Raw genomic sequence first — 136,931 nt, forward strand, 5'->3', positions numbered from 1 at the left:
ATCCCTATCACAAAATTAGTGAGATTTCCTTCTAGAGCGAGATCCTCAAGCATTTCTTTAACAAATTGTCTTCCTAGCGATGCTCACGAGATTCAGCCCACATTTCTAGCGAGATTCCCTTCTAGAGCGAGATCCCATCACAAAATTAGCAAGATTTCCTTATAGAGCGAGATCCTCATCACAAAATTAGCTTCACCCACTTATTTTCCTTGTCAAGGGTTGAAGTTTCGACTTATGTATGACAAAACATCAACCTTCGACAACCTAATATACAAAATTAGTGAGATTCTCATCACATATTGTTTCCAAGTTTTTCTTTGTTTGTCGAGTTCTCAACGTTCGACCTTTACATTAGTCGAATCCTCAATCCTCGACATCTAGCCTCGAACTCCCAAAATAACAATATTTTTCTAATAAGTTTCAAAACAATAATATTTCTCTAATAAGTTTTGAAAACAATAATATTAATATTGAAGATCCTTGACGTTGAGGGAGCTTGAATTGTTGTAAATTTGCCCCTAACATTAATACATCAAACATTATCATCGTGTTGACAAAATCATTGCTTTCATTTATCGATGTTATAAACAATTGAATTATCGTCAAAACATCAAATCCTCTTGAATCCTTGTAATCTAATGGGACCACTAAATGTGTGTGCCTCTCCACTAAAAATTACAAAAATAACGTGTTTTTCCTAAATGATCTAAAAAGTACTTGATTTTAATCCTTTTTTAAAATAATAATATTTTTCAATTAGCCTAAGTATTTGTTTCTAAATTCGTTGCATGTGTTTTTTTCTAACAATATAGGTGAGACTCGAAATAAATGAGAATATAAGGACTCGTTTGATAACGTTTTCATTTTTTATATTCCGTTTTCTGTTTTCTGTTTTATATTCTTTGTTTCTTGTTTCCTATTTTTTAAGAACTAATAACATAAATATATTTGGTAACTATTTCTAGAAATAGAAACAAAACATTTTTTGATAATCATTTACTGTTTCTTGTATTCTTTTTTCCTTACATTTTCTTATATTTTATAGTTTAAATATAATTTAATTATGTAAAATAAAAAAATTATATAGCATGTATTAAAATATAAAAAATAATTATAAAGCATAATTTACATTATTAAATATGCACAAGTCTGGTGAAAAATTAACGACGACATAATTGTTTCCATCATTCATATGTTGCTAAAATTTAATTTGCAATATTATTTATCACTTAAGTCATTTATCTTAAATGTTGTCGACTCAAATCCAACTTATCCAACTTATCTAACTTAATTATATTATTATGTAAGTGTCGTGGTTGTAAAATATTAAATTGAACTAAATGTGAATGACTTAGTAAATAAAATCCATAAATTTTAAATTCTACTGGTTTCAAATGTAATAGAAATAAAAAATAATAAAAAATAATATATAAACATATCTATCGCAAATTTTAAAATTCAAAATTCAAAAGGTTTTAAATATTCATATTAAAAATTTTAGATTTTAAAATCAAAGTAATATATAAATTTAAATGTTTAAATTTTTAAAATTTTAAATTAAATTAACATATAAATATAACTAATAATAATAAATATAAATTTTTTTTAAAAAAAAAAGAAATATAGAAATATAGAAAAGAAAGAAACATAAAAAATAAAATAAAAAGAGGTGTTATACTTGGGAATTTGAACCCAAGACAAGAAGCCAAAAAAAAAAAAAGACATGCTTCCTACCAACCAACCAAGGCTAGCTTTTGTAACAAAGAATGAACGAATTTAAATAAAATATAAACTGAAAATGACCTATTTTTTAAAACTTTTATCAAATTTTAGAAACAAAAAATGAAAATGTTAGAAACACATTTGATGATTTTAATGTTTAAGACCTTCATAACGGGAAATTTGTACGGATGACCCAAAAATTGGGCCCAAAAATGTCAAATGATCATTTTTAAAAAAATAATGTCAATTGACCCTCTGCTGACATCATCCCCATACTAAATTACTTAATTTACCCTTACACCGACCTCACGAGGTAAATCTCGCTATTGTCTGATTATACGCTCTCGCTCTCGCTTGAAATTCCCTGGTTGATGTGATTGCTTGTCAGTGTACTGTTGATTTGACAAAATGTCACGACGGAAGCCTCAAATCAAATCAATAATACCTAAACAATACAATGGTGATTTCTTTAAACTCTAAACTCCATTTCAAAGGTGATTACTTCCTTGGTTTTCGACGGTTTTTTGTTGAATGGAGATTTTTCGAACGGAGATTTTCAAGACGAGCTTTCTCAGAAAGGAACATAACAACTTTTTCATAAAGGTGAAACATTATTTTGAGTCTATTTAATTATTTTTGATGTGTTATTTCTGGAAAGGTAGCATTACAAATTTTTTTATTGGGAGAGAGTAAGAAAGAGGAAGAGTAAGAGAGAGAGCGAGAGCGAGATTTTGAGCGAGATTGAAAGAGCGAGATTTTGAGAGAAAGCGAGAGTACACTTCAATTGCTTGTACAGCTTAATGACAAATGTTCTCTTGCTTTGTAGGATGACAGGAAAGTGTTTATTTATTCGATTTGGAGGTGCTTGGGATGAGAATGAAAGTTCGTATATTGGGGGATAGTTGAAAGGAATCGTTGTGCCCCCTACAGTGAATTATGAAGAACTTAAATCTCGCATTTACAAGGCTACAGAAATCAGTTCTTCAGAGTTTGATCTTATCCTGAAAGTTAAATATAATATTGAATTTGAATCCCCTCCACAATGCATAACGGATGATGATGATCTTGACTTCTTTCTTTTGCGAGAAGAGGTCAGTAGACTTCAGATAATTGTAACGTTGAAGTCTAAACATGACGAAAGGGTTGGAATGGGGTTTGGAGATGTGAGTCATGATGATACGGCTGTGGACAGACAATACGAGGAATCATATCAGTTTCGTCGAGAAGATGATGATATTTCATTGTCTACCAACACTGTACCATCAACATTCGATTATATGGATTGTGGTCCTTCAGTGGATGTGGATGTGAATGTGAATGAGCAACCAGCAGGATTGAATGAAATGGATCGTGATCATGGAGATGTGCGTCGTTCTACAGCAGCTTCAGTAGTTCCACCATCAGTGTCTTCAAGTCATAGGATAGAGTTGATTATGCCTGACACCTCTTCATTTGGGACAGAGGACGTTGAAGTTGGTCAACTATTTTTGAGCAAAAAGGACTTGAAAATGAGATTGTCTATTCTGTCCATGAACAGAAATTTTGAATTTAAGGTCAGGAAATCAACCAAATCTCTGTTCACTGTCAAATGCATTGGGGAGACATGTAAGTGGAGCCTTCGTGCAGTCAAAATGGAAGGGTCTGATATATTCAAGATCACAAAGTACTGCAGTTCGCACACATGTTCCATAGGAATTTTGAATCACGACCATAGACAAACAACTGCTACGGTTGTTGGTCAACTCATCAAAGATAAGTTCACGGGCATAGGACGTGTTTATAAACGTTGTCATATCATTGAGGATATGAGGAGAGATTATGGCGTGAACATAAGTTATGATAAATCGTGGCGTACAAGGGAAGCCGCGTATGATCTCACTAGAGGTATTCTAGAATACTCATACTCCATACTACATGCCTATGGAGAAGTGCTAAAAATAGAGAATCTGGGTACAGTCTTTGAGATCGAACTTGAAGATGAGGTGCATTTCAAGTATATGTTTATGGCATTAGGGCCTTGTATTAGAGGTTTTTCAAGCTATCGGCCTTGTATTATTGTTGATGGGTCGCACTTGAAAGGAAAATACAAAGGCACCATGTTGGTTGCGGTTTCTATGGACGGGAACAATCAGTTATACCCACTAGCATATACAATAGTGGACAATGAAACCGAAAGATCATGGAAATGGTTTATGTCAAACTTGAAATGCAGTATCGGAGAACCCGATAATCTGGTGTTTGTGTTTGATCGGATAGTATCTATTGGCAATGCTATTCGTGCATTTTTTTCCACAGCATTTCATGGATTGTGCATATGGCATATAGAACAGAATCTGGTTATAAACTTTAAGGATAGCACGGTTGTTGGGATATTTAGAGATGCAGCAAGGGCATTTCGCATGATAGGGTTCCAGATAAAATGGGACGAACTCCCCAGTTTTAGAGACGGTGCTGTCACGAAATATTTAGAAGACATCAGTCTTCAAAGGTGGGCACAGGTTTACCAAATAGATCGAAGATATGATAACATGACATCCAACAGTGCAGAGTGTTTCAATTCTTAACTAAAGAGTATCGACTGATGCCCATAGTATGCTTGATTGAACATGTTAGAGGAATGTTCCAATCGTGGTTCTACGAACGAAGGAATTACTGGACATCTCGAATGTCATTGCACTCTGACTACTGTGAAACCCAATTGGCAAATGAAGTTGATAAGGGCAGACGATATCGGATGGAGTCTATTGATTGTTATCAGGTACACGTGCGAGATAATCGATTTGACAGTATTGTCAATCTTCACACGAAGGAATGCACGTGTGAGGAATTTGACTCACTTGGTATCCCATGTTCCCATGCAATTGTTGTTGCTAAGGAAAGAAATATACCCATCCACGGCTTTTGCAATCAATTTTATACAGTGGACTATCTAATGACTGTGTATGCGGAGCCTATAAATCCACTTGGCCACATATATGAATGGAAGATACCTTCTGGATACGTAGAAAAGATTATCTTTCCTCCGAAGTTTGTGCCACAAGCTGGGCGACGGAGAGTGAGAAGAATACCATCCAAAGGAGAATTTCGCAGATTAATGAAGTGTGGTCGGTGTGGGAATTATGGACATAACCACCAAAATTGTACTTAACCGCTTACAATCGTGTGACGTGCCGAAAATGCCAAAGACCGAGACACAAACACCCCTCATCCAGTTTAGTTATAAATACCATTGACAATTTTTTCATATGTCATACTTGTAACATACTTCATTGTTTTTTATACTTCATACTTGTAACACTTGATACTTCATACTTTCATCTTGTAAACAGAAAACAATAACAAGCAGGAGTATTTATATAATAGCAATATTTATACTCGCTCAATCTTTATACTCTCTGCATCATCATACTCCTTCAGTCTTCATACTTGTAACAAAAATGGATAACTTCATACTCTCTCAATCTTCATACTGAAAACAAAAAACAATAACTTCATACTCTATCAATCTTCATAGTTGTAACGAAAGTGGATAACAAATACTCTTTCAATCTTCATACGTGTAACAAAAAACAATGACTTCATACTCTCTTAATCCTCATACTTGTAACAAAATGGATAACAAATACTCTCACAATCTCGTTCTCTCTGAACATCTCGCTCTCTCTTAACATCTCGCTCTCTCAATCTTTGAACTTTGAACCTTGAACCATATAATGTTCTAAGCTCAATTATGCATGTTTTGATAAAATTTTGATATTGAACTTTGAACTTTGAACTTACATAAAAAATAAAAGTTCAATTCAATTATATAATAAAAAGAGCAGTAGCTCCATTATACATAAAAAATGCATGTTCTGATAAAATTCTGGTACTGAACTTTGAACTTTGAACTTTGAATTTTGAACTTTCATAAAAAATATATGTTCAATTATACAATGAATGTTTTTACATACATAAAAAATGAACGAATGTTTTTACATACATAAAAAATAAATGAATGTTTTTACAAAAAATAAAAAATACAATGTTCTATACATATAAAAGATATGGAGTGTTTGCCCATAGCTGACACGCTAATTGCATCCTATATTCACTCATCTTCTCCTGAGTGATTACGGATGGATCAGCACTAGTCACTAGGTGTTCCAGAAGTTTTATTGCGAAGATGCCACAATCAAGCGACCCGTGTTGTATGTCGACGTTCTTAGGTCACGAGATTTTCCAACGGGCTATGGATAGGTCCAGCTTCGATCGATCCACGTCACAGCTTTGTCATTGGTGTGTATGACGGAAGTGAATTGAACACGAATATGTGGCCTCTGTTAATGTCCATGGCAAGGACCNATTGGTGTGTATGACGGAAGTGAATTGAACACGAATATGTGGCCTCTGTTAATGTCCATGGCAAGGACCGTCCAGTGGTCACTGATATTCATCGTCGTGTAAACGAAATCCACATCTGCCCATTTGACATTGAATTTACCGGTGACGTAGTCTTTATACGTGTCTTTATCTTCCCAAGCTAGGGCAGCCTCCAGAAGTGACTTATTCTTTATTCGTTTAAATACTCCACCACAAGCATTGAGGTGACTCTGTCAAATAAAATGAGAAGTTAAGTAAAGAAGTAAAGACCAGGAAACTTAACGAAATAAGAAGTTAAGAAACGAAATATCAAAATTTACCATTACACCAATTGGCAAGATGGTGAACTTATGCATGTACATGTCGAGTCGGGTATAAAATTTATTTTTCATAAAATAAAATAAAGTGTTTATGGTCTGTACGAAAAAATAATATGTCAGTAAAAGTACACGATAGCCAACATGTAAAGACGTAAAGACTAGGACACTTACATCGCACTCGACCAACGAATTCGAGGTAATCAATTCCTTAAAGAATTGTTTGTCGAGTGGTTTGAAGAAGTTCTCTTGAACCTCGTTGTTTGTATTATCGTCCGAGATCCAGCCCATTATTTCTATCATGATATTGTGTGGAATGGCATGTGCTATATTATATGTGACGATCGATCTAGATGTTGACGTAGCTACACCTGTGAGAGGATGTTTAGCCACACTTTTCTTCTTTACTTAGGCTGGGGGTGTATATTTATCAACTGATTTTCTCTTACGACTAATTCTTCAAGAATCCTACATAAAAAGATAACAAAACGTTACTCATCAAGAAATATAAAAATATAAACAAAGATTACTGATCAATAAATTACTCACCAATGGAACTCCTTCTGTGGTCGTAACAATCCCAGAAGTGTCTCTGGGATGCCAGACATGTCAGCCTCTGTATGTGGCATGGTGAGTAAGGCAGACATGTCGGGCTTTGTTTGTGGGACGTTGACCTGTATAGGTTCGACGTCAATCGGTGATGTCGTGGTAATGGTGGTATCGGGCTGTACAGGGGGGTTGGGAGTAGATGAAGGGGTGGTATCGGGCTGTAGAGGGGGGATGGGGATGGGAGTGTCAGAGGCAGTCGCAGTCGTATCGGGCTCCCGAGATGGGATGGGTGACATGGTCGTCTTCTCATTCATCGTGGAACCCTTCAATTAGTAAAGTAAAATGGTGAGTTCACGAACACATAAAAGCTAAACACATAAAGAAATAAAATGATGCAAACCTTGCACATAGACTACAACAATGACAGGATGGTCGACAATTGCCCTTTCATGTCAGTCATTTCCTCCATATTGGAGACACGAATATCTAAACTTGATATACGACCATCCAACCTCAATAGTGCGCTGTCAATGAACCGCATGTACGAATAAGTAAACTCGTCTGCATTGGCTCCCTCCCTGCAGCGGGCAGCACACTCAGAACACTCCTCATCCACAGGTCGCTCTGTACCGGAGTCCGCATGAAATACATAAACTTGGTTCAACTCGTCCTCCTCGCGTACGTCCTCTATCATATCATGGAACATATCATCACTACATGTGTATGTCCCTCCTTCCACCCTTCCATATTCAGCATCCTTGTGCTCAAAATGCTTGGGTTCATCCCCTCCCTCCACCCTGACAACCTCATCATTATCATCTCCACGATGATCATCACTGTCACTTTCACTCTCGGGACTACCCCCCTCACTCATCGACCTTGAGCCACTTTTAGAACTATCATCATCCGCACCTAGCTCAAATATAGGTCGTCGTTCCACTGGGGCATCCCGAAACTCCCTTTCAGCATTTGACATCACAGTGCCCTCTTTAACCTTTATCTGCATTAACAACCCAGTAAACTGGTTAGTGTCAATTTAACAACCAGATAAACATGTTATGCATAGAGTAAACGTACATTGTTAGACTCGAATATCTCTCTCTCGAGTACTTTGAAGGACACTGAGTGGGAGCATGACCATCGTAATATGCGGGGCAAAGCCACCTTGCTCCTTCGCTCCGCAATGTTTCCAGCTATCGATGAAGCTAGGATCTCGTACGTCCATATCTAAATAAAATTTAAAATATATTAATAACAATAGTAATGTTAGATCAAACAACATGATTATTATGTTAAACAAATTTACTTGGAACGCTTGTGGAAATCCACGTAAGGAGTACTTCACAACGTAGTTTTTATTTGATTTGACCCTCGTCTTGTATAGACTACTCTGATCATTCAAGGCAGTCTTTAGGGCATCCAATGTCCTCTCTCAAATAATGGTACCCCAATCAAGACTATTATAGTACTCCAAGCTTTGAACGTCATTGAAACGTTTTAGATCGACTGCATTTTTCTGCTTGTTTTTTCCCATCATTGCGACCTCAATATAGTAAACTAGGTTGATCTTCACAGCATCATCATCGTTTTCAAACTCTAAGTCCTTGTATTTTTCTTTGAGTTCACGGAGGTGTAAAGTGTCCTTTGTCACTCGATTACCAAAATACTTGATTGTTCATATGAGGACTGCTGGTTTCGATCAACTCGTGATGAGGATTGCCACAAACCAGTCATTCTTCGAAAAGGTGACAACCTTCCCACAGATAGAGAATGTCATTGAGTCTAATTTTGTCCTCTTCACTTCTATGAGCAACATGTGATAGACAATTGGGCTGTTAAACACCATATCAACGTCAACAAATCGCCCAAAAACTGTTCTCTTGAACATGGCCAACTGCATTGGCGTGAGCTTCTCTTTGACAATCTTGTTTGCATTGGCAATGTGGGCCAAACTAGTTACTTGACCGGGAAATCAGTCAGCTTCGGCTATTCTGAAACGTGTAGCCATCTTAAATCACTCATGCATTTATTAAAAAATTCGATCAATAAACTCCTTCAGAAAAAAAATGTAAAACAACATTTTGTTTAAATCTGCTAGATTCGCTCTCGCTGACATCGCTCTTGCTAGAATGGCTCTCGCTGGTGTCACTCTCTCTGGTGTCGCTCTCCCTTATCTCTCTCACATTCTCTCTTTTTACTTGTCTTCAACCACATAACACATCAAAAATCAGAAAAACAAACAAAAAAACTATAGGTTCACTTATTTCTCCGATGTCGCTCTCTTCGGCGTCGCTCTACCGATTTCACTCTCACTTATCTGGCTCAAAAACTCTTTCTACTCGTCTTTAACCACAGAACACATCCAAAACCAAAAAAACAAACAAAAAAACCATATTGAAAGAAAGATTTATCGATAAGATTCGATTGCAAGCTGGAAGTAGAATCGTTTGCAAGCCGGAAATAGTTTGTTTTCGTTTATGAGCGATATGAAGCCGTTAGCTTTGGAAAATTTGAATGAAGAATAGTTTAGTTTTGGTGGGTTTTCTCAGTAAAAAGGTAAGAAGGCGAAGTAAGGGCAAATTAAGTAATTTGGTATGGCGATGATGTCAGCAGAGGGTCAATTGACATTATTTTTTAAAAAAGGGTCATTTGACATTTTGGGTCCAATTTTTGGGTCATCCGTACAAATTTCTCCTTCATAACATTGAAAATTTATGATCCTATTTGACACTTTTGAAAGTTAAGTGTCATATTGAGATAAATATAAAAGTTAAAGGACTAAACCTGTAATTAAAATAAGTATAATTAATAAAAAAACCTTCAACTTTACAATATTTGCCTTAATTTTTTATACACACTACGAGTATTAAAATAATAATAAAAGGTGTGGCGATAATCTGAAACGATAGAATAATTACTATCTTTGTTTAACATTTCAATGAATTTTTAGTTTTAAAGATAGTTACCAACATTTATAACAATAAAGATTTAAAAGAACATAACAACAAAGTTCATGCCGCCATCATCATCATTATTATTTATCATTTAGTAACAAAGCGTAAAAATTGAAGGATAATACTAAAGTGTATCCATCATTCACGCTAAAAAATAATCAAAATATTTAAAAAATAAAAAAAATTAACATATATCACATTATAACAAAAAATTATAAAAAATAATACCTTTAAGTTTGTAACTTACAAAACTAACATATTTTTTGAAAATTCGTTCAAATAGCTTTTCTCGATCCATCTCGAGCGAGACCAACCACCGAGATTCGACACATCTCAAAGAGATTACCGAGATTCTAGTAATTTATACGATCTTCCTAAATCTTATATATTTTCAAAATTTATCAAAATCTTACGTATTTTTTTAAATCTTTAGCCAAATTTCTAATTTCCAAATCAATTTACCAATAATCCAAATGAATTTTTTAGATAAATCTTAGATGATTGATTTTGATTGGTAAATTTTTGGAAAGATTAATTTTTTTTAAAAAAAGATAAAATATGAAAAATATATAAAATCTCGGTATGAATCTTGGGAAGATTAATAGGTGAATTCTCAGACAGATTAATATCAGAATTTTATATATTTTCCATATCTTACTTTTTTTTTTTTTTTTTTGTAAAATATAATCTTTCCCAAAATTTAAAAATCAAAATGCAATAAAATTTAATTGGTAAATTCATTTGAAAATTTATAAATTCATAAACATGCATAAAATTACATAAGAATTAAATATAATATTCGTTAAAGATAATCGAAGTGGGAGAAAATTTGAATATTTATAAGATTTGGTATAAGGTATGCATACATTATCTAATATTTGAAAAAATTACTAAAATGTCGATGTTTAATCTCTTATCGAGAAAGATCAAAGGGTCAAAATAATCAATAAATTAGAAAAATAAAATTTTTAACTAAATCTCAGTGTCGATCTCATCCGAGATCCACTAAAAAAACTAGTTTAACGACATATTAGTTTTGAAAGATAAAAGAGGATGTTATTTCTGATCATTCGTCGACAATTTGGTAAAATATAGAAAGATAGATACTCCCGAGATAATTTTGAAAATTGAATACGGATAGGAAAGAAAGGAATAGAAAGGAAAGAAGCAGAAAAAAGTGGGGAAGAGGGATGGATAGTCTGTTAAGATTAAAATGACAAGAAAGGGTAAAGCAACGCCATTTTCATTGTCAGTCACGATTTCCGACACGTCGGCAGATGAAAAGAAAAGAAACTGATCCGTACAATACAAGACGTCAGAAATTCGGCCACCGCAATCATGATCATGAAAACCTCTCTCGCTCGGTCTCTTCCTTCCTTCCTTCCAGCGTTATACGCCAAAATGAAAACGCCATAACCAAAAACACAAAACATTAATCAAATTCCAACGTTCTCAAACCCCAAATTTCTTCCTGCTCATTCCCATTCTCTCCCCTTTCCCTTCCCCCCATGGCTGACAAGACCAACGATGCCGACTCCGAGTTCTTTCTCGACCACGATGACTCTGCCGACGACGACTTTGAACGCACCAAAAGCATGGAGGATCGCAGCAACAGCACCTACAGCACCTACAGCGACGCTGACGATGCTCCCAACGGCCTCGGAGGTCGGACCTCCACTTTCACTTCTCAGCAATGGCCACAGAGTTACAGGTGAACTTCGCCGTTTTCGTTTCGGATTTTGTTTCTGTTTTTATTGTATATATATTTTAATCTCTCTCTCTCTCTCTCTCTCTCTCTCTCTCTAAGTTACGATGTTCATAAAATGAATGGCCGTTACTCTGTAAATAAAAGAGCATGCTCTGAAGAGATTGTATGTGAGGACTGTGATTGAGAGTTAAGTGGAGGAAAATTCTTGTATGCATCTATGGAATCAGAATAATGAACTACTTAGGTACCTTAGAGAGTGGATGTTGGCGTAACGCTGTACCAGTATAATCTGTTTGCATTTTGCTTCTTCTTCTTTACCTTTCTTTTGGCTGCGTTTCTCGCGTTTTTCGTTCTCCGGCGGATACTCTGGTTTTTCTCTTCAAGTTGCATTTTCAAACTGTGAGAGAGAAAACGATTTAGTGAGTTGAAGCCAAGGGAAAATTGTATTGACTCTGTTGCTTTTGGCAATCTGAAATCTATCCAGACAGATGTTTGGGTTGGTTGAGTTGTTTATTTGCTTTTGTTCATGTAGAGAAACTTTTTTTTTTTTTTTTTTTTTGAATTCTGGATTGTTTATCATTGATTTGTTTCTGTGGAGTTCAGTTTGAGTGACAGCGAACAGGTGGCTGGCTCCGTGTATTCAATGTTCTGTCTTTTGTTTTCTCTTTGCGAATAATGAATGACTAATGAGAAGAAAAAACTTGTAGAACCGGTTGGTTTGGCTGGTAATAATGGCTAAATTCTGTCATTCGTGATTCTGGAGTTCATTCATGAAGTTTGGTTTGTTCTATATGCTTTTTTGTTCGATGTTCTTAGGTTCTGACATATCCAAGTGGAGTTTGTTAGCAAGTCTAAAATGTCTATTGAGAATCCAGGTAGTATTTACTATTTACTAGTAGAGTTTGCTTTTTGTTAAATGTGATGTAGTCCGAACTCGTCATTTATGGTAGAGGACAAATTATTTAGTAAAAATTTTACTATTTTACTGATTTGAGATATGGAACGTAGAAGTATGTCTCTGGAGTTAGGGAATTGATTCTTAACATGTATTTAAAGTGAAAATTTGTTGAAAATTGGTCATGCATTCGAAATTTTGAGCAGTTGGTTCTTGGTGCTGCTGTTTATCCTGCATTGTTTTTCCTTTGGCAGAGAAGCAACGGACTCTTATACAATCATGGCTTCACCAAATTTTGGAACGTTCCGCGTTCCAAGTATATTGCAAACAAGCTTGCAGAATCTTAGTAGAAGTAGTTTAGAAATGGATGCAAAAGCTCCTTTGTTATCAGTTCATGGTGGCGCTGATCAAAATGAGGATTTTGATAACTTGTCAAGAATTCAATCACTAAGGTCAGAGAGAGCCACATTTTCTAAGCAATTGACTGGTGAATTACCTATTGGTCGTGGGTGCAGCTTCACACAGACCATCTTCAATGGTAGCCTATGTTTTCTGTTGTTCTGTACTTTTTCATGTATAAACTTTCTCTGAAAAATTTTCCTTGCGTGATTTGTTTGTTCTTATGATGAAAGTGCTATTAGTTATGAGAAACAATGCAGCTCAGTGATTTATTAAATTTCTAACAATATGTATATTTATTTTTGGGTCATGTGTCCGCTCTGAGACAGGAATCAATGTATTGGCTGGAGTAGGACTTCTCTCCACACCTTTTACTGTAAAGGAAGCTGGCTGGGCCAGTTTGGGAGTTCTGGTTCTTTTTGCCATTGTGTGTTGTTACACAGCCACACTTATGAGGTACTGTTTCGAGAAGAGAGAGGGAGTCATAACATACCCAGATATAGGAGAAGCAGCCTATGGAAAATTTGGACGTCTTTTTGTCTCTGTGAGTTTACGATCTCATTATGCATGGTTTTCACATATATAATATTGATTTTTGCTTTCAAAGTGTACACCAGTTTCCAGATTTGTACTCTGTTGTTAGTGCATATGAAATGTCAATGTTGGTAATGTGCGTCTGCATTGAACTGGTTGCTTTTTTCTTGCCTGACCACAAACTTCGTGTGTGAGATTTCGTTTAGATTCAGTTTTTTCAACAACAGTCAAGTTCTAGTTACGCAATTATAGATTTCTGCATGCATAATTGGTGATTTCTTCCAGAAGAATTGCTAATATTATGTTTCTGAAACGTTGGTGCAGATCATTTTATATCTGGAATTATATGTAAGTGAATCTCTAATCTATCTTCACCATTATCCTTTCAAAAGAAAGGTACTTCATTTTGCTAAACTCTGATCTTCTCTACACATACAGTGTTACTGTGTTGAATTTATTAACTTGGAAGGAGACAATCTAACCAGTCTATTTCCTGGAGCATCGTTGAGTTTGGGGAGTATTCAGTTGGACTCTATGCATCTTTTCGGAATTTTGACTGCACTGATTGTTTTGCCTACTGTTTGGCTGAGAGATCTCCGTGTGATCTCATACCTGTCAGGTAATGTATCGTATAAGACTAATTTTTCTACTCTATGCTGACCTTGATAATTTGGATATATAGATGAAACCATCTACTTAATGTTGATTTCAGCTGGTGGGGTCATCGCAACCATCTTAATAGGACTCTGCTTAATATTTCTCGGTACATTTGGTGGCATTGGGTTTCACCAAACTGGTGAAGCAGTGAACTGGAAGGGTATTCCTTTTGCAATTGGTGTGTATGGATTTTGTTATTCTGGCCACACCGTGTTTCCAAATATATATCAATCTATGGCAGATAAAACAAATTTCACCAAGGCGCTAATAGTATGGTACATGTCAAGACTTGGGATGCTCTTTACTTGCCATTTAGCTTGATGCTTCTAATTTATTTATTTATTTATTTATTTTTTTTTAATCTTTTGCAGCTTTATTTTGTGTGTGCTACTTTATGGAGGGGTTGCTATCATCGGATTTCTCATGTTTGGCCAAAATACATTATCCCAGATAACTTTGAATATGCCAAAACATGCTTTTAGCTCCAAAGTTGCAGTGTGGACAACAGTAAGTGTTGTCTTGTTCTTTTGTTTCTCAGCTAAACTTTAGGCGTCTTTGGCTTGCAATATTTCTGATCAATCTTAATTCTTTTACAGGTTATCAATCCATTAACCAAATATCCTTTTTAGATAGGGGAATCATTTTGGAAAACTAAGTGGCAAAATATTTTATGTTTGGACCGATGATTGAATTTGCTTCCTTGACATTGCTCAAATATGCACTGTTGATGAATCCATTGGCAAGAAGTATAGAGGAGCTACTACCTTCTAGAATTTCAAATAGCTACATGTGTTTCATTCTTCTAAGAACAGCCCTTGTTGCTTCTTCCGTTTGCGTGGCTTTCCTACTTCCCTTTTTTGGTAACTATGTCTTCTTCAAGTTTTCAGTAATTGGTCTACTATCGTTTTGAAGTTAACTTAATGGAGTGTAATTTAGTAGATGACGATACTATTTCCACTAATGTGATATATGATGGCAACCCTTCCTAAAATCTAACTTTCATCTAGTAACCCAAAATTGTTAGCTCATATGTACTTTCATGCTAGGAGCTCATTGATTAAGCATCTAGCTGTAAAGCCAAAAGTTTGGACTTTTCATGAACGGTTTGTCTGAACATGGCAGATGAATTGAGCGTAATTAGAATTGACATTTTATGTTGTTTGTAGGACTGGTGATGGCTTTGATTGGCTCTCTTCTCAGCATACTTGTGGTAAGTGCATCTGGTTGATTCTTTTTCTTGATGAGATTGTAATCATGTTAACAATGCTCTTTGTTTTAGCTCATAGCTAGTTGTATTGTACCTAATGAATTGTTAATATGTTAGATTTTATATGGTCACCCTATGGGGCTATTAGCTATTAAGTTGGTTAGCTTTGATTAATTGCCAGGAACAATGAGAATTAGCAATTTGCTTGTAGTTTTAAGAAAAAGGGAGTTGGCCATTTCTCAGTTTGTGCAAATTTTGAATTATTAGGGTTTGTTTGTTTGTTTGTTTTTTTTTTTTGTTTTTGTTTTTTTTTTTTAAATTAATAGAAAAGTACACTTATGGTCATGAGGTTTGAGTGAATGCATTTAGTTTTTTGAGTTTAAATAATTAAAAATTTTGAATTTTTTTTTCTATTAAAAAAAACTTGGGTGCTGTTTAGTTGCCCAATAAAAATTTTCCATTTGTCCATTTTTTTTAAAAAAATTGAATAATTTTTAACGAGAATATATGAGAGATTAGGTGCAGCCTAGACCTCAACTAATCCTTGCCTTTCTATTCCCTTTCTATTCTCTCTCCTCCCACCTTCACCTCAACGTTGCTGACCATGGCCAACCGTTGCCTACCACCATTGATCAACCTTGATGCCGCTTCTTTTTTCTTCCTCTACTTCCTTGTCCTTCTGTCTTCTTCTTCTCTTTCTCTGCTTCATCGGCTGTCTTCATTTTTTTGCCCTGTCTAGCTCACGACGGCCTATCCTCAACACTAATATGAAAGAATTTTCTGGCTCTGATCTATCTAGTCCGCTGGCCTTGATTTGAAACATTTTTGTTCCTATTTTTCAATTCAGTTGGTTTTGGTCAATGTTCGTAACTCTGTACAAACTAAACTAATAATTGTGAGAAAAAGATTTTTAAAAAAAAAAGAAAAACAAACAAGAAGAGAGATGACATGGAGAATAAAATGTGAAATGGAGAAGAGAGTGCATAATAAAGAGAAACCGTCATGAAGAAAAATAAGAAAGAAAGAAATAAGGAAAGAGATTGAGAAACAAGAAGAGAGAAGGAATGATGAAGAAATAAGGAGACTGAAAAGAGAAGAAGAAAAAAAGAAAAAAAGAAAGGATTAAAGAAAATAAGAAATCGGGGTTGAATAAATGGAAGGTTATGTTTCCTTATCCCAAAAAATAAATGGAAGATGATGAATAGGATAGGCAAGATGATTTAGGTCTGCATCCATTGTTTTACTTTGACAGATTTTTGTTGGAAAAAATTCTCCAACTTCTATTGTCGGAATAACCAGAAAATAATCGAGAAATTAAAAAAAAAAAAAAAAAGGAAATATTGGAGTTTACTTAGAGAACTCCAAACTCAGAGGAAAATCATTGCTCGTCACAGAGACGTCCACCATTTGAAAAATTGTTATAATCACACGACCCCAATTACAAGACCATTCTCTCAAAGATTTTATACTACTCATACCATTTTCCTACTCTCAAACTAAAGAATACATAAAAGAATTTAACTAGAATTAGCACACCCAAACTTAAAGTGTTTCTAATTAAGACAACTTAAAACCAAAGGTTTTGACTCCTTTTATAGTGTTTGGACTTATGACTTCCTTGAACCTTTCCGATGTGGGACAACTGCATTTCTTATATTAATATTTGTCAAAGCCTAACAATTTTTTCCTTAGCTAATTAACTTCGACTTTTAGTATGCCCCCGAAAGATATACTTGAACAAATTAACTTTGACTTAGCTAATTTTTTTCCATAGCTCTACTTGCCATTTATCTTGATACTTCTAATATGTATTCTTTAAAATGTATCTTATGTACTTGAGCAGTATGTGAAAAGGTTGATGAAAATTATAAATTATGATCTGTTTATATCATTTTCTAAATTCTACTAAGAGTTGGAGACATGACTTGTTCATTGTCTTGCGGATTGGTTTTATTTTGTTTATTACGAGTATTATTATTTTAAAGTACACTTATGGTTTTGTTTTTAAATGTGATATGGTGTTTGATTCAGTCGGTAATAATGCCAGCCGTATGCTATCTAAAAATAATGGGAAGCGAAGCTACAAAGATACGGGTAAGCATAATTTTAACTTGATTATTCCTTATTTATTCTTTTTCAAAGAAATATTTATTCTCTTTTTAATAAATGTTCATCTAATTATTTTATTTTTAGTTTTCTGTTTTTGATATGTATAATTGTTTCTTCTAATTTTCTTATTACGATGGTTTTCACATTTCTTAAAGCTACACTTGAGCTCTTAACCAAATTCATAAATCAAAACCAAGTTTTTAAAAATTTTGATCCTATTTGATAACGATTTCATTTTTTAGATTTTTGCTTTTGAAATTTGTAACTGTTTCCTCCCAGTTTTCTTATTATTTTTTAAATTTTTCTTAAAGAAGCACTTGAATTCCTTTTTAGATTATAGAAACAAAAGTGAGTTTTTTGATTTTTTTTTTCTTTCAAAATTTGGCTTGGCTTGGTTTTGTAGAAACATTAGTAGAGAGGATAACATTATATAGATGAGTGGAACTTTAGAAGTAGAGTGTATAAGCTTTTCAAAATGGTTATCCAATTGAAACATACTTTTATTAATCGCAAAACTTGACTTGAATCTTTTAAAATATTGGTTGAGAGCGGATAGCAAAACAAAGAAAATTTTACATGGTAGTAGAGTTATAAGCTTAATTTTAAAAAATTGAAAACCAAAACAAAGAAATTTATCAAATTGAACTTTAGTCGTTATTATTATTATTATTATTTTTAAAAATATAAATACTATCTACTTTTGCCGTCTTGTTTTTTTGTTTTTTGTTTTTTTCCATCTAAAAGTCCTATTTTCAATAATAGGAAATTAAAATTGAACTGCTTATCAAACAAAGCAGAACTTTTCACAATGATATCCATATAGCCTTGCGTTTTTCCTAACTTTATAAAAAGGAACATTTTCATAGAAGTGTCTTTGATTTTGATTCATTGTGAGGATTCATATTCTGTCAAATATGTTAAATGAGATATCAGTGCTTAACTTTACATTTGTATGCTTTAATCTCCTTTTCCATGAAATCAGATCGCTTCGAGTATCTTCGTCGTTGGACTCGGTTTTGTTAGTGCAATTTTGGGAACATATTCTTCTCTGAAACGGATTGCAGAGAGTTACTGAGACAGATATATGGTCCGAGTAGATATACTATAGGCTTCATCATGTCTGCAGTCCTAGCTATTGGTACTAGCTTCAAAGGCATAAAATTAGGCAGTTTGAACTTCTAAATAATTGTACCATCTGTTATTAATCTCATCATTTCTATGCTTAGTTCTTCTATTGTTTTTTTTTTCTTTTCTTTTTTAATGGTTGATGATGCTGATTTCTTGTTGTTTATGCTTTAGATAGACATTTCCTGACTAACATTTTAATTTAAAAAGCCAAACATACCTTGCTGTGGAAGAAAGTTTGTTAGGAAAGAGAGGAATGGGGAAGTGAGGGTGAGGAATGAAAGAGGAGAGTTTTCAGATATAAAATCCTAAAAATTGGGTGTCTGGTGTTGGGAAAAACCTTCCACATCTTTGTTGAGTAGGTAGAAAAATAATAAAGTATTGAAATTAGAAACACGAAAATTAATATGGAAAAATCCCAAATTGGGGAAAAGATCATGGACGAGAAAAAAATTTACTGTATGAAAAATCGTTACAATCACAAAGAAATTTCAATTGCAAAAGTACTCTCTCAAAGCATTTAAATTATCCACCCATTTTTCTCGTTCTAGATTGAAGTTAGTACACTCAAATTTAAAATATTTCTAATTGAGACAACTTGAAATTAAAGTAATAGGTTTCATTTGTAGTGTTTGGAGGTCATGATTTTCTTAAATCTTTTCGATGTGAAATAACTATACTTCTAATATTTTGTGTAATTAAAGTAATCTAGGTCCAATAATTAAAGTAACCTAGGTCCAAAGGGCTAGGATAGAGCAATGGGTCCAAGGCCAGTTGTGGCTTAATCCCAATTCTAATTGTTAAGTCTAAGCCCAGCAATTAAAAGAGATCATACCTTTTATTTTAAAGGAGATTGGGAGAAGTGAAAAGTTCATATCTTTTATTTTGAAGGAGATTTGGAGAATTGTAGAATTCACACATTTTATTTTGAAGGAGATTGTGAGAATTGAAGTTCTAAAGCTTTGAAGGTCAGATGATAGAAGCTTTGAAGCTCTCAAGTTTTGAAGATCGAAGTTTTGAAGTTTTCCAACTTTAAAGATTGAAAAATTCTGAAACTCTAAAGTTTTTGAAATCGAAGCTTTGAAGAACTTAAGTTCAAAAGATTGAAACTCTAAAGCTAAGTTTTGAAGTTTTTAAGCTCTAAAGACAAACTTTCAAGCTCTCAAGCTTTGAAGACTGAAGTTTTGAAATTATCAAGTTTTGAAGACCAAAACTTTCAAACTCTGAAGATTGAAGTTTTGAAGCTCTCAAGATCTAAAGATCAGAGCTCTAAAGCTTTCAGCCTCTAAAGAGTGAACTTCTCTATCTCAAGCTCTAAAGATTTGAAGAACATTACTTTTCTAGAGCTTTTAAGAACAGACGACTAAATACTCTTAAGAGGAATACTCTTTTGAAGATCTGAAAACTCCAAAAAGACTTGGAAATTCAAAAAGGAAAAACTTCCTTCAACGTTTGAGAGAAAGTATCAAAGGATCATTTATTAAAGATTGTACTTACTATACTGAAATCAATACAAAGTTTATTTCAACAAATTATATTTCTCCAAAAATATTGTCGAATAATATCTATTCCTATAGATTTGTTTTTTACTTGTTTTATTGTTGAAAAAGAGTGAATCACAATAATATTACAAGCTAGTAAAAAAGCTACTATTAGACAAATAGATAGAAGTAAGGAGTAAGAGAGATGCACACATAGACTTGTTAACCTAGTTCAGTGAAATCACACATACGTCGGGGAGGCTTTCCGCCTAGATGAAAAGAAATCCACTAGAATGTAACTTAGTTTTTACAACATACACTTCAACTAATATTACATAAAGTCAGTTTACTCATAATCGAATACTAGCGAGCAAGTTAGGCCCCCTTTAACACTAATACTACTTATGATGAGTCAACAGCTTTAGGCTCCCCCTAAAACTGATGCAACAACGATGACTTCACTCTTTTTCACCTGCTAGTTGAAGGAACGTTCAATCAGCACTCTACCATAACAAAACTACTTGGTCAGCCCAAGCTTCAAAGAACCACAATGCTTCTTACTCTAGCTAAGCACCAACACCAAACACACGATATCCTTATGAATTGCAATCAATCAGTCCACACTAACAAGAATATGGCTTACCCTAAAACCACACCGAAAGCACAGATAAAAGCAAGCTCTGTAAGGCAAGAAATCCACCACCAACAACAAACCAAACAAGGAAAAGATCACACTAGCAAATATATGACCAATAAGGAAAGGATACCTACACCAAGTCAGAGACAAAATATCCAACAATATATATATATATATATATATATTATCAGCCAACCAATACGTAGCAAGCTCCCCCTTTGGCATAAGATTTTCTAGGGGTGTATATGGTCCGGGTTGGAAGAATTTTGTGGACCAACCAAAAAATTCGGACTGGCTAATAATGAACCCTATTAGTTCATTTTTTGAGGGTCAACCCAACCCAACCCAAAATTTTCGGGTTGGGTCGGGTTGGATCACCGGTTCTTTTTGTTTTTTGTTTTTTATTTTTTTAATTTTGACTGTTTTTTCCGTTACTTCTTTAATCCTTTTCTATTGAACAATTTGATTTTTGTGGGTCAATAAACCTTCATATTTAAAAAAGTGAACTAATTCTAAATATATTATATCAAATCAATTAATAAAAAATTAATAATAAAAAACATGTAATCTATGTGAAATGTTAGCATTGACATTAAAATACAACCATCATAAATTCAATATAAACTTCAAAAGAAACTTACTCAAATAATTCAATTCAAATGTTCACACTCTCTACTCAAAGTTCAATAATAATTATTCCAAGTTCAATAAAAAGTCCAAGTTTAATAATAACTATCAGCTTATTACATAAAATTTCAAATCATTCAAATGCATTATGAGCATGAAGAATGACTTGAGTGAGTTTCCTTCTTCATCTTTGGTCTCTTCACTTCTCAATGCCTGAAAAAATTACAAATACATTAAACCAAGAAGATCATTTATAAGTAATAATAATATTTGATCTTATGGTAGTAAAACTTACCACTAAAATCATCATTATGCTCCAAATTCAATTCCTTATTTCAAAACAACAGAAGAGGATGGACTCTCTACAACTAATTACACCTACCTATACAATTAAAAAAAAAAAACAAACATTAGCTTCTCAATTAACTCATAACAATAAACAAACAAATCATGTATAAAGATCAATCATCAATCAATCACACATAAACAGTATATGTACACACTACACAATAAAAATTTAATTAGTTTACTCACGGGGAAGTTTGAAAATGGTGATTCAACAGTGTCTGATTCCGTATCAGTTGTGACGACTTTGAAGAATCTAACTGTTCTCAAGACATTGTGAGATTGAACAAAAATTAATGTATTAATCAATCACGGTTAAATGGAACAATTGATGAATTGAATGGCACAAAAAAACTTGGAACTCTCAAAGTTAAGGGGTATAGATTGATATTTGCCCTTTTTTTTTTCTCCGTTAATGCATAGTCTAGTGTCTACTCCCATTTTTTTTTTTTAAAAAAATTTGGAACTTCCAAAGATAATGCATAGTTTTTATAAGCCTAATTTTTAAGAAAATACATAACTGCTTTATTGAAGAAAATACCAATATGATGAGTTGTTCGTAAAGCTTGGAGCAGTAGGCGAGGCAGAGACCGGATCTGACGAGACGAAGACCAGATCTGATGAGGCGAAGACGTGAGGAAGCGACGAGGGGAGCCGACTAGTGATGGGAGTCGACTGGCAAATCGACGATGGGAATCGACTAGCGAATCGACGATGGAAGCGGCGACTGACTGGCGACGGAAGCGACGATTTGATCGAGAGTCGACTAGCGAGGGAGTGGCGAGGGTTCACTTTCGTTTCTTCGACTTAAACTTTCAAAACTTCGACTTTCGAGTTCGTGAATCGTGCGTGCCTCGTGGACAAAACGATTTCTGTTTTGTTTAATATATATATATATATTTTGGTCGGGTCGATCCTGAAATGAGGTAACTCGAGACCCGACCCGGATTTAATATTTTTTAAATTTTTAACCCAACCCAAAATAAAATCTAACCCAACCCAAACCTGTAGTTTGGGTTGGATAGTCTGGGTTGGTCGGGTTATCGGATTTTTTGAACACCTCTAAGATTTTCTTCTATTGGCAAACCAACCAAACACACTAAGACGAGAGAAACAAAAACACACTATTTTATATAATTAAAAAGATTTCGAGATGCAGCCCAAGCAATAATAACAACCAAAAAGAGAAAAGAACAAGAATAGCCAAAACCAGAATAACCACCAGAACAACCAACCAACCATCAATCATCTCCCCTTTTTGCCAAGAAGAAAATCAATTAGACGGTGGGGGTTGAAAAGATGAAGCGTTATCAGATCGCGAAAACGACACACTTAAAAGGTGAACCAATGCATCAACTTCAGCCTTTCGATCAGTCAGATCACAAATAACAACGCTCAAGGTACGATACTCAAAAGCTAGAATGAAATATGCGAGTTCTAAGCTCAGTAGGAATCAATAGCCCACCTTTCGGAACCTGCAAATCCTCAGGGAGAGGAATGTCAGAACTTTTGGGGGGATGAATGTTATGCACAATGTCAGGGACACGAGTACCCTGAAAAATTTTGTAACTGAGATTAAGAAACTTAGGAGCAGGGCTCAAAGCATCATTGGGACCAAGAATGGCAGGGGACTGAGACAACAAGATACTAGAGAATAAGGGCGATAAATAGATAGGCAACTTGATCGCAAATGAGTCAACATGACGATGAAGTTGTTTATAAGGAAATACCTCAAAATCAAAAGTAGACAAAGTACCAATTTGATACAGAAGACTGGTCGGAGAAGAAGATACTAGACTTATGAGTAAAGGGACACCAATTAACAATGTCAATTCGGAACAGAATAGCATACTTCACACTGAGTGTGGAGGTAGACAATTAACCAAATGAAGGCCATTCAGATCGAGTGCCACCTGTAAGCTCAACAACAAGATCCTCAGTGAAGGGATGAGGCTCATCAAAAGGAGGGAAATCAACATACCCTAGATAAGCATTAATAACACCAGGAGAAATGGTGAAACAAGTGCCTCTGATATGAACCTTCTAATAATCAGAAGAACTAGGATCGTTGAACTTAGAAGGTAGAATGATGATGAACTCCCTCATTAACTGAGAATAAAAGGCATCGAGGTCCACAATAGTTTTGAGAAGCTCAACACGTTGAAGCAAATCCATAATTTTCAAACAGGACTTGGTCTGGTTAGACAAAACATTTTCATTAGCAATACGTTGCTGCATCACATACTTCCACCGCAGAACATTGTCCTCGCTATGAAAGGATATCCCATCAATATGCATAGAAGGAACATTGGGAGTAATTTTATGACGACCAACTCTTTTGCGAGTCTTGTTCTTAATAAAAGCAATGTCTTCTTCATTGCTAAAGACATAAATTTGCATAGAAGGGTCAAAATCAAAGTCAGGGCTCTTCTTCTTAGGGGGAGTTCTTTTGAGTGAGTGCAAAAAGAGGGACCATAATCAACAGGCACATTCAGGGAGGCCCCCTTCTTCAACTTACCCAATTGGGTAATATGAATATTGTCATCAAAGGAAATTGACACAATCCCTTCGGTAGAACTTGAGCCAGAAATAGAATGCCCACCATTAGAATTAACAGAAGTGGAAGAAACCACAACTTGATCACTTGTGCAGAGAGCAGAAGAAACCAGAGAAGACATTGTGGGACTCTGTTCGGAATGAACAACAGAATCCCCCATGTTAAAAATAATGTTAGTAACATCTGGGATACCATCAGGCCTTCTCAGCATCAGCTAGAGAAATCACATAAGAAAAAAAAAAAAAAAAACATTATCATGAGCAACATCATCAGCAAGATCGGTATCAACAACATCAGTAGGGTTAGTCGCATCAGGAGCAATAATAGAATCAACAACAGATTCAGGCTTAATAGTACAAGAAAGAGGAACACCAGAATCAAAATTAAAAGAGTGAGGAATAAAGGGAACTTGTTGCACCCTTTTCAATAGTAGAGGTGCTCAACATATTCTGGACATTAAAGAGCTTATGAGAGGATTAGTTGCATCATCGTCAACATTTTTTACAATAGAGCCATCTCACTAAACCATAGAAAGAAGGTTAATGACAAGGGACTCCAACTGATTAGAATCACTTACATGCAAAGAGGGTTGGACAGCAGGCACATCTTCAGCAGACTCCCTTAAACTCTAGGATGGGATATCAAACCCAGATGAGTCCAAGCAAGATCGTTGAAGGAGGATTCTTCAACAGAAGCATCGAGAATGTCTGCTCTAGCCGACGAAACATCCAAATTGACATACCATCTTTGATTAGCTTTTTGCTTCAATCTTATCATTCTCTTGTCGAAAGTATTAGTTCCACTCCCAGTGTTCACCATGAGAAACAACAACGTTTGAAGAAGAAATATAAGGAGACAGTTGAACTCAACGTGATCAAGGAAATAGGGCAAAAACCAACACCACGATCATTTAAGGATTGAACTGCTAGTGGAGAGGAAAAAAAATTAAATTTAAAAAGTTAACCGCATTAAATGAAATATGGCAAGAATTAATTATGGGCTGGTGAATTTGAATTATGGCCCAAATCTCTTAGCTTACCAACATGGCAATTAATTGCTATAAATCAATTATGCACATCCCAAGAGCTGCATGCAGGGATTCAAATTGACAAGCATCCAATGGTTTGGTGAAGATGTCCACAATTTGTTTATCAGTACTGACATGATCAAGAGAGATAACCTTAGACTTGAAAAGGTCCCTGATGGAGTGGTGTCTGATATCAATGTGCTTAGTCCTGCTATGCTGAATAGGATTTTTGGAAATGTTGATAGCACTCATGTTGTTGCAAAACAAGGTCATGACATCCTGGGCAACATCATTATCACACCCCTCTCGAGCTTACCTCTTTCACCCAGAAGAAGGCTTGTAGACAGTAAATACCACTCTTTTGTGATATTTATTATTTGTCTTGACCTGTTTTTTTGAACTTGATATCCACTAGCTTTTTATAATTCGACAATACTTTTATGAATAACTTATTTTATTACAAATAACTTAATATTTATACATATCCTAGATACAACTTAAACAACTTAAACTCCTAAATTACAGAGACTCATAAACAACAACTTAACCTCTGAAATGTGGCATGCCTTGACCTTAAGCGGCACCCTGAAACTCTTTTCCTTCACTACTCGGGGGAGGCATTTAGAAAACATAAGTTGGGAACCTAGTGAGTGGTACTTTTATAAGAACATAGGTTTTTATTTTGAAAACATTTTTATAAATCGTTTAAATATAAATCAAAATCGGAATATTGAAATATTCAATTAAAGTCCAAACACGGGCATCAACTAATAGAACATATTAAGCAATGGTATGACATGATCATAAATAAATCTCGAACAAGGTCCATGTAAACTACAAGGCCCTAAATTCATTATCACCTGATCATGTGCCATGTCAACATAGAATCTCGTCATAGGCTCAAAACTGAGCCTGCAATCCCTCTGACCATCTTATACGAGAATTCCTTCTACTGGCTCAGCTACTAGATCCAGAGATCTTTTGACTATCCAGTGGGAAATTCCGCCACAGGCTCATAATCTAGACTCACAAATCTTTTTTACCATCTTGTGCGGTCCCCCAGGGTACAACAATCCTTCAGTGTTTTGAAATGCAATCCTTTAAACCACCTTCAAGTATGATTTCTCCAAACCAAACCCAAAGTTTAAACATTTCCTTTTTCAATAGAAAACATGTTGAAATAGTTTATTCATTCTGGTAGAAAACATCCTTTTGAATAAACCATAGATAAAATACATTTATCTAAATCCAGGGTTTTCAGGTAGAATAAAACGTATAAAACAGATAATGCCAAACATATCAAATCATACATATATATAATACCATATATGTATAGAACATTTGAAAATAAACCACTTACAATTCACTGACAAGGATTCCTCTTTCTCCAAGCCTTCCTAGCTTCCTAGTTTTCTCTTAGATCCCCGATTTCTCTCAAGCTCCAACTCGTCCTAAATTTATCCAAGTTTGGCATAGAATTCCAACATTAGGGTTAAAAGTACCCTTAGAATACCTTCTTGGCTCTAAATTTAGCTTACTAACTTTAATGGATGCAAAACTAGACTTCTGGTAACCAACAGAAAAAGTGGGCTATGAGGGGCTGATCGTTTGTCCCATCGTCTGAGAGCTTTGCCAAAAGAGATATAAATTCTGCTAGATTTTCATTAGACTCTTGACTTTGCTTAACGATCCATCATCATTCATTGAAGATTACAAGTCATCATTCATTGAAGATTGCAAGGAAATTTCTTTTTGTTAGGGACAATGGAACTCCAAATATCTCCACAATGGTATGATAATGCCCTTATTTAAGCAGTATGTGACTTTGATTGCATTCCCACCCAACAATCCTCCCCTCGAACAAAGGATCATCAAGTGTTCCTTCCGTGCTAACTCAACCACGAAGTAATCATCCATTCAAATTACATTTGAGCACTCTTCTTGTCTGAAGGCTCAAGCACGAATGGATACTCTGAACATGACTACATCTTGTTCGACCACTGAGGATTTTTACTAATGGGGTATGAATCTTATACCAATTTTTTAGGGACGACAGAACTTCAGATATCTCCACAATGGTATGATATTGTCCACTTTGGGTATAAACCCTCGTGGTTTTGCTTTTGGAACTACCCTAAAAGGCCTCATACCATTGGAGATAGTTGTCCTCCCTTATAAATCCATGATCATCCCTTTATTTAACTAATGTGGGACTTTGATCGCATTCAACACTTTTACCTTTTTTTTTTTCTTGTTTTGTCATCAAAGGTCATTTCAAACACATGTAGAGAATTAAATAGTTCATCAATTTTCATGGTGCTGATATTTTGTACTTCTTCTATAGCAGTAACCTTCATGTTGAATATTTTAGTAAAGATCGTAACACTTTACGAACCAGTTTCTCCTCTGAATTTTTTTTCTTGAAGATCAAAAGATTCATTAACGATATCAAGTAGGTGCACATTAAATTCCAAAACACTTTTACTATCATGTATTTTAAGAGATTTAAATTGGGTTGTCAAGAGCTGCAATCTTGACATTTTCACTTTTGATGTTCCTTCATGGGCCACAACGAGAATCTTCCACGCTTCTTTAGTAGTAACACACGTGTTGATTAACCTGAAAATGTTTTGATCGATACCAATTTTAGATGGCGTTTAAGGCTCGTGAGTTTCCAAGTGAGGCTTGATTTTCTTATTTAGTCCAATCCTTTTCAAGATTTTAATTAACAACCCCATCTCTGTCAATAATTGTAGGATTTGACCAACCAGTAAGAACCCCTTCCAAGACTTACTGTCAAAAGATTTATGGAAGGCAATCATTCGGGCCTTTCAATAGGAGTAGTTTGTCCCATCCAAAATTGGTGGGCATGTAATAGATCTATCTTCCCTGATCGAATCCATTGAGGACTTAATGAGTAAGAAGTCAATCTGCTCTGATACCAATTGGAAAAAAGTGAATCACAATAATACCACAAGCTAGTAAAAAAGCTACTGACAACATTAAAGACAAATAGATAGAAGTAAGAGTAAGAGAGATGCACACAGAGATTTGTTAATCCAGTTCGGTGAAATTACATCTATGTCTGGGAGGCCTTTTGCCTAGGTGAGAATTTGTCCATTGGAATGTAACTTAGTTTTTACAACATACAGTTCAACTAAGATTACATAAAGTCAGTTTACTTATAACTGATATCAGTGAGCAAGTTAGGCTCTCTCTATTACTGATACTGCTTATGATGAGTCTGCGGGTTTAGACTCCCTTTAAAACTGATGCCATAGCAACGATATCACCCCCTTTTCGCCTGCTAGTTGGAGGAATGCTCAATCAACATTCTACCACAACAAAACTACTTGGTCAACCCAAGCTTTAAAGAACCGTAATGCCTCTTACTCTGATAAAGCAGCAGCACCGAATACATGATATCCTTCCGAATTACAATCAATCAGTCCACACTAACAAGAATACAACTTGCCCTAGAACCACACTAAAAGCACAAATATAAGCAAATCTCATAAGGCAAAAAAGCCACCACCGACAACAAACCAAACAAGGAAAAGACCACCCCAACAAATCTTCCACCAATAAGGAAAGAATACCTACACCAAATCAGAGACAAAATATCCAACAAAATAAAAGAAAATATTATCAGTCAGTCGACACGTAACAATTATCATATTTTTATGTGTTACTAAATTGACAATTAAAGAATACAAAGGAACATAAAAAGAAATAGAGAAGATTGACACATTGATTTATGTGGTTCATTAACAATGTGTTAGTTACATTCACGGGGTAGAGAGAGAACAATATTATTAGAAAAAATGTTATAGAAAATATAGTATCGGCCAAATACTGCCTATAGGGTTAGAGAGTTTATATAGTGCACTTCTCTAAAGCCTAAATGGAAAGGAAAAGATTTAAATAATTAAATGTATAAAATACCAATTCTAATTAGGTGTAGGATTCAAGGTATTCCAATAAATCTCCATCTTGACTTGAAATCTCCTAAACTAATTCTGATTAGGATTCAAGGCATTCTAACAAATCTCCACCTTGACTTGAAATCACCTAAACCAATTCGGATTAGAATTCAAGGCATTCCAAAAAATCTCCACCTTGACTTGAAATCTCCTAAACCAATTCAAATTAGAATTCAAGCCATTCCAACAAATCTCCACCTTGACTTGAAATCTCCTAAACCAATTTAGATTAGAATTCAAGGCATTCCAACAAATCTCCACCTTGACTTGAATTCTCTCACAAATAACAGATGTATCAGATGCAACATAAAACACATGGCCAGATGTACTCAGACTTCTCTCTCATGCCCTAAAACAGTATATTTGGACCGGAAACAGAAAATCCATATATGTACCAAATGCAACATAAATATATTGCCAAACATACTCAGGCTTCTCCCTTAAATTCAAGGTGGTAGAATGAAGAACAACTTGAGTTTGCAAAGAAAAACTTCTTAATCAAATTAACAAATCTGGACTGGAAACAAAAAACCATAGATGTACCAACTGCAACATAAGTATGTTGCCAAACGTACTCAGACTTCTCCCTTAAATTCAAGATGGTAGAATGACGAACAACTTAAGTTTGCGAAGAAAAAACTTTCAAATCAAATCAGTAGATCTGGATTGGAAATAGAAAACCACAAATGTATCAGATGCAATATAGATGTACTCAGACTTCTCTCTCATGCCTCAAAACAACAGATTCGGACCAGAAACAGAAAATCCATAGATGTATCAAATGCAACTTAAATATATTGCCAAACATACTTAGACTTCTCCCTCAAACTCAAGGTGACAGAATGACGAACAAATTGAGTTTGCGAAGAAAAAACTTCCAAATCAAATCAATAGATCTGAACTTGACACAAAAAACCCACCGATGTACCAAATGCAACATAAATATATTGCCAAACGTACTCAAACTTCTCCCTCAAACTCAAGATGGTAGAATGACAAACAACTTGAGTTTGAAGAAAAAACCTCTGAATCAAATCGGCAGATCTGGACTGAAAACTGAAAACCACAAATGTACCAAGTGCAACATAAATATATTGCCAAATGTACTCAGACTTCTTCCTCAAACTCAAGGTGGTAGAATGATGAACAACTTGAGTTTGCGACGAAAAAAAATTCAAATCAAATTAGTAGATTTGGATTGGAAATAGAAAAACCACATATGCACCAAATGTAACATAAATACATTATCAAAAGTACTCAGATTTCTCCCTCAAATTCAAGGTGGTATAATGACAAACAACTTGAGTTTGCAAAGAAAAAGAAATCCGAATCAAACAGCAAAATTAGACCAAAAACAGAAAACCCAAAGATTTACTAGATGTAACATAACTACATTGCTAAACATACTTAGACTTCTGCCTCAAATTTAAGGTGGTAGAATGATGAACAACTTAAGTTTGTGAAGGAAAAAACTTCCGAATCAAATCAATAGATCTGAGCTTGAAACAGAAATCCACAAAGGCGGATCAGGCTTAAACAAACCAAAATTCAGCACGATCTTACGGTTGAAACTCTGGCAATTGATAACTTTGTGGAAGTTGTTCCTGAAAAATCAAACTATACTGCAATTTTACAGATTCTGTTCAGTAGCGATTATGGACAAACCCAATGTTCAACATGACGATCCAACCATTCAAAATGAGACACAACGTGTCCTCAATAGGCATGTCAAATTTCAATACGATCCAACGGTTGAAACTTGGGCAGTCAACAACTTTGTGAAAGCTATCTTTAAAAAAATTAAACATCACTGCAGGTTTACAGATTCTGTTCAACAGTGATAACAGAGAACACCAAAGCTCAAAATGACGATCCAATCATCCACAACGAGACACTAATTGTCCTCAATAGGCTAACTAAAATTTAGCATGATCCAATGGTTGAAAATTAAAAAATGGACAACCTTGTGAAAGTCGTTCTTGAAAAATCGAACTACATTGTAGTTTTATAGATTCTGTTCAGCAGTGACTATGAACAAAGTCAGAGTTCAAAACGACGATCTGACCGTTCACAATGAAGCTCTATGGTTCTCAATAGGCTGACCAAATTTCAGCTGATCCAACGGTTGAAAATTTGAAGATCGACAACTTTGTGAAAGTTGTTTTTGAAAAATCGAAGTATACTACAGTTTTACAGATTCTGTTCAGCAATGACTACGGACAAGGTCAGAATGCAAAATGACGATCCAATTGTTCAAAACAAGACCCTAGATGTCCCCAACAGTCTGACAAAGGTTCATCATGATCCAACGGTGGAAGCTTTGAAAAGCAATAACTTTATAGAAGATGTCTCTAAAAAATCGAGTTGCACTGTTCTCCCGTTGAATTTGTCATTTTTATGTTCACGCCATACAGAACAAATGCAGAATTTCGAAAAATCCTAACAAGGCTCTTATACCAGTTTGTTACGAAATCGACAATTAAAGAATACGAAAGAACATAAAAATAAATAGAGAAGATCAGCACACTGATTTACGTGGTTCACTAACAATGTGTTAGCTACGTCAACGGAACAAAGGGAGAACGATATTATTAGAGAAAATTTTATTGAAATACAAAATCTGCTAAATAATGTCTATAGGGTTAGAGAGTTTACATAATGCATTCCTCTATCCTCTAAACCTTAAGTGGAGAAGTAAAAGATTTAAATAATTAAATATACCAAATACCAATTCTAATTAGCTGTAGGATTCAAGACATTCCAACAAATCTCCATCTTGACTTGAAATCTCCTAAACCAATTCGGATTAACATTCAAGGTATTCCAACAATATGTATAAGAAAAATGTATATAATAAATATCGAAAGTATTATGAATATTATAATAATAAATAGATGTTCATGCTTAATGTCCCAAAATCCATATGTCATCTTTCATGTTGTCTATGTGCCTTGTAATTATTCATGCTTGGTGTCCATACAAGTCCACATCCTACTTGCCACTTTACTTATAAATAGTGGCATTTGGTGGATCTTAAAAATACACATATATTTGTGAGAATTTCTCTTCAAATTCCATTAAATTTTTCATTATCCAATTTTATGTTTTTAGTTATTTTATGGTTTTATGGTTTTATTTTAAATTATATTTTATTATTATTATATTATATTTTCTCCATATCCGTGTTCCGGTTGTGCTCCTCAATTTCACAACACGTTATCAGCACGAGCTACTGTTGTTTCCTCCCCCTAAAGGTAGGTCTTAAAGGTATGTCAGTTTTTTCCTCTTCGTTATAATTAATAAATTTAATGTTATTTTGCATATTCGATATCTATTAAATTTCTAACATAAGGACAATATTTTATGATAGTGTTGTCGTGACAAATCTCACAAAATTAAAATTTTTCGCCTTTGATATTAATGACAATAATTATTTGTCATGGGTACTTGATGTCGAAATCCACTTGGATTCTATGAATCTTGGGAGACTATTAAAGAAGGAAATACGACATCCAGTCAGAATAATGCAAAAGTTATGATTTTTACGAGGGATTGAAAATGGAGTATCTTACAATAAAAGATCTCCGTATCTTGTGAAAAAATTTAAAAGAGATGTATGATCATAAAAAAACAATTATTCTTCCTAAAGCTCGTTATGAGTGGATGCACTTGAGGCTACAAGATTTCAAATCAGTAAGTGATTATAACTCCGCATTACTTAAAATCAATTCAAAATTGTTGTTATGCAGAGAGAAAATTACTAATGTCAATATGTTAGAAAAGACATTTTCTAAGTGAAAATAAATTATCAAATGAATCATAGAACTAAGCACAAATAGGATCTAAAAGTGATTATTATTATTATTATGCATAAATGGGATCTAAAAGTGATTATTATTAGTAGTAGTAGTTTAATATAAAGTTGGAATTTGAACTTCTTAAAGGCTTGAATTGGTAACTAAAAGATGTTGGCTTTGTTTATTATTATTATTATTATTATTATTATTATTATTATTATTATTATTATTGAAGTGACAGAGAAGTTGATAAACTAAAAAAGTGTCAACTTTCCATTTTGTCATGTGTTAGAAAAAGTTCATAACTTGCTTTGTTATTGTGATAGAAAAAGATAATGTAAACTAAAAAAGGTTGTTGCTTTTTTTTTTTTTTTTTTTGAGCAATGATAAAGTTATTTAATCTTAATTTTGGTAAAGTAAAATAAATACAAAAATTTAATCTGGTTCCTAGTTTATTAATTTGTATGTTACTTTAATATAAAATACATAATGTATCTATTCACATAACTCATCTATTTATATGGAAGGCCCGTGGATTCTAACTTGCTTGAAAAAAAAAAAAATTGGCGCTCTCTTGGTGGTACTTATTATCTTAAGGGATTGTCCAATTATATTCTGACACATAACAAATAATTTGTTAAGATATTTTACTTAATATTTTTTTCTTTATACATAAGAAAGGGGGATGCATATGATTAGGTAGAGTCGAACTGCCCAACTTGCTTGAAGTCGAGTGGTCTACTCAATATGTGAACCTCCCAAAGTTTCTAATTATTATAACTTAGAAAACTATTTGAAACCTTCATTAGATATCATATTAATATTTTGTAACCATCATCTTCCCTCAATTATAACCCAAATTAAAATAGTCTTACCAACACAAATTATCATAACTCATATTAAATTAAATCCTAAATGGAGAAGAAAAATATTTAAATAATTAAATATATCAAATACCAATTCTAATTAGACGTAGGCAAGGCATTCCAACAAATCTCCATCTTGACTTGAAATCTCCTAAACCAATTCGGATTAAAATTCAGGGCATTCCAACAATATGTATAAGAAAAATGTATACAATAAATATCGAAAGTATTATGAATATAATAAATAGATGTCCATTGCTTAGTGTCCCCAAAACCATGTGTCACTCTTCATGTTGTCCATGTGCCTTATAATTATTCATGCTTGGTGTCCATGTAAGTCTACATCTTACTTGCCACTTTGCCTATAAATAGTGGCATTTGGTGGATCTTAAAAATACACATACATTTGTAAGAATCTCTCTTCAAATTCCATTAAATTTTTCATTATCCAATTTTATGTTTTTATTTTTTTATTTTAAATTATATATTATTATTATTATATTATATTTTCTCCATATGTGTTCTCATTGTGCTCCTCAATTTCACAACATGTATTGTTTTTCCCGCTAAAGGTAGGTCTTAAAGGTATGTCGTTTTTTCCCTCTTCGTTATAATTAATAAATTTAATGTTATTTTGTATATTCTATTAAATTTCTAACATAAGTACAATATTTTATGATAGTGTTGTCATGAAAAATCTCACAAAATTGGAATTTATCATCTTTGATATTAACGACAATAATTATTTATCATGGGTACTTGATGTCGAAATCCACCTAATTCTATGAATCTTGGGGAGACTATTAAAGAAGAAAATACGACATCCAGTCAGGACAAAGCAAAAACTATGATTTTCCTTCACCTCATCTCTACGAGGGATTGAAAATGGAGTATCTTACAATAAAAGATCCCCTATCTCGTGGAAAAATTTAAAAGAGAGATATGGTCGTAAAAAAACAGTTATTCTTCCTAAAACTCATTATGAGTGGATGTACTCGGGGCTACAAAATTTCAAATCAGTAAGTGATTATAACTCTGCATTACTTAAAATCAGTTCAAAATTGTTGTTATGCGGAGAGAAAATTATTGATGTCGATATGTTAGAGAAGACATTTTCTACATTTTATGTCTCGAATATACTCCTACAACAGCAATATCGAGAGAAAGGTTTTAAACAGTATTCTGAATTAATTTCATGTCTTCTCGTGGTCGAACAAAATAACGAGTTATTGATGAAAAATCATGAATCTTGCCCAACCGGAACGACATCATTCCTTGAAGTGAATGTTGTGAATTTTAGTAATAATCGTAGTCGCGGTCGAGGTCGTGACCGTGGCAGAGAAAGAAATAATTATTATTTTTGTATGGTCGTTTTAATCATTCAAATTTCAAAAGAACCACACAAAATGATGATCACAAAGGAAAAGCTCCACAAGATAAGAGTTCAAAAAGTGTTGAAAATAAATGCTTCAGATGCGGAATGACTGGACATTGGTCACGTACCCGTCGTACGTCAAAACACTTAGTCGACATCCCTGAAAGAAAAAGAGAAAAATGTGGAAGCAAATTTTGCATACCAGGATAATGATATATTTGACCCATCCCATATGACAAATTTGGATGTGGCGGACTTCTTTGAATCTTCTAAAAGAAAAATTGGCGCAGTTGATGAAACATCAAGTGTTTCTTTTGATTTTGAGAATATCTAGACTCAATGTTATTGTTTTCTTTTACCTATCTTCATGTTTTTTCAGTATTTTTTGTATAATTTAAGTGTTGTTTTTCTTATTTAATTATTTTCTTTTAATGAAGCAACATGAATCATTTTCATATGTTGGGTGATTAAAAAATGAGTAAAGAAGATTTATGTCTGGCAGACAGTGCAACTACACATATAATACTTACAAATAAAAAATACTCTTCCAAATTGACAATGTTGAAAGCATAAGTAAATACAGTATCAGGTTCTGCAAATTTGATCGAAGATTTTGGAAAAGCAAATATTATTTTGCCTAGAGGAACAAAATTTATAATTGACAATGCATTGTTGTCTAGCCAATCAAAGAGAAATCTTCTAAGTTTTAAAGATATACGTTGCAATGGTTATCATATTGAGATTGATAGTAAGAAGAATGTGGAATATTTATATATTATATCCACCGTCTCAAATGAAAAACTTATATTGGAAGAGTTGTCTGCTTTATCTTCTGGATTGTATTATACTCATATACGAGTAGTTGAAACATATGCAAGAATGAACCTATAGTTCATGAATTCAGACATATTTACAATTTGGCATGACCGATTGGGTCATCTAGGATCTATAATGATGAGGAGAATTATTGAGAATTCAAATTGACATCCATTGAAGAACCAGAAGATTTTTCAATCTAATGAATTATCATGTGATGCTTGCTCTCAAGGAAAATTGATAATTAGATCATCACCAGCTAAAGTGGGGACCGAATCACCTGCATTTTTAGAACGAATTCATGGTAATATATGTGGACTCATTAACCCACCAAGTGGACCATTTAGATATTCTATGATATTAATAGACGCATCCAATAGATGGTTACACATGTGCTTATTATCAAGTTGAAATCTTGCATTTGCAAGATTACTTGCTCAAATAATTAAGTTAAGAGCACAATTTTCTAATTATACAATTAAGACCATTCGTCTTGATAATGCTTGCAATTCACGAGGCTAGTTGTGAATGTGTATGGCTAAGGTCAATGAGTCAGTACATTCGTGAAACATGTGACTTGTCTTCTAAATAAAAATCTTCTAATAATATTATATGAAGATAACACAGCTTGCATAACCCAAATCAAAGGATGATATATTAAAGGAGATAGAACAAAATATATTTTACTGAAGTTTTTCTACACTCATGATCTTGAAGAAAATGACAACATCGTTGTACAAAAAATTTGTTCAAAGAATTACCTGACAGACTTATTTACAAAGGCATTACAACCGCAACTTCTGAAAAATTGGTGCACAATATTGGAATGTGGCTATTTAGAGATCTTAACTGATGTTTTCATAAGAGGAGTAAATATATTGTATTATTTTAGGAGTATGTATTGTATGAAATATCTATTCTTTTTCTTTCACTAGGGTTTTTTTCCCATTAGGTTTTTCCTATTAAGGTTTTGACGAGGTATATTTCATATATATATATATATATATGAGCATCTAAGGGGGAGTATTATGAATATTATAATAATAAATAGATGCTCATTGTTTAGTGTCCCCAAAAACCACATGTTACCCTTCATGTTGTTCACTTGTTTTGTAATTATTCATGCTTTGTGTCTATATAAGTCCACATCCTACTTGTCACTTTGCTTATAAATAGTGGCATTTGGTAGATCTTAAAAATATACCTACAATGGTGAGAATTCCACTTCAAATTCTACTAAAATTTTCATTATCCAATTTTATGTTTTTAGTTATTTTATGATTTTTTAATTTTTAATTATATTTTATTATTATTATATTATATTTTCTCCATATCTATGTTCCGTGTAATCGACATGTTGCTAGCTTCAACTCGGTGGAATAAGAATCATTGATTCCCGGTGTGTTTCCACAAACAATCTCATTCAATATAGTTGTCATCACAATTCACGAAGACTTAAATGATATTTAAAATTTTTTAGAACTAGGAGGACCGAGATGATATTTTAAATTTTTTAGAAAACCGATAAAAAATTTTTTGCTCCCATACCAAAAGATACTCGACCCATACCAAAAGACACTCAACAACCTTGAGGAGAAGGCATTTCTGTGTACACAATTTGAGTACGATTTAATTGATAAGACATTAATTACAATTTGAGTACAATTTAATTAATAAGATATTAATTATTTTCTTAAAATCTATTTTAAAGATTGATTTTTATCTCCACAATTGTTAATTAAGAGAACAGTTTCAACGTTTAGGGTTTAGTCATGATTGTTCGCATGAGATTTTCAAAGTGTGTTTACGTTGAATCATGGGAATGTTGTTCAATCACTCATGTTCGATCCTCTGTTTTCTCCGTTTAACGTATATGCTTGATTTGTGAAAGTGGAGTGGGTGAATATTTTTGAAGTAGAAGTCTTGTAAGCGTACATGTATCTTCAAAAGATTTCTTCAAATATAAAGTGTTTTGATAGTTGTGAGAGTTCTCTCCTAAATTGTGGAGTCTAAAATTTATGAAATCTTCAAATGAGGGAGAACTCCTCTATTTATAGAGTGGCTTCGTGTGTTTGGGCCTGTTGATCCATGAACTTGACATTTGTTAAACTAATTGAATTTTGGGAATGATTAGCCTTTGGATCTAATTAAGTTTATTTTTGGACTCATTTGAACATGAACCCAAATATTAACGCTAGATTGAACTAAATTAGTTAATTTCATCTAACAATCAAGACAAAGACATAGTTCTTTATTAGGACTGTCAATTTTTGTCTTCGATTTTAATTTGGGATAAATGTCGATTTTCAATTTGTCCCAAATTTGATAATTTATAATTTTGTCATTAATTTTAGAAATAATGTGATGATTTTGTTATTGGTCTAAAATTTCCCATTCAAAAAATACAAATGACAAAATAGTCCTTCCAACGAAAAAGACAATACAAACTTCTCCAATTTATTGCTATTGACATTTATTACAATTTTTTGTTCTCTTTTGATATCATGATTATTAGCTTTGTTCCACCTTATCTCCTGTTAGCATTTCCTCTAATATAAATAATAATATATCTTCTTTGTTTTCAATATGTTGGGTGAAATTTTATTTTTCAAAATAAAAGAGAGCTAACCTTTGGTTGAAGAATCCTACATTAGAGAATTTTAAAAAGAAAGTCTCTTTTTTGTACTCCAACCTTGGACTATGAATTTGAGTCCTAAGGGGTATCCATATTTTGGAGGAAGTGAAGAGATAGACCAATGTGGGTTCGGAGAACGTCCAACATGCGTGTCATCGTCTGAGCGAGTGGCCTGACCTGCTTGCACACTTGGGCAAAACGTTAAAAAGAGCGAGCTCCGCGACTCAGCCTATAACGAGCTTTTATTTTGTAGGTTTCCTTCTTTGCAATCCAATTTGTTCGTCGTCTGAGAGTCTTACCGTTCAACACAATATGAAGTAAAATAAAAGTAAAATAAAATGATTAGTATAACTATTAGAAAGATGGGTGATCGAAACTATAACTTTAAGGGATAAAGTGCAAGCTAATTACTCGTGAACTAAGTTCACTTTTAACATCCTTTTCACAATAATTAAGAATTTCATATCATGACCATTTAATTGAAATTAAAATTTATTCAGAAAAATCAAGCTCACATAGTAACACTTTCCTTCTATTACGTAACCTTATAATATCGAAGATATTTTTTAAATACTTTTGTTGGCTTTTGTAACAATTTTATCTCTATAAAATGTAACATCTGAGGACATATTTCGATAGGGGAGCAGCTGTTTAGTTGAAGAACCTCCAATCTAATGAGTTAATAAGTGATTAAACTAATGTTAATAATTCGTAGAGTTTAAATGTGATTTTAAGACGTTTAACAACTCCTATCCCAAACACCCCTAAGTCTTCGACATTAAAAAAAAAAAAAATTGCTATAATTAATAACATAAATAGGTGGATTATTACATCTTTAGGATATTTTTGTTCATATTAATTTTTTTTTTTTCTAATTTTTTGGTAGCTTTCATAGAACACTTTATCTCAAACAAAAATAATATTGTTTCTCATTTTTGGTTTTTCAAGAAAGAATTGTTACATCTTTTTTATGGAGATCGACCAGAGTGGATTGATCATATTTTTCCGAATATCAAAAAATCTATTTACAAAAGAATTGTAGCTTCTTAAATAGGACTTAAAATTAAAATCACCTTGGAGTTAAAGATTTATTTAAAATCACATTTTTTTTTAAAAAAAAAGTCAAGGAGATTTAATTAACTTAATTTCTAGGGCTAATTTGACAATGAAAATTTTCAAATTACAACTCAAAAGAAACTAATATAAACTAATAGATCAAAAATATTTCAAGACATATTTTAACTCTAAAATAACATAATTCTGAAACGTTGTATGGTATTACATCGAATATTTTATGTATTTTATTTTATTTTTTAATTTATATTATTTCAATTTCAATTTTCCTTTAATTTCCAAGATTTGAGAAAATTTATTTGGAAAAGGAATTTGGAACTAAATCTTCTAACCCATTTTACTTACGGGCTAAACTAAAATTTAAAGATGTCAAATAATTTAAAATTTGCAACAAAAGATATTCGAATTTTCTTAACATTATATCGGATGTTTCAGGGAATTAGGTTTTTTTTCTTTTTTTTTTTTTTAGTTGTTCATTTATTTTGAAGGGCAATTGTTTTAAATGACAAATCTGATAAAAATATTTTTAAATATAAAAATTTCACTATACATCAGTGATAGACTGTGATATTTTACTATATTTATAAATAATATAGCTAATTTTCTTATATTTAAAAATAATCTCATTTTTAATTTAAAAATACTTATAAATACAAATAAAATATTGCTAATTAAAGAGTTTCACTAATATGTTCACACGCATGTGCGCACACACAAAAAATCTAGCATTTTTTTTTTTTTTTTTTAAAAAAAAACTTTTTCCTCCTCCCTTTATTTTAGTCTGATTCTGAAAGGTGTGAAAAGTTCACACGAAAGACAACCAAAAATCATATCAATTTTTCTTTTCATTTTTTTGATGTAAAGAAAATATTTCAAATGAAAAAACTATTAGAAATATTTTTAAATATAATAATAAAAAAAATCTTTTCCAATAGATTGAGAAATTTTTTTGCTATTTTGTTATATTTATAAATAAGTTGTCATTTTACTTTATAAGGAAATCATCCTTATTTGAACTTATTTAATATCATGTAAATGAGCTGCACACACAAATATTTTGGACGAAGAAGAAAGAAGGGAAGTTTTGAGAAAGAAGAAGAGGATGCATGCATGAATTTTTGGTTTTTTTAAAAAAAAATTAAATTTTATTTTGTAAATAAAAAATAGGAGGATTTCCAAAAATAGAAAAATAAAGAAACTATTTACACAAAATAGCAAAATTTAATATTCTTTGATAGAGACTGATAAAAGTCTATCAGTGATAGAAACTGATAGAAGTCTATAAGTGATAGTAACCGATAGAAATCTATCCGTATCTATTAGTGTTTTTTTTTGCTATTTCTATAAATAGTTTGACATTTTTTCTATCCATAAAATTTTTTCTAAAAAGTACTTATAGAGGAGAATAATTTTTTTTTTATTTAATGGCAATTAATTAATGCTTTATTTTATTTATTTATTATTATTTTTTTTGGATAGTGGTTTCTCTCATTTATGTTTCTACAATAAAGATTCCTAGAAAAGGATTTAAACTTCAAAAGCATGGTAAATATTTAAAGTATTAAATATTACACAATCATTTTAAATATTATATGAAATATAGATTGATACATTCATTTAATTGTGAGATGATTAAAGAATGGAAGGAAAAAAACAATTTTTAAAAGATAAAGGATCTTACCGTATCAAAGTTGATAAAAAGTCATTGTATGAGATGTACTAAAAAGCAATGGAAGGAAAAAGAACTTCTAAAAAGATAAGTAATATTTGAAAAAGTAATATTTGAGCTAAACTAAAAAATAAAAAAAATAATAATAAAAAGAAAGGAAAAAAAAACTTTTAAGAGACAAGTATCCAAAATGTTTCTTCCTTGATTTTGTATGCTATTAATTAATTAAATATATAAATAAAATACGGTATAAGACAACGGTCTTAGGTCAAAATGAGCGATTTAACATCAAATATGTACCATAAAATTTGATTAGAGATTTGATTTCTCCGATCCACATATGGTTAAAAAAACCCAATTCTTGATATGAAAAACAATCTATCTCAATTAATTTTATGAAAACTATTCAAACTTAAAATGTTGAAAGTTTTTTTATGACAAAAAAAGTGTAGCTACACTTATGATATCATTCTAGAGATTAAGAAGTTATGTTTAAGAAAAAATCAAAGTTTTTATTTAGGAAAAATTACCTTTTTAATATCTGAGTTTTCAAAACAAACTTTTTTAATTCTTAAATTTTTAAAAATAGATTCATTTAGTCCTACGTTTTTTAAATGTACCTTTTTAGTTCTTGAATTTTTAAAAATAGAATTAAAACTCCTACAACATTTTTTATTATTTTAAACAAGAAAATTAAAATTTTAAAAATTACGAGTTCTCTCTACAATTAATTTTTAAACAGATTTAAGTAATTAAAAATTTCATATGATTATAAAGAATGAAAATAAAAAATAGTTCATAGACTTTTTAAACCTATTCTTAAAAGTACATTTTGAAAATTCAAGAACCAAATTCATCGATACTAAAATTGCATTCACACCATTTTCTCCGCACTCAAACGTTTTCAATGTGGAACAAACAATCTATCAATATTTTGTCAAAATCTTACAAAATCCACATTGTGATCATAAAATTTGAAGAATCCATATAGCTCATGTTCATTGTCTTCACTGATAATTATAATTCTCAACTTAGATAACTATAGGGAAAGCGAGGAAGAAACAGATGTAGAAATAGAAACCACTTCCGCCCATTAAAGCGGTACGTGAGCTGGGTTCATACTCCACCATAAAAGCAGACTACTTAGAATGTCACATTCTCTAAACATTTTCAATGTTTCTAGCTTTGTTGAGGGTTGTCCAAGATAAGGCTCGAAGTCCAGAGGCGGTCCCAAGCGCATAGGATACCGAGAGGAGACATACGAGAACACACAACCCAAAAGGGAAAAGTTAATTACTCTGAGGTTTGGGCTGACCAACCAAACTTGTAAATATATACCAATGAAAAAATAATCAAGTTGAGCTCGATCGGACACCCTACAACCTAGAGCATTAAAAACAACCCTGACATCGTAGAGGTTATAGGTAACTAGAGGCGAGTGTCAGAGGAATAGCTTATAAATAACTCCATTCGACGATCTCAAAAAGGAAGAGGAAGTAATCTCCAAATGAGAGCTATAATCTTACTTCTTGTGTACTTACCTGAACTATTAAATTCCCTATACTAACTTAGACATCGGAGTGTGATAGGCTCGACACCAAATCTACGCGAGAACTTCTTATGCAAGTCCGCTTGAAAATCCAAGATCAAACTAGAAAAAGCAAAACGAAAGTCAAGCCTATGAGGAACCCACAACAACATTAAATACGGATGAGATTCGAGCAAAACCAACCCAAGACAAGTGCAATAATAGTTTCCTTTTCTCCTTATTGTTCCAACAAGTTCAAATTAATCATTGAAAAACATAAAAGTTCTAGTAAAAAAAATCATTAAAAACATGCAAAATTTCAACATACGTCCAACTGGCAAAGATTAGGATGAAATGACTTGGAAAGGGGATAAAAAGGCCATCCCAAATAAACGATAATGTTAATGAATAAGAGAAATAAGGATATTGATCCCCATAAACGTACGTAATCCCAAAGAGAGTTGGGAATTCAAGAAAGGCCAGTTGTTGTTGTTGATATATATAATAAATAAGCAGCTACCATCTTTGGCCTTCCTTATACTCTAAAACGCAGCCAACTAATTAATAAAGCTTCAAATAATAATTTCCATGGCTGAGAAGAAAAACAACCGCCCCGATTACTATGACGGCCAAGATTCAGAGCTTTTCTTCGAGCCTCAATACAATGACGGTCAAGAAGATCAAGAAGATGATGTAGAGATGAACAATAAGGGAATGGAAGGTAGTAGTGTTAGTAGTTGCAGCAGTTTCAGCGACGGAGACGACTCCACCGTTGCCGTTGCCGCCGTTAATAGATGTCTCGATCGAGGTTGCAGCTCGGCCTCCGCTTCTCAACAATGGCCACAAAGTTTCAGGTGCGTTTATTTGATGTAAATCTATAATTTTGGAGGAATGAATTTTGATTTTGTTTGATAACTATATATAATTTTTGGATTGGAATGTCTAGGTTTTATGGACTGTAGTATGTTATATTATTATTTTTATTTTAAATATTACATTATTTGATAAACATAGAGAATTTGATAATTTGAAAAGTGCTTCACGTATCTTACAAAGAATTTGATATATCTCCACTTCTCTAACATGAGATCCTCAAGAACTTCTACCAACAAGATTTTTTTTTTGTCGGATACTTTCTTACAAAATTTTTAAAATTTATGTCAAGTTCTAAAAACCGTAAAAAAATAGTCTATAATTTATTTTTGGTATTCAGCTAAAAAAAATCAAATCAAAGAAAAATGTGAAGACTATTGTAAATTAAATTTTAGAGAACAAGTATAATTTTCAAAAATAAAAAATTAAGAAACAGTTTAATAAAGATTATTTTTAGTTTTTTATTTTTAAAAATTATGCATATTTCTTCGCATGTTTCTTTGATTTTCATTTTTTTTTAATCTTCACAACATCTTTCAAACATAAACAAGTTTTCAAAATTTGTTCTAAATTTTGCAAACACTAAAAAAAATTATAAACTTAACTGTCATAAGCAAATTAAAAGTGAAAATAACATAACAAACAAATTTAGTATAGAAGTAATATTCATGAGCAAGTGAAAATAAATTATCAAATGAATTATAGAACTAAGCATAAATGGGATCTAAAAGGGATTATTTTTATTATTATTATTATCATTATGCATAAATGGGATCTAAAAGTGATTATTATTATTATTATTATTATTATTATTATTATTATTATTATTATCATTATGCATAAATGGGATCTAAAAGTNTTATTATTATTATTATTATTATTATTATTATTATTATTATTATTATTATTATTATGCATAAATGGGATCTTAAAGTGATTATTATTATTATTATTAGTTTAATATAAAGTTGAAATTTGAACTTCTTAAAGGCTTGAATTGGTATCTAAAAGAAATGTTAGCTTTGATTATTATTATTATTATTATTATTATTATTGAAGTGATAGAGAAGTTCATAAACTAAAGAAGTGTTAACTTTCCATTTTATCATGTGATAGAAAAAGTTCATAACTTGCTTTGTTATTGTGATAGAAAAAGATAATGTAAACTAAAAAAGTTGTTGCTTTTTTTTTTTTTTTTCCTTTTTTGAGCAATGATAAAGTTATTTAATCTTAATTTTGGTAAAGGAAAATAAATACAAAAATTAAATCTGGTTCCTAGTTTATTAATTTGTGTGTTACTTTAATATAAAATACATAATGTATCAATTCACATAACTCATCTATTCATATGGAAGACCTGTGGATTCTAACTTGCTTGAAAAAAATTTGATGTTCTCTTAGTGGTTCCTATCTTGATGCATCTCAAGAGATTGTCCAATAAAATTCTGACACGTAACAAATAATTTTTTTAAGATATTTTATTTAATATTTTTTCTTCGTGTATAAGAAAGGGGGATGCATATGATTAGGTAGAGTCAAGTTGTCCAACTTACTTGAAGTCGAGTGGTCTACTCAATATGTGAGCCTCCATTATAACGGTTAAAGTTTCTAATTATTATAACTTAGAAAACTATTTGAAAACCTTCGTTATATACAATATTAATATTTTGTAACCATCATCTTCCCTCATTTATAATCCAAATTAAAATAGTCTTACCAACACAAATTATCATAATTCATTAAATTAATCTGCACCTTATATGCATACTATTACACCCCAAACAACCACATTGTATTTAATATAATTCTGCATTTTAAAATTCAAAATTCAAGATCTAGATATATTGGAAACAAAAAATTACTGTTTTCAGAAATTGTATCAAAAACACATTTTAATTTGCTGAACAACCTCAAAACATATAATAGAATTTGAATTATCAACCAAAAATGTCCTAAACTTTCTACAATTTCTTAACAGTTCTTTAAAATTATTTTAAATATGATGTCTAACAAAGAAATTATAAAGACTTGGGATTTGTTTGAATTGATTAGAGAAAAAATGTTTTTATTTAAATTCTTGTGATAAAAATTATTTAAAATACATTTTGAAAATATTTCAAAAACTATTTTGACTAGTTGTCAGACACTTCAATTTTTTCTAAATGTCTTATTTTCAAAATTAGACGTTAATCAAACATACCATAACAGTGTAGGTTTATAATATTTAACTATAAATCACTATCTATTAGTCAAATCAGTTTAACAATAATTTGCTAAGTGCATTTTTTAAATTTAAGGAAAAAAAGTGTATTTTTTTTTTATTTTCTAATATTTACAGGTAGCCACATAAATGGAAACTTTACTCTTAAACACAGTCCCAAGAGATTTTTATACACAATTAAAAATCAATTTGGAAAGTTTGGCAGTATCTTATTTTACCTATTTAATAAAAATTGTTTTTAAATATAGAAAAATGAATTAAAATATTTATGAAATATAATCAAATTTCATAATCTATTTCATACGAGTCTTCAATGTCTATCCGTATCTATCTAGATTCTGAAATTTTATTATATTTTATAAATATTTTCAGCGGTTTATCATTTGAAATAATTTCCATTTTTAAAAAATAAATGAATTATTTTTTAGAAGCACTTTATTATTTTATTTTATTAAAAAAAGGCACTTTTATTTCACTGATCTTTTTGCTGTCTTTAAATTAAATTATTGTACATGAACGTGCCTGAATTTAGATTGAAAAAAGGAAGAACTTTATTTCATCTTTTAGCTGTCTTCAAATTTATATGATAATGGTTTAGAATTAAGATCTTTCAAACTTTTAGTATTATTAAATTGAAAAATTATTTCAAATAGTAAATCGGTTAAAAATATTTATGAGATATTATAAAATTTTAGAACTATCAATGATAGACGTTGATAAACACTGATAGACTTCTATCATTGTCTATCAATGTCATTGATAGACTTCTATTTGTGTCTATCAGCTCTATTAAATTTTAGTTTTTTTATATATATATGGGGAGAGTATCGCTATATCCATCAGAATATCAGTTATATTTGAATTTATTTTTTCTCAAAAGGAAAGAGCTCATTTTATTCACCATATATTTAAAATGACAATCTTATTAGTTTTCAACTTTTAAAAAATGAATCGTTTATTTATTTATTTTTTTTTAAAAAAAGAAAGATACATAGAATTAGGCTACACTTAATCATTGTCTATTGTAGAAATATCTTTAACATCTAACCATATGTTGATATTTCGTGTAGAAACTTTGAATAGATGAACAATATCGTAACGATGGTTTATTTGTTAATTTCTCTGAGTTTAAGGAAAGTAGGATTTAAACTTTTGAACTCTTGGAAAGGTAAATATAATATGGTGACCAATTAAGTTATGCTCGTGTTGATATTGTTGATATTTAGAATGAGGGTTAAACTTATTCCAAATAATGATTGGTGTTTATGTAAAAATTGACAGAGAAGCAAGTGATTCATATGCGATAACGACTTCACCAACATTTGGGATTTTACGGATTCCAAATATCATAAAATCAAGCTTTCATAATGGAATTGAGAGTTTGTTCGAGTCCGATGTCAATGTCAATACCGATACCAATATCGATGCAAAGGCTCCATTATTAAACAATTATTATGGCCATGAGGAACATAATTTGGACTATAATAACTCTTCTTCCCAATCATTGTCTGCTCCTCATGGTTGCACCTTCACACAGACCATTTTTAATGGTAAGATATTAACTCTATTTTATTTTGGGTCCAATTCTTATACGTTTTTAAATTTTTGACTTCGTTGTCTCTCTTTTTTAAAAAATTAAATTTATAAACATTATTTTTATCTATAATTTTTTTCTCTAAATTTTAATTTTAAAATGTTTTCAAAATCCAAAAATCTGAAGAAAAAATTGAGTAATTTTAAAAAACATTTTTCTCCTTTTTACAATTTGGCTACGGATTTAAATGTTTAATTTAGGAAAGAATAATTTTAAAACTAAATAGATAATATTTTTATCTATAATCTCATGTCTTATCTTGACCTCATATATAATACAAGACCAAAAAATACATATGAAAGGAAAAGAATAAAAGAAAGAAAATGCACATGCATATGAATTCATTGTTACGTCTAGTTAGGGATTGAAAAATATATATTATTAGATAAACATGAGATTTCATCTTAAAATCAATTAGCAACGAAAAGAGTAACTATCTATGTTTTAAAGATTGTGAGGTCTCGTTATCATTCCAATATGAGATCCTCCATCATTCCATTATTAGGTCAGATCTTTTTTTCTAAACCATTTGACAATAAAATGAGCAACTCTCTTATGTTTTAAAGATTGCGAGTTCTCTCTGTCTTTTCGATGTGAGATCCGCAACAAAAATCCTAAAAACGTAGGTGTCTTCAATATTCCGAGACGACTAGTGCCCATATATAAAAAACAAATTAAAAGTAAAAGTAATGTGTGATGGTGACAGGAATGAACTTCATGGCTGGGATAGGGCTGTTGTCCACACCTTACACAGTAAAAGAAGGTGGATGGGGAAGCTTGGGAGTGCTGCTTGTTTTTGCCCTTGTTTGCTTTTTCACAGCTATGCTTATGAAATATTGCTTTGAAAAGAGAAGCCAATTCAAAATTAGAACCTTCCCAGATTTGGGTGAAGCTGCCTTTGGAACCTTTGGACGTCTCTTTGTATCGGTGAGTGTCACCTCTTTAAACTTTCGAGTTTGTATCTATTAATTAATCTCTAAATTTTTTTTAAAAATTATAAGTTTAATATATAGGTTCTTAAACTTTTATGCGTATATCTATTTAGCCCTTATAAACACTTTAAAAAGTGTATAATAGGTCTTTAAACGTAACATTCAATTTCATATGTTTAATATATACAAGGTCGTAGAAAATTTTTAATTTTGTGCCGAATAAAATATCTAATATGTTCTTGTCCTATTCGACATATTTTAAAATTTACGGCAAATATTAGACATTAAATTATAAGTTTGTGATTGTACTTAAATTTTATACATATAGAAAGTTTGGAAATGTATTAGGTAGGTACTTTTTTCAAATTCAGGAACATTTTAAGTCACTGATGATGTTCAATAATGTTTATTAATTGTTTGTTTTGTTTTAGTTATGCTAAGATTGTTTTTTGCTTTTGCTAATTAAACATGTTGTCCTTGCAGATCCTTTTATATTTGGAATTATATGTGAGTTTCTCTCTTTTCTGATTTTCTTATGCCTCACTTAGTCACCTTTCATTTTTAAGTGCGGGTGTGTGTGCGTGCGTGCGAATATAAAAATTAATGAGCACTTTTTTCTTTTAACTTTTGCGTATGTAAAAATAAAGATAGGTAAATTACAAAAACTACCAAATAAAAATTAACGGGCACTTTGTTCCCTAACTTTTATGTTAGTGTCTAATAAATCTTTGAACTACTAAAACAAGTATAGGATAATTGACATATAGTATGTGTTATCAATAAAGCGGTCTGTGGATTGAATCTCCCCATTCCTTATTGTACTAAAAAAGAAATAAATCTTTAACCTTTAAAAAAAGTATTTATTAATAAATCACTAAATTTTTTATTTTATATCTAAATAGTCATTGAACTTTAAATAATTGTCAATAGATATGAATGAACATTCAATTTTGTGCCTAATAAAACTTTAACATATTCAACATTTCAAAAAAAAAAAAAAGTTAACATCTATGCATCTATGCAAGGCATAAAATCGAATTTTGTGCCTAATACATCTATGAATTTTAGTAAAAGATCCATTAGACACAAAAGTGAACTCGTACTCTCGTAGACTTATTTGAACACGAAAACTAAAAATTTATAGACTCATTAAACATAATATAAAATTTAAGAACTATTAGACAAATTAAAAAAAGAAAAGTTTAACAACTTAGTAAACACTCCATTATTGTAATTTAATCTTGTTTAAAATAGATATTTGTTTTACAAAATAATCCTTTTTTAAAAACTGTACAGTGTTGCTGTGTTGAGTTCATAATCTTGGAAGAGGACAACCTTAGCAGTCTATTTCCAAATACATGGCTGAATTTTGGTGGCCTTCATTTGGACTCTATGCATCTCTTTGGAATTATTACTGTCCTTCTTCTTTTACCTACTGTTTGGCTCAGGGATCTCCGTTGGATCTCATATATCTCTGGTAATTTTTTTCTTCTTTTTACATTTTTTTACCTTTTAGGTAAATAATGACATGACGTGTCTATTAAACAAACAATCATTCGTTCTATTGAAAATACCTAAAAAAAAAAAAAAAAAAAAAATCACTTTTTGGACCATGCATACTATTTTGTCTAGTTATTCATTTGTTTCCATCAGTTATTTGTCACAACATGTACATAACGTCAACAAGAGCGTAGTTCAACTGACATAGTATTTATCCTATCAATCTCGTGGTCATGTAACCTTATTTAATGACATGTTACATATTTACAGCGGGTGGGGTACTAGCAACAACAGCGGTAATCCTAACCATAGCTTATTTGGGAACAATTGGAGGAATAGGGTTTAATGAAGTTGAAGCTGGTGAAATAGTCAATTGGAAGGGCATTCCCTTTGCTATTGGAGCTTATGGTTTTTGCTTCTCTGGTCATACTCTCTTTCCAAATCTTTACCATTCTATGGCAGATAAAACCAAGTTTACTAAGGCTCTCTTAATATGGTACGTGTAATTTGAAATTGATTGATTTTAAAATAGTTAAAGTCATTTTTGTCATACAATTATGTTAGATTTCAAAACTGTGTTTTTTACACTTATATTTATTTACCTCTCTCCATCTTATTTAATACTTCAAAATCTCTATTTTTATTGAACAGCTTTGTATTTTGTGTTTTCATATATGGGGGAGTTGCTGTTATGGGGTTTCTGATGTTTGGCCAAAGTATATTGTCCCAGATAACTTTGAACATGCCACAACATGCTCTTGCCTCCAATGTTGCAAAGTGGACCACAGTAAGTTTCACATTTACCTTTTTTTTTTTCTCTTTCTAAGCAGTTAAGATAAAATTTAAGGGAGTGTCGTTACAAATATAGCAATCAAACTCAAAATATTATTTTACTCTAAGGTAAAACCCAAAATCTAAGGGAGTGTCGTTACAAATATACCTGGGTTTGTACTTAAAAGGAATTTCCTCTTAGGGTAAATTTTACTCTCTCTATTAAAAGAATACGTATTATTTCATTTCTTAACATTTTTTTTATTTTTTTTTTTTTTTTTTACTTTTGTTGACAGGTTATTGTTCCATTGACTAAATATCCTTTTGAAACATACATTATCATAAGCTTTTTAAAATCAATTTTTTTGATTGAAGATTATTTTGATTTTGGGTAATGATGGAATATTGAATTTTGATTCCTTAACATGTTCTCAAATATGCATTGTTGATGACTCCATTGGCAAAAAGTATAGAGGAAAGACTACCAGCCAGACTTTCAAATAGCTATTGGTGTTCCATTCTTATAAGAACTGCACTTGTTATCTCTTCCCTTTGTGTTGCTCTTCTTCTCCCCTTTTTTGGTATGTTTTTTGCTTATAACTTTTTTCTTCTCAACTATTGATCCTATGAAATTAATTTATTTAAGAAAAATATCAATTTATATCCTTAAATTTTGGGGTCGTATCAATTTAAGCTCTTAACTTTAGTAAGTGTAACACTCCTAAATTTTTATGAGCCAATATCGTGTGAAACTTCTTATTTGAGTCAATTATACTTCTAAATTTTCATGAGTCAATCAATTTAGACATTTCATTATGATTGTCTTTGAAAATATTTGTTTTCAAACGTGTGTTAGACTCCATCAAATGTCAGTTTTATAATATGAATGTAAAGGAGGTGTAAATTGATACACTAACAAAAAAATTCAGGATTTAACTTGATATAATCTCTAAAGTTTATGGGGTATAAATCGATAGGTTTCGTTTTATTTAAATTCTATTTTAGTATTGAACTGCTTTGGTTAAATTAAATGGTGGGTTAATATTCAAAATATTATTGAAATTAACATTTTAAAAGTTTTAACAATTAACATTGTAAAGGAATATGTAAGACTTTAATGGAATTGAATCACAATTTGAGTCCATATAATATTGTATTTATATATAACTTATGCAACTAAATGTTTCTAAAAAAACTCAATTGCTCTCTCTTGTGTGAAAATATTGCAGGTCTTGTGATGGCTTTAATTGGTTCCCTTCTTTGCATACTCATTGTAAGTGTGTATTCAATTCATTTGTTTAGGTTGTTTGGTAATAATTTCGTTTTTTATTTTTTATTTTTAAAAATAAAAATTATTTTCTCTCATTTCTTTAGTACAAAAGTTGAATTCTTAACCAAATTTCAAAAACAAAAACAAATTTTTAAAAGCTACTTTTTACTTTTTACTTTTTTTCTTTAGTTTTGGAATTTTGGCTTGGTTTTTTAAACCATTGGTCAAAAGTAGATATAAAACAAAGAATTTTGGAGATGAAAACATGTCTATAAATTTAACTTTAAAAAAATAAACAAAACATCAAATAGTTATCAAATGGGATCTTAATTTTTTTAAAAAAAAATCAAAATTTAAAATTAGGGATGAAAATAGGATTCTAAACCTATTTTGTTTGCATAAACGTGTAATTTTTTTCCTTTATTATTTGAAAATAAATATAGTATAAACAAAGGAAGAAAGTACTTTTAATCATCAAAATAACTTCTACCATATGCTAAAAAAAATATCACATTTGGTTCAGGCAATAATAATACCAGCATCCTGCTTTTTGAAAATCATGGGGAAGGAAGCTTCCAAAATACAGGTAATATATTCTAACCTTCTTTTTCTCCGGTCATTATTAATAGAAAGGAAAATTATTTTACGATTGAAAATATTTACAAGATAGAAAAATTTAGAATTATTAATGATAGACGTTGATAGATACTGATAGACTTCTATCAGTATCTATCAATGTTATTGATAGACACCGATAAAAATCTATCAGTGTCTATCATTGATAGTTCTAAAATTTTGTTATATTTTATAAATAATTTTATTCATTTTTTTTATATTTAAAAACAATCCTAGTAGAAATCGTAAAAATTAGAGATCCGCTTTTAAAGGTCCATATGAATCTCTATTAGCCTAGTCACAACTATGAAAATATAGATACTAGGTTTTTTCCTTTTTGTGTTTTTTTTTTTTTTTTTAAATAAGCTTGGGTCAATCCATAATTCTTTTTTATCTACTTTCCACAAATATTTTTAAATTCACTCCAATTTTAAAAACTAAAAAAGAAAATAATTTTTAAATTCTTTTTGTAATTTTCTAGAATTCTTGAAGAGTAATGAGAATTATATTAAATAAATTGTGATTGAAAAAAAAAAATAGAAAGGTAATGACATTAGAGTCATTGAAATGGATGACACTTTAAGGATAACAATTAAGTGTATAGCAACATTTTTTTAAAAAAAAAAATTACAAATATAGCAATAAGTGATAGACTCTATGGCTGATAAACTCATACCAGGAATATGATCTATCGCTGATAGCTAGATTCCTACTAGGGATATGGTTTATTATTGGTAGATTTCGAGAGTTTGATCTAAACTCTGCTATATCTGCAATTTTTTTTTTTTTTTTTTTTATACCATGTTATATCTATTAATATTTTGAGCTTGATTGTTATATTTATAACCGCTCCAAATCCTTATATATCAAATAAGACCGTAGAGATTAAACTAATTTGAATTCTACCTATAACAGTTGAACTCTTCTTTTTTATGGATTTGTACAAATTTTAAATTTTTTGAAAAATCTAGAAGTTGTTTTGATGTGTGGTTACATATTCGTATCAGATCATTTCATGCAAGGTGGTAATTTTGTTGGGCATCATTGGAGCTATACTTGGAACATACTCTTCATTTTCACAGTTAGCACATAGATCAGAGATCGGCAGTGAAACATAGAAAATCGATTTATATCCTTGATAATTGATTCACTTATAAAAATTTAAGGTTTAATTTCGACTTATATTTCATATTATTTTTATATAATTTGTTTTCTTAATGGTTAGAAATAATATCGATAGTTTTTGTACTTTTCTTTTTAGAAAATTTAAGCCTTCAACTTTAAGAAAATAAATGGATGTTTTAATTATTGAGCTACGTTCATGTGAATGGTTTCGGTACACTTAGACCATTATACCATATATATTAATTGCGCATGATAAAAGATGAATTTTTTTTTAAAAAAAAAATATTTTTTATCCCAAAAGTTTGGATTTAGTTGCACATTTGGGTCTTTGAGTTTTAGACTCAATAGTCTAATTTCTAAAGTTTCCAATAATATCTTTTTTTTTTTGTTACTATTGCATTGTTTTTAGAAAAATTCCAAATATGGCAGGCAGGACAGGACCCCTAACTGGCAAATTATCTAGACACGACTGTTGTTGAGGATTGAGGAGGTAGGCTTAAGAACCCTGACTGTATTGAAAGTGCTTTTTGGGCACTGCCTTGACGCCTTCTAGACACGACTTCAAAGTCGGTGTCCATGGCATAATTGTCTACACTCATGGGAGATGGTGCAGAAGATTGAGAGACGGGTTGTTTGCCCTTTGAATTACTAGCCTTGGAAGGGCTAACCTGAATGCTCTACGACGGCGGAGGTCACCTTGGTGGCTGAGGACGGTCGGGAGGTTCCATGAGCTTCTAGGGATTTATGAGGGAGATGTTTTTCTTTTTTAGGAGCATATTTTCTTGAGAGTTGTTCTCTGCTTAGATAATCCGCAAGAGAGGTTTCTGTGCCTTTTATAGGCTCAATTTTGAAATCAAAGCAGGATAAGATTGCGTGCCACCTTGCGAAGATTTGTTTTGAAACAAGATTCTTCACATCTTTTTCAAAGATGTATTTACTGGCCTTTGAATCCGTTCGCACCAGAAAATCTTTGTTGATAAGATCTCCTTGGAACTTTTGAACGCAATTTACTATTGTGAGAATCTCCTTTTTTAACTCTAGAATAGTTCTTTTGAGTATCATTCCAGACTCCAGAATAATAATGGACTACCGTTTCTCTTCCGTTAATTTCTTGCTTGAGAATTCCGCCGTAACCAATGTCAGATGCATCAGTTTCCACAATTGGATAAGCTCTTTCATCCATTAGTGATAAGCATGGGATGCCTTTTGCTAAAGCTTGTATTGATTGGACTGCTCGAGTATGTTCGTCCGTCCATGGTTTTGGGTTCTTTTTCAATATGTCATAAAGGGGGAGACAGATGGTACAGGTCTTTGATAAAGTCTCCAATATAATTTACACATCCAAGAAAGCGCTGGAGCTGTATCTTGTCTTGAATAGTATCGGGAAACTTATCCACGAAGTCTAGCGGTCGTTGGATTGGTTTGATTATTCCTTGATTAATATCATAACCAAGAAATCTAACTTTCGTTTGAAACAATTTGATCTTTGGTAAAGACACCACAAGACCATTTATCTTAATAATGTTGAAGAACACTTGCAGGTGAAATGTTGTTCAATTGTATTGTGAATACCAAGACATCATCTATATAGACGATAGTGAAATCCTGATATTTGTTGAATGTGTCATTCATGAAATTTTGGAATTCGGAAGGAGCATTTTTTAATCCAAATGGCATGATGTTCCATTGGTGTTGCCCGAAGAGGACGTTGAATGCAATTTTATATCTGTCCTTTGTAGATACTTGGATTTGCCAAAATCCAGATTTCATATTGAACTTTGAGAAAACCTTGGCTGAGGTTATTCTTTTTAATAAATCTTGTCGATTAGGAATTGGATACCTAATCCATTTAAGAGTCTTGTTAACGGGTTTATAGTTGATTACCAATCTCGGAACTCCTCATTCCTTCTCTGCTTGATTATTGACGAAAAAGGTTGTACAGGACCATGGGCTTTTTGATGGGCTAATAAGCCCTTTTCGAAGGAGCTCATCAATTTCTGTCTTGTAGATTTTGATTAGGTCTTTTGACATTTGAATAGGCCCGATCTTTGTGGGAATTTGTGTTTCGTCAAACCCATCGACATATGGGAGCTCAACTATATGCTTTTTGCGAGCCCAAAAGGCATTTGGAATGTCCGAACAAATTTCAGCTTCCATTTTCTTTAGCAAATACTGGATAATTTGGTAAAAAACCTTATGTCATCTTAAAGGAACTTGATTTGTTTCTCTTTCTTAGAAATCCTATTGATAAACTGTTGGATTTCTTCTTCAATATTTGAAATGTACTTAGGAGTTATCAGATGATAGAACTCAAAAGTCATTATTTTTCCAAATTTCTGAGATGATAATCCTTTCTCGGAAACATGAAAAAGGATATAATTGAGTAAGGAAGGGTGTGCCCAGAATACCTTCCTCTGATAGGTCCTTGACTAAAAGAAATGTGTTAACAAAACACACATCTCCTTTGCAAATATGTGTTTTTGGCAACTTATAATTAATGTGAAGTCTCTGGTTGTTGGCTCATCTCAAAACTTCCATTGTTTTCTCAAAATACCTTAAGGGTATTACTCCTTCTTGGATAACATTTTGGTCTGCTCCAGAATCCAGTAAGGTAACTGCTTCAAACTTGAAATCCTGGACTTTAATAATGACCTTAGATAATCATTCTTTATTGTAGACTTTATTGATATAGTTGATTCCTTCTACACCATCTTTTTGGACTCCCGAAGTTTCTCTTGGGGAAATTATTTTTGCGGATTGCTGTAAATCACTAAATGCATTTTCCAGAATCGACAGTCATTGTTTATTGATGGCGACTTCCCTTTTGAGTTTCTTGACTTTCATGTGGAGGTCAGAAGCTTTTGCGGGTTCTTGGAATGACTCATTATTGACCCGATTGAGTATTTCGAATATTGAATTGGCTCCAAGACCAGAGGTTTCGTATTTTGGCCTTCTAGAGACTCTCGAAGTTTTAGAAGGACCGTTTTCTGAGATATTTCATCAGGAAGCTCTTCTATTAGATCAAGTAAGTGTTCTTCGTCTCTTATTAGGACGTTGATACATCCTGTGCAAGGGACAACCTCTTCTGAAAATTGAGAGGAACCGGAAGTATAACCTTCAGAGGAGGAATCTTCAATAACTTCATTGATTAGTCCCTCAGAAGATGATCCTTTTGAAATAGAAATTTCATCTTCAAATTGGATGGCAAAGAGAAGAGATTGTTTTAGGTCATTATCAATCTCTAGGTTGTTGATTTTTCTTATCAAGGGGCATTTATTAGCATAGTGTCTCTGTTAGTTGCATCGGAAACAAGTGGTTCCTTTCTTTTTGGAATACTTCTTGTTTCTTTTGTAATATTTCCTCTTTCGAAGTTTCTCTTCGTCTTTCGTTTGTCGTCCTTTGCTGTAGGATTTCTTCTTTGTTTTTGAAGGCGGTAGATTTTGTTCAATGCCGTATTGTTTGCAAAAAATTCCTAATTCCTTTTGGTAATCTACATCTTTGATGATTCTTTGATTATGCTTGTTATCTTTACAAAGACTTAAGCATAGTGCTTAAATGTTACTGGTAATGTCTTCGTAGGTGAGAGAATTCCAGTTGATTTGATTCCCTTCGAAGATTTCAAGCATCTTTTGATAAAATTTCTCGGCAATATAAGAAGGTAATCCTTCTATGAATTTTCGCTTCTAGATTTCGTCTTCGCAGGATGTAAGGTTGTAAAGACGCGCCATAAAAACGTCCTTGTACTATTTGAAATCACTCATCTTTCTGCAACGCATCTTGAGAAGCGCTTCAGTACTTTGATTATTGTAGATGATTGTTCGTCCTACACAGTGTTTCATTGTAGTGTATACCAATGAGTTAACCATATCTGGTTCATTTTGTATTATCTCCATTGGGGCAATTCCTGCTCCTGGATTTCCCTCTTGCTTTACTGTAACTGTCTTTGTGGCAGTTAGGATAGTCTGCCATTCCTGTTCAGAAAGTTGATTGTGCCACCAACTCTTTAGATTTCCTGTGAATCCTGAAACCAGAATGTGAGCGGTGCTTAAGACAGTTTTTATAGTGCTATAAGCGGTAGCAACCAAAAGCATTTCTTGGAAAATATTCATCATTTGCTGATCGGAACATTCGTCAATATTCCAACTTATAACAGAGGTTCCATCATAAGTCTTTTGATCTGGACGAAAATCATCCCATCCTAGATCTAGAGGATAGGGTTTTACATAATTATTCTTCATTTTCGTGCTATAAGAGACAACGGGAAGGATTTTTGTATAAGATGCAGAAGTCCCTTTGGACTCTCTTATCATATTAACAGTTTTGGAGACTTCAGTCTTCTTTGAAGAATTTGCTTCTCCTTTGTCAATCTTGAATACTGATAATTTCTTATTAATCTCAGTTAAAAGTTCTTCTGAATTCACTTTCAGATCTCCAATAGGAAAAGTATTTGGTTGGAAGATTGGTCGGTTAGGATCAATCTTTGGTATGCCTTTAAGGCTTGAACTTGGGGCAACCTTTTGATCCTTTTTTTTCCCAACTATCTGAAAGAGGGTCGTTAGCATTTTGTTTGAGTAATTCAGTTGATGCTGGATGTTTTTTATTTCTCGTACTCCAACTTTCGAGACTTTCTCTTCATCAATAGTTTTGTACAGAGAGGAAACCATCTTGATGGCTTGGACTACTGGGTGAGGAAAATAGGATTCTTCCTTAAGAGGATAGTCGGCAACTATCTCTTTTCCACTAGTCTAATCCAAGTGGGACTTTGTTTGAGAGTGAGACAGCGACATTCTGCCGCTTCATCTCATTCTTTCATTCTTTTTAAGAAATCTTCTTTCAGAATGAAAGCTCTTCTGGTCTCCTTTGGTTGAGATCTATGAAACACAGATACAGATACTTAAAAAAGTGCAGAGAATCGTTATCAGATACGTATATGATACTGATATGTCTAGAGTCGTGGCAGATGCGTGTTAGATACGTGAAATGGAGTATCTGATTTTTTTTTTTTTTTAATTTCGGATACGCGTATCCCATTCAAGATACGTGAAAGGGATACGGCAAGCTAAAATTTGTTAATTTTTCCTCTTCAGCCCAATAGCCCATTAACCCAAAAATAACCCAATTACTACTTAGTTTTCTATTTTTATTAATATAATTATTAAAAACAAAAGTCTAAAATCGAATTCCTAAAACAAAAGTAAAAGTTAAAAACTTAAAACTAAAACTAAAAAAGAAAAGGAAAAAAAAACCCTAAAAGCTAAAACCAAAAGTCGACTGTATCTGTAAACTTAAACTCTCAAATTCCCATCTCATCTGGATTTGCTGTTTGACGGGTGATGGCAGTCGACACTCAAGTTCCTTCCAGTTTAATTCTTCTTCTTCCTTTCGTCTTCGACTCTTCCTCTTCACTTCACCAGTTGGTCCAGTTCACTTCTTCTTCTTCTTTATCAGCCTAGCCACCGACGACGACTTCGACTGTTCCAGCCAGTAGAGTCCAGATTCGTCTCAAGTCAGCCCAGACGACAACGACTTCGTCTCGTTCGTTCAGCTTATCATCAGCTCACCATGGACGTCATAAATGTTCGTTCTTCCTTAATCCTTCTGTTCAGATTTTGATTTCCATTTCTTTTTTATCAAGTTTTCAACTTTTCATTTTCAATCTCTGAAATTTCCATTTCTTTTGGTTTGAATCTTTGATTTTAGGTGTTTAATTTTATTTTTTAACGGTAGTAAGTTTTCTTTGGTCTAAAATTTGAATCTTTGATTTTAATTTTTAGGCGTTTAATTTTAATTTTTAACAGTAGTAAGTTAAAATTTAATTTTCCATTTCCATTTCCATTTCTTCTCAGTTATTGTTTATACTGGTTCTGTTCTTGTTTAGATGGCATATTCATCAAGCCAAAGTCAATCATCAAATCCTTCCATAAACTCATCCTTCTCCATTGTTGAAGATGATACAAAACCTCTTTGGAAATATGTGACCAAAATTCAAAAATTAGGCGATGGGGGTGGAACTTTCTTTTGGCAATGTAAACTTTGTAATATTTCAAAGAGGAGCTCTTATACACGAGTTAAAGCTCATTTATTGAAGATAAGTGGTCAAGGAATTGGACCTTGTTTAAAATTCACTTCTTCCATTTTAAGTGAAATGCAAAAATTGGAAGAAGAAGTAAAGACTCGGCTAGAAAAAAAAAAAGGTCCAAAGAATGTGCCCCTACCACCTCCGGTCATAACAATTGGTGGTGTTAATATTAGTAATTCTCCTATTACAAGTAAATTGGACTTTGAGAAGAAGAGAAAGTATAGTAGTAGTGATGCAAGTGCAATTGAAAAATCATTCAACAATGCATCACGAGATCAATTACATTCACTAATTGCCAGAATGTTTTATTCCGCTAGTTAGCCATTTCATTTATCGAGAAATCCACACTTTAGAGGAGCATTTTCTTATGCAGTAAATCATTTGTTGTCAGGATATTTGCCTCCTGGATATAATATGTTGAGGATGACTTTTTTTCAGAGAGAAAAGACAAATATTGAGCGGTTATTAATTCCAATTCGAGATGAATTGCATACTAAAGGGTTGATTATTGTGAGTGATGGATGGAGTGACTCACAAAGGAGGCCTTTAATCAATTTTATGGCAATTTCAGAAGGACGACCTATGTTTCTAAAGTCAGTGGATTGTTCTGGTGAGACTAAAGACAAGTATTTCATTGCAAATTTGATTAAAGAAGTTATTAATGAAGTTGGGCATGAGAAAGTGATTCAAGTGATAACTGACAATGCTCCTAATTGCAAAGCTGCAGGACAAATTATCAAATCACAATTTTCCACGATTGTATGGGCACCATGTGTAGTGCATATCTTGAACCTTGCTTTGAAGAATATATGTGCTGCTAAAAATGTCGAAAACAACCAACTTGTGTATAAGGAGTGTAGTTGGATCTCGGATATTGCTAGTGAAGTCATGTTTGTGAAAAATTCTATTATGAATCATTCGATGCAGCTTGCTATGTTTAATGAATTTGTATCTCTAAAATTTCTATTTGTGGCTGAAACACGCTTTGCATCTAGTATCATCATGCTTAAGAGGTTTAAACTTATTATAGGTGATTTACAAGTCATGGTCATCAGTGATAAATGGGCAAATTATAAGGAAGATGATGTGGTAAAGGCAAGACGTGTGAAGGATTTGGTGCTTAACAACTTATGGTGGGACAAAATTGATTATATTCTTGCCTTCACTACACTTATCTATGACATGATTAGAGCTTGTGATACAGATGCACCTTGTCTACATTTGGTGTATGATATGTGGGATGAAATGATTATAATGGTGAAGGCAACTATTTATAAGCATGAAGGATTGCAACCAACTAAACCTAGTGACTTTTCCTCTTTTTATGACGTGGTTTATAATATTCTCATTGATCGCTGGAATAAAAACAATACTCCACTTCATTGTTTAGCACACTCGTTGAATCCGAGGTACTTAATTACACTATCAACGCATATCTTTTCTTTATATATATATATATATATATATTATCTATCTTATATTGTAACCTTAATCTATTTTAGGTACTATAGTAAAGAATGGCTTTCAGAGTCCCCTAATCGAGTGGCCCCACACCAAGATATCGAACTATCTCAAGAGAGGATGAAGTATTTTAACAAATATTTTAGTGACCCTAGGGATCGTGCAACCAAAATCCCTTGGACGCGGTATGCGATGCATGTTCCTAAGATATGCGTTGATAGTCATGCGTCGATGGTCATGCGTTGGAATGAAAAATGCGTTAACAAATGTATGCGATGATCATGCGTCCTGCCACAAGTTTTCTTGTGCTGGAACCAAGTATAATTCCATCGCAAGTTTCTCGGGTAATCCAAGATCGAACACAGGGACTTGTNCTGCCACAAGTTTTCTTGTGCTGGAACCAAGTATAATTCCATCGCAAGTTTCTCGGGTAATCCAAGATCGAACACAGGGACTTGTAGCTATATGTATGCGGTGATGTGCATGCGGTGGTTGAATAAAAGAATGGAGGGGATGTTACTAAGTTAATCCTACTCCTACTCCTATCTAGAGACAACACAATGAGAATATGCATGAAAGGTAGAGATACGACAAACCTTGACATGAAATAAATGTATGGGAAAATAGATAAAATGCGGAGATGTTTTTATTGCAACCCTTAAGAGTGACTGCGAGGGCAACCCTAGTCAACGCAAGCCAATGCACTCATGCTACACTCATGCACGGCAAGTCATTTTCCAATGGAAATGTGGTGCTCCTAAGTCTAGGACGCATGGTTGAAAGTAAAAGTGTCCATAGAGCTTATTTCTAAGTCTTTACTCTTTTCCTATGCGATGATGCAAAATGCACACAACGCTGCGGTGACCGCACTCAATCGTATCCTATCTCTAGGATGCATGCGATGGGTTAATAGCAAACAGTGCTTATTCCTAAGCTCCTATCTCTTGTATTATGTGTTCTAATCTGACTCTCCCGAGCCTAGATTCTGACCTGACCTTCCCAAGCCTAGATCCTGTTCTTAGACTACCCTCTCGAGTATCTCTAATGGACGAATGAAGCATACATACTACAAGACAATCACATGAACTTGGTTGATGCAAGGTTGTTACTATCCCTAGTGAACAACGCATACATTGCTTAATGCGTCCAACCACTTATCCTCCCGGGCAGTTGATTGTTATTGACTTTACTCATAGACAAGCAATGCGTTAGCCTATAGACAGGCATTGCAGCAGCTTCATACTAAGAAAATAAGGTTTTGTCACACACTCACGCAACGCACACCTCTCGGTGGTTTGCTACATGTTTCATATTTCTAATCCACATGGCTAAGTATGCAATACCCACGCAATCCCACTAAGTGTTGCAATGAAAGTAATGATGCTGAACAAGAAGATGGAAATAGAGTCAAAGGAACAGAGAAATGCATTGAAAACAAATTATATTAATTCCTTAATTCCAAAATGTCATACAATACAATATAGAAAAAGAAAGGAAAAGAAATGACAGGCTGGAAGCAAAGCTTTGCTTCCAGCGGATGTGCGTCAAGGCTGTCGGTGGTGCCATAGATGGGCGGAGGAGCTGACTCTCTCGAGATCTAACTCCGATCGAAGGCTCCAGAAGCTGTCTCTTATACACATCTAGATGTGTATAAGAGACAGGCTGGAAGCAAAGCTTTGCTTCCAGCGGATGTGCGTCAAGGCTGTCGGTGGTGCCATAGATGGGCGGAGGAGCTGACTCTCTCGAGATCTAACTCCGATCGAAGGCTCCGGTCGTCACTCGGAATGGATGAAGGAGGTGAAGAACTCTCAGCGTCTTCTCACGCATTTTATCTGGATCGTAAGGATCCGCCCTAGGCGAACTTCAGACGAAAACCTTGGATAAAATGAATTTCAACTCATCGGCTTCTATTTATAGAGCTTAGATCGCCGACAGCATTAATTGGACTGCTTTGATTCTGACGTTCGGCGCGTTCGTCCTTTCTGAATCTCTACCACTAACGGCGTGGTAGGTGAATTGTCAACATCATCTTTGGATTTTCTCGAGGTAGATGCGTTGATGCATTCATTCCACCTACCTTGCATTGATCCCATTAGTTTGCGTTGTCGCGTAGCTGCAATCATTCAATGACATCATTCGCTTAATATCGCAACTTTACACAATGACCGCATTCGTTTAACAAGCGCAACTCCCATTTGATGGACGCATACGACTGATTACCGCAATATCGATGCGTTTGCCTTTGCGATGGAGTGTTTCTCTGTATGTGGTCGTCTATGCGATGGTCCGGTTTCTGCGTTTGCGTTCATTTCCTACATTAGCTACAAAGATAGAACATTGAACGCATAATTAATGCAATATAATGGGTTAGCTGAGATTCGACATGCTGATCGACGCAAACTCATATTCTCGTGAATTCTTATCATGATCGACGCATATTCTGCCTAACAACCTTCATAATTCTAAGTAGAAGGCCTAAGATGACATGCATTTCTACATGTCATCACACCCCCAAACTTAAAATCATGCTTGTCCTCAAGCATGCGTTATACTCAAGAAATTCTAACTCACCTTCATGCTTTCCTTTGCGATGACCAGCTTCTCAGATTATAATTTACACACACCTTTGACCATCATCGCAATGCTCTCCTCCACTTGGCTGCTTCTTCAAAAAGATCTTGTTTCCGTTAAATCTGGCAAGCCTTTGCTAAAAAACATTTCATTCATTCACCGTAATTTTTTGTTTATCTTTTAAGAATGCGTTCATTAAAAAATACTTCAAAGCTTTGCGATGGCTTATTCAAATGAGGTATTGAACTTGGTTACGCCCTTCATTTTGGCTTACCTTCACGTATGTCATGCGGGCATCCAACTTCGGTTGCATTCCATATTCAACTCAACTCTTGTCTCTTTTGATTTGGCTTGCGCCAGACAGAGGAGTTGCGCTAATGCGTTGATCCTGACGACTTGCCTTCGTTTTTGCTTGCCCTCACGTGTGTCATGCGGGCATCCAACTACGAGTAAGTACCTTTCACAACTTAATTCTTATCAACATGGGTTTCCCCATTGCGTTGACAAAAGAGTTATTATTCTCAAAAGCTCGCTTCAAATTTTTTTTTCCAAATGATCGCAATATAATGAACGTAATTCTCCGAGACCGCTGCCACCCCCAAACTTAGAGGTTGGCAGCGTTCTCATCGCAAAGCTAAAAAAAAAATTACAAGAATGCGATAATAAATGTTTAAACGAAGGTTTGCACAAAATAAAACTTAAAACTTTCAAAATTTGAAGAAGCTATTAAAAATAAAGAATGTCTTGCGTTGATTAGTTAGAGAATGCGGTGAGCTATATGTACCATCATAGAAACATCACAAAACAACACAATCGGGAAAGAAAGGATTTCAAAAGGATAAGGCATACAAGATAACAAGAAAAGACTTTAGGTGGAACAACGCATGTGCTCATGCGTTAGAATCCACGCGATTGAAGCCATGCGTTGAGGGGTAGAAGGAATTCTTTCGTTGAACTACGAACCGAGGAGACTTATTGTCGCACCTATAAGAGCAAACGTACCACAACCAAGGAAGCAACTATATATCTAAAATAACAATGAAAATAAGAACAACCTATACTAAGAAAGCAATTTAAAGATAGAGTAAAAGACGTCCCTGGAAAAATAAGAGTGTTGTCACCGCCAGAAGTCTTCCATGTAGGAGATGGTTCTCAACTCCTTGGGTCAAGTTGCCTTGACCATTGGAACTTCTGGCAATTGTTGGGCGCATGTTGGCCACCATGAGCTTAGAACTGCCTTCAGTTCTTTTGCAACTGATTGCCCTTCTACCTTGGGGGTCAACATTGGCTTTCAGCGCATCGTCTACACTTCAATATTGTTTGCAACCTGATCGCACAAGCTGCAATACTCCTAAGATAAAAAGTTTGCTCGCAGAGATACAAAACTTAACAAACATTTAGCTGCCAAGTCCCCGGCAACGGCGCCAAAAACTTGATGACGAAAATTGGAAGTCAATTTTACTCGACAACCAAAATCCCTTGGACGCGGTATGTGATGCATGTCCCTAAGATATGCGTTGATAGTCATGCATCGATGGTCATGCGTTGGAATGAAAAATGTGTTAACTAATGTATGCGATGACTATGCGTCCTACCACAAGTTTTCTTGCGCTGAAACCAAGTATAATTCCATCGCAAGTTTCTCGGGTAATCCGAGGTTGAACACAGGGACTTGTAGCTATATGTATGCGGTGATGTGCATGCGGTGGTTGAATAAAAGAATGGAGGGGATGTTACTAAGTTAATCCTACTTCTACTCCTATCTAGAGACAACACAATGAGAATATGCATGAAAGATAGAGATATGACAAACCTTGACATGAAATAAATGTATGGAAAAATAGATAAAATACGGAGATGTTTTCATTGCAACCCTTAAGAGTGATTGCGAGGGCAACCCTAGTCAACGCAAGCCAATGCACTCATGCTACACTCATGCACGGCAAGTCATTTTCCAATGAAAATTGGTGCTCCTAAGTCTAGGACACATGTGTTGAATGCAAAAGTGTCCACAGAGCTTATTCCTAAGTCTCTACTCTTTTCCTATGCGATGATGCAAAATGCACACAACGCTGCGGTGACCACACTCAATCATATCTTATCTTTAGGATGTGATGGGTTAATAGCAAACAGTACTTATTCCTAAGCTCCTATCTTTTGTCTTATATGTTCTAATCTGACTCTTTCGAGTCTAGATTCTGACCTGACCTTCCCAAGCCTACATCCTGTCCTTAGACTACCTTCCTGAGTATCCCTAATGGACGAATGAAGCATACATACTACAAGACAATCACATGAACTTAATTGACGCAAGGTTGTTACTATCCCTAGTGAACAACGCATACATTGTTTAATACGTCCAACCACTTACCCTCCCGGGCAGTTGATTGTTGTTGACTTTAATCATAAACAAGCAATGCGTTAGCCTATAGACAAGCGTTGCAGTAGCTTCACACTAAGCAAATAAGGTTTTCTCACACACTCACGTAATGCACACCTCTCGGTGGTTTGCTACATATTTCATATTCCTAATCCACATGATTAAGTATGCAATACCCACACAATCCCACTAAGTGTTACAATGAAAGTAATGATGCTGAGCAAGAAGATGAAATAGAGTCGAAGGAATAGAGAAATGCATTGAAAACAAATTGTATTAATTCCTTAATTCCAAAATGTCATACAATACAATATAGAAAAAGAAAGGAAAAGAAATGACAGGCTAGAAGTAAAGCTTTGCTTCCAGCGGATGTGCGTCAAGGCTGTCGATGGTGCCATAGATGGGCGGAGGAGCTAACTCTCTCGAGATCTAACTCCGGTTGAAGGCTCCGGTCGTCACTCGGAATGGATGAAGGAGGTGAAGAACTCTTAGCATCTTCTCACGCATTTTACGTCATCGTCATCACTGATGTTTTGGGAGATCATGTTGGTGGTGAAAGTGATAATGATGTTGATGATGATGATGTTATGGTGATTTAAGTTTGAGTGTTTCAAGTTTTTCTATTTTCTAGTATTTATGTTACTAATTTGGTTTGTACTAAGAACTTTTTGGTAGGACAAAGTGATAATATTTCAAGTTTCTTTAGATTGTCTTTGTACTAAGAATTTTTATGTTATTAATTTGATATCTTATGTTTTAGAATACATTTTAGTATCTTTCTTTATGGTTAAATTTATATATATGAAAAAATAAAAATAAAAATGACGTATCCTTAGACGTATCCGTATCTTAGTTTTTTAGAAATTGACGAATCGCCATATCTGATCGTATCCTTATCGCGTATCCGTATCGGTGTCAATGCTTCTTAGGTTGAGATATATAGAGATCTATATATTGACTATACTTTTGCTCATATCTTTGCTCAGGATTTTCATAAGTCGATAGTACATTAATTTTGTTGTAAATTGGTTCTGATCTTCTTTCCACGTCGGATTGAGTAGGAGATAAAGAACCTTCGTTCCTTTCGTACTGAATGTCTGGAATCGATCTTTCTAAATCCACGAACGTTCTCATTGACCTAGATCTGGGGATAGATCTAGAAGTGTGGCTAGTTGGTCGCGTTTCAGAAGAAATGCTTAGCCTACTACTCATAATTTCATGAATCTTGGGATATCTTGGTTTTGAATAGAACTGAACTTCAACATCTCCATTATGGTGCTCTCTGATCGTAACATCTTCTCTTTGTTTTGTACATGAGTACTTGCTCCTGGAATTCTCCAAACTAGATTTTGTGTGAGTTCACTCCATTGTAGAAGCTTTGGGACAGTCATAGAGGATTTCTCGATATTGACTTCCATAAGCATGGTGTTTCCCTTAGGAGATATTCCTAAAGCTCTTGGCGATACAATTGTATGCACTAGTTTGAAATAAACACGATAGCAAACAGCAAACGGGAGGGATCCGTCTTTTAATTCGAGGCCTTGAGAATGGACATCGAGACTAATGGCATCTCGGAGATTTGCATCTTGAAGGGAAATAATGAATCCTGGTTTCCACATGAAGTAAACTGGTCCTCTTTCAAGGTTCGATTGGATGATTCCTAAAATAGAGTGTGAGAATCGAAGATGTCGCTTATCTCTAAAAGCAAGATACACTGGAACATTTAATCCTTCTCTGAATAAAGGTTTAAGGGCCACTTGAACACATCCGATGTGTAAATATTTGAATCTATCTATGGCTTGCTCTATAGATTCTCTTGAAAGAACGCTGATTTCGGTAAACTCATCCTTCATTGCGAGATTTTTCTCGATGATGACAATGACGTCAGTTTGAGAGAAATTGAAGTTATTGATCTTATACATCAGTCTTGGATCCAGCTTAGGAATGGTCCAATTTTTTAGACGATCTTCAACCTTAGCAATTTCTTCTTCAGCTGAATTGTATTTTTGGATGATACTTAGAGGATCATCAATACTTTGAGGTTCTTTGGATTATGAGGAAAAGGTAGTATTATCGAGAATCGTTTGGGGGCGAGAAATCTTAGAGAGTAATTTAGAAAGCATGGGGAGAGAGAGAGCGAACCTTGGGATCTTGAAGCAATCTGTCAAAACTTTCCTTAAAGGTGTGACGGAAGTAAAGATATTAAGCTAACATTGAAACAAAATAGAATCTTCAATCGATCGATCTTTAATCTTCAAACAAGTCCATTACATTTTGTGATAATTGGTATTCTTCCATCAAGGTTAATCATGCCTTCTTTCGGATAGAATACAAAGTAATCATTAAATATGATATACCTCTTAGCCTTTCAAGGATAAGAAAGACTTCTGATTCAAATTTCTTGGAATGTTAGTTTTAAGATCATGACTAAAAGCCATACCTTTGAAGACAATCTTAACTTTCATGCTTCATTTTCCCCAAGGCTCTAGAAAGAGACTATTCCATAGAGAGAAAAATTAGATGAAAAGTTGAGCTTGAAGGCTCTGAAACCATTTTGGGTCGAGATCGAGTGCTACTTATAGAATTTTTATTAGGCCTCTGCCTACTAGCAATTTCGATAACATTTTGACACGCGTCCCAACAAATAAAAATTATATAATTGAAAATTTTGAAATGTGGCGGACAGGACAAGACCTCTGACTGGCAAATTATCTTTTGGATTTTCTTTTTGAAAAAGAAAATATTACGATAAGATTTGTCGGTGGGACAGGACCCCCACTTGATCTTATCTAATCATAATGGGAAAAGAAATAAAGCAATAAAGTAAGTAGTAAAGCAATAAAGATAGATGGGATATGTCTGCATTATCTTCAAGCACACTTGGTAAGATCTTCAAATGATAACTACTGATGATGTTACCCAGTTTCTCCCGAATGGCCTTGATTGGAACGATTATTGCATATATCTACCGTATCAACTCTTTTGAGACTATGATCCAGGGTCTTACTCCTTCGGCTACCCCGCCTACTCTAATTGCCCAACGTAATCCTTATGAGTTAATGGGATATTATAGTCATTTCTCTCACAGTGGTCTGTCCAAGCTTTCCAATCTTCAGCTAACTGCTGTGGCCGGTGGGTGGTGAATCCACTTCAGGAACACACTATCTCCATCATCTCTGCATCAAATGTAAGTTCTTATGAACGACTCTGATTAATCTCAGACTGATTACATGCCTATGTACAAAAGCGATTTAAATAATTTACATAAATTTAAATTTAAATAATAATTTGAGTCACCATTTTTTAGACTAATTTATTGATGTCGTAATCGACGAAGGGATTGTAATCATCTTCATCGTCTTCGACTTCATTGTTTACTGATGCAGAAGAATTTGCATCTTCTTGAGTTTCGTCATGGTCTGATAATTGTCTGAAGACTGTATTGAGAACTGAAGTAAAATCAGCGTGTGATCCTGCTCCAGTAAGAGAACTCATGATTGAATAGTCGTTGGAGTTAACATGAATGTTAGCTAACTAACAAAAAAAATTAAATAACATAACATGTCGAGATGACAAATCGAATATGAGGTGGATAACTTGTACTCATTTTATATTAATATCTCAGATTTTACACATCAAAACAACTTCGTTTTTGTTCTTTCACATCCAATTCTATTTCGTTCTTCTTAAATTTTCTCCTCAAAAATCAACATTTTAAAAACATTTACAACCTACTGTAATCACAAATTTTATATTTATGTCGAGTAAGTCCTTTAACTTTAAGAATTTTATATTAAGTGAAGGGGAAACCAGCGATGGTTTTGCAGCGGAAAGCAAGGATTGTTCCGTAACTAACAGTCTTAGTATGTATAAGTTATTTTCCATTGAACCAAAGCCTAGTTCCATTTAATTCTTGAAAATAAACACTTTATTCTCAGAGAAGGATAATGAATACTTTTGTTCAATTAGACAGGAAATATAAATTAAGTTTCTCTTGATATGAGGAACTACACATACGTCATCTAATAACATATATCGTTTCTTGTCTAAAAATAACTTAAGCCTGCCTACAACAACAGCTGAAATGGCCTCATCAGTACCGACTCTAAGAGTCATCTCTCTAGCTATTAATTGTTTCTAGGAATTAAATTCTTGATGGGAAGAACATACGTGGTTAGTAGCTTCTGAATCAACTATCTAGGCAGAATCATCATTCTCTATTAAGCATGTCTCCAAGACAAATAAATCAGATTTATTTTCTTCGAAGTTCTTTCTTTTCTGGAGAGTAATCGGATCAGCTCCACAACACATATCATAAACTCTAAGTTTCATTTCAGAGGACAATCCCCGTTGATTAACTTCACTCAAGTTAGCAACTATTGTTTTCTCCATTTGTCCCTTAACATTCAATATGGACTGGAGTTTATTTATGCAGCTGATATTACTGGTTTCATTGTCATCAACCCCGTTTTGCTTGAATTGTGAGAACTTTCGCTCAAATAATTCTTACATTGATTTCATGATCTCACGAGTAGTGACCATGCTCTCAAAAATTTTAGCTAATGCATCAGGTATGCTTGCCAAAATGTTAACTCAGACCTTGGAATTAGCCTTTGTCCACATCTCGTATGCATCACAAACATTTCATGTTGCATCAGGGGTTGAAACTTGAGGACAATCTTCAGTCATGACAATGTTTAGGTCGTTAACCATGAAATAAGTTTTAAGTGATTCTTTCCACATATAATTAAAGGCGGACAAACAATTTGAGCAACTGACGCTATTTGACATTATTTCTGAAAACAAACAAATTAATCTACATTAGATTTTAGCATAACTCTAAAACATCCAATCAAGTTTAGCAAAATCTAAATGAACTCCATATAACATCTAATTTTGCAATGATGCTTCAGTGATTTAGGACAAAAGTCATCGAAGGGTAGTTAGTTGTCCCTTCACTGAATTAAGACACTTTCAACCAATCATTACACCAGAATAACTCTTATTCATATAATAATCAGTCATCATTTATTTGGTCAAGAAATCATTAACTAGCTTAAAATTTCTCATAAGTGTGACCCTTCATTTTAGACCCTAAAGTTCCGCCCCAATGAGCCAACCGAAAGAAAAAGCCGATTGGGGCAAAAACTAAAGAGATCCTATCCATTTCTGGAGTTTGCCTTGATATCGACCTACTGCACAAACCATCTAAAGGGGGACGCTCCCAGGGTACCTCGAGGTCGTGCAAGAAGATCTCATGGTGCAAACCAATGAAGGAGACCGTAGGACATGTTGACATACATCTCTCTCCCACTTACTATAAATACTTTCTCCATTCACCTTGAAATTAACCCATGCAAAACCATCCGAAGGGGAACGCTCCCAGTGCGCTTCAAGGCCAAGCATGAGTCTCACAATGTAAACATTAAGGGAGAAACATGAGTGGAAAAATTTGACGTATCATATACATCTTTTTCCTCCCACTAAGTATTTTAATAACCTAGGGTTTATTTTACTTAGAAAAATTACAACTAATTATTTTACTAAGTTATTGTTTAAGTTTGCCTAAACGTAACGCTTACTTTCGATAGTTAAACAATTTTGATTAATGTTTGTTAAACACTTTAACACAAATTAATCAATAATTGTATGCTTGTAGTAAACTTATCTAATTCACCTTTCCAGGTCAGTTTCCAGGTAGGGGTGTTCTGTTTCCATCAACTTAAATACCCCAGCCGGACAGAACTAGCCTTAGACAAAAGGTCTCTTATAGATATGTTTGCTACAAATTTAGTCTTTTATTAAATCCAATTTAATTCTATTAAACTGATTAAAAAGATTAAACTAATTTCTAATCTCATTAGAAATTTTTTTTATTTTAGGTCTATGTGAATCAAATTTTAAAACTATTTTAAAAAATGATTTTATCTAAGTTCGTATGCAATACTGAATTATTGATTTTAATTTCTAATTTTATTTATTTATAACTATTATAAAATAAATTAAACAAATTAAAACATACATTGTATTGTATGACATACTTTATAAAATTATAACATTTATGAGATTAAATAAAGTAATGTCAAGCATAATGCAATTCCCATTTCATTACTAACATACATAACACTTATATATAAAAGTAATGAAATAAATAACATACATCACATGCATACATTTCAGCTATATATTATAATTATTATAATATAAATGATGCATGGCTATGTTATTTATGTATGCAAGCATATAGTATAACACTTATATTATATGATGCATGAGCATGCTATAAAATTAAAACATGTAAACATATATTTTAACATTTATAATATAAATGATGCATGACTATGCACCTATGGTGGGATTTTACTATATGACATACTTTATGACATATATAAAACAATGAAACCATACATCACATGCATAATTTAAACAACAATTATGGACCAAGACTGGACTCCTAAAAGCATTAATTAAATTAATATAACAATTAATTTAATTAACCAAAAGCTACCTACTGCAATAATAAATAGTTCAACCGGTTTCAAAAAGGTGAACCGGGTCTTGAAACAACTCGAATCAAACCATCCAACATCGAACCGTCCTCGAACCACTCGGACTAAGCGAACCGGACTAGAAACAGCTTCAAACCGAACCAAACCACACCTGAACCAACTGTTCTTCTCCGTCTCAGAGCGTCGTGACACTACGGAGAAAAAACTTAGTTCGCTGCTCGCAACGTCGCGACGCTACTATACAATCGCCTCCTGCACATATTCAATCTTCTTCTAATCGACGTTCGATTTGAGCCCCATTTCGTTAGAAATTCGTCGGGAATAGCACGATCGACTCAAGATATCAAGAAAACAAACTCTAGAACAATTTGTGCCAAAAATAAAAAATAAATGGCCCTTACACAACAAATTTGTAAAGGAAAGCTATAAATTTAAGAAAATCTAATCTCGAAAACATCCATATTTGCAAACCATTCATAAACAGAACATTCATCACATGAATATAGAATGATACCCACTACGTTCTTTAATGAAATTCGGTAAATTAAAAAAAAAAATCAGATTGAAACCAACTGCTCTGATACCAATTGAAGGGGAAACCAATGATGGTTTCGCAGCGAAAAGTGTGGATCGTTCCCATTTATCGTATTTCGTAGAATTCACAAAAAAATTATAGAATCAAAAGGAACAGAGATTATGCATAAATCAAGATTAAATTTACAGCATGCTTAAAACAAAAGAAATAAGGAAGGAGATATTACCTCTGAAGCCAATTTCTTCAGTTTCCCACGAACAAACTAAAAAATCCCAATTGCACTACCACTTTAGAACCCTCTAGTATTTTTTAGGGATTAGAACTGAACAAGAGGGGTGGGCTTTGCTCAATTCCTTGGAAGAGGGAGGGGGAGGAGACTTTTCTCAGAGAACTTTTCTGTGTGTTTTTTCTTTTTTCTTTTTTTTTCTTTCTTTTTTTTTTTTTGCAGAGAGAACTGTTCTCTCAGAAAAATCAAGAAGAAGATGATCGATTGATCTGCTTCCCTCAACCCCCATCTACACGTATTAACTTGAGAGAAAATAAGGGGAAGGAGTTGTAACACCCTCCCTTAATTAAATTAAATATAAAAATAAATTTAATTAAATAATATATATATAATAACTACCTTATTATATATATATATACACACTATACATTATATCAAATATAACACATAACCTATAGTTTTATATTGTATCAAATACAACCTAACCTATAGTTTTATTTTCTCTCAACAATGCATGGTCTTTAATATAAATCATATTTATATTAAATTTAATTATATGACTCTCATTCATATAATTAATATTTGAATCATATTCAAATATTTAATTCCTCTAAACTATTTATGGTATTTAATATAAATCATATTTATATTAAATTTAATTATATGAATCTCATTCACATAATTAGTATTTGAATCATATTCAAATTCCTCTCAAATACTTTATACTATAATGTATCAAATATATTATATTAACTATATCACATATATAACTAATTTAATTAATTATATCATATATAATTAATTCCCTAAATTAATTTAAATACTTCAAATTAATCCAAAAATAATTCTCAATTAAATCCCTGTTGAGCTACAGAGAGGACCTTATGGATCTGTAAATTGAAGCTCTAATGGTACTTGAATAATTAATTAAACTTTTTAATTAAATTATCCAACTTTTCTTAAATTACCCAACTTTTCTTGACTGCTAGTCATTCCACTAAAGACCGACAGCTGCACTCTTCACACTACAAATATATTTTTGTGTCCATTGGATATAACTAATCAATAGTGTGATTGTAGGGGTTGATGCCCTAAATCTCATAGGGTCTTATAGTTTGTAAACCTTGAATGAACAAGCATTTCGTATGAACAAGAATTTCTATGATTAATAATATTTGATATTTTATTCATTCTGTCTATGAAATATATGATATTTTAGTTGCATTAACCACAAACCAATAAACTAACATCCATGGTTATCGTTGTAACTTAAACATATATGTGGAGACATATAGGTGGATCATGTTTGAGTGATAACTTAAATGATCTGTAGGATATGGATAACGTTGGGTACCTTATCCTGGGGACACTACGAGTATGGCTCTCTTGGTAGGTGTTACAAATGTTTTAAAGTGCTATAAATGATCTGATTTTGATCATTCATGTATTAGACATGCGAACGGGGATATTCTATACAAAGGAGTTTGTAGAAGACCGGACCACGAAATATTTAGTCTCATTATATAATGTCGTTTATAATTGAGATTTTCATTTCACTAAGATAACCATAGGTAACATGATCTTAATCCTGAGTAAGTTGTGAACGAGCCTATGAGGGCAGTCCTTTGATTTGCATAGGTGAGAGTGGCTAGATCACCAACTCAATAAGCCTACCATTTTGGGGATTCGTCTGATTGGGGAATTGGGAACTGAGCTACACAAGATGGAATTTACTCCTTCCCCGAAGTAGGGGTAAGTAGATAAATTACTCCCTTAAGAGCTGATTCCGGATCTTGAACAATGTGGTGCCACACCCTCTCTTAGCCCGAGAGGGGTTTAGTCATAGTGAGACTATGATCTATTGTTTATTAGAGGGATCAGTGGTACTTAAGAAGTTAGATGTAACTACAGGGGCAAAACGGTAATTTGGCCTAGCTGTACTTACAAGCAATTTATGAAAGGTCATCGAACTGTTGATTGGTTATATCCGATGGACATAGAAATATATCTGTAGTGCGAAGAGTGCAGTTGTCGGTCTATAATGGAGTGTCCAGTAGTTAACGGACGGTGGATAATGTGATTAAAAAGTTTAATTAGTTATTCACGTGCCATTGGAGTTTCAAGCTACAGGTCTATAAGGTTCCCTTGGTAGCTCAAATAATTTAAATTGAGAATAAGTTTTTGGTTAATTTGAAATGTTCAAATTAATAAGGGGGAATTTAATTATATATGATACAATTCGATTAAGTCAATTATATATGATATAATTGACATAATATACTTGATACATTATTGAATAACTGGAGGAATAAATATTTGAATATGATTCAAATATATTTTCTATGAATTTCATTCATAGTTGTTAAATTTAATATAAATATGATTTATATTAAATACCATAAAATGGAGAAAAAGAACTAGGGTTTATATATTGTATATGATGCAATATTAAAATTATAGGTTATAAATATAATATCATAAGTTGGTTATCATATTTTATTTATAATTATTAATTATTTGATAATTAAATTCAATTAGTGGGAAGTTAATCGGTTTTGTGGAAATTTTGGATAAAGAAAATATGATTTTATTTTTTCCAAAAATCTAAGGTGTTGAATGATTGAGAGACTACACGATTGCTTGGAGAGCCTATGCGATATACTCACTTCTCTAAATAATCAAGAGAATTTGTTGTGCGATAGAGAGTTTGCCTCCTCGATCGTCTTCTTCCTCCAACTCCAAACTCCCCTCTAACTAAAATTAGCAAGAGCTCACCACTCTTGGATTCTCACACAGAGAATACCAAGGTCACTAAGTGGTAGTGTCCCCCTTTTTGGTTCGAGTTTGCATTGTTGTTTGATGTTGTTCATTTGGAGTATCCGTGACTTGTTCGATGCATTCGTGAACAAGTTAGTTCGAGAGATTACTTGAAGAACAGTTCTTCAAAGGTATAATCTCTAAACTTTGTTTTTATTTCAAAAGCATGTTGTAATTTATGTCTTATGCATAATCTATCTGTTTTATTGTAAATGTATTCGTTCAATCGAAATGGGATTTGGACGATCCGCTTCTACTCAAAAGTTCTCTATCAAAAGAGTTCCTTTAGCGATGACCCTTCACAAATTGCTCGTAAGTACATCTGGGCTAAAATTACCGTTTTTTCCCTGTAGTTATAACTCCTTAAGTACCACTAATTCCTCTAATGAACAATAAGTCATAGTTCAACTATGACTAAGTCCCTCTCGAGCCAGGAGAGGGTGTGGCCACATTTTTCAAGTCCCAGAATCAGCCGTTAAGGGAGCAATTTATCTATTTACCCTGACATTAGGGAATGAGTGAATTCCGTCTTGTGTAGCTATGTTCCCAGCTCCCCAATTAGACAAAACCCCAAATGGTAGGCTTACTGAGTTGGCAATCTAGCCACTCTCACTCATACAAATCAAAGGATTGCCTTCATGAGCAAGAGTTCACAACTCACTCAAGATTCAGGTCATGTCACATTTGGTCATCCTAGTTAAATATAAGTCTCTACTATTAATGGTGTTATATAATGAGACTTAACTATTTCATGGCCCAGTGTTATACAAACTCTTTGTATAGGATACTCCCGCTCACATGTCTCCACATGAATGATCAAGATCAGATCATTTGTAGCACTTTACAACACTTATAACATCTATAAAGTGGGTCGTATCTATAGTGTCACCAGGATAAAGTACCCAACCTTATCCATCTACTACAGACTGTTTAGGTTATTAATTAAACAAGAACCACCTGTATGTCTCTACATGTTTAAATTATATAAATTAACCTAGGATCTTATTTTATTGGATTGGGTGTATGTTCATAAAATAACAATTATTTTATTAATAACAATTTGTTTATACAAAGTCTACAAACTACGAGAATACAAGAGATTTAGGACATCAATCCCAACATTAGGTACTTAATTTTTCACACGTCAATTAATTTAAAACCTTTCGTTACAATTACCTTTAAAAATCATCCGTACAGTAATTCTCAAACAAATATTGGTTTTACAAAATGAACGATTAAAATAAATGAGGAAAGTTTGAGTAAGAGTCTAAATTGATTCATTTATGAAAATTTCGGATTTAATTAATACAATTATAATAATGGAGGATGTAGATGGATACACTTATAAATTTAAGGTTTAAATCGATACACAATTCATAAAATTTAGAATGTAAATGGATATATTTCTCAAAAATTTAAATCTCAATTATTTATTAAATATAAATATAAAAGTTGTTGACTAAATTTGTAATTTAAATGTTCTGTAGCCACCCCCTTGCAAAGGTAATTAATGACCCACGCTATTTGCATACGTATCTTATGAATGCATGAACTTAAACCAGATGAGGACAAGAGGAGTTAAATGATGATTTTGGAGTTAATGAAGGGGTAGGGCCACAGATATAAAATACTTGGAAATTAAGGGACCTTCAGATGCAATTATTGATAAATGCTTGAGATTCAATGATGATGGAGGCCAAGACGTGTTAGGGTGGAATTTCCAAGTTATCTTTCCCAAACGAATTTTAATATAATATATTAAATTTCGACTTAGGCTAAATTAATTACTTGAGCTTGAATTTGATCATCACAAATAAGGTTCAAATTTGAAATACTTGGTCCTGGATTAGATGAACCATCGAAGAATTCGCAGGGCCAATTTGGCCTTAGCATGGGCCAAGGTAACCCTAGTTTGCTTAAAAATGTACAATTTGCACACCCATGGCTCGGTATTTACCAAAGAGAGGAACCCTAAATTCAGAGAGTACGAACTTAAAAGAGATGGAGAAATTATAGGTCTGTTTATCCTATATATACATCATTACAACTATGGAAGAAGTAACATCCTAAAGTCTCGTACTAATTTTACTAATTAAGTATTGTAGGTTTTGTGACAAGTACCACACATGTGCAAAAGATATTTCATTTAGCACGTCACGTCTTTCCTAATCAAACAAATTCATCTTTGAGTACGTGAACACGAGTAAGATATTTTCTATCTAGATTTGTGCATCAACAGTAGTACAATCTTCGAACTTTTAAGTTTATATTTAATATAATATATGACACTAAATTTTAAAAAGTATATTTAATAGATTTGTTTGATAACAATTTCGTCTCAAAATGATTGGAGATGAAAAGAAAATGAAACTAGCAACGAGATTTAAAGAATACCCTAGGAAAAGGGAACAAGATCGGCGGGGGGGATAATTTTTTCCCTTCATTTTTTCATTTGTTTTATTTTTATGTGTCATGCCAGTATATATATATATATATCGATGTGTAAATTTTAAACATGTTTTGAAAATTTTACAAATAAAAAAAAATGTATGTTTCGAAAACTTTAGAAACAAAATTCAAAATTCAACGACTAAAAAAACTCATATATTTTACATGTAAAAATAGTTTAAAATACGATTGTACTACCGATTTAATTTATTAATTTTAATGTTTAAACAATTTGATTTGTGCTTTTTTTTAATGTATTTTATAACATTTTATTGTCATAACTTTAGTAGATAACAATATATTTATTATATCTAAAAATGTACGATAATATCATAAAAAATTGTTAAGATTTAATGAAATTTCTTATCAACATATATCTGATTCTATGTGTTTATAAATAACAAATTAAAATTAAACTATTAGATCCAAATATTTAATTTTGATGAAAATTTTCATATTATAAATTTTAAAATACAATAATAAATTGGTATATATTAAAACTTAAAGAACTAATAACTATTACAATTTTGAAAATACAATTACTATTCATAAATCAAGGATCAAATTTTTATTCATGAAAGTCTAATGATCATAAGCATGTTTTCTACCTATTATAAAATATATAATTTTTATTCAACAAAGTAATGTTAAAATAAATTAAATCTCTTTAACACAAAGTATGAAATCTAGCAATCACTTGAGACACATAGATCAAACTGATATTTGTTCATATCTCATATTACAGATTGGTTTAAATCTTATTTTGGTCACTAAACTTTGAATTTAGTTCTATTTTAGTTTCTAAACTTTTAAAAACGTTCATTTTTGTTCCTGAACTTCTAAAAAGTATTTATTTTAGTCTCTGCAATTAAAATTTTATTAAAACTTAAATGAAAATGTGAGGCAACATATATTTGTGGACTCTAGATGTATTGAACAAGATTAATATGAAGTAAAATGTCAAATATCAATGTAACAAAATAGTGAACGTCCAAAATTTTGAACGAAAAATGACTTTCACTTTACCACAATATTCAATACAAAATCACTTTACCACCTTACTCAAGATTGAAGGCATAGATCTTTTAGCGTGGTTAACTTATTTGGTACCTTAATCATCTAAAAATACAAGTCGTCTGACCATTTTATTAATAAGTTAACAAAATTTTAATACCAGGGACCAAAGTAAGCATTTTTAAAAGTTCAATGACTAAAATTGATATTTTTAAAAGTTTAAGGACCAAAATATAACACTATTCAAAGTTTAGGAACTAAAAGATGATTTAAACCTTAAAAATATTAAGAGATCTTACAATTTTTATAAGATAAACAAGCTACAGTCTTTTCATTACTAATTATTTTGAGATAAAACTTCATGTTATCTAATAATATCAACACAATAATGATATCATTTTAATAAATAAATAAAAAGTAGACTTTAGAATGATCAGTTTTTACTATAATAAAAGATAACGACCAAGGAGTAAAATTACATACCAACATTGATGATATCAATGTCGACGAAAATATTGAAATCTCAATTTTATTGAAACATTAATAAAATGTAGATGTTAATGAATATTTCTTAAAAGATTAAAAAAAATAAGTTCATAAAAAATGTTTAAATTAATAAATAAACAATCTAAAAATTCAACTTTAAATCATTTATATTATACCCACATTAACGATATTTTGTTAAGTATTGATATGGTAATGAAAGTTTAATACCATTGTTGAATTTCTTTTCAAAAAAAAAAATAAATAAATAAATGAAAAAGAGGATTTGATTAAACTTCCCGTGAAGAAAGAAAGGTGCATGGTATAATAGTACACAGCGTAGTACTCGATTCTCACCCACACGCCTCATTCACAAGTTTTCCCAACATCAATATCCGTGGCTGCTTTTCATTATGACGTCATTACCAAAAGTCGACATGACGTCACGATGGAGACGATTTGTCGTTTTACATTGGTTCAGTGCATTATTGGTGCACACAAATCGCATCCCACGCGATCTGTAGGACGCTGAATATACGCGCCAATAAGAAATAGAAGCAAAGTACTATTTATTTATGTCCACGCGCTCCTTCAGCGTTTGAGATTGACAAGTTTCTTTTCCTTGTAGTTCTTCGACGCCATTGGCTTACCGAATTTGCCAATTTGCTGTGATTTGTCTCAAAACATTGGCTGTTTTCAGATTCCTATTTTCCATATTACTTGTCAGCAATTTCAGTCCGAATAATAATAATAATAATTTTTTAAAAAAAAAAGTTACCCATCCTAAATTGTAAAATAACCCAAATTTTAATTTGAGATTATAACTTTTGAAAGAGTTTACTAGTTTTTTTTTTTAGTATAATTAGAGATATAAAGATTTAAACCATGAATCATGTGGTTAACAAAATACTCAGATGCCATGGAGCTATGCTCAATTTGGCAAGTATGAGTATTTTTAAATTTTAAATCAAAAATAAAATTAATGGATTTATATATATAATATTTTATATTTAACTTTTTTTCCTCCTTTATTTTCCAAGAAACCTCCTACTTACAATTTTGCAGCCACCAAACACTTTTCTTCCCCTAATAAATGAACCCCTAAAACCGCCTTTTCCTGAATCCAAACTCGAGCTCGAAAAGGATAAGAAAAAATGGATCGGAGTTTAGTGGTAAGTGAGTTGACGACGACGACGATGACAAAGAAGAAAACAACACGAAAAAGAAAATCATGCGAAGAAAAGAAGCAACCCCTAAAAGTTGTGTACATATCCAACCCGATGATGGTTCATACTAGCGCGTCTGAATTTAGAGCCTTAGTCCAGGAACTAACGGGGCGAGATGCGGAGTTTCCCGACCCGAGTAAATTGTATCCGACCTCATGCGAGATCATGAATGAAATTGAGAAGAAAGTAGTAGCAGAAGGAGAGGGAGATGAGCAAGTGTTATTAGTTGATTCAAGCTTGGATGATGATTTTTTGAGTTCATATGAAAGCTTGGAGGATATATTGAGGAGAGATATGATGGAGAACTTGGGGGCCATCTCTACATCTCTGTTCAATCCTTTGGTTTAGTAATTATTGAGGTTTCATCTTTATTCTCACTCTAAACCCTTCATCCAATTTACTTCATCTAATTTACCTATCTTTAAGCTTTAATTTATGTCCAAAAATAAATGAAAACCACAATATTTTGCAATGTGTATGTTTCCTCACACTATAATAATCCCATCTAACTCATAAATTTTAGCTTTCAATGCTTCTCTCTATATTTCTTTCAAGTTACTTCATAATTTCTAGGCTAAATCATTATTTATAAAAATTAAATTTAAAAAAAGAAAAAAGAAAAAAAGAAAAAAATTGAGTTAACCTTGCTCTAATTTTTTTTTTTTATGTATAACAAAAATGTCCTTACCCTTATTCGTTTAATATGCTCTTGATCTTCCAGGAACATTTTAGGAAAGATATCAATTTATACCCCTAAACGATTTAGAGGTTTTGTCAAATTAAACCTTGATCTAATAATTGTATTAACCCAAACTCTGAACTTTTGTAAGTGAATTTATATCGTCTATTACATTTAGTGTGAAAAAATCTTGTGTATATCTTATAATTATATAAATTAAACATCTAAACATTCATCAATCAACCAATTTCGATTCTTAGTCAGAATTTTCTTAGAGATTATCCAATGCATTTACTCTAATATTTCATTTTGTAAAATCGACATTTGAAGAAGTCTCCACATGTTTGAAAATTAATGCATGGATGATTTCCAAAGGTGAATATAATGAATGGTACTTAAATTATAAATTTTACACAATATTGATGGAATGAAATCTAAAGGAAGGGTGTAGATACCTATGAAAGTCTAATGTTTAAATTGATACAATATTAGTTTGTGGTTTTAATTGATACAACTTTTAAAGTTTACGGATATAAATTGATATACATCAACGATTTTAAAATTACTTTTGAAGTGCAGTAATACTTTAGAATTTCATACGAAAATTGTTATACAACTTAATTATGTTCTAGGTCGTCATCACTTGTCGTAATATTCAAGATTTTGATTTTCATTCGAAATTCTAAAAGAATTCTATTTCAAAAGTCATTTAACTCATTTATGAAAGGTTATATTACAACTTTTGAATTTTTAAAAATATTTTTGAAACAAAGGATAAGAAGTTTTTTTTTTTTTTTATGATTTAAACTAATTTCTATCATTTGAGTGTAGCTTACTTAACATTTTTATTATTAATAAAGAGAGACAAGAAAAATCTGATATATTGAATTATCATACGAGAAAAAAAAAAAAAAAAGAAAGAAAAGAAAACCATAAACTTTAAATCCGCACATTATATCCAATTGCACTCTTGAAACAAAATTAAGCTTAGGGAATATCCTAGGACTATAATAACTATCTATTGCTACAGTAAATTTTATTTCAAACTCCCAATTAGTTACTGTAAACATTATTTTCAAAACTTCTTTGCTACAGTATTTATTATCTGCTACAGTCTTTACTATTTTACATTCATGATTTTTTAATTTTTTTACTATAGTGTTTACTATTTTCTTCTCAAATTAAGATAGTTTACATCTAAAATACATATTATTATAACCCAAACTAAAATAATCTATAATCTAAACACAAACTATTATAACACAACTATAATAACATAGGACTATAATAATCAAGTTCATGCCTCAAACGCCCCTTTAGTGATTTTTCCTAAATTTAAGCCATAATAATATATCTTAAAATTGCAATCCAAAAGTTTATGTTTTTCCACTAGTGTTGGTTACTATAGGTTCTAAGTTATTGAAACGAAATTTTATATATAATTTTTAAAGTTGTAAGAATCTAAACTGAAATTAGAGTGAAAAGATCATATATCAAATTAAACCTATAACTTATAACTCATTTATGTCAAAATGAGCAAAGCTTAACTAGCATATAAATGTATTAAAGGCCAAGAGGTTTGTGCTTCAAATTTTCTTACTCCTATTTTAAGTAAAAAAAATAAAAATAAAAAAATAAAAAAAAACTCAACCCATTTCTCAAGTTCCTTCATCTTCAATTATGAGTGCATGATTTAATAGCATTTGCAAGAAATTTGGTAACAAGCTCTTTTCCTATATATCAAACTCTCAATAATATCACAATTGAATTTGAATACTTGCTCCATAATTGATTAGACTTAAAATCATGGTAGCTTTGATTGATGATGCACTGTGATCTTGAATAATTTACATTTAGCATGTGTGTGATAAGTTTTTCAAAATCCTTAAAGAAAAACTAAAATAGTGTATATGTTTGTATCAATATTGTCTAGTTAAATTCTTTAGGTTTAATTATAATTGTAGTCCCTATGATTTGAATTTTAAAAACAAAAATAAAAATTTTAAGAGTTAGAATTTAGTCCTTATAGTTTGATCAAAACTTGATAAATAATCCATATGATTTCATAAAATTCTTATATTCCTTATCATAGAAATTATTTATGAGAGTTTTATCAAACCATGAAGACTAAATTCCTATTGGATCTTCATCGTAAAAGAAAGTGAAACATTTGAAAATTGAAATATAAACAAATGAATTTAATTATGTAGATTAAATTAAAGATTAAAAACTCTCAAATTGGATTGAAACTTCAAATTAGATTATATTTCATGTACAAATTTAATATATCTGAAATTTAATAAATTTGTAATTTTTTCAATTTGAATGAGTTGTATTTGATTTTGGTCAAGTAACAACTCAATTGAGTTAAATTTGACAAATGTTCCAATTTTTATATTTATTTTGATTTTATTTTATATTTTGGAGAATTGCTAAGTTGCTAGCCTATAAATAACAACTTGTTTCTTCATTTGTAGTATCTCATTCCAAATTGAAGAGTTCTATCATTTCTTTCTTTCTTTGGTCTTGAGTTGAATTAAGAGCAAGTATCTAAGAGTTCTGCTAGATCCGAGTAATTCGAGATTGCAATTCTATCGAAGTTAGTCGTTGTATCCTGTTGAGATCATCGTTGTAGTTTGCTTGTAGTCCGTGAAAAATAAATAACTATTTTTAGGACCGTGCTTATCAAATAGATGCCTCGGCTACATTTAGAATCTCGAAAGGTTTTGAGATTTTTTTCAAATCTTTGGTTATTTTATATCTAAGTCTTGTTACATCATCTAGCTTACGTTTGAGTTTGAATATTATTTATCGAGTATACTGTTAGTTATTAGTTGAGACATAACCAATTTGTTAGTATATTAATTCTTATATATATCATTTCTCCTAACCGTTCCAACTTTCTCTAAATGGTGGGAACTAAATTTCCAACTTGACCAAAATTTTAATGGTGCTTTAAACTGATTCAATATTACGTATTTAATAGTTTTTATAGTTGAACTCAAGGTAGTTTGAAAAATAATAATCATTATTACAATAAATAAAAACACGATGAAACATTTAACTAGTTTAATAAATTTGGAAGAAGAAGGATTCAAGTAGTTGATGATTAAAATTTCATACTAAAATATAACTTTTTAAAAGTTTTTTTTTTTTTTTTGGGAAAATTAACTTTTTGATCTAGTTTCCATAATTTGGTCCCTAAATTTTAAAATATTACACATTTAGTCATTAAACTTTGAATTTGGTTTCACTTTAATCTCTATATTTTAAAATGTTACAATTTTATCCTTAAGATTTGAATTTTATTTCAATTCAGTTCCTAAATTTCAAGATTTACACTTATAACCTTAACTTTTGTCTAAATACTCACTTTTAGTCAGTTTAATGTCTATTAATTATTTTAAGAGAACTAAAAGAACTAGAATCAATTAAGTTTCACTACTAAAATTATAGTTAAATTTCACTTCGCAATTATTTTAAATTAATTAATAGATATTAATACTAATGACTAAAAGTGATTATTTAATGAAAAATTGAGATTAAAAATGTAAATCCTAAAATTCAACATCCAAACCGAAACAAAACTCAAATCACGAAGGTAAAATCGTAATATCTTGAAATCTATAGACTAAACTAAAACCAAACGCAAAACATAAAGATTAAATGATGTATACCATTTCAAAATCTATGAACCGAATGAAAAGTAAATCTAAAATCAAGGAATAGAAAAGGTATTTTTCTTTTTTTCTTAAGTTATTGAATTTTGAAACTTATTTTCAAAATATAATAATTTTGAAACTTATTTTCAAAATATAATAATTTTGAAACATATTTTAAGAATCGTGTGATTTTATATAAGATCGAAACAAAGTTATCCTGTGAAGAAAATAAGTTTGTGTCATGATGTCATCTATTCAATAAATGATTACGCCAAAAACTGTCCTGTCGACTATATGCATTTAAGAATTTGAGAAAAACTGAGATCTTTTGTTGCAATTATTAAAAAAAAATAGTAATATTATCTTCACTTTTCATGGTATTATTTTATAAAATTTTACAAATGCATTTATTGATATATAATATAAAAAAAAATAGATTTGAATGTATATCAAAATTTTCATTATACCATTAAGAAATCGATAAAATATGAAAAAGTAAGCAATAAAATCTCACTAATTAGTTTAATATTTATAAAAATAATTTAGTTAATCATTCAAATATTTCTATTTTATTTCTAATTCTTTTTTAAGAAATATCAATCAACATGGTAATTCTTTTCATATTTCTACCAAAATTTCTGTAAAATTATGACTTCAAAGTTTTCTTCAATATTGATATTTAAAACCTTGAATTGCATCCTAAATAGAATTATCAAATTTGAGCCAGACGAAAACAAGCAGATGTCGCCATTGTGTCAAACAAAAGTTTGTTTTAATGTTATATAAGTCGTATGTTTTAAAGACAACATTTGATGTGGCAATTTTCTATCCATTAAATAATGAAGTTGTCTTTTGGAGAAATGGCATAATATACATGAAAATTCGAAAAATAATAATTTAATACTCAATAGCCATATATCATCTTAAAAAGTCATTAAATGATATATTATTGTATTTCGATGGATTTCAAATCATTTTTAATCTTTTTCGTGACAAATAATGAATAAAAAACGGAAAAAAAATCATGATACTGTAATCTTATAAAATTTTCTCGAACTTGTTTTTGGCCTATTCAAAATTATGGTATATTTAAAATAAGTTTCATAATTATTGTACTTAATAAGAATATTAAAAAGTAAATAAATAAATAAAGTTCTTTTTATTTTTGACATGTGAAATAGGAGAATCAAACATCTAATATTAAAATGGATTGTATAAATTTTATCAACAAACTCATTTTGGCAAGAAAAAAAATCTTATTTTTGAAAGCTCGTGATATAGATATATATGTATATATATAAAGTGAAATTTTGGAAAAAAGTTTGCCTTTTACGAAAAAATTCCCGGAAGAAACGTTTGCGACCATTCATCCATGGCATTGACTATTGAGTTCATGACAACATTGTGTGTGCGAGAGAGACGACTTGGATAATATGTAGCGACTAGCATTAAATAAATATCTTCAATATATTGTTGTTAAATTGATTACTATCATCATTTTCTCTCTCTCTAAATTTACGATAAATATCAATTATATCTAAACTTTAAGGGTTCTATCAAATAAAACTTCAAATTAATAATTATACTCGAATTTTTGTAAGTATCAATTTATACTTTCTATTATTTTTTATTTGAAAGAACGTAATTTGAGATTTGTATCAATTAAATCTTTAAACTTTTATAAGTAAATCAATTTAAACTCTCTTTCAACTTTTATAAGTGAATCAATTTAGACTCTCCATTATGATTTCTCTTAAAAGCGTTCATGCATCAACTCTATTCGTCTATATTGTGAAACCTAATATTTGAAGAAATTTGTATGTGTAATAATTGATGCATTAATGATTCTTGGAGATTATTATTATTAAAGGTCTAAATTCATTTACTGATAAAAAATTTAGGAGTTTAATGGACAAAAATTATAAGTTTCATATAGTATTTAACTAATCTTAATTAACTCATTAAATATATTTAGAATCTTGTTTATTAATTCATTAATAAATTTAAGTATAGAGTAATTGCATTAATTTAATATTTTTTATTTGTAAAAAATAAATAAATAAATAAGGTAATCACTAATAGACCGATACAGCCTTTAGGATTAAACTCATGAGTGCCCATCTCCCTTCAACAAACCCTCCAACCAAACAACCTTTAGGAGCCATTTTGTTTAGAGTTTTAAAAGATGTTTAAGAATTAAGTATATTTTAAAATTAAAAAAAAAAAAATGAAAATATGATTAAGAATTAAAGATGATTGTGTTTGATTATACATGAGAATATTATTAAAATTTTATGGTAACAAATTAACTTTACATTTTATTTATAAAATTAATCATGAACATCTCTATAAAACTTTGATAGATTAATTGATAACCAATAAATTCAATTCAAAGTTTTAAACAAAATTAATTATTTAACTATCAAATAATATTATTAATTAATAAAACAATTATAATTAGTTAAAAAAAATATTAACATTTTATTATTAAAAAATAACAAAATTATAATTAATCAATGATAAGCTAATTATAATTAATAGTATTAATGCATCGATTCTTTATAATTTATTATATCATTAATTAATTAATTTGAAATAATTAAATTCAAATATTATAATTTAAAATTTAATATAATTTTCTAAATTATAAATTTAATATTCATATATTAATTAATTTTAATAATATAAAATAAAAGAATAAATTAATGTATTAAAAGAGGAAATAGAATTGACATCAAAAAAAATTGCACAGTTTATTCTCATGCCTAAAACTTTAAAACTTGAATCAAACAAGGAGATGTATATCTTTTATCTATTCCCACCCTAAGGGTTAAACTCTTTCCTTTCAAACCTTTTATGTGATCTTAACATTTAATAATTCTATACTAAATTAAAGTAATTTTAACTCGATAATTAATAACATTCAAGGGGTCGAATCAACCATCAACTAATTTTTTTGAGTAAATAGATGCATATTCAACCATACGGGTAAAAAGAATAATCTAAGCCTAAAACCGAAAATTGTAACACCCAGTATACAAAATTAAATCGTAATCCTAATTAATTAACTGATTAGCTATTAACTACATCAAAAACCACCTGCCTAATAAATTGATTTGAAAAAAAAAAAAAAAAAAGTATATAATACACCGCTACAGAGAGGAGAGAAGAACAAGGGGAAGAGAGGGCAGTAAAAGACAGTGGAGCAAACTCCCAAGTTCAGTCAACTAGTACTTTCTCTAGCGTCTGTTTAATAAGAGAATTGTCACCAATTTGTGACAAGCATGAGTAAATTACTTTCCTGATTAACTTCGAAGTTTCGTACTTTGAGGCCTTATTGCTTTCTGCATCAACAGATACATCATGTTCACATATATATATCCATTGGAATTTAAGAAAATGTACGGAAATTAAGAAAAGAAAAGGAACAGAAATAAACACATAAAATCTTTTCAAGAAACAGCAACTAAGGTAATACAGGTAAACTGGAAAAAAAAAAACGAGTTGATCAATCATTCCAATTTCCAATTCCTATAGCTTGCACGCACCTCAACTCTTGTCACGGAAAAACCACCTTACTATATTTGATTACCAAGATAGCTTGCAGAATATGAAATCCCAGATGCAAGTTATCAAATTCCATAGATTTTTTTATGCTATAGTTAATGCGGTTGTGACCTGGTGTAAATGGTTCCCCTTATTTCACCACTATAGCTTTACCTTGCTCCTTTCCGATTGGAAAGATTTTTTGCAACTCTCCTTTGGGGTCTTTCCCCTTTTTGTAATTTTCTATCATCAATGAAATTGTTTCTAGATGGCTGCCATAACTTGAACTCATTCCCTCTAAGTCCTTTATTATTTACATGGTTCTATAATTAATGTAAAATAAATAATATCTAAACTAACCAATGATTTATATAAATCGATAACCATCCATGAAAGAAAAACAAATTAATGGTTATTATTGTAGTTTTTCTTTTTCTTTTTTCATTTTTTTGATAAGGTTATCATTAAAGTTAATCCATGTTTAATAAGTTTCTTGAGAAAGTGCTTAAGAGGTTTGGAAGTGTTACCTGGGGAAACTTTAAAACAAGAGAGTAGTGTGGCACAGAAACTAATATAGTCAGCAATCTGTATATGTCCAACTTTATAGGCTGAATGAAGAACCTCTATAATTCGAAACACTATTTCTGGATGCAACTCAGGACCTATGAACATGAAATAAGATGATTGTAGGGGGGGAAAGAATTGTCAAAGCAGGTAAGTATGTCGTACAGGACTGAAAACATAATAACACGATGAAATAACTACTCACATAGGCAGCAAGAAGCTAGTGATTTCAATAGAAGAGGATCCAAATAAGAGAAGTAATAAAGACAACAAATTGAGAGCTCCTGACATTCCTTAGGAAGCCTTGTAAAAGGACCGTAGCAGTTATTCCCTGCAAGATAAAAGAGAATGATAAATGAAAGAAGAGTTACTTATTTAAGGATGGAAGGAAAATTACAAACTTAACCTCCGCATTTTGTATTCTAATGAATGATGATTTGCACTTTGGTTGAAAAAGGTCGGTAAAATTACAAACCTAGTCATTGAATTTGATGGTAGTTTCACTCAACATCATTGAGCTTTCGATATCAATTTCAATAATTTTCTGCTTTCAACATTTAAGTTGGAGTGGCAAGTTGATTTGGCATAACATGTCGCAAGGGAGTTGACAAATAAATAAAACAAAGATAGGCAGAACAAAAGAAAAAATTGATTTAAAATATATCTCATCTACCTACGTCAACTGTTTTACGGCCGGGCAACCTATTTTGTTTAGTTGGCCAACTCTCTGGTGTCACTAGTTGTCCCATCGTGTTAAATGATAGATCATTTATTCAACCAACGTGCCACATGACCTAATACTGATAGATAATAGGACCCTATAGAAGTCAAAATTGAAAGTTCACATACGTAAAAACTTGTGAAAGTTCAATTACTAAACAAGCATGACCATCAAAAATTTGGAAACCAAATTTATAATTTAATAAAGAACTACAACTAAATATAAATGTCCCTCAGGCAAATGATACTTGTACCTTCAGCAGTGCTCCTGTGGTAAAACTCTTGCAGTGGGTGCTGGGTGTTGTCGTATTCCCATTTCAGAGGAGAGTTCAAGAAAGAGGCTTGTCCCACATGAAGTAAAAGGCGCAATACAACCTACGATACAGTAGCAACTTAGAAGTAAATATGAAAAATTTAAAGTCAATACAAATGTTTCCTACAGACAACCACATCCTGAATTACAGAAGGCCGGAATAAACACATTTTCATTAGATGAGGTTTCGAGGAAGGGCAAAGCAACAAGATACAGATTTTTTACTTTAGGCAAGGCATTTGCACGGCTCTAGAACGATAAATACCTCAGAACAGGAAGGATAACTATCACCAAGAAGGATCAGCAACGAAGGCAGTTCTCTAATCCATGCCACCCGATGCTCTACTATTTCAGGACAACTTGCATCTATCCACGAGAGCTCACCGGTCTATGATTGATAAAATAAATCAAAAGATGAGTCAGTTTTTATCTTTCAATAATTCCTTAAAAAATATAATTGAGAAAACTTACAGGAATGAGCAATTCTTCAACGACATGCAAGCAAGCCAATTTTAATGAAGATTCTGGGTGGCAATCTTTGAATGCATGAGTAAATCCCTGTGTAAGTATTTTACCTGATCAATATGGTTTTCTAGGTTCTATGTTTATTTCTAAAACATTAAAAACAGTCCAAACAAAATATAGAGTACGCTTGTTAAGAAGGCCAAACCTGAAGCAGTCGAAATTTCCAAGTATTCTCAACTTGTGCAATAAGTTCAGGAATAAAAGGAAGTAATGGAAGGACATGCTTCTCTCTGACCACTTTCCTAGATTGAGTCTCACTAACAATCTGTAAGTAAAAACATTAGGGAGCCCAAAAATTGATCAACCACTTTCCCAAAAGTACCAACAGAAAACAAACCTTCAACCAAAAATACCCAAGAAAACATCTTTTGATCAACTAAGGAAAACATCTGACTACCAAATAAAACCCCAGACGAATTTATGAAAGGTGAATGCTATTATTGTCAACAAGTGTAGTGAACCACATCTCGATGCAAAAGATATTATACTTAATGTGATGTGACCAATGCATGTAAATGCACTACTCACATCACCAGAAAACGAAACCCCATGAAATTTAGAAGAAGATGAACCAACAAGGTACGAGTACTACAGAGCTAAACTAAATTGCACTAAATCTTGAAATAAGGCTTGTGAATTATTACCTTTCCAAGCAAAACACTTTCTATAAATTCTAGAAATGTCTCCAATATTGCATTTGGAGGTTTGATACATTTCACCGAATGCAGAAATATCTCTGTTATGACAATGTTCACAGTCAGTAATCTATCGTGGTCCTGCCAGACAAACAAAAGAACCGAATCACTAAATTTTAAAAGGTCATAGTGCCATAACATTGGTGCATTGCTCTGACATTCATATTTTTTCAATGAACAATGAAATAATAGAAGGGCATACAAAAAAAGAGCCCACAAAAAAGAGGTGGTTACCTAAAAGAAAGACCCCCAATCAAACAAGATAAAGTTATGAGAATAATTATAAGAAAGTCCCCACACATACCCAAAAAAAAAAAAAAAAAAAAAAAAAACTAGAGGGGGACCAAACATCAAACAGAATAAGCTTTCTCCCGCTAAAGATTCTATTGTTCCTCTCACCCCAAAGCCCCCACAAAATAGCACGCCCCTGCTTGCCACAAACTTTCATCTAGCCAATTTTAACACCAAACTCGTCAAAGCATGTCCACACCACAAAGGCAAAGTCACAACTCCAAAGGATATGATCAAGGTCGTCAGCTACCCTTTTGCAAGGAATGCAACACAACCACCCCATCAAATTAGGCATTTTCCTAGACACCTTGTCCAAGGTATTTACCCTACCATGGAGAACCTGCCAAACAAAAACTTTCATCTACTTGAGAATTTTCATTTCATATATCGAGGTTTAGGGTTTAGGACATCCGCCAATAGCAAGCACATTATCCAAGAAGTTTCCATCCACATGGTCATATGCCTTCTCAAAGTCAATCTTAAAGATGGCCTCTTTTCTCTCTTTCGAGCTCTATAGTTCTGAATCGCCTCATTAGCAATAAGTGCATGATTAAGAATTTGTCTACCCTCAAGGGACGCACCCTGGGTTTCGAAAACCATGGAAGGGTCTTTTTTAATCTATTAGCCAACGTTTCTGCAATAATTTTAGACATTGGCAATCAAGCTTATAGGTCTGAAACCTCTCACGCTCCTCACACTATCCTTCTTAGGACTAATACGGCAAATGAAAGTCTCAAGAAGATAATTATGCAGGGCTCTCTATCATAAAACTCACAAAAGACACTAAGGGGAGTTATCCTAGAAGAAGCCATAGAAAAGCCACCCAAACCATGGGCTCTATTCCTATCAAACCTAAAAACCACCTTAATTTCCTCCATGGAGAAAGGAGCATCCACAGCTAACGAATGTAGAGTAGTGATAGGATTTCAGTCCACTCCATCAAAAAAAGGTATAGGCTTAATAGGCTAGAAAAAGATAAAGGAACAGAGAGACGATCTCCCCCTTGATATCTCCATCTTCCTGCAAGCACTCTCCTCGATCATTCTCCAAAGGGGCAATAAAATTCTTACTTCGACTACCATTGGCCATTCTATGGAAAAAAAATTGAATAAAATAAAACAAATAAAAACGTTGTATTAGCATCATTGTCCTAACCCCCAGAACACTGACTTTTGTCTCGAACTCACCACATCCTTCCTAACGAACTCTGCAAACTCCCCATTAACTAAGAGACATTCTTCCTTAAGATGATCACTAAGGTCCACCTCCACCACTAGGTCATGTAAAGCTTTAAGCCTGCTTAGGATCTCTTGTTTTTTTTAAAAAAAAAATTATTTTCAGGTCTCCAAAAATCTATTGATTCCAAGATTTCATGGACTTCTTAAGGGCTCTCGTGCCTATATAAATTGAGACCCCTCCCATTACCAAGCATCTCCCCTTGCCAACAGCCAAGCAAGAAAATCCTTGACTAACCTATGCTTGTCTCTCCCAAGGTATCTAACATTCTAGGATATCACTTTTTTTAAGAAATAATTTCATTGATGTATGAAATTACCAAAGAGGAGAAAAGAGAGATCCCTGTACCAAAAGAGTTTCAAAAAGCATCTCCAATTGGACAAAAGAGAGGAAAGAGTATAAGAGGAGATCACTTTCATTGAAACACCTCTTGAACCCCCACCTCGCTCTAGGCCTTCCTACCATTGAATTAACGGACCACGTCAAATTCTTCAACTCCCTCCTTCCAGTCCTGACCAGAAATCCCTCCCTTAATAACATGTCTCTTTCTTAGCAGTAGATTAAGACCCTTTAGATTTTCATTCATCAGAATTGAAAAAAAACTCTTCCATCTTTAGGGTGTGTGTGGGCCACACTTCTTCAAGGCCCTGCTTGTGGTTCTTTTGTCGATAGATGCTCCTATTACACTCAATGTCTCTAAAGGATGAGAGCCCACTATGTAGCATCTACCTCAAGAATTCGAAGATTGCATAGGTAATATCAGCCGCTTTATTGAGTTTACAAGGCTTACCAAAGAGAAACTTGCTACCAATGTTATTATTAATATTAGGCTCGCCTTTATTATTAATACTCTCCTAAGGCAAAAACTAGAATAGATGGCATGCGTCAATTGGATAGATGGTGGGAATTCAAATGCTAATCTCTTTTACATATATAAATATATATAAGCCAGCTTAAGAAGCTCTCCAAATTTGACCCCTCCCACATAGAGGTGACTGGATCAGGAAAGAACCCACCCATCAACCTAACAACAATGAAAGGGCTTGGCTTGAATGTTTTACTAGAGCAAGCGCACCCTTAGCAAGATCAGATCAAGAATAGCCAAACACTACAATAGCACAATAAATACAACTTATTTGAATATTCCAGTGACCTACCAAATTATATGCAAGTCGACCATGTATATGTTCTTCGTACCTCAGGCCCATAAATAGAATGAAAAGAGACATAGGCTAAAGAAAGCACCAAAAGATGATCTTTTGTGTATAATTTTCTCTTCTTTCACATTCATTAATTGAAAATCAAGACAAACTGGCCGGTCACCTTTCTTTTTAAAGGTTAAGCTTATTCATTAGGTTGAAAAACAGCTTGTAACCCTAGGGGTATTTTAGTAATTATATGTATCCTAGGCTTCCTACTAGTCTATTTATTTGGCCTATTCTCTTGTACTTTGTGTATCATAATTAATAATAAAAATCAGTCTCTATCGTGGTTTTTCTCCCTGTACTAGGGTTTCCATGTAACTGTGTTGTTGAAATCCTAGCCGTTATGGAAGAGAACCAACCACAATCATCTTCTGCTGATGGAACTTCGAGTTTTGACATGAAGACTGCTATTCGAGCGGCCGTAAAGAAGTGTTTTCAAGCAGCCCTGCCGGAGTTGATTTCTGACGTCCAGCTGCAGTCGACGAAGAGCCAGCGTCGGTGGGAGCCACCAAACCAGATAGAAGCACCAAGTGAATCTAGACAAGTCTTCGACGGACGGACAGGTACGTTTTCGGTCGATTCGAGCCGTGGGTCGCCGCAAGCCACACCGGTCGAGGCCAAATGTATCATCGACAGGAAGACAAGAACAGATCCGGTCATTTCGAGCTATGGGTCGTTCCGCACCAAATCCGTCACAGCCCTTCGCGCGCCAGCACAGTCCTTCATGCTGGTTGATCCTTTCACGCTAGATCCGTTCAACCTACGAGTCGCGCCGAACACGGTAGATCTGTCGACGCCTGGCCCTAGTTCGTTCGACCAACAACGAGTCGACGACCACTTTGAGCAGTCAAGCCGGTTGGGGTCTTCTCGAATGCCGGCGAACCCCTTCCAACCGATGACCTCCCTCCAGCTGGCGACTGCCTTCCAGCCGGCGATCTCATTCCAGCCGTTAGTGGCTGCCCCGTTTCCAGCCAGTTATGGTTTGACCCAATACCCAGATGATGTGAGACAACGGTTGGTTTATCTCCGAATGCAGATTTCAGATTTAGAAACGGCTCTTGGCACAAATCCTCAACCAGATTTCTCGGCCAACATACCAGTATACTCTAAAAACCCAGTAAATTCTTTCCCTATTTTACCCACTACAAATATCCTGCCTGGGTTTCCCTCAATAGACAGTACGACCAGCTTGAGTACGGTTGGAATCAGTACCATCGCCCAGTTAGTCAATATACAGTCTTTTGGTCTTATTAGTGTTAACGGTAAAAAAACCTTGGATTGTTGACTCAGGGGCGACGGATCATCTTACTGGTACCTTTGATCAGTTTCTCTCATATTATCCAAGTGCTGGTAACGAACGAATTAGGATTGCAGATGGGTCGTTCGCACCTGTTGTAGGAAAAGGGCATTTATCTCCGTTTGAGGGTTTGATTTTGTGGGATGTTTTGCATGTTCCTAAAATTTCATATAATTCGTTATCCATCAGTAAGATTACAAGAGATCTGAATTGTCAGGAAGTATTTTCACCTGACTCTGTTTTATTTCAGGATCTAAGCTCGAGGATGACAATTGGCACTGCCCAGCACGATAAGGGACTCTACTTCCTGACAGATGATGCTTCCTCTAGGAATGATTATAGGACTAGCCTTGTCTCCTAAAATTTTTCTAACTCTGAGAATGATTTTCTGTTATGGCATTACCACTTAGGACATCCAAACTTTCAATACATGAAATACTTATTTCCGCATTTATTTCGCAATATTAATGTCTTCTTTAAAGTGTGAAGTGTGTATTCGTGCCAAACAGATTCATGTCTCTTTCCATTCTCAGCCCTATAAACCATCCAAACCCTTCACCTTAGTCCATAGTGATGTTTGGGGTCCCTCACCAACCACAACCTCCACAGGGAAATGTTGGTTTGTCACTTTTATAGATGACCACACTCGGCTTACTTGGGTCTTTCACTGATAAGTCCGAGGTGTTATCTATATTCCAGCAATTTTATGCCACTGTGGAAACCCAGTTTAATGCCAGGATTGGTATTTTGAGAATTGACAATGGGCGGGAATTCTTTAACGCTTCCTTCCAGGAGTTCCTTGCATCCAAAGGGATTATCCACCAGAGTTTGTGTGCCTACACTCCCCAGCAAAATAGGGTAGCCGAGAGGAAAAATTGTCATTTGGTGGAAGTTGTCAAGTCCTTAATGCTATCCACATCACTCTCGTCTTACCTACGGGGTGATGTCATCCTTACTGCTGCTCACTTAATCAACCGAATGCCTTCCCGAGTCCTCAATCTCCAAAACTCATTAGACTGTTTGAAAGAGTCCTACCCTACTACTCGTTTAGTCTCCGATGTAACACTTTGAGTTTTTGGTTGTGTTGCCTTTGTTCACTCCCATAGTCCAAACCGCACAAAATTTACCCCCCGTGCTCAAAAATGTGTCTTTGTTGGGTATCCACTCCATCAGCGTAGGTATAAATGTTACCACCCATCCTCTCGCAAATATTTTGTTTCCATGGATATCACCTTCCTTGAGGATCAGCCCTTCTTCTCTGTTAGCCATCTTCAGGGGGAGAACTCTAGTGAAGAGACTAACTGGTCCACACATACAGTTCCCTTGGAGTCATCTCCTATTCCCGAACATGTCGGTCCTATCCTCCCTACCAATCATGTCCCATGGATAACATACTATAGGAAGAATCTCAGGAAGGAAGCAGCGTCACCTGTTGCATCTCCAGCTCCGGTCCATGAGTCAAACCCGACATCAGGTACGTGTATTCCTGAAATTAATGAGATTGATACTTGTACTGAGATTAACGAGTGTAGAGAGGAAAAAGGAGGAAAAGGTGCTGACAGCATCACTATAACAGATGGGAAGACGACGGTGAATGACGATTCAAACACAACTCTAGAAAATGTGAGTGATACTAGAGATAGTGGTGAAAAGGTGGTGATTTCTAAAGATGAAACCCAGGCAGAAGAGACCAATGATCACAGTGGAAATTCTGAGTCTGAAGGAGTATGATGCTTCTTTTGATCTTCCAATAGCCCTGAGGAAAGGTATTCGGTCATGTACAAGGTACCCTATGTATAGTTACATGACATACAATAACCTGTCATCTGAATTTAGGGCCTTTACCACTAGTTTAGATACAGGGATGATACCGAGTAACATACAGGAAGCAATGGGAAATGAAGTTTGGAAGGCGTTGTTATGGAGGAGATGAGGGCTCTGGAGAAAAATGGAACGTGGGATCAGGTGATCCTACCCAAAGGGCACAAGACAGTTGGATGCAAATGGGTTTTTACTATAAAGTACAAGTCAGATGAGACTATTGATCGGTACAAGGCCAGGTTAGTTGCCAAAGGGTTTACTCAAACCTTTGGAGTAGATTACTCCAAGACATTCTCTCCCGTAGCTAAACTCAATACTATCCGAATATTGATATCAATTGCAGTTAACAGAGATTGGCCTCTGCATCAACTGGATATAAAGAATGTCTTTCTCACTGGAGAACTTGAGGAGGAAGTCTACATGAATCCTCCTCCTAGATTTGAAGATCAGTTCAAACGAGTCTGCAGGCTGAGAAAGTCGCTATATGGGTTGAAACAGTCTTCGAGAGCCTGGTTTGACAGATTTGCCACCTTTGTCAAAGGACAAGAGTATACCCAAGGGCACTCAGATCACACACTTTTTACAAAGAAGTCAACTTCAGGGAAGGTAGCAGTTCCCATTGTGTACATTGCCGATATTGTGCTCTCCGATGATGATGATGATGAAATTGTGAAACTCAAAGCAAAGATGGCCAAAGACTTTGAAATTAAAGACCTTGAGAAGTTAAAGATACTTTCTCGGAATGGAAGTAACCCGGTCAAGGGATGGAATCTCAGTGTCCCAACGGAAATACACGGTTAATCTCCTAACAGAAACAGGAATGACTGGGTGCAAACCTACTGACACCCAGTTGAATATAATTCAAAGCTTAGCAATACTAGTAGCAGTGTCCCGGTCGATAAAGAAAGGTATTAGCGGTTAGTTGGAAAATTGATATACTTATCTCATACGAGACCCAATATTTCATATGTAGTGAGTGTTGTCAGTCAGTTTATGCAGGCCCCTTGTGAGTTACACATAACAGCTGTTGAGCGCATCCTACGATATCTGAAAAGTACACCAGGTAAGGGGTTAATGTTCAAACAGTCTGATAAACATTGCATTGAAGCCTACACTGATTATGATCGGGCAGGGTCTGTTGTTGATAGAAAATCAACATCTGGGTATTGCACATTTGTTTGGGGTAATCTGGTGACTTGGAGGAGCAAGAAACAGGGAGTTGTGGCCAGTAGTAGTGCAGAAGCTGAGTATCGGGCCATGAGTTTAAGGATATGTGAAGAAATCTGGTTGATCAAAGTGTTGCATATCTTCATCAAGACAATGAGCTCCCAATGAAACTGCTCTGTGATAATAAGGCAGCAATAAGTATTGCAAATAATCCTGTACAGCATGACATAACAAAACACGTTGAGATCGACCGACACTTCATCAAGGAGAGACTTGACAACGGAAGTATATGCATTCCTTATGTTCCCTCAAATCAACAAAGTGCAGATGTGCTCACAAAAGGGTTACTGAGGCAAAGCTTTGATTACTGTATCAGCAAGTTGGGTCTTATTGATATTTACGCTCCAACTTGAGGAGGAGTGTTGAAAAACAGCTTGTAACCCTAGGGGTATTTTAGTAATCATATGTACCCTAGGACTTCGCACTAGTCTATTTATTTGACCTATTCTCTTGTACTTTGTGTATCAAAATTAATAATAAAAATCAGTCTCTATCGTGGTTTTTCTCCCTATACTAGGGTTTCCACGTAACTGTGTTGTAATTCTCTTCCCTACTCTTTTATTTTTAACACATTATTTGGTACAAGGAAACTTTTCAGCAGAATATGGGGCTTCACATTGGAAGGCAACAAAGTTCAAATCATGACACTGTGGTAGAGTGGAGAAGCAGCAACACAAAGATTGATTGTTAATTGTTGGTTGTACTGAAAACTGGTCCAAGCCATAATTCTTCGTAGGGATTATTTGGCTCAACAGATAATATAAATGAAATCCCCTCCCTGACCGTCTATCTTATGAGTCTTAAGTTATAAGAATCTCTTTCTATGTTAGAGAAAGGGGTAAGGAAAGAAGAAGAAGAGGGAGGGAGGAAGAAAGAAAGAAGAAAAAGAAAATGATGAAGCAAATCTGATGTAGAAGCATTGCTTCCTGTATCTTCTATGTTCAAGAGCTTGGTAACTCATCCTAAACCTAGCTAGTGTCAGATTTTTCAAAGTCTAAGGGGAAAAGGAACATTCGGATGCATTTCTCCCTTTCTTCACTTTAAAGAGAGAGAAAGAGAGATTAGGCACGTACAATGTGAATTAAAGGAAGCAAAAGGAAAGTGGAGAGTGGATTTTTTATATTTTAGAATAAAGGTCAATTCCTTCATGTTGAGCCTATGGTCTCTAGACCCTTTATTTTTCTTTTGTTAGTTAACCCACCTTTTTCTCAAAGAGATTGCAGTTATTCTGCATCTTAACGATGGAATTGGATACCCGCTTTTCAATTGAAGTTCCATTTCAGTGCAGAATATCTCTATTTCACTCAAAAGGGTGTTCACCACTTCGACTCTCAAGACCACCAACAAAACACCCACCCTCGAAGGAACCTCAGAAATGGAATGTGGAAAACAAGAGGGGAAGCAAACCTAGCCGACTACCATCATAGGTTTTACCTCTGCCACAATATAAGGAATTTCCATCATATCCAGAGTTAAAGAGCTACCATTCTTAGCCTTTGACATCACTAAAACACCATTGGCTTCAACTCATTAGCCACTTAACCGTAAGTCAACCAACTTTTTGCCAACGAACAAACACTCACTTGACTAGACAGTATCTCAACAACGTCATCCACTCCCTCGTGCGACCCTAACAATGGTTTTTCTGGTTTATGAGCCCCAAACGAATTCCAGGCCAGCTTCTACACACCTTGACTAATCTCTCAACCCACCTGACCCTACAACATTTGGGTGTCAAGGACACGTAAGAAATTAATTCCTAAGTAGGTGGCCACCATGGATTAAACCATCGACCTCCTAGTCATTTCCTACGAGTTTTTCCCTAATCATAACCGTTTACTCCCTTTATAGAGGGTTCTCAACCCACCCAGGTTGTTTCCTTTGGCTTGCAAGGATGTGTTATTTTGTGGGTGGTGTGAGGTGAGCAGAACCATAGGGTTTTTAAAGATAGGGAAAAGGACCCTAGTGAGATTTGGTCCCTTGTGTGTTATCATGTTTCTTTGTAGGCTTCAAATTCGAAGGCTTTTTGTAACTATTCCATAGGTGTTATTTTGCATAATTGGAATCCCTTTTATGGAGGGTTCTCCCCCTTTTTTTGTTGGCTGGTTTTTGGTTACCCTTGTATTCTTTCTTCTTCTTTTTTTCTCAATGAAAGTAGTTTTTATCATAATAATAATTTTTTAATTTTTTTTTTTTAAAATCTGCCTGCTCCAGACCCAAATCCGCTTGTAAGCCCATTTCTTCCATTCACAGGGGATTGACTACTTTTCATTCTAGTCTATTTCCGTTTCTTCAGTCAACGGCCACACAGAAACACTCTTGAAGGACTAGTTTCATTTCTTGGGCTCAAGTCCTTGTGGCCTTTATCATGCACACAAGACTCGTGTTGCAGCCAAGCCTTCCTCAACAAAACCCACCCACTCTGCAAGCTTTGGGATCCATCCACACATTTATACTACATATATAAGGAGCTTATAAAACAGGTTCTTACAAAAGTATTACATGTAGCATTCCATCCTTTTCTAAATCTTTCAAAATTACCAAAAATATTTTCTATTGGAAAAAATGTCACCAAAACGCACACAAAAAATTTGATCATTAAGATGGAAAAGTGGTAAATTTGGAAGTAAGTCAAAGGTTCATTCAAAGGAAAAGCAGGTATAGGTTATCATTTGGGATCAAGAAAATGATCTTAGCTTACCTTCTCCGAGATGTGATGCAACGGATTAAGGGGAAATACAGAAAGCAATTTCTTTAACAATGCTGACGAAATAGTCCCCTCCAACTGTGTGTCAGATCCTTTACAAGGAGAATGTGATTCCACTTTACCATTTCCAATCCCATAAAAGAAATACTGAACGGCAAGATGTATACTTCGAACAACATATAGAATACAGTCATAAATTTGTGCATTAAGAAGATTTGCATCATGAACTACCGGCATAAACTCTTGGAAGCAATTTAATAACACAAGCACCAGATCCTCTAATTTCTTATTAATGACACAAGGCCCTGACCAAAACAACAAAGAAACAAAAAAAAAGGGTCGGATTTAACGGTTAATGACAAAAAACATTACAAGAAATTGATAGAATTCGCAGTATCATACAAAAAAAAGGCTACGATGACATTGATTTTCTTAAATCGGTAAACACTTATCCATTTTTTTAGTACAATCGGGGGTAGGGGGATTCGAACCACAGACCTCATGGTTACTAATACAATTGTATGCCAATCGAGGCTCGATTTGGCCATTAAAGTTGATTTTCTTAATGTGAAACAAACAATGGTTTGCAATTCTTTCATGATGAAAGCCTAAATTTCTCTTTTTTAAAAAAATAAATAAATAAAATAAATCATTAAGAAGAATTAAACAAAGCAGGAATGACTCTATCAAAAAAAAAAATGAACACACCTATTTCCGGGTTTTGTTTCCTTATGAAGCATGATGACACACTACACAATAGGTTAAATCACAACTTTAGTCTCTGGATTTTGAAATTGTCTACTTGTCATTTTGAATTTTTTGTCTAATCCCTGAAACTTAAACATGAGTAGTTATGTCCATGAACTTTCAATTTTTTGTCTAATAGGTCCTTGACATATTAAAAAAAATAGAATTAAGTAATCTATAAGTAATCTTTTATTCTCCAGGCAGCCCAAATTTCAGGATAGGTTCATTGTGCATGATGTTGAAGCTTCTATTCTCCTCCTTTATTAAAATTCTATTTGTTCAAGGTTGCAGCACTATCCCAGAGAATTGAAGCACTGAGTTGAAGTTTTTAAGGCGTTTCCTTTTTCAAACAAACTTTTGGTTGTCTACATTCAAGAGCTGCATTTTTCACTAATTCTATGGAAGTGTACTGGTCATTCATCCAAAAAGTTCAGTGGCATTTGTCTATTTTTGGTTTATTTTGTTTTTTTCCCAAAAGTATTTGTATCTTTTGAGCATTAGTCTCTTTTCATTATATTATATCATTGAAAAGTTCCGTTATCTTTTCAAAAGAAATTCTATGTTAATGGAGCCTAAAACTTTCAGGTTTCAATTTTGTGTTTAATAGATCAGTGAATTTTTAAAAATATCAAAAATGTCAAAAGACTAATTAGACACCTTTTAAATTTTAATGACATATGGCCGTCCTAAGGGAAAGATTAAAGCTCACGAGGTCTCAAACAAGGAGACCCTTTATCTCCCTTCCCTTTTGTGAGATCATCATGGATTGTTTTAGTAGAATGATGATGGAAGCTCATGATCGGGACTTTATAAAAGGCTTCACTTTGGGAGGAGCTCTCTATCTATCCATCATCTTCTCTTTGCAAATGACATAATTCTTTTAACAGAGAGAGATCCTAGAGCCATTGATAATCTTTTTGGCATTGTTAAACTCTTTGAGGATTGGGCTTAAATATCAATAACTGTATATGGGCATTAACATTTCACAAGAGGACATTTGCTAAATTACTACTAAATATGGTTGTAAAATGGGTCAATGCTCTGGCCCTTATCTTGGCTTGCCCCTCTTTAAAAAGCCTCGAACATTATCTTATTGGACTCCTGTTATTGAGGAAGTGGGGAAAAGACTTTAATCATGGAAGCACTCACACATTTCCAAGGGTGGTCATGTTACCCTTCTACAGGCTACTCTTACAAACCTCTCTACTTATTACTTAATCCTATCCCTATACAAGATCCCCACCAAGGTCATCACTATCATTATAAAAATCATACAGATCCTTAATGTGGAAAGGGAGTACCAATCGACTGGATAGAATCTCGTTAGTTGGGACAAAATTATCAAGCCACTCTCACCTGGTGGCCTCGACATATAAGGCATAGGTAACAAAAACAGGGCTCTTCATGCTAAATAGATTTGGAGATACTACCATGAAGATGGAGCATTATGGAGACAAATATTTGATGCTAGATATGGTGTGGTTCCTGACTCATCATGGCCCAACACCTCTTTCCCAGAACATATTAGAGGCCCATGGAAATCCATATTGCTACATTTAAACCTTATCGAAGAGAGTTTCTATCAAAGTAGGGAAATGGAGACAGTACATCATTTTGGCATGATCATTGGCTTCAAGAAGCCCCTTTATCGACCCTATTCCCATGGCTCTACACTCTGGCCACACACAAGCGGTCCACCATAACCATTTTTGGGATGAACAACATGGATGGACCATCAATTACAGAAGGAACCTGATGTAGTCTAAGTAGCCTCAAGGAGTAATCCTCTAAGAATCAAGAACGCGGATCTTTTATTAGAATGATAATTGTGTTTGATACAAGAGGGGAAGGTTCCTATTTATAAAGCTTTAATACAAGTGGGGTAAAAAGGCGAATTAACCTAGAATATTACCCAATTACCTAATTAACCCCTATTCTTCTTGCATCATCATACCCCTCCAAAAAGAAAACCGTCCTTGAGTTTTAAAAAGAAAAAAATTATGAGGCAAACAAGGAATGAATAAACTAGTTCAACAGAGTTTGACCAAACCAGCCTCCTACATGTTGAACAAAAATAATATGATTAAAGGGATAAATTCAAGACAAAAAATCCAATATTGCCACAAAAAATGAGCTTTTCCGTTGGCCATAAATCCAAAAAAGATGTTCCCTTCAAGCTCATTCTTTTTTTTTAAAAGGAAACAAGTCTCTTTATTAATAAATTAGTGAGACAAAAGCTCAAGATACAAGAGGATTATACAATGAGCATTAAGACTAAGGATCAACGGGCGCACACGGACATCTCAACTAGGTTGACACACCCATAGCGCCCTCATCATATCCTACAAACAAACACAAAAATATACTAATCCGCGGCTAACACTCAGCCTTCACATCAAAATCAACATGACAAGACCTAACCATAAAAGAACTAGAATAAAGAAAAACAAAGATGTGAAAAGAAACCAATAAAGAGCAGCTGAAACAATGAACACAGAGTCTGCAATTAAGCTGGAAAGATAAATGCTCACCAATTCAGATTAAACTCTTGGATGCTGTAACTTTAAATGCACTTGGAAAGGATGCACCAAGATCAAGCATTGCGACGAGCAATTTCAAAATGATCCAACCATCCAAGGAATTTGTCATTGAACACCCTTTGATTCCTTCCAAACCATAATTCCGTCAAAAGCGCCTTAACCACATTAAACTCAAGTAAACGAGAGGATTTATTAAAGCACGTCCCAACTAAGAGTTGCTGCACATTTCCTCGAAAATCTTCGCTAAACACCCAAGATAGATTGAAGATAGAAAACATATTCACCCAACACCTAACTGAATACGGGCACGAAAAGAAGAGATAATGGGGATCTTCACCGTGCTGATGGCACAACGGACAAATGGATGGAGAAAGGCAGCTTGAAGGCAATTTGTGCTGCATAACTGAAGCGACATTCAAGTGACCAATCAGCATAATCCAAACGAGAATTTTCATTCTTCGTGGACTATTTGTCTTCCAAAGGGCCGTATACAGCAATTTGTCCATAGGGGAAGATGGAGAAAGATGAGTTGTGAGAGACTTAACTGAAAATTTCCCATTGTCTACTAAAAACAACGACCTTTTATCAAAGGCATCAGATACTCTCCTTGCTGCAATTTTGCCAAGCAATTCCTGAAAGTCAAGAACTTCTTCTTCCTTTAATGGGTGATGAAAAATAATAGACCAAGAGGCCAAGGAAGCGTCCCAATGATCAGCTACGGACCCTTTTGGGAGTATGGCAATTCTGAAGAGTCTTGGAAATAGAATATGAGAAGGAACCTTCCCTACCCTAGGGGTGGTCATTCAAACCGCAAAAACCGAACCGTTTCTAAAAACAAACCGAACCGAACCGAAAACTCAGTGAAACTGAAAAATGTGGTTTGATCCGGTTTAAAGAAATTTTGAAACCGAATTAATTCGATTCGATTCGGTTCAGTTTCACTTTCGAAAACCGAATTTGAAACCGAACCAAACCGTTTTTAACTAATATATATGTATATATTTATTTATATTTTTAAAACAAGAGTAAAACCGAACCGCTTTTAATTTAAAGAACAAAACTGAATTTAAAACCGAACCGTTTTTAATTAAAAAAGAATATAACATGGTTTTTTTTTAATGCCAAAACCAAATTTGAAACTAAACCGAACCACATATATGCGGTTTGGTTCGGTTCGGTTCGATTCGATTTGACCACCAAACCGAACCGAACCGTTTCCACCCCTACCCTTCCCATGGATCTAACCAAAATGCAATCCGACAGCCATTTCCCAACTTGAATTTAGCCAGAGCATCCACTTTCAACCAAGTCCGGGAAATACTTACCCAAGGGCTTCTCAAACTCTTACCATCTTTACCGATCATGTGCCAATTGAAAGAGCCCTTGCCATGAATGCTTCTAACCACCTTGCACCAAAACGAATCTTCTTCTTCAATATATCTCCACCGGCGGCACTTAACGTTGGCCCAGATGGATGCTCTGATACCAAATTGATGTAGCCTAAGTAGCCTCAAGGAGTAATCCTCCAAGAATCAAGAATGTGGATCTTTTATAAAAATGATAATTGTGTTTGATACAAGAGGGCAAGGTTCCTATTTATAGAGTTTTATTACAAGTGGGGATAAAAAGGGAATTAACTTAAAATATTACCTAATTACTCAACTAATCCCTAATCTTCTTACATCATGACCTCAAAGAAGATAAATTTAAAGATTGGATGACTCTCATGAACGATCTTGATGGAGGTTGGTTGACCACCACAAGAGATAAATGGTTTTGGAAACTAGAGAAAAATGGCCTTTTCTCCACAAATTCCTTGGCTAATGATTTGGAATTGAGGGGATGCCCTTAACACCTCCCATTTTGACACCAAATAGACGGATTCCTTCCTTCCCCCCCCCCCCCCCCCCCCCCCCAAAAAAAAGTAAAATGCTTCCTTTAGGAGATTAGTCACGATGCCATCAATCCAAATGATATATTCAAAGACATTTCCCTCACATGGTTCTCTCTCCACAACGTTGTCATCTTTTCCATGCCGCTTACAAGACCCAAAGTCGCCTTTTCATTCACTACTCATTTGCTCGGCGTTTTTGGAGGGAGATCACCTTCTACCCCCAACCTAATGATGTCATGAGTTTCCTCACATATACTCTCACAGGCAACCCTTTCAGCTCACATAAGAAGATAATGTGGTCAACATGATTCATGCTTCCTCAGGAAGGAGAGAAACAATTGCCTCTTTAATGATAAAGAAAGCTCTTTTGAAATTTTGTTAACATATTATCTACCTTACTTTGACTTGGTACAAGAGTACATCTTTCTATAGGTTTTTTTATCTGACATATCTTTTGACCAATTGGAGAAGTCTTTTGAAACTCCTTTGGTTTAAGCATCTTGCCCTTCTTTCGTAGATTTCATACATCAATGAAATTTGTTTCTTATAAAAAAAATAAAGTTTAATGACATATTGATATTCAACACAAAATTGAAAGCTTAGGGACCAAATAGAGACACGAACCTCAAAGTCCAAGAACTAAACTTGTAATTTAACCTATTTAAAATTAGTAAGCAAAGAAAGCCATGTACTTTCCCCTGTAAGATCTTACCTACTCGTTTCATGAGTTTTCACCCTAATTTTCATTTTCCCTTCCATGCATATTGGCATTGGCTGTTAATAATTATGCTATCTGGATTATCATCATCCTTTTCTATTTAGATAAGATTCTGCTCACGAGCCAACCATGCTATAACCATTTCTATGAAAGGAAATGGTGTATTTCCCTTCCAATAACTTCAGATGTCCAAATGAGTCAATAAACTAAACAGATACAAGTAACCAAATCTTAAAGTCAATTGGTATGGGTTCTATTATCTTTTGGCTTCATGGAGGATACTTTAACCTCCTCCTCTGTATCTTATTGTGATTTAATGGTTATTGATTGGTTTTCCCCTGTTTTAGTCATGGCCTTATTTTAGTGTGGTTATCCTTTATTTTGCCCTTTTAATTTCTTGACAAATTATGGTTTTATATCTAACAGGAAAAAAAATGGTTACCGATGGGAAAAAGAGAGAGACAATGTAACAGGCACAAGCACAGCAAATGGACTCTTCTTTCACTTACCAGCAGATTCTGTAGGCACATGAGGATCAAAAGCATGTAGCATCCCATCGTCTGCAACATTCTAAAATTCAAAGAAATTGTGTGAGACAAAAGCGCTATATGTAGAAGGCTAAAAAATAATCAAACTATATTACAAAAATCACAAACTAAAATAAATCTTAATGGAAGAATAACTAGATCAACTATCATAAAGAGAGATGTTTTCTACACATTGTACATTTTCAGATGAGCCAATTCCTCTTTTGTTGCACGGCAATAGTGATAAGCACTGGACCAACCCAGTAAGAGCATTCTTCAGCTTGCCTTTATCTTGTAGATAGAATTGATTCTTCTGTAGAATTTCAGCGTAGTTTTGGAGAATCTGAAGATGGAAAAAACAATCAACACATACTAGAGATACCGACGACAAACAGTGATAGCTTGCAGCTCTGTTGATAAATCAACAGAACCTAGATGTATTGGAAGATAAAAAGTAACCAAACTATAAGATAAACCTAAATATTAAAGATACTTGGACTCTTCCAAATTTTGAGATCACTCTCGAGCCCTAATTAATTCATCAACCTACTGTTTGCTTCCTCCTTCCCCACTCACTGTATTCATAACCAAACTTCCCTAGCAAACACTTAACTAATTGCTAATATGCTCTTTATACTCTAATTATTTCCCGATAACATTCCTATCATAAATAAAATTGATTGTTCTTAAGAAATTTGAGTTTAAGCGCTACTTTATCGATGGAATGGAACGTTGAAATCTTGCAAACTGTCGTCAAATGTGGACTACTGTTGAAAATGTTATATTTTCCCTAAGGGCGTTTTAGTCTTTTTATAATTCTCCTATATTAGGGTTTCTCTTTTAACTCTTCTCGAAAGGGAATTCTTTGACCGGCGGGTGCGAATCAGTAGCTGTTAACCTATAGAAAGGCTAAGTGAAGTACTTCTCGGGACTTCTCTTTTCTTCTTACTTATCAATCGGGGTCTTATCTACTCGCTTTCAAACGATCTTCCGCCGCCTTCTAAGTTCTGGCCATAGACTTAAGGTGTGAAATAATAATATCTCTTCTATCACGGTTTTTTCTCCCTGGTCTATGGTTTTCCACGTAAACCGTATGTTCTTCTTCCTTTCTTTATTTAATATGGTATTAGAGCATGGTGACAAAACCCTAGCCGCTATAGAAGAAAATCAATCACCAACCCTAGCTAGTTGTAACTACAGCAGAAATGATCAGCACCGCTGCTATTCAGGCAACTGTCGACTAGTATATTCGATCAATTCTCAATCCGGGGAGTGCACAGCTGGCGCCGAGAGTCCAACAGTCGATCGGGACCGGTCCAGCCGCGCCGCAGGGAGTCCAGCAGTCGATCGGACTTAGAACAACTGCTTCCGCAGCCATCGCTGGGATCTTCGAGCCACATCTGATGTTGCCTAAACCGAGCCATCTCCAAGGTCAATCGAAGCCCCAACTGTGGTCCGAGTAGGTCACGATCTCCCACCGGCCGGCACCCCAGCCACAACCTCAGTCACAGCCATTCCAGCCTTCAGCCGTCAACCATACGAGTGAAGCTTCCTCTTCCTTTTCCTATGGGCAGAAACCTTCTTCATCAGCCCTGTTTATTCCTCCTCAACATGGGTCGACTGGTCATGGTGAGTCGGGCTTGATGGGTCAATCTCTGTTTGGAGTCCAACAACAATTAGCCAGTCTTCAGCAAAAAATTGCGGCTTTTGGGGCTGTTTTTGGGGCCACAACAAACCTTCCAACAAATCCTGTAAACCTTTTTTTCCAGTTTACCATTGTATTTGGAAAATTCGGTAACAACTTTCCCTAATTTACCTACTACGAATATTTTATCTAGATCTGTGGCCAATTCTACAGGGATGATCACAGAAGAGAAGCTGAATGGCCAGAATTATTTCTCCTAGTCCCAGTCTATTAAAATGGTCCTCGAGGGGCGACATAAGTTTGGGTATTTAACTGGTGAGATACCAAAACCGAAACTTGGGGATCCTCAAGAGCGCGTCTGGAAGGGAGAAGACTCTTTACTCCGCTCGATCCTAGCATGGAACCTCAAATTGAAAAATCCTTGTTGTATTCTGCTACTACTTGAGACATTTGAGATGCAGTCCAGAAACTGTATTCTAAAAGGCAGAACGCATCACATCTGTATACCTTACAAAAACAGGTCCATGAATGCAAACAAGGGACCATGGACGTGACTTAGGAGATAGATTTGTGTCGTTAGATTGTCTGGGATTGCTCGTGTGGTGGGATTCAATATTCGGAGATTGAGGAAGTTTATCGTATTTATGACTTCCTTGTTGGGTTAAACTCTAAATTTGATACTGTTCCCAGTCGAATACTGGGACAAAGGCCGATACCGTCTCTCATGGAGGTTTGTTCCGAAGTCCAATTAGAAGAAGATAGATCAAGTGCTATGAATGGTTTTGTGATTGCTGTTGTGGATTCCGCTACGTTCAAGGTGAAATCTTCTGGGTCTAATAGTGACAAGCAAAATGGTAAATCTCCTCCATATGTGAACACTGCAAGAAACTGTGGCACACTAAGGATCGGTGTTGGAAGCTACATGGTCAACCCCCAAATGACAAACGTCGCCCTCCAAATGACAAGTCAAAGTTTGGTCGAGCACTCGTGAGTGAATCTCCTAATGTTGCACCACAGTCTCAGGTGACCAATTAGAGTGACCCAGGTACTGTTAGGATCGATATGATTGTCCAATCAGGTACCCCTCAATCTTTTGGTTTTCTTATTGAGGGAAAAGAATCATGGATACTAGATTCAGGAGTGACAGATCACTTAACTGGCTCATCTGATCGATTTCTCTCATATTCTCCAAGTGTTGGTAATGAGAGAATTCGGATTGCAGATGGGTCTCTTACTCCTGTTGCCAGGAGAGGTCATATGTCTCATTTCCAAGGGTTGATCTTACAAAATGTGTTGCACGTTCCGAAAATTTCCTACAATTTGTTGTCTGTCAGTAAAATAACTAGGGATTTAAACTGCAGAGTTATTTTCTCACCAGATACTGTTTTTTTTCAAAACTTGAGCTCGAGGACGACGATTGGCACTGCTCGACATGATAGGGGGCCTCTATTTCCTTTCTGATGATGTTGCCTTTAGGAGTTTTCCTAGGACTAGTTTGTTATCTTCATTTACAACTTCTGAAAAAGATCATTTGTTATGGGATTTTTGTCTTGGTCATTCAAACTTTCAATATATGAAACATTTATTTCCCCATTTATTTCACAGTGTGGATGTTCTTTCTTTGTCTTGTGATGTTAGTATACGTGCAAAATAGCACCGGGTCACCTTCCCTTCTCAACCTTACAAACTTTCCCAACCATTCCATCTGGTTCATAGTAATGTTTTGGGTCCTTCAAACATCACTACTTTGTCCGGCAAGTGTTGTTTTTGTAACTTTTATTGATGACCACACCCATCTTACATGGGTGTTTCTTTTCACTGACAAATCAGAAGTGACGTATGTCTTCCAACAATTCTATACTACAGTAGAGACACAGTTTAACACCAAGATTGTCATTCTTCAGAGTGACAATGGGCGGGAGTTTGTTAATAACACCCTTCGTGAGTTCTTGACTTCGAAAAGTGTTGTCCATCAAAATTCGTGTGCTTANCAGAGTGACAATGGGCGGGAGTTTGTTAATAACACCCTTCGTGAGTTCTTGACTTCGAAAAGTGTTGTCCATCAAAATTCGTGTGCTTATACTCCTCAACAAATGGGGTGGCTGAACGAAAAAATCGTCACCTCATTGAGGTTGCTCAATCCCTCATGCTCCCTACATCTCTTCCCTCGTACTTATGGGGGATGTTGTTCTAACTGCAGCCCATCTCATTGATCGAATGCCCTCTCGTTTTCTCAAATTCCAGACACATCTAGAGTGTTTCAAGGAGTCTTACTTATCCACGCATCTCATTCCAGATGTTCCTCTTCGAGTGTTTGGGTGTACCACTTTTGTCCATAGTCACGGTCCTCACCAGACTAAATTTTCTCCTGGCTCAAAAGTGTGTCTTTGTCAAGTATCCGCTTCACCAGCGAGGCTATAAGTGCTTTCATTCGTCCTAGTACTGTCTCTATGGATGTGACGTTTCTTGAGGATAAACCCTTTTTTCCCGTTAGTCCTCTTCAGGGGGGAGAACACTAGTGATGAGACTAACTCGTCCACATATTCTATTCCTTTGGACTTTCTTCCTGAGCCTATCCTAGCTACAAATGACAATGTCCTTCCTACTAAACAAGTACCCCGGATAACGTACTACAAGAAGAATCTTAGAAAGGAAATAGCGCCTCCTGCTACTCCACCGAATACTGTCCATGACTCGGAACCGGCACCAGCTCAAGCTCAAGGTACTTCTATTCTTGATATTGTTCCTAATAGTAATGATGAATGCGTTGAGGGTGATGTAGTTGAAAGTGATGAAACTAATGAGGTTGTTCCAGACAAGGTCAAAACTGCAGGTAGTAATGAGTCATCAAGAGATACTCATGAGAGTGAGAACTTGCCAAAAATAAGCAAGTGTGATCACCCTTCTCGTACTAATGAGAGGTCAGGTAAAACAGGAGATTATAGTGCCACTCTTGATATACCCATTGTTCTACGAAAAGGGACTAAGTCGTGTACTAAGTATTCCATGCATAGTTTCCTTTCGTATAGTAACTTGTCTTCAGGGTTTAGAGCTTTCACTACTAACCTGGATACTATAACAATACCGACCAATGTGCATACAGCCATGGAAATTCCCGAGTAGAAGGTTGTTGTTATGGAAGAGATGAAAGCTCTTGAAACCAATAAAATGTAGACCTTGTAGCTCTCCCTAAAGGTCATAAAACAATTGGGTGCTAATGGGTGTTCGCTGTTAAGTATAAGTCTGATGGAACTACTGATAGATACAAGGCCAGACTAGTTGCTAAATGATTTACTCAGACATATGGAAATTCCCGTATGAATACTCAAAAGGGTTTACTCAGATTGTTAAGTATACAAGGCACTACTAACCTGGATACTGTAACAATATCGACCAATGTGCATACAGCCATGGAAATTCACAAGTGGAAGGTTGTTGTTATGGAAGAGATGAAAGCTCTTGAAACAAATAAAACGTGGGACCTTGTAGCTCTCCCTAAAGGTCATAAAACAATTGGGTGCTAATGGGTGTTCACTGTTAAGTATTAGTCTGATGGAACTACTAATAGATACAAGGCCAGACTGGTTGCTAAAGGGTTTACTTAGACATGGGATCCATTACTCGGAAACTTTCTCCAGTGGCAAAACTGAACACGATTTGAGTTCTTCTCTCAGTAGCCGTTAACGAAGACTAGCCCCTCCATCAACTTGATGTGAAGAATGCATTCTTGAAAGGTGAATTAGAAAAAGAGGTCTATATGAGCCCTTATCCTGGATTTGAAGCTCGATTTGATTGTCAAGTTTGTAATCTCAAAAAATCCCTATATGGTTTGAAGCAATCTCTGAGAGCTTGGTTTGACAGGTTCACCACCTTTGTTAGGTCCCAAGGTTTCATTCAGAGGCACTCTGATCACACCTTGTTCACAAAGAAGTCAACATCAAGAAAGATGGTTGTTCTAATTGTGTATGTTGATGATATTGTTTTGTCAGAAGACGATATTGCTGAAATTGTCAAACTAAAACAGAAAATGGTAGATGAGTTTGAGATATTTTCTTGGAATGGAGGTGGCAAGATCGAGAGAAGAAATATTTGTTTCTCAACGAAAATATACGCTGGATTTGTTGAGAGAGACAAGGATGATTGGATGTAAACCCGTTAATACCCCTATTGAAGTCAATGCAAAGCTGGGAGATTCTGTCGACAGAGTTCCTGTTAATAAAGAAAGGTACCGTATCTAGTAGGAAAACTGATTTACATATCTCATACTAGACCGGATATATCCTATTGTTAGTATGGTTAGTCAGTTTATGCAAGCTCCCTACGAGAAACTATATGGAGGCTGTTACTCGAATTCTGAGGTATTTGAAATCAACTCTGGGAAAGGGCTTAATGTTTAGGAAACATGACAGGAGATGCATTGAGGCTTATACTGACTCAAATTGGGCAGGATCTGTTACAAATAGAAAGTCAACTTCAAGGTATTGTACCTTTGTGTGGGGTAATCTAGTTACTTGGCGGAGTAAGAAACAAGGTGTGGTTGCTAGAAGCAGTGCGGAAGTGGAATACAGGGCTATGAGTCTAGGAATATGCAAAGAGATGTGGTTGAAGAAAGTTTTGTCTGATCTTCACTAAGACAGTGATGCTCTTATGAAACTCTAGTGTGATAATAAGGCAGCTATAAGTATAGCCAACAACCCTATGCAACATGATAGAACTAAACATGTGGAGATTGACAGACACTTCATCGAAGAAAAACTTGATAGTGGCAGTATTTGTATTCCCGACATTCCTTCCGATCAATAAGTTGCTGACATTCTCACCAAAGGATTACCAAGACAAAACTTTGATACTTGTGTTAGCAAGTTGGGTCTTATTGACATTTACGCCCCAACTTGAGTGGGAGTGTTGAAAATGTTGTATTTGCCTAAGGGCGTTTTTGTCTTTTTATAATTCTCTTCTGTATTAGGGTTTTCCTTGGTCTATTTATATTTGTGTCTGTGGTGCGTCGTAAGGTGTGAAATAATAATATCTCTTCTATCGTGATTTTTTTTCCCTGGTCTAGGGTTTTCCACAAAAATCGTGTGTTCTTCTTCTTCCTTTCTTTATTTCAATAAATACAATATGTATTCTTCTTTTCCTTTTCTTTGATATTTGTGAGTGTCCAGCCCACATGCGCACCTCACAAGACAATCTATCTAACTCTATAACATTTGGGTGCCAAGGAAACTCGTAGGATATTAAATCCTAGGTAGGTGACCACCATGGATTGAACGCATTTTCTTTAAGTACTTTATTAAACTCATAGCCTATATTGACCACTACTCAACCCATGATGGTTCCTACAATATAATCCAAAGAAGGTGATCATCATGAATTGAACACATTTCCTCTAAGCCCTTTATTAAACCCATAGCCTACATTGACCACTAGCCAACCTATGATGGGGCTAATACAAGGTGTATTCTCAATAGTTCTTTAGGAATGAAGATGAACAAAAGCTACAATATTCTAACAAAGTATGATGTAGAAAGTCTTAAATGTATTTCTTGAGATCTTTCTTGTATTTTGTGTGAGGTTTCTTGGGTCTTTGTATCAATTTCTTGTGGTTGGTCTTCATGTCACACAAAAAAAAAAAAAAAAAAAAAAAAAAAAAAAAAAAAAAAAAAGAACGAAAAAAAAATCTTGGTTGGTCTTTGTTAAGTTTTCTAGTCTTGGTTAAATGTTGTTTAAATGCAGTTGAAGTTTAGGTCTTGGGATTTGACTATTTGGTTTGTTATTCCTTGGCAAAGCATACAATCCAACCTATAAATATGTGTATTCACGAGTTGTTTTAGCTAATTGAATAATATTAAATACTCTCCAAGAATTGGTTTACAGCAGAGTGCTCTACCTTCTGGTCCTCGGAAGGAGGAGGAGATTTTTAGGTTGATATTTGGAGTTAAATTCTACCAGAACATTCTACCTATCTACACAAAAAAAGGTCTTCCATTCATGATATGTGGGATTCTAGACAGGGATGGTCTCTTTATTACAAGAGAAATTTAAAGAATGAAGAGTTTGATGAGTGGCTTGATCTTATGAATTGCCTACATGGTGTCCATCTATCCACTGGCAAGGAGAAATGGATTTGGGAGCCAGATGCCAAAGGTTCTTTCTCCACAAAATCCCTTTCCCACGTTTTGGGAGCTGATTGGGTTTCCTCGGATCACCCCTTCCATGCTGCTATATGGAATGACTCATACCCAAAAAAGATCAAGTTCTTCATTTAGGAAGTTAGTCACAATGTCATTACATTTGCAAGTCTGATCCTAACTCATCTAATCACCTCTTCATACACTGTCACTTTGCATAGAGGTTTTGGAAGGAAATCTTCATTTCTTTTGGGTGGCACATAGCCCTCCCCAAAGATACTAGTGGTGTCCTCACCTACACTCTCATCGGTCATCCTTTCACAAAACAAAAGAAAATTATATGGATGCACCCGATACGTGCTTTCTTATGGATTACATGGAAGGAGAGAAACAAGTGTCGTTTCACACATAAGGGAAGCTCTTTTGATAAATTTTTATGATCTTATTATCTTTCATGCTATGTCTTGGTGTAAATGTTCATCTTTCTTTAAATCAAAATACACCCTTCCGTCCCTTTTGATCAATTGGAGAATTCTTATGTAACTCTACTGGCTTCGGCCCCGACCCTTTTTTGTAAATTTCATAGATCAATGAAATTTGTTTCCTATCAATATGTGTGTGTGTGTGTGGAGTTAAATTGTTTATTTACATATCTCTCTTGTGCACCTTCACACAATCATTTTGTAATTAACCCCTGTTTCTAAGACTAGCCAAGTTGGCATCTTTTCTTTTACACCTTGGTGAAATAAGACAGTGCTTTTGTGTAAATTTTGTCTATTGATGAAATTTGTTTCCTCCCAAAATGAAAAGTAATAAACAGGCAAAGAAAACAAAGGTTTACTAAACGTACCTTATCAGCATGTAAGAAAAATGAAGAAGGGTAGTACTCCACTAAAAGTTCAAAAAATTTGAAAGCCATCATCCGAACATCAATGGATAAGTGAATCATTGCATTGAAAATATAACCCATCAATAAGGAAATGAAGAGGCCTTGATTTTCCTGGTTTTAATTGACAAAAGAACTATCAAACAAATGTTTTCTTCAACAAGCACAAGCACATTCAAGCTTAGCTAATTTAACTCACAGAAATCGAGAGAGTTACCTCCTTACAACCAGGGAAGATAACTGACTTCAAAAGCTGATATAGTGTCTCGCGAACCATTTTATCACTATCATCAATGCGTTCGCGCAATTTCTCAATAACAGTATAGCGATGTAACCTCAACTCCGCAGGGTATTTAATGAATAAATCTCTGATGCCCACCAAAGCACCTATTAACTCTCAGAGAAGAGTAGATGATTAGAATAGAGGAACAAAACCCTTCCAGAATGGAACACATATATCGAGGTATACCTTTACGAATCTTAGCATTGTAGTGGGATGTTTGCTGGAGAAGCTCCTTCAAAGTCAACCCTTTTTTATTCACAGCTAAACCTGCCTTCTCTGATGCAACGCTCTGCTCGGGCAAAATAATAGCTGACATTGTGCATATTAAACCTTGGTTACAGCAGTACATGCAACCTATGCAGCTTAAAGAATATTTTTCACTCTTTATAACTTACCTTTTGATTTAATTTCAATGTTTGTAGCATTCTTTGGCGGTGGCAATTTCCTGCCTATCTTTCGCTTGATTTTCTGTAAAATAAAATATAATAATAATTAAAATGAAACCATGCCGCAGAACTAGGTTTTTTCATCCTTTTCTTTGAGGGAAGTAATGTTGAAGAAATATACCTTAAAATCAATTCCACTCTTTTTTTGCTTCTTTGAGGCAGCTTTGGAGCGCACCATACCCGTTTACCTGAAAAATTGTAATAGCTTAAACAAATAAACTACTAAAACTCATGATATCCTACTCCTTTGTGATATCATCATAAGGTTGGGAGTCTGCTGAATATCAAAGCAGCTTAGGCAAGCTTAGCCTACTAATGGAACTTTTTGTAACGACATATCCTACTCCTTTCACATAGTTAGTTGCCTAAATTCCAGTATCATCCCTTCTAATCATTATATTTCTTCTTTAAAAAAAATGCAGTAGCTTGCTAATAACAGACTCTAAAGTGGAAAGCCAGAACCATAGGATTTCTCTCTCTAATTCTCCTATCGCCACATTCAAACTCTAGCCTTCTCACTCTTTAATACCATTGTCACTAAGCCATAGAATCACAATAATTACAGGCGTTCATTAGTTCAACATAAACAGAGATTCACCTCTTCTCGACTTAAATGAAAATATGAAGATATAGAGAAATAAGGAAACAATATAAGACCAGAAAAAAAGGGGCAAAAACCAACGAAAACCGCACACGTACTGGTTGGTGTTTCAAGGAACTGAAACCTGCAGATTCGAAGCAGTTGGAGAGCGGGTAATCCGAATCTATGATCGACTAAGCATGTGACTGAAGTGAAAAATATGCCGCTGCTCACTGCTGTCCGTCGGAAGGAACGCCGTAGAACGCCGCAATCGTCGTCCAAACGCGTCTACGAAGCCGTGGGCTGAGGCTGTCGTTCCAGGCACACTTTGAAGGAGTTGCCGTGGGTCTGGTTCCCTTCCGTAGTTCGCTGCCGCTTGGTCTGAGGTCGCGCGCAGGAGTTGCCGAGGAGCTGGTCGTGTGGGTTTTCGGCGAAGAGGGGTTTGGTGGCCGGAGAAAAACGAAAAAGTAGAGAGGGAGGTTAGGCGGCTGTTGGAAAACGGTGGGGAAAGGGTGATGCGCGAGGTAAATTTTAAATTATATTGTAATTTTTAAAAATATTTATGAAAATGTGATTCTTTTAAAAATATTTAGAAAAATATTGTAACTTTTTAATAATTACATTATCTCTCTTCTCTCTCAATTTCCACTAATCTCTAGTCATAATTCACATTTTCCTCTCTTCCCTCTTCCCCTTTCTATCCTCTCTTAATCTTTGTTCTTCTTTATTCCACTATTTCTCTTCTTTCATTTTTCCTTTCCTTTTCATCAAATTTACTTAACTATAAAATTCAAATATTATTCATCAATGGCCTTTGGATTTATTTTTGTTAACTTCTGATTTTTTTTTAGAAGTTCTAATTTTAATTTGATTTTATGATGGAAAATGATAATCCGTTTTAAATTTCATTCGTATTGTGATTTAAAAAGAGGGAGAAAAAATGATAAAAGATTTTGGCGTCGAATTTTAAATATTCTTAAATCAATAGGTTAATTTAGAAAATTCAAATTGAACCATTTTATTTATATATCTATTTTTAGGAAGATCACTTATATACTTTAAACATAATGTAAACACAATTAAAAATTATGGCAAAATAAAAAAAAATTAATCAATTACTGTAAATAAAACAAAGTTTATGGTTTGATACAATTAGAAATAAACATTAGGCAATAATACATCTTCAGTCCCTAAGTTTTGATTATAGTTTTTATTTGGTCTTTAGGTTTAAAATGTTATACATCTAGTCCTTAAATTCTAAGGGGTGTTTCAATTTAGTCCACAAATTTTAAAATATTACAATTTTACCCTTGAGATTTGAGTTTTATTTCAATTTGGTCCATGGATTTAAAAATTTTACATTTTTAACCTCGAATTTTCATTAAATACTTATTTTTAATCATTAACATCAATTTCTATTAATTAATTAAAAATAATTAGAAGTACAATTTTAAAAGTGATAAAAATAGTGAAACTTAATTAATTATAATTGTTTTAAAGATTAATTTATTAACATAAATTAATTTCAATAGACGAAAAGTGAATATTTAGTGAAAATCGAGGTTAAAAGTGTAAATTTTGAGACATATAGACCAACTTGAAGTAAAATTCAAATGTCAAAGGTAAAATTGTAGCATTTTGAAATCTAGAGGCTAAACTAAAATTAAACTCAAAACTTAAATCCTAAATGTATAACATTCTGAAATTCCTAGACTAAAGTAAACTTTTAAATTCAATTTTAAGAATGATATAAAATAGTCAAACTTGACATAGGTCAAACTTAATTAATTTAAATTTACTGACATACATTAATACTAGAGATGAAAAAAGATAATTTAATGAAAAATCAATGTTAAAGATATACATTTTGAAATCTATGAACCAAATCAAAATAAAACTCAAATGTCAAAAATTTTCTTTATTTATTTATTTTGATTTCAATGATTTTATTAATTTGGTCCGTTTCAAACTTTAATTTTAACAAAAATATCATTATTTGGTTTTTATTTTATTTCATGATAATCTTCTCTATGATTTTTTTTTTTTAAGAAATACAATTTGTTTACCTACAAAATCTTTATTGGATGATTTGATAAAAAATCAATAATAATTTTAATTATAAATATTTAAAAATTGAGTATCATTATGGAGATTGACTAGCAAAAGGTTTCAAACTTTGATTTTAACAAAAATATCGTTATTTAGTTTTTATTTTATTTCATGATAATCTCCTCTATAAATTAAAAAAACACACACACACACAATTTTTTCACGTACAAAATCTTGTTTAGATGATTTGATTAAAAATAAATAATAATTTTAATTATAAATATTTGAAAATTGAGTATCCTCTTCCATCGTGGAGATTGACTAACAATGGCAGTTGAAGATATCGAATCCCTAATGAAAATATCCTATTATATACAAAATAAAAAGTTAATGGATATGTTAGACAATTGTATCTTATTGGATACAAAACTAAAATTAGAGATTTATTAGATACAATTTGAAATTTTAGAGACTAAACTTGTAATTCAATATTATTAAATACATTGATGTAACATCTAAATTATTAATTATAAAATTACAACAAACATTCATAAAATTGATCAATCTAATATACAACATAATAATAATATTTGAAATATTTATTAAAGTTTCTTAAAGTACACTATATTTACGATATACCTATTGCACCTCCACCCATTCATAGGCGCACGGGACATGCTCGAGTAGAATAAGCTAACTATCATTCAAATGGCGGATTACAACTGACATCTCATATAAATTTTATGTTAATACCAAAAAAAAAGGGTAAAATTAAGCTTTTTTTTTTCTTGAAATTGACATCATATAGTCAATATGTCATCGTTTATAAAAGGTCAATTGATATCTAAAGTCAAAATTATTGTGGCGATATAATAGATTATTATTGTTATAATTATTACTTGCCATAGAATTAGAAAATAAATACAAAGTTAATTAAAATATCAGTATCAATACAATAACTTAATGTTTTCCATTCATTTAAAAATTAAAAATTATAAACAAACTTAAATGTGTCTAAATGAAGGGATTGAATTCCAATTTAAGCACGTGATTGCTTTTTTCTATTTCTTGAAACAAAAATACAAATGACTAAAAGAAAGTTAGGCATCATACTATTGCTAACACCGCTCTTGAAAGATGGGAGAGAATGAGGAAAGTGGATTTTCATACAACTTTCCTTAAAGAGAATTTTCAGACAACTCATGAACTTTCACCATATGATAGAAGTTTTAGTGATATGAGATTAATTAATTAAACTCTTTAATTAAATTAATTTTCATTCATTAACTACAAAGCAAATCACAGGAGACCCATAATTGAACTTTTATGCACAGTAAGACAGGTTATGTCCATCAATTTAAACCTCCATTCATTAGGAAAACGATATTCACTACAGACCATTTTTTTAATTAATAAAACAAGCTCGAGAATAACGATATAAAACTACAATATTATTATAAATATTTTTAAAACTACCATATTTTTCCAATTAGTTTTAAACACTACAATTCTTTTGCGTCTTCAATGTTCTCATTTACAAGTATGGCAAAAACGTTGGCCCAGCCCAAATAGAATTTGGGAAAAGTCTAAATTGCCCTTAAACATATGTGTGCAAAAATTAGTATAACAAGATATCATTGATATATTGAATGTAGAGGTATGTCATTGTCTGGTACGCTCAATTTTTGGTATATCAAACATCATTGATATACTATCTATCTAGTTTACTGATATATGTTATTTTGAAAAATAAATCTCTAATACCATTTGATCTGTTAATAATTTTTTATATATCCATGAATGACTGAGGAATATATATGTGGAGTAAAAACAAAAAAAAAAAAGGATGATCAACCTTTACAATAAAAATACTGATATCAATATACCTGAAACACTTGATACAATTGATAAACTTGATATACTTAATTGGTATATTTAATAATAAGGCATCTGACTGATATGTTGCTGATAAATTCATCAGTCATGCACCTGTGTCATACAATTGATAATTTGATATATTTGTGTTCGGTATCGAAAATTGATGTCGTTAATTCGACTCCAAACCAAAACAAAATATTTATAAATCACTGAAACCTACTTCTTATACTAACAAGTAGCATAAGCGGTAAGTACAAGATCGATCCACAGAAAGAGCCATGATTTAATCTTTTTTTGAGCTAAATTCGATTATGAAAAGCAGTAAAAATAGAGGTTTTGGTTTTGGAGAAAATGAAAATATGCAAGAAATTAAATTGCAAAGGATAAATGTAAATTAAGATTGGTCTATCTAGTTTCTAGAGCCAATCAATGTAATTTCTATCATCTACTTCTGTAACTTAAACATGCAACCAATTCATGCATGTACAGCAACTCGCTCGATAGAATCTAACTAGCCTCTATAGAGGTGGACGACTAGCAAAGATCGAACCTAGGGAGCATCCTAATCATCAATTAAGGTCAGAAAGACCATATCCCAACTAATTTACATGTTTCTAAATCCTATTGGGTTCGATAATATCCATATAGAATTAAAAACACATGCATTATGTTCAAGGATTCTATTGTGTCAATTAATTGTCAAGAAAGCCACATACAATTAATCAATTTTATCTTTAAACCTCGCAATTAGCACATTCTAGGAATAACCATCAAATGCACAATTAACTAATGCTACTTGATTGATTTTAGCTAAACATTCAGGTAAGAACGTGACATAACTAAAAATCGATTAGCCATGCACAATCATGCGTGAACAGTCAACCTCACAATCATGCATATGGAAATTAAATCGGATTCAAATAAGACACAAATTAAGCATGTCATTCATTCAAGAATACACGATTCTCAAGAAATTAGCAAAGAATCAAAACTCTAAAAACTAGAAAGAAAATTATTACCTCGAGCAATCCATAAACAAATCGAAGTGGAAGATCCAATCCATTTTTTACAATCCAAAAGAAAATAAAAATCTAACCTAAAGATGCAAAAAAGATAAAAGGAAAGGGAAGAACTAGCAACCACTCCTCGGCCTCCATCAGATTTTGCATAAAATTTGACATAAAATTGAAGAGATTATATATAGAAATTAGTTGGAGTGTTGCAATGCTATTACGCGAATTGCCTCGAGCATTGGGGTAGAAGCACGATGTTGGCTGACGCTTGGTTGTGCAAGAGGTGAGTGCACAAACACTGTGAATTACCATCAAAAGTCGTAACGTTGTAATACTCTTGGTAGCATTGCAACGCTGCCATGTATCCGCAACTACTGCCTTTCAGCGTTGGACTAGCATTGCAATTAGGCATGTTTCAGTATTGCGACACTTCTAACAAGGGCAGTTTGGTTATTTGTTCTCCTTTGAAACTCATATGCTCAAATTACCTCTAAATTGCTTCAATTTAACCCTGTTTGGCTCCAAAGCTCGGTTCTACCTCATGGTTGCTTGATACTTACAAAATAGGATAATTAACATTAAAAGTCTACTAACGAGCTTGAGTTAAGCTAGGAATTATAGCTCTTTTCTAGAGTATCAAACACTCCTAACTTAATTCTCGCTCATTCCGACAAGGTAAAAATTTATTCAAACATATCATGCTTGCTCTAAAATTACGATTAGTTGTTACTCTAGTCTCAATAGTAAAAAAGGAAGAAACTTGCAATTAATAATGAAATTCGATTACAATCAATCAACGAAGCACATTTTTAAGAATGATTCTAAATCTATTCATGTATGAGTGAGCCTAGGTCTTACTAGTTAAGCTTGTAGGACTCGGAAAGGTTTTATAAGGTCCTCAATCCGTTTTCCCCCTACTCTGGCTTGATTATCAACCTTGGACATACCAAACTTATGAACAAAAGGCAACACTGAGACAATGGTGCCTAAACTCACACACGCAAATCTTAAAAAGTATTTCTTTTACCTAGAAGGCTAGCTTTCACACTCAACCACTATGAACCTAACCACTATTTTCCCGCAAGGCCTTAACTAGACCTGACAGAGGTAGCTCTTTTCATCTCTAACCATGCATACACACCACTATTTTTTGCAGGCAAGCAAGCTTTTGCCTCTTTTTTTTTAGCAAGAAACTAATTTGCCTTTGCTTCTCTCCTTCTCTCTTTTATATTCACACTAGGCCCTATTTTATCCACTATGTCTAGTTTTACTCTAAAACAAGTAGAGTTACTGATAAAGAGAACTACCTCAATCACGTATGAGAACCCTCCCCCTCCTTATTTTAGGTGACCCCCCAAACGATAATAAGAATAACCCTTAATAAACAAAATGATAACAACCCCAAGAAATCTAAATAGATTTGGCTTCGAAGATTGATCGATGATCAAGAAGAAAGGAGAACTTGTTCCTAACTCCAAGATTTCAAACTCTCCACAATCTAATTGATCAAACTAGATCGAAAGTTTAAAACATGCATTCTAAACACAAGAATACAAAGAAAAAGCATAAAGCTTGAGAGAATAAACTCTAATGAAATTTCATTCAAATTCAAAGTGTTGTTCAAATGATAAATTATAGGTATTTATACTAATTGAAAAGATAACCTGAAAGGATACAGCCTTTCACCTAATTGATTAGATTCAACAAAAACTCTTCAACTACATACATGTAAATACATTGTTATAAATTGATACATCTAATATTAAATATGTGAATGAATTTGAATTTCCAAATTCATTACAACTTTTGGTGGCTTTGATTCTTGAAGGATTGCAACTTTTATACTTGGAAGCTTAATTTGGAAGTAACTTTTTTAATGCTCTAGCTCTTAATCATTGCCAATTATTTACGTATCATTCTCCCCTTCTTTGAGAAGATTCGTCATCGAATCTTAAATGGCCTTGTAACACAACTTTGTAATCATCATCTCAAACTTTAGAAAAGATTTTGAAAGTCTCGTCTCCTCTAAAATCAAATGTAAAATTTCTTTGTAGCGCACTCCACCCCAATCATCTTTGATGAAAATTTTCAAAATTGACCATCTCCCATCGTGCCTTCAATGTAGCATATAAAATACAAGGAAAATAATAGGAAAGAACGTTAATTGGAAAACTACTCCCATGATTTTTCTCACATGAATATTTTCCTTCATTTCCACTTTTAATCACACTATCTTCTTTTTCTTTGGTCACTAATATCTCACTTTTCTCTGTTTTCTTTGTCTCCATATTGTCCTTACTTTCCTCTAAAAGGTTTGGTATGATCTCATCATATTGTCCTTACTTTCCTCCAAAAGGTTTGGTATGATCTCATTCCCAATCCCAACACATACTTCAGATAGCTCTCTCCTTCCATAACTACTTCACATGTTGGCTCCTTTCCTAAACTTTGATGATCACTCACTTTCATCTCAATATCATCACTCACTTTCATCTCAATATCATCACAATTGGAATCTTCCTTTTTGACTTGTGGATGAACTCCATCATTTAGAATTGGATGATCAATTTCTGGCAATTAACTATCTTCTTGATTTTTAATGGCTCATGTGGCATGATTCTTTCTTGCTAGCTTTTGCAACTTCAACATTTCATTCAATTGGCCTATGTAATCAATGGATTAGTGCAACTTAGCCAAACTTTCTCTAAGATTCTTCCAAAAATTATCATCATTGTCGTAAGTCGCATGACAATTTCTTCTTCGATGAGACATATCATAAGACTTATAGTATTTCAACTTCAGCAAATCTTATAGTATTCTTGTGAGAATCATGCGAGAAATTCCAATATAGCCTAGAATATGAAAAGTCACAAAATTTGGAAGTTTTTTATTTTAAAAAAATGATGGAAAGACGTAAAAGACAATTTCTTTTTCTAAATTTTTCAACAACTATAATATCAAGGAAATAAAAGAAGATGAAAGATTACTTTTTTTTGCTTTTTGTTTTTTTTTTGTTATTTATTTATTTATTTATTATTTATTTTGCAGCAAGCACAAATAACGTATGAAGCAAGAAAAATGAGAAGATGAAGAGTCACAAGAAATATCGAAATCGATGAAATTAAAGAAAGAAAGATGACATGGAAAAGAAAATAAGTAAGGATATAATCTGTTTAGAGCCAAAGCTCTTATACCAAATGATAAAGGTAACTACCTCAATCATTTATGAAAACCTCCCTTTATTCTAGGTGAACCCCCACAACGACAATAAGAATACCCCCAATAAACAAAATAATAACAACCCAAAAAAGCTAAACAGATTTGGCTTGGAAGATTGATCGATGATCAAGAATAAGGGAGAACAAGTTCCTAACTTCAAGATTTCGAACTCTCCATAATCTAATTGATCAAACTAGATTGAAAGTTCTAAAACATGAATTCTAAACACATAGGTATTTATACTAATTGAAAAGACAACTTGAAAGAACACAACCTTTCACCTAATTGACTAGGTTCAACAAAAACTCTTCAACTACATACACGAACCTCCATAAATATAAATACATCGTTATAAATTAATACATCTAATATTAAATATGTGAATGAATCTAAATTTCCAGATTCATTATAACTTTTGGTAGCTTTGATTCTTGACGGGTTGCAACTCTTCGTACTTGGAAACTTAATTTGGAAGTTATCCTTTTAATGCTTTAGTTCCTAATCATTGCCAATTATTTGCTTATCAGTTATTCTTAAGTCAAAGGTGGGCCTTTCGGGGTGACAACAGAAATATAAACCTGATGATACAATCCTTAGCATGCAAGACTTTAATTTTGCAAGAACAATGACTTAAAGATGCATGAGAGAATAATTTTTTTTAAAATTGGGCTAAAAATCATGACCATGCTCTCTTAACATTCTTTCATGCAAATTCAATCACAGAAAAAGTGTGTCATAAACTACTCATCGTAACAACCTAAGCAACAAAGCAGACAAACAATCAAGCACACGACAATCAAGAAATATTTTCTGAGCACGGTGCTCAAGGACTCCAAATCAGATCAAAACTACCTAATGAGTACCTCAACCCCAACTTAAATCGATACAATGTCCCCAATGTATCCTAAGTAAAGCTCTAAAATAAAATGGTACAAGGGAATAGAAAACCTCATCGAAAAACGCTCTCGTGCACAGGTTGATGGTTGGGTTACCACTCTCTTCAATTTAGTTTTAGTTTTTAGTTTTTTTTTTATTATTATTTTTTTGGCTTTGAAGAGACCTAAAAAAAAATTAAAGGAAAAAAAAAATAAAAAAAAATAAAACTATACACAAAAATAAGTTAATTTAAATTCTACTCCTAGAAAGCAATTAAAATTTTTCACCTGGCTGCCTCCAGGAAGCGCAAATTTTTAACATCGGTTGCTCAACATGACCTGTCCTCTATCAAAGAACAGAAAAATTATCGTATTTCTGTAGTCCCTTCTTGGATGAGTCAATGTAGCCTGATAAGGCTATAAGGTTCTTCACATTTTGAAGAGAACCAGACAAGTCGAATTTATGATTTATAATTTTAGGCAAAAAAGATAAAAACAAAAAATCAAAAGACTTAAATGACCCTAAAGAGTCAAAATAAAAGAAAAAAAACTTAACAGACTCTGACTCGATTGATTCTGACTCGTAAGGAAACGATGAGCAATAATCGAAGATATAAGCAATGTCAAGATAAAAAATAGATTGAGGCTTGGTAGCCTCTAACTCTTTTACCTGAGACTCCTCAAAATGAAGCACGGGCTCATACTTAACCTTATTGACTTATTTTTGACATGGTGAGAAATAGACATATTTTTCATCACTGAAAGGGTAAAATTCCCCCATAAATTCAGCCTCAGTTGTATGAATGATGGGAAGCTTTGAACGATTCTCCAATGTAAGCATGGAATTTGTAAGCTGAGGAATAGGACCAACCTCAACAAGAATGGGGGCTTGAGTCTCCAGGTGAGACTCAATGGAATCTTGCACTTACTGAGAAGAACTATCAGCAAGTTCATGCATTATAAAACCCACAGTCTTACCTTGACCGGTGCTCTGAGGAATCGGTTGCTCAACTTGACAATCGATGCTAGTCACTTCACTTCTCAGTTCGGTATGATCAGAAGATGGTTCCATCCAAGACTTTTCAAGCCTCCCAACTGATTCATTAATTTGAGCAACGAGGTCACTTAGATTCTAAAATTTAGTTCTAGCTTTGGATTCAGAATGGAAGTTATCTTATTGGAAACTCGAGGATTCCTTATGACTAAAGAAGGGTTCCTGCACAATCTCACAAGATTTGTTAGAAAGCTCCTTAACCAATTCTTCGAAATAAATACCTGAATTGGAGGAAGAGATATGCATTGATAGCAGAGTTTGGCTAGGCATCTCCCAAAGGGAATAATAATCACGCTTAGGACCACATGAAACCTGTAATTGCCTAATAGCAAAATCTTGAACAAGAGAGATTAATTGTGAAACTTGATTTTTAAGCTCATTAAATTCTCTTGCCTTTTGTTCTTTTCGCTGAGCCGCCTACTTCGCACGAAGCGCATAGTAAATGTTTATATCATCTGCCATGATAAAACAAGTGAACACAAGAAAAGAAAATATTCTTTTGGGATTTTTAAAGTTTACAAGTCAAATTTAACTAAAAGAGATTAAATGGCTTGGCTTATTCAGCAACGATGTCATTTTGTTCGATATCGAGAATCGATGTCGTTAATTCGACTCCAAACCAAAACAAAAATATTTATAAATCACTGAAACCTACTTTTATATTAACAAGTAGCATAAGCGGCAAATACGTGATCGATCCATAGAGAGAGCCATGATTTAATCTTCTCTTGAGCTAAATTCGACTATGAAAAGCAGTAAAAATGGAGATTTTAGTTTTGGATAAAATGAAAACATGCAAGAAATTAAATTGCAAAGGATAAATGTAAACTAGGATTGGTCAACCTAATTTTTAGAGCCATTCAATGCAATTTCTATTGGTGTAAACCAAAACTCTAATTTTGAATCAATATCAATTCTCTCATAAATGAAGGAGAGAGGTGCTTTATTTATAGGAAAATTGATCACAAGTAAGGTTGAATAACAACTAACAAACCATTCACTAACTAACTTTTATTCCAACTGCCTTACATTTATTCTCATACACCATATTCCACCCCCCTAAAATTCAGACTCGACCTTGGGGCTTATTAAGAAGCTAACTGGAATGCATCAGGAGCAAAGTAGGTTTTAAATCTACTACATTGAATACTGGATTGATGTGAAGGTCAGCCAGTAGCTCATTGTGATAAGCATTCAAACTATATCTTTTAGGACTTTAAAAGGCCTCATTTGTCTATCTTTCAGCTCGTCGTAAGTTCCAATTGGGAACCTTGTCTTACGAGGTGGATCATTACAAGGTCTCCTTCTTTAAAATTGACTCATCTTCTTGATTTGTCTTTAGTTTCCTTGTAAGACTGTGTGGTCTTCTCTAGATGGTCATGAACTTCTTTGTACAATTCTTTTATTCTTTCAATCATACTTTCAGCTTCAAGACTAATATCCACAGAATAAGGTAAATTGGTAAGATCAAATGTAAGTCTAGGAGGTTGAGTATGTTGGGGTTGATGCCCTGAAGTCTCGTGTTTTGTAGTTTGTAAATAGTTTGTATGAATGCTTGTGTTGTATAATATATGATATTTTACTTCACTTTTTGATTTTGCCCATCTGAATGTTTTATTTGCTTTACCACAAACCAATAAACTAAAATCCCTGACCGTCTTTATGTAACTTAAGCATGTATGTGGTGACATACAAGTGGATCATGTCTTAAGAGATAACCAAAAATGGTCTGTAGTATATGGATATAGGAGGAAACCTTATCTTAGTAACGTTACGGATGCGGCCCACTTTGTGGCATAGTTACAAGTGTTGTGACTTGTTATATATGGTCTGGTCCTGATCATTCGTATAGGGGACATGCAAGCGGGGGAATTTTATACAAAAAGTTTGTATAAGACCTGACCATGAAGTCTCAACATCTTGTTATATAATACCGTACATGACAGAGACTTCACTTCACTATGATGACCATAGGTAACATGACCTCAATCCTGAGTGAGTTGGGAACTCCTGCCATTGAGGGCGGTCCTTTGATTTTCATGGGTGCGAGTGGCTAGGCCGCCGACTCAAACCTACCACTTTGGGGATTCATCTAATTTGGGAGCTGGAAACTCAGCTACACAAGATGGAATTCACTCATTCCCCGAAGCAAGGGTAAGTAGATAGATAACTCTCTTAAGAGCTGATTCTAGGGTTTGAACGATGTGGCACCACACGTCTTCTCATGGACCAAGAGGTGTTCACACATAGTTGGACTATGTTGTATTATTCATTAGAGGGATCAGTGGTACTTAAGGAGTGAGATGTAACTACATGGGCAGAACGGTAAATTGGCCCAACTGTACTTACGAGCATCTGTGAAAGGTTATCGTACTCATGATTGGTTATATCCGATGGACGCAGAAATATATCTGTGGTAAGAAGAGTTCAGTTGTTGGTCTTTAGTGGAATGTCTGCCAGTTAACAGATGGTGGATCTTGTGGCTAATGAGTTTAGTCAACTATTCACGTACCATTGGAGCTTCGAGCTATAGGTCTATAAAGTCCCCTTGGCAGCTTGGATAAAAGTTGAGAATCAGTTTTCAAGTCAGTTTGAAATGTTCAAATTGATAAGAGGGAATTCGATTATATATGATATAATTGAACTTGTTAATTATATATGATATGATTGATTAAATGTATGAGATACATTATATTGGAGAAAATTGGATATAAATATGATTTATATCAAGTAGAGGCGAAAACACTATAGTTGATATATGATATTAAACTATAGGTTAAGAATATAATATGATTATATTTATTATTTAATTAATGAGGCAGTTATGAGATAATTGGCCAAGTTTTTCTTCGAATTCATGCGAAAGTGGGAAGTTCAGTTCAATTCTTGTAACTGAACAATAAAATGAAAATAGTTTTCATTTTGCAAGATACACAAAGATATCCAAAAATTCGCTCACGGTGTTAAAAGTCTTTGATTGCTTAGTGTTGAGAGCTTATATAATAGTGCCCACCTTCCTAAACGATTGCACACCCGCGTAACTAAATGATTGCCCGCGATTATTTAAACGGTCCCTTACGTTTAATAGACGATCGCTCAGCGCGCCGAGCGTAACTAAACGATCGCTTAGCTATTACTACACGATGCCCCGCTCTAAACGATCAAGCACACCCGACTATACAGTAGTCTTCTCCTTTCTCCCACTTACTTGTTCCTAGTACACGATCCCTTTTTCTCTTCCCCTCTACCAATTCCATCAAAGTCCACCCTTTGGATTCTCACTCCGAGAATACCGAGGGCTTCGAGTGGTGGTGTTGTCCCTGGTTACTTGTTGTTCATGCACTGCTAATCATGTAGACGACCGTGGTGTTGCTAGGCGACTGCTTGCTGGACGAGTAGGAACGAGAAGAGTTCATTCGCGTTGGACCGAGTTCTTGTGAAGACTGTCTTCAACTGGTATGTTTTCTCGATCTTTTGTATTTATCTTTTAAAGCATGCCAGTAATTAGTGTTTTCAATGCATATTTGTATGTTAGAATGTATGTATGAAAATTCTGTCACAATGAAATCGGAAAGATCCGCTTCTGCTCACAGGCACTCTTGTATAAGAGTTCCTTCATTTGGTATCAGAGCTAGGTTTATGATATTCCAATTTCATTGATACAAAGAATTGCATATACATTGTCGGTGGGTACATCATGTCTGTCTTTGTTTTAATTGTTAAATTGCTTGTGGATGTGCGAATTAATGGAGTTTTCTGAGATGAAACCTTGGTTTGATTAATTCTTTTACATTTCCAATTAATTATAAAGGCCTCTACGTTTTTTGGCATAATTAATTGTTATCGAGTCTGTAATTCAAAGTTAGTTTGAGTTTTGAGTCGTTCATGAAGAAGTTTGGAGCAGAGGTTGTTGTTCTTCGAGGAAGAAGACGATCAAGAGTTGGTTTGGTCGTGTAGACGATGGGGTAGGCGATCGCTGAGTATCGGATGCTCGGGTGTCGTTTAACGCACGCGCGCACTAGACGATCGTATAGCTCAACAAGCCTTATCGCTTAGTTACTGACTATACGATCGCAGAGTAAAGGCGAGGTAAATCGTTTACCTTTTCAGGTCTTAAGCGATCATTTAGACGATCAGGCTTCGCAGCCTCGTTGTCGTGTAAGCTATCGTTTAGCATTTTGTGCTATCGTCTAGTGTGCGCTAAGCGATCGTTTACTTGAGGCGTTTATTAAACGATGGAACTTCGCCTGACGGTTCAAGACCAGATTCGCCTGTGAACTAGTTTGCTCGTGAGAAAAATGTAATAGATAGAATTTTTTCATTCTGCTTTTGTAAAGGTTCATGCCAATCCATTAATCTTTGGTTTATTACATGAGATGTATATTTATTATATGTCATATTGTATGCACATATAGAAAAATCCCACCTTAGGTTATGCATTAGTCATGCATCATCTCTTTATTATAAAAGTTATAATTTAGAGAAGCATGATTTAATTACGTAACAGCATGGTCATGCATCATATAATATAAGAGTTATATTTATGCATGCATAAAAAACATTGAAATGCGTCATCTTTATTATCTATATGTTAGAATGTATGCATCAATGTTGGCTAGTCGTTATAGGAGTAAGAGTTGTTCTGGTATTAATAACTGGTTGAGAACTTCTCAATTCAGAGGAGAGATGATTGACCTCTCTTCTGCAGATTTTGTCCTAAACCTTTGAAGCGTCAATGCAAAACTAGATGTCACACGGGGTTCATATTAGTTTTGCGAAAACCTTATTAGATGTTGTTTGTTTTACAATGGGTATTTGCTTAAAACCTAACGTAGGTCAATGTGTTTTTCTTTTCACCAACTCATTAGTATTTTCATTTAGTGCTTTTAATATGACCGAATACATATAGTGGAAAGAATTATGTAAAATGTATTTCGTGGCAAATGACTTTGAATTTGTCATGGTTGAGGAGTGTCCTCAAGTCCCAACCCTTGATGCACCGAAAAGTGTTTTAATGCATATGAGGTGTGGATGAAGGCTAATTTATTGGCCCGACTTCATATTTTGGCTAACATACCTAATGTTTTGGCCAAAAGGGTTGAGTACATGGTCATTGTACGCGAGATCATGGACTCGTTGTAAGATTTGTTTGAACGTCAGTTCTTACTTGTCGAGCATAAAGAGATGGATGATAAAACCAGTAGTGTCAATTGTTCTGACACTGATCCTACTACTCTCCAAAAGAGAAGGAAAGACAGTAAATCTGATTTATTGGTCTTGGAGACGTGTTTGGTAGAGAATGATGATTCTGCCTGGATCTTAGATTCGGGTGATACCAATCATGTTAGTTCCTCTTATCAAGGACTCAGTTCCTAGCAAACGTTGCCACAGGGAGAGATTACTCTTAGAGTCGGTACTGGTGAGGTTGTTTCAGCTATTGTTGTAGGCAGGCTGAAGTTATTTGTTGACAAGAAATGTTATGTTACTGGATAATGCTTTCATAGTTCCTCATATTAAGAGGAACTTAATCTCGGTTTCTTGTCTCATTGAACAAGCTGATTCTGTCTCCTTTTCTGAGAATAAAGTGTTTATTTTCAAGAATGGAATGGAGATTGGTTATGGTTCAATGGAAAGTAACTTATATGTACTAAGGCCGTTAGTCATAAAAGCCTTGTTTAACATTGAAATGTTCAGTATGGCAACTACAGCTAAAAGACCGAAGGTTTTTCCTAAGGAAAATGCCCATCTTTGGCATCTAAGATTAGGTCACATCAATCTCAATAGGATTGAGAAGTTGGTGAAAAGTGGACTAATAAAGAGTTTAGAAGAAAACTCCTTGCCAGTATGTGAATCATGCCTCAAAGGCAAAATGACCAAGTGACCTTTTACTGGAAAATGTTACAGAGCCAAGGAAGCCTTGGAGTTTATACATTCAGATCTTTGTGGTCCGATAAATGTTAGAGCTCGAGGTGGGTATGAATATTTCATCTCTTTCATAGATGATTATTCAAGGTTCGGGTATCTTTACCTAATGTAATGTAAGTCTAAAGCCCTTGACAAGTTCAAGGAGTATAAGGTTGAAGTTGAAAACTTGTTAGGTAAGAAGATAAAAACACTACGATCTGATAGTAGTGGAGAGTATATGGACCTCCAATTCCAAAACTATATGATAGAACATGGGATTGCGTCCCAACTCTCGGCCTCTGGTACACTTCAGCAGAATGGTGTATCAAAAAGGAGAAACAGAACCTTTTTGGACACGGTCTATGATGAGTTATGCTCACCTTCCATACTCGTTTTGAGGTTTTGCAGTGGAGACTGCATGTTATATCTTGAACAACGTTCCCTCGAAAAGTGTTTTTGAAATAACCTTTTGAGTTGTAGAGAGGTCGTGAAGGTAATTTATGCCACTTCAGGATTTGTGACTGTCTGGCACATGTGCTTATGACTAACCCAAAGAAATTAGAACCGCGTTCGAAGGTTTGCCTCTTTGTAGGCTACCCCAAGGAAACGAGAGGTGGGTACTTCAATGATCCGAGTGAGAACAAAGTGTTTATTTCTACAAATGCTATCTTCATAGAAGAAGTCCATATCTAGGATCATAAGCCACGAAGTAAGCTCGTTTTGCGAGAGATTTCTAGAAAGATCGACACTGCTGAGGGTTCAACAAGAGTTGTTGAGGTCGGAACATCTAGTCAACTAGCTTAAGAGTTGAGACTGCCTCAACATAGTGAGAGGGTTATGAACCCACCGGATCACTACATGGGTTTGACTGAAGCCCAAAACGTCATTTCGAATGATAGGGTCGAGCATTCGTTGTCTTTTAAGAAAGCAATGGATGATGTTGACGAAGATGAATGGATTAAAGCCATGAACCAGGAAATGGAGTCTATATACTTCAATAAAGTCTAGAAGCTTATTGATCCACATGATGGGGTAAGACCTATTGGGTGTAAGTAGATCTATAAGAGAAAGAGAGGTGTAGATGGAAAGGTGCAGACCTTTAAGGCTCGACTCGTGGCAAAGGGTTATACCCAAGTTGAGGGAGTTGAATATGAGGAAACTTTCTCACGTATTGTCATGCTCAAGTCTATCAGGATTCTCCTGTCTATAGCCATATTTTATGATTATGAATTATGGAAAATGGACATCAAGACTGCATTTCTTAATGGTAATCTTGAAGAGACCATCTATATGACTCAACCAGAAGGGTTCACAGTTCCAGATCAAGAGTAAAAGGTTTGCAAGCTTAATAGGTCCATTTATGGGCTGAAACAAGCATCTAGATCTTGGAACATCAGATTTTACATTGCAGTCAAGTCGTTTAGCTTTGATTAGAATGTTGACGAGCCTTGTGTATACAAGAAGATCATCAACAACTCATTAGCTTTCCTGGTACTGTATGTGGATGATATCCTACTCATTGAAAATGATGTAGGGTATCTGACTGACATTAAAAAATGGCTAGCTGCCCAGTTCCAAATGAAAGATTTGGGTGAGGCACAGTATGTTCTAGGGATCCAGATCATTTGGGATCGTAAGAACAAATGGTTAGCCCTGTCTCAAGCATCGTACATCGATTAAATGTTGATTAAGTACATGATGTAGGATTCTAGTAGGGGTTTGTTACCCTTCAGGCATGGAATTATTTTGTCTAAGGATCAATGTCCTAAGACATCTCAAGACGTTGAGGAGATGAGACGAATTTCCTATGCTTCAGCTGTAGGAAGCTTAATGTATGCAATGTTGTGTACCAGACCCGACATTTGCTATGTAGTAGGGATTGTCAGTCGGTATCAGTCCAATCCAAGATTTGATCACTGGACGGCGGTCAAGACAATCCTCAAGTATCTTCAGAGAACGAGGGACTACATGTTTGTGTATAGAGATAAGGATCTGATCCTTACAGGATACACATACTCTGACTTTCAAATTGATAGAGATTCTCGCAAATCGACATCGAAGTTAGTTTTCACTCTGAATGGAGGGGTTGTAGTATGGCGAAGCATCAAGCAAGGATGCATCGTGGACTCCACTATGGAAACCAAATACGTAGCCGTTTGTGAAGCAGCTAAGAAGGCTGTTTGGCTGAGAAATTCCTTTCAGATTTGGAAGTCGTTCCAAATAGGGATTTGCCTATCACACTTTATTGTGATAACAGCAGGTCTGTGGCAAATTCAAAGGAGCCTCAGAGTCATCATCGGGGTAAGCATATAGAGCGAAAATACCATTTGATCTGGGAGATTGTGCATCGCGGTAATGTGATTGTCACAAAGAATGCGTTAGAGCACAACGTTGTTGATCCCTTTACAAAGGCTCTCATGGCTAAAGTGTTCGAGGGTCACTTGGAGAG

At 33.7% G+C, this 136,931-nt stretch overlaps 6 protein-coding genes across 11 annotated transcripts; 3 read left to right on the forward strand and 3 right to left on the reverse strand.

Annotated features, from left to right (window-relative positions):
• Positions 1-11,061: 11,061 nt before the first annotated feature.
• LOC120092006 (amino acid transporter AVT1A) lies at positions 11,062-18,645 on the forward strand. Of its 3 annotated transcripts, none has more exons than XM_039050194.1 (12): positions 11,062-11,615; positions 12,762-13,045; positions 13,236-13,450; positions 13,765-13,788; positions 13,879-14,059; positions 14,153-14,372; positions 14,469-14,604; positions 14,694-14,713; positions 14,812-14,957; positions 15,264-15,307; positions 17,336-17,398; positions 18,396-18,645. In XM_039050194.1, the coding sequence occupies exons 1-12, from the start codon at positions 11,413-11,415 to the stop codon at positions 18,486-18,488; spliced, it is 1,629 nt and encodes a 542-aa protein (XP_038906122.1). In that variant the 5' UTR covers positions 11,062-11,412; the 3' UTR covers positions 18,489-18,645. The 3 variants fall into 3 exon arrangements, 2 of the variants coding, with proteins under 2 accessions (XP_038906122.1, XP_038906123.1); XM_039050195.1 differs by having other exon boundaries at positions 17,352-17,398; XR_005485881.1 differs by lacking the exons at positions 17,336-17,398; positions 18,396-18,645 and having other exon boundaries at positions 11,063-11,615; positions 14,820-14,957; positions 15,264-15,313.
• Positions 18,646-23,037: 4,392 nt separating this feature from the next.
• On the reverse strand, positions 23,038-25,004 carry LOC120090854. The gene is made up of 7 exons (XM_039048556.1): positions 24,813-25,004; positions 24,436-24,531; positions 24,188-24,315; positions 23,689-24,074; positions 23,512-23,610; positions 23,359-23,420; positions 23,038-23,259 (listed from the first exon to the last, which is right to left on the reverse strand). Exons 1-7 carry the CDS (start codon positions 25,002-25,004, stop codon positions 23,038-23,040), a joined length of 1,185 nt encoding a protein of 394 aa, XP_038904484.1.
• An 18,347-nt stretch (positions 25,005-43,351) lies between these two features.
• Positions 43,352-55,646, forward strand: LOC120091407 (amino acid transporter AVT1A-like). 2 transcript variants are annotated; one of them, XM_039049416.1, is made up of 12 exons: positions 43,352-43,809; positions 47,331-47,599; positions 48,350-48,570; positions 49,059-49,082; positions 49,872-50,052; positions 50,346-50,571; positions 50,727-50,862; positions 51,143-51,162; positions 51,282-51,427; positions 52,076-52,119; positions 52,640-52,702; positions 54,286-55,646. In XM_039049416.1, exons 1-12 carry the CDS (start codon positions 43,544-43,546, stop codon positions 54,301-54,303), a joined length of 1,614 nt encoding a protein of 537 aa, XP_038905344.1. In that variant the 5' UTR covers positions 43,352-43,543; the 3' UTR covers positions 54,304-55,646. The 2 variants fall into 2 exon arrangements, with proteins under 2 accessions (XP_038905344.1, XP_038905343.1); XM_039049415.1 differs by lacking the exon at positions 54,286-55,646 and adding an exon at positions 53,739-54,238.
• Positions 55,647-60,493: 4,847 nt separating this feature from the next.
• On the forward strand, positions 60,494-67,352 carry LOC120090855. Its single transcript, XM_039048557.1, has 3 exons — positions 60,494-61,344; positions 61,438-61,581; positions 67,334-67,352. The coding sequence occupies exons 1-3, from the start codon at positions 60,494-60,496 to the stop codon at positions 67,350-67,352; spliced, it is 1,014 nt and encodes a 337-aa protein (XP_038904485.1).
• A 203-nt stretch (positions 67,353-67,555) lies between these two features.
• Positions 67,556-68,200, reverse strand: LOC120090856. Its single transcript, XM_039048559.1, has one exon. It carries the CDS (start codon positions 68,198-68,200, stop codon positions 67,556-67,558), a length of 645 nt encoding a protein of 214 aa, XP_038904487.1.
• A 20,677-nt stretch (positions 68,201-88,877) lies between these two features.
• On the reverse strand, positions 88,878-119,021 carry LOC120091545. Of its 3 annotated transcripts, none has more exons than XM_039049631.1 (17): positions 118,636-119,021; positions 118,032-118,098; positions 117,860-117,932; positions 117,651-117,773; positions 117,399-117,568; positions 117,146-117,295; positions 108,719-108,862; positions 108,502-108,562; positions 102,088-102,398; positions 92,259-92,390; positions 91,760-91,879; positions 91,561-91,647; positions 91,355-91,477; positions 91,031-91,151; positions 90,262-90,387; positions 90,020-90,154; positions 88,878-89,290 (listed from the first exon to the last, which is right to left on the reverse strand). In XM_039049631.1, the coding sequence occupies exons 2-17, from the start codon at positions 118,086-118,088 to the stop codon at positions 89,166-89,168; spliced, it is 2,058 nt and encodes a 685-aa protein (XP_038905559.1). In that variant the 5' UTR covers positions 118,089-118,098; positions 118,636-119,021; the 3' UTR covers positions 88,878-89,165. The 3 variants fall into 3 exon arrangements, with proteins under 3 accessions (XP_038905559.1, XP_038905558.1, XP_038905560.1); XM_039049630.1 differs by having other exon boundaries at positions 118,610-119,021; XM_039049632.1 differs by having other exon boundaries at positions 102,088-102,185; positions 118,610-119,020.
• Between the last annotated feature and the right edge of the window lie 17,910 nt (positions 119,022-136,931).

The sequence above is a fragment of the Benincasa hispida genome, chromosome 11 (genome assembly GCF_009727055.1).
Source record: "Benincasa hispida cultivar B227 chromosome 11, ASM972705v1, whole genome shotgun sequence".
NCBI classification, from domain to species: Eukaryota; Viridiplantae; Streptophyta; class Magnoliopsida; order Cucurbitales; family Cucurbitaceae; genus Benincasa; species Benincasa hispida.

Excerpts from the sequence above, each read along its gene's own strand:
- LOC120092006 (XM_039050194.1), top strand. The coding sequence starts at position 11,413 with ATGGCTGACAAGACCAACGATGCCGACTCCGAGTTCTTTCTCGACCAC. Across the intron at positions 14,373-14,468 it reads ACCAAGGCGCTAATAGTATG|CTTTATTTTGTGTGTGCTAC; the intron begins GTACATGTCAAG and ends AATCTTTTGCAG. Across the intron at positions 17,399-18,395 it reads GCGAAGCTACAAAGATACGG|ATCGCTTCGAGTATCTTCGT; the intron begins GTAAGCATAATT and ends CCATGAAATCAG.
- LOC120090854 (XM_039048556.1), bottom strand. The coding sequence starts at position 25,004 with ATGGTGAACACTGGGAGTGGAACTAATACTTTCGACAAGAGAATGATA. Across the intron at positions 24,075-24,187 it reads AGTTCTACCGAAGGGATTGT|AACTCCCCCTAAGAAGAAGA; the intron begins GTCAATTTCCTT and ends CTCACTCAAAAG. Across the intron at positions 23,421-23,511 it reads ATCTGAATGGCCTTCATTTG|TATCTTCTTCTCCGACCAGT; the intron begins GTTAATTGTCTA and ends TCATAAGTCTAG.
- LOC120091407 (XM_039049415.1), top strand. The coding sequence starts at position 43,544 with ATGGCTGAGAAGAAAAACAACCGCCCCGATTACTATGACGGCCAAGAT. Across the intron at positions 50,863-51,142 it reads ATGTTGCAAAGTGGACCACA|GTTATTGTTCCATTGACTAA; the intron begins GTAAGTTTCACA and ends TTTTGTTGACAG. Across the intron at positions 51,428-52,075 it reads TCTTCTTCTCCCCTTTTTTG|GTCTTGTGATGGCTTTAATT; the intron begins GTATGTTTTTTG and ends AAAATATTGCAG.
- LOC120090855 (XM_039048557.1), top strand. The coding sequence starts at position 60,494 with ATGGCAATTTCAGAAGGACGACCTATGTTTCTAAAGTCAGTGGATTGT. Across the intron at positions 61,345-61,437 it reads GCACACTCGTTGAATCCGAG|GTACTATAGTAAAGAATGGC; the intron begins GTACTTAATTAC and ends AATCTATTTTAG.
- LOC120090856 (XM_039048559.1), bottom strand. The coding sequence starts at position 68,200 with ATGAAGGATGAGTTTACCGAAATCAGCGTTCTTTCAAGAGAATCTATA.
- LOC120091545 (XM_039049631.1), bottom strand. The coding sequence starts at position 118,088 with ATGGTGCGCTCCAAAGCTGCCTCAAAGAAGCAAAAAAAGAGTGGAATT. Across the intron at positions 102,399-108,501 it reads TGTGCCTACAGAATCTGCTG|GGCCTTGTGTCATTAATAAG; the intron begins GTAAGTGAAAGA and ends TGTTTTGGTCAG. Across the intron at positions 92,391-102,087 it reads TGCATCACATCTCGGAGAAG|GACCACGATAGATTACTGAC; the intron begins GTAAGCTAAGAT and ends TTTGTCTGGCAG.